The 121,896-nt window shown below is 49.6% G+C and overlaps 3 protein-coding genes across 7 annotated transcripts in view; 1 reads left to right on the forward strand and 2 right to left on the reverse strand.

Moving 5' to 3' along the window:
• TRAPPC9 (trafficking protein particle complex 9) overlaps positions 1-16,235 on the reverse strand; it is a 713,063-nt gene extending 696,828 nt beyond the window's left edge. For 3 of the 5 annotated variants that reach the window (XM_017962346.3, XM_017962347.3, XM_021942894.2), the window contains exons 1-3: positions 16,104-16,235; positions 8,411-9,004; positions 5,082-5,111 (exon numbers count right to left, since the gene is read on the reverse strand). In XM_017962346.3, coding sequence (XP_017817835.2) covers positions 5,082-5,111; positions 8,411-8,994 — 614 coding nt within the window. In that variant the 5' untranslated portion in view covers positions 8,995-9,004; positions 16,104-16,235. The remainder of the gene's footprint in view (positions 1-5,081; positions 5,112-8,410; positions 9,005-16,103) is intronic. The other 2 variants (XM_017962349.3, XM_017962348.3) reach the window with 2 other exon arrangements.
• A 49,474-nt stretch (positions 16,236-65,709) lies between these two features.
• Positions 65,710-71,611, forward strand: CHRAC1 (chromatin accessibility complex subunit 1). The gene is made up of 3 exons (XM_003903197.5): positions 65,710-66,058; positions 68,753-68,879; positions 69,505-71,611. The coding sequence occupies exons 1-3, from the start codon at positions 65,912-65,914 to the stop codon at positions 69,624-69,626; spliced, it is 396 nt and encodes a 131-aa protein (XP_003903246.1). The 5' UTR covers positions 65,710-65,911; the 3' UTR covers positions 69,627-71,611.
• Positions 71,612-74,842: 3,231 nt separating this feature from the next.
• Positions 74,843-120,914, reverse strand: AGO2 (argonaute RISC catalytic component 2). The gene is made up of 18 exons (XM_031669321.1): positions 120,813-120,914; positions 118,001-118,198; positions 116,100-116,401; positions 114,007-114,143; positions 113,144-113,278; positions 112,223-112,310; positions 111,436-111,583; positions 110,525-110,644; positions 110,254-110,376; positions 105,910-106,043; positions 103,412-103,596; positions 101,760-101,919; positions 98,512-98,602; positions 95,517-95,711; positions 94,004-94,138; positions 90,176-90,277; positions 87,120-87,319; positions 74,843-86,859 (listed from the first exon to the last, which is right to left on the reverse strand). Exons 1-18 carry the CDS (start codon positions 120,912-120,914, stop codon positions 86,751-86,753), a joined length of 2,664 nt encoding a protein of 887 aa, XP_031525181.1. The 3' UTR covers positions 74,843-86,750.
• Positions 120,915-121,896: the final 982 nt, after the last annotated feature.

A 121,896-nucleotide genomic window follows, 5' to 3' on the forward strand; every position in this document is an offset into this window, starting at 1 on the left:
CGCACCACTGCACTCCAGCCTGGGCAACAGAGACAGACTCCATCTCAAAAAAATAAAAAATAAAAAAATAAAAAATGCAAGAGAGCTCTAAACAGAAAGTAAAAAAAGAAAAGAAAAAAAGAAAAAAGAAATACAACATTTTATACTCAGTTTCAGATGCTTTATGGATCATTAACTGATACTGTACCTTGCCTAATGAAAAACTGAAAACAAATTGTTAGTGTTGATTTCTTCCATCTGAATTTTTTTATGTTAAAGTTTGAATATTGAAACATCACTCCATAAAGAAAGAGCAAGAAGCCAGCCATGGTGGTTCATACCTGTAATTCCTGCATGGATTACACAGCATGCCTGTAATCCCAGGCAGATTGCTTGAGCTCAGGAATTCGAGACCAGCCTGAGCAACATGGTGAAACCCCGTCTTTACAAAAACATACAAAACATTTAACCAGGTGTGGTGGTGCATGCCTGTAGTCCCAGCTACTCGGGAGGCTGAGGCGGGAGGATCACTTGAGCCCAGGAGGCAGAGGTTGCAGTGAGCCAAGATCATGCCACTGCACTCCAGCCTGGGCAACAAGCCAGACCCCATCTCAAAAACAAAAAAGAGAGAGAACTGAGAAGTCCTCATTAAAAGTTCAGAAGTGTCTACGTTTTATTTTGCATATGTGCATTATTTGCAACCATGTCAATGTAAAAGCAAAATGAAAAACCTATCTCCCTGGGATGTAAAACACTTTGATGCTACCTAACTATCAAGGAAGTCAGAGCTCTGTGAAGTAAATCTGCAGCACTTAAGCAGGAGAAGTTCTTTTGACAATTTTTCTGAAAGGCTCTGAAACTGATTTACTTTAGTCTTCCAAGTGTAAGAGGAAGGTAACATAATTAGGAGAGAGAACATGCATTTATTTAAAGTCTGAAGGACCTGAGTTTGAATCCTGCTGTTTCATTACTAGCTGGGTGATGCTGGACTCATTATTTAACCCCTCTGAGAATGCTTCCTCTCAGCAAATTGGGCCTGTTACCATCTGCTTCAGTTGGCATCAGTGCAACATAAATGAAATAGGTAGGCGGGTGGCTAACTGGTGTCTGACGTATAGTCACATTTGTTTCCCCTCTTCTCCCCTTTTAAACTTGTATTACTCCCATAGTCAGGTTTAAGCCTCTGATGATAGGCTGTCTTATTTGTCCTTGTATCCACTCAGCATAGTGCCTTACACTTAGAAGTGTCAAAGAACTGCCTCCAGCCGGGCGCAGTGGCTCACTCCTATAATCCTAGCACTTTGGGAGGCCAAGGCAGGTGGACAGCTCAGAAGTTCAAGACCAGCCTGGGCAACATGGTGAAACCCCGTCTCTACTAAACAAAATATAAAAATTAGCCGGGCAAGGTGGCACACACCTGTAGTCCCAGCTACTCGGGAGGGAGGCAAGAGAACTGTTTGAATCTGGGAGGCAGAGGTTGCAGTGAGCTGAGAACGTGCCACTGCCCTGCAGCCTGGGCAACAGAGTGAGACTCCGTCTAAAAAAAAAAAAAAAAAAAAAAAGAACTGCTTCCTCGATAGTAACTAGCAATGTTCATAAGAGGGTTTTGTTTTTTGTTTTTTATCTTTTATTAAAAAGAGCTATTCCAGAACTATCCAACAGTCCCTCCCCCAACTCCCCAGCGCCTCTCTCCTCAAGGTGCCCTTCCTGATCTGCCCTTCTGGGTCCACGGGAAAGACAGTCTGTTCCGCTGGGACTTCATCCTGCTGCCAGGACAGAGGAGGCGAAGGGCAAATCTGGCCACATCATTCCCTTCGGATTTCTATGGTAGCAGCCCCACTCCCAGCACCTTTAGAAGAAGTGGCAGCTGCACCTAAAACCCCAAACTCCGTGGAGTAACATCGAAAACCCCAGCCAGGAGCGGTGGCTCACGCCTGTCATCTCAACACTTTGGGAGGCTGAAGCAGGCGGATCACCTGAGGTCAGGCATTCAAGACCAGCCTAGCCAACATGGGGAGACCCCCATCTCTACTAAAAATACACAATTAGTGGGGCGTGGTTGCAGATGCCTGTAATCCTAGCTACTCAGGAGGCAAGGCTGGAGAATCACTGGAACCAGGGAGGCGGAGGTTGCAGTGAGCTGAGATGCTACCACTGCATTCCAGCCTGGGCAACAAGAGTGAAACTTCAATCTCGGGAAAAAAAAAAAGAATCTGGGCTGTCCTCCAGTCTCCTGGTCATGGCAAGCACCCAGGGGTCAGCCCAGGGCCTTCCTCCTGCCTCCATCTGCATTCTCCCTCGCTCTCACTCAGTTCATCCACATTCAGGATTTTCAACACAGGCTACATACGGCCAACAACCATGTGTCTCTCTAGTCCACCTCCTGCCCCTGAGCTCCAGACTCACATCCGATTGCCTCTTTAATGTCTCCGCTTGAATGCCCAATAGGCATCTCAAAAAACACTTCCCCCATGGCCTCCCAGTTTTCCCCATGGTAAGAAACAGCCCACCGGTGCCGTGCTGTTTGAGTCACACTCTCAAGACAGATTTCTCCCTTCTGTCCATCATCTTTTCCCCAACTCTGTCTCTCAAGTTTTATCATAGCTTGGTGCCCCAGCACCTAGCACAGCACACAGCAAGCTTCCCGTAAATGTGTGCTGAGTCACCTCGGGAGGGCACCTGCTAATCGGGGAGGTCTCTCCTGGCACAGGTCACTTAGCAAACGCACTTGTCTCTCACACAGGAGGCGGAGAGAACAGCCCAGAACAAGGACTCAAGACTCTCCTGTGGTCTGAACTCTGAATGGCCTGCGGTCCAGGAGAGTACCTGGGTTGTGAACTCAGAGACTCGGCTGCCAGGAGAGCGGGGAGGAGGGAGCCCAGGCCAGGCTGTCCCCATCGATTCTGGGAGCCAGTGGCAGCAGGAAAGGCCCACAGCCTGGGATAAACCAGCCACCACCGGATCCCTGCCCTGCATTTTCCAAGCTGGACAGCTACGACTGCCTGTACTTAATACATTCATGTCTCTTCTGTTCCGCCACCCTAGAATGTGATGAAATCTTTCAGAAAGCCCAGCCTGTCTCAACTGGGACAAAGCAACCGAAGAATGGAAGTGTTGGTACTTGGACTAGAGCACTAAGGAAGAAACAAGGCCCCTGGGCAGTGAGGTGTTGGCAGCAGGTCACAGAATGAGAGCCTTTCCCTGAGAGGGATGAAACCACAGGGGACTAGGCCAGCCAAAGAGTGTCCCGCAGTGCTGCCCTTGGTGTTGGAGGCTCTAGATCAGTAATGCACACAAATGATGTGCCACCAGTGAGGGACATTAGCGTCAACAAATACAGACACAGGCTTGGCGCTGTGGCTCATGCCTGTAATCCCAGCACTCTGAGAGGCCAAGGCAGACAGATCACTTGAGGTCAGGAGTTCGAGACCACCCTGGCCAACATGGTGAAACCTGTCTCTACTAAAAATACAAAAATTAGCCTGGAGTGGTGGCACGTGCCTGTAATCCCAGCTACTTGAGAGGTTGAAGCAGGAGAATCACTTCAACCCAGAAGGCAGAGTTTGCAGTGAGCCAAGATCGTGCCACTGCACTCCAGCCTGGGTGAGAGAGTAAGACTCTGTCTCAAAAAAAAAAAAAAAAAAAAGGGCGAACTCTGGCTGTGTCTTACCTACATGAGGTTAAATGGAAAATCTTGGGCAGGTAAGAGCCTGTACAATAGCTACGGGTGAACTGCCTCTCTGGTTCTGAATGCTCATTGGCAGAAGCAAAAAGGAAACAGTGGTCACTTATACAGGGCCTTGTGTCTACAAGATCCAAGTGAACTAGAAGGCCATATTTCCCTGATACTTAAACAAATTGCCCTTGAGCCCTCCTCACGAGGGGCACAAAAAGGCAGAAGTGGGTTTTGTTTTATTTTGAGATGGGTTAAAGCTCTTGTCGCCCAGGCTAGAGTGCAATGGCATGAGCTTGGCTCACTGCAACTACTGCCTCCCGGATTCAAGTAATTCTCCTGCCTCAGCCTCTCAAGTAAGCTGGGACTACAGACACATGCCACCACCTGCGGCTAATTTTTTTTTTTTTTTTTTTTTTTTTTGAGACGGAGTCTCGCTCTGCCGCCCAGGCTGGAGTGCAATGGCGGATCTCAGCTCGCAAGCTCCATGCCTCCGGGTTCCACGCCATTCTCCTGCCTCAGCCTCGAGTAGCTGGGACTACTGCCCAGCCAGCCACCCAGCCCAGCTGGTTTTTGTATTTACAGTAGAGGCGGAGTTTCACCCGTGTTAGCCAGGATGGTCACCGATCTCTCCTGACCTCGTGATCCGCTGCGTCTCAGCCTCCCCAAAAGTGCTGGGATTACAGGCTTGACACGCGCCCGGCCTGCAGCGGCTGAATTTTTTATTTTGGTGAGACAGGGTTTCACAATGTTGGCCAGGCTGGTCTCGAACTCCTGACCTCAGGTGATCCACCCGCCTCGGCCTTCCAAAGTGCTGGGATTACAGGTGTGAGCCACCGCGCCCAGCCTGGTGGGTTTTAGAATGGCCTATGTCTCCTGTATGGTGGAAAGTCGCTGAGGCGAAGGAAACGGGAAATGGCATGCTCAAGGCAGAAGCAAAAGAAAAGATGGGCAGCCGCGCCCTCCCGCAGCTCCCCTGGCCACTAGCACACTCCAGCGCCAGCGCTCCTTGCCTTCATGCACGGCCCACAGCCACAGCCGGGAATCACATGCCAGAAAACGTTTGCTCAGAAGCCCAGGATCAAGCAGTTAAGCTATCCCAGGAAAACCCCCTACAGCCGCCTAAATCAATGAGCAATTCACGTCCTCAAAACAAACACACAAAAGAATAAAGGCTCATGTGTCACTAAATGCTACAGACTGAACAAGATCCCCTAGAGCAAGTATTTTAGCAAACACCAAACGCCAATGGGTTACGTGCTAAAAAAAACAAAGCTAAAATTATAAAACATATTTTTAAAAAATGAAAAGACTCTCCAGTTAACATAAGATTTAGGCAGCGGTGTTTGTTTTTAAAGCAGTGAAGGCTATGAGAAGGCAGCGCAGAGGGAAATCTAGCTATTTTTAATGCAACGTGTTCCCGGCCTACCTTTTCACACCCAATAACACACTCACAGGGCAGTATGACAGAAAAAAAGAAAAAGAAAAGAAAGAGGAACAAGCAAAAATTAGAAACATATAAGAACAGAAATAATTTTGATAGCTACAACACTACACGGACAAGAACGGGCCATGGGTTTTTGTGAGGGGCACACGTGAGCTTGTAAGTAAACTACACCTGCACCTCACGTCCCAGGAAGTCCAGGACCTGAAGGGAGAATGATCTGTCAGGGGGCCTATCAGGATGGTCAGTGTGTCAAACCATAACTGGACTTACATCTGGACATTTCCTGTTGAGCTACCAAATACTATCCCATTCCGGGTTGGACACTTTCTCACTCCTACCAAGAGTTGCAGGGGAGAGCAAGGCTCTGCTCCTGCACCAAATCATTCCTTCAAAAATTAGAGAATCGGCCAGGCACTGTGGCTCACGCCTGTAATCCCAGCACTTTGGAAGGCTGAGGCAGGCGGATCACTTGAGGTCAGGAGTTCGAGACCAGCCTGGCCAACATGGTGAAACCCTGTCTCTACTAAAAATACAAAAATTAGCCAAGTGTGGTGGCACACACCTGTAATCCCAGCTACTCAGGAGGCTGAGGCATGAAGAATCGTTTGAGCCCAGGAGGGAGAGGTTGCAGTGAGCCGAGACGGCACCACTGCACTCCAGCCTGAGTGACAGAGCAAGACGACATCTCCAAAAAAAAAAAAATTGGAGAACCATGGAGAAACAAAAGCAACAACAGGTTACCCATTATGAGAGGAGGATGTATTTTATTTGAGTTCACTGGTGTCATGATCTCACTGAACTTCAAATGCTAACTGACGTCTAATTGCGGTTGTCCCACTACAGTGAGCAAGCAGCTGTATTTGCCGCTGTATTTTCAGTGCCTGGAGCCATGCCTGGCATATGAAGGCTCTGAACGAACACTTGTCAGTCATTATCCACTATGTATGACGCACTGCGTAGCAGCACACTCCCGTTCCTCCTGCGGGGTTGTGAGCACAGATTTCAAAAGGCAAAAAAGACCTGGCATTCAAAGGTGGATCTGCAACCTCACAGCCAAGAAGTGGGTGACTGAAAAATGTCACTGGTGCTCATGTGGCAAAGGAGGAAGGCATGAGTCAAGGGGTCAAAGCAGGGTTCCTGACCCATGCTGCCTGTGAGCTTCAACCCTTCACCCCCTCTCTGTAAAGCAGGAGCAGGCCACTCCCTGCCGACCTCGCAGGTGGCCGCCAAGCTGTGCATAGCATAGAGCAACACCTTATCAGGGATGACTCCCGCAGGTGCCTGCTGGCTGGACAGCAGTGTGCGCTCTTCAAGAGGCACAGGAGGCGCAGCAGAAGGCAACGAGGTGAGGTAGAAAGGTCCTTGGCCTCAGAGACAGATCTGGTGCTTATATCAGCTCTGCTACTCGGTGGCTGCCCAGGTCTCTAAACCTTGCTGCCTCAGCCCCACATCAGCCAGCACAGCAACCTGGCGTAGATCACAGGGCTGCCGTGAGGATTAAATACAGAGCAGGTCTATGGCATGCCTTTCCCTTTCCTGAAGCCAAATATGCACATTTGGGTGAAGAAATGAAAATTCCTTCCTTCCAGACCCTGCAAAGCACCACAGTCAGGTATGACTGAGGCTATTCTATGCTTCCAACTCTGAGGGCTGGACTTAGACTACTGTGTCTCAATTCTGTGATCATTTCTCCTCATACTTACCAACAGCCAGAAAGACACCGTTTGACCTTACATAAATTTTAGAAACATGCTGAGCACCTACTTTGCAGCAGGCACTGCGGTGGCATGCACATGACATCACTGAATCCTCACCTGTGGCGCATCAGCCAATCCTACACAGGAGGAGGGAGAGCCCTGTCCAAGCCAGGAGGCCAGTGACTGACACAGTGACACATCACTTTCCCTGGCAAATGGGGACGCCCTCTTGGCAAACAGTTGCTGCCTAGGCTTGCATCTCATCCAGCTCTGCAGAACAGCCACCATGGCAAGACAGAGCAGCGAGCAGAGAGTGGAAGGAAGTGGCAAGGAAGAGCTCATCTGAAATTCTGATTTGAAATAAAGTTTTAGACTTAATGACAGGCAAGATGGGAAGCCGACCTTTTCCTGCTCTGTCCAACACTCCTCGCACACAGAGAGAATAGACATACTCCCATTTGTACAAGGTATAGCTGTTTAGGAGCTCCCAGGTGGCATTTCCGGCATCCGATACCTGTGCTTGGCTGCTCGGTGAGGAATTTGACACTATGGCCATCAGGAGAGAAAAAGTAGCCACATACGCAGGGTGCACAGCCTGGCAATCAGGAGACATGGGCTCTACTTCTAGCTCAGCTAGGACCTAGCCCTCACCTCTCCAGATTCACCCTCTCATCTATGAACCAAAGGGACGAGACCGAGTAAGTGTTCAAACTGTGCTCTAGCACAGTGCTGTCCAACAGAAATAAAGCGCAAGCCACGTAAGTAAATTTCAGTTTCTAGTTGCCACGTTTTTAAAAGTAAAAATGAAACAGTTGATACTGATTTTTAAAATACAGTTTATTTAACCTAAGATAGGTAAAATACTATCATTTCAACATGTAATCTACATAAAACATATTAGCAAGAAAGTTGGCCAGGCACGGAGGTTCACACCTGTAATCCCAGCACTTTGGGAGGCCAAGGCAGGCGGATCACTTGCGGCCAGGAGTTCAAGACCAGCCTGGCCAATGTGGCAAGATCCTATCTTTATTAAATATACAAAACTTAGCCAGGCATGGTGGCACATGCTCGTAGTCCCAGCTACTTGGGAGGCTGAGGCATGAGAATCACTTGAACCCGGGAGGTGGAGGTTGCACTGAGCCGAGCTCGCGCCACTGCACTCCAGCCTGAGAGACAGGCTATCTCAAAAAAAAAAAAAAAAATTAGCAAGAAAGTTTATTTTTGCAGAAGTAAGTCTCAAAATCTGGCATGGGTTTTCTTCACAGCCCGTCTCAACTCAAACTAGCCTCGTGTCTAGTGCTCAAAAGCCACAACTGGCTGTATCGGATGGAGCTCCAGGAGTCCCACAAGGGGAGCCCCACTAAAAAAAAGGGGAGTGTACATGACAACTCTAAAAGACTCCCCCAAACCAAAGGCTGTCTCTGTCTTTAAAAGTCACTGGTTTTTGTTTGGTTGGTTTTTTAGCAGCACTCAAACAGATTCTGACAGGAAGTCATTAGTTTTAAAAACCAATGGACAACACCTTTCTACTCCTTGCTGCAATAAAATTCTGCCATGTGCTTTCCCTTTCTGATGTAGGGAAGCCAAGGGGCCTGGATCTCTAGGTAAACTTACCTGCTGTCTGTGTCCAGTCCTACAAAATCCTTTTTCTCAAACGGGACACAGAGAAGGGGGATCTTATCCCCAGACTTGTCTGTGGCTCTGTCCAGACGCTTGGACTCCAGCACAATGAACAGTGACTCGATGAAGTCCTCGATTCTCTTCTCCACTGTCTGGCAGTCCTCGTAGTTGGGGTAGAAGGCCACGTCGGTGCGCGGCTGCTCCACGATCTCCCCCTGCAGCCCGAAGACAAAGAGCCGGGAGTCATACAGCGTGGAGCCGTAGATCTCCTTCTGCACGTGGAACTTCTCGAAGGTCTGCGGCCAGTCCTTGGCCGAGAAGCAGTCGGTGATGGTGATGAGGCCCACGACTTTGCGGTGGGTCTGGAAGTCTCCCCACTCGTTGTTCTCGGGTGGATAGTGGTGCCTGTAGCGGATGTAGAGGACTCGCTGGGAGTCCCGCACGCTGATCTGACTCACAGAGCAAATCCTCTTATAGATCCTGAAGAAGTTCTCCTCGGAGACGATGCCCACAGGCTGGACCACCACGAGCAGTGTCTGGTGGTCCTCAGCACACTGCATGTAGTCAGGGACGCTCATTTTGAAGTCCCTGTTCAGAGAGAAGAAATGAGGCTGTGAGACAGAGTCCTGAGAGCTGACAGCCCACTATGGGAGGCAGTGACTCCGACCTTCACTAGCCAGAGGCAGGGGAAGCCCCAAGGAAAGCCATAGCATCAACAGGTCTTAGGGCTCTACACGTGGCTGTCACAGCTCTGATCATAATGCTGTAACTGTTGACCTTCAGTCCCTCGGCCTCAGCTTGGAGCTTCTGCAGAAATGGGGCTGTTTCTTGTCTTTCTATTCCCACCACCTAACCAGGAGTAGTAAGAGTCAGTGCTCAAAAATATCTGTTGAGTGAATGAATAAACACGTGTGTAATTGCTCCCCCATCCCCTCAATAGGATATTAAGAAAAATCCACCATGCAGTCAGATCTGGATTTGAATTCTGGGCTCCCTGGAACTCCTCAGCTACAAAATAGTGGTGATAATAGAACTTGTCTTGGCCAGGCACGGTGGCTCACGCCTGTAATCCTAATACTTTGGGAGGCCGAGGCTGGCGGATCACTTGAGATCAGGAATTCGAGACCAGCCTGGCTAATATGGTGAAACCCCACCTGTATTAAAAATACAAAAATTAGCTGGGCGTGGTGGCACGTGCCTGTAACCCCAGCTACCCGGGAGGCTGAGGCAGGAAAATTGCTGGAACCCGAGAGGTGGAAGCTGCAGTGGGCCGAGATCGCGCCACTGCACTCCAGCCTGGATGACAGAGTGAGACTCCATCTCAAAAAAAAAAAAAAAGAGGTGGGGCACGGTGACTCACGGCTGTAATCCCAGCACTCTGGGAGGCTGAAGCGGGCGGATCACGAGGTCAGGAGAGATCGAGACCATCCTGGCTAACATGGTGAAACCCCATCTCTACTAAAAATACAAAAAAATTAGCTGGGTGTGGTGGCAGGTGCCTGTAGTCCCAGCTACTTGGGAGGCTGAGGAAAGAGAATGACATGAACCCGGGAGGCAGAGCTTGCAGTGAGCCGAGATCCCGCCACTGCGCTCCAGCCTGGGCAACAGAGCCAGACTCCATCTCAAAAAAAAAAAAAAAAAATTAAAGAAAAAGAACTTACCTTATAAAACTATATTTAGATTGAGGAGGTTGCGAATGTAAAGGGCCTAGCATTGTGCCTAACATAAAAGGAGAGATTACACAAATATATCACCACTCCTTTATAAACGGGAGAGTTGCCATAACCTCCCTGAGCCAATTTTGTCGGATATAAAAAGAAAACGTTATTACCTGATTCCCCAGAGCTGGGGAAAAATTAAATTAGATGACCCACATGAAAGAATCTGGCTCATAGAAGATCCTCAATACATGTTTGTTGAAGGAATGAGTGAACAAACAAGCAAATGGACAATCGAATGAATGCTGGCCGCAGCCCACTGACGGTCAGGATGGAAACCCCACTGCCTGGAAGTGAGGGCTGATATTCAACTCCCAGCTCTACACGCACGACCTGGGTGACCTGGAGCAAGCCTGTGCACCTCCCTGAACCCCAGTTCCATCGTGAATAAAAATGAGGATAGTAACACATACCTCAAGATGTCAGCGAGTCAACGTTCTGGTTGTGATAACGTACTGTGGTTTTGTAAGATGGCACCACGGGGGGAAATTGGGCAAAAGGTATATAGGATCTCTCGGTATTATTTCTGACAAATGCACATGGAGCTACAACTACTATAGTCTCAAATAAAAAGTCTAATTTTTGTAAAGGTGAGGGAGATTAAATGAGCTCTCTGTATCAAATAAGATGTCTCGATACACACCTCAACTGTCCCCATCAGCGGGCTCACACTTCCTCAGGGGATTTGGCCATGGTCCCCATGGCCAGAGGCAGCTGTACCATGAGCTAATGGGGTTCAGCTTCAGGCCCCTTCCATGGCCCTCTATCTAATTTTGCTTTTTTTTTTTGAGACGGAGTCTCACTCTGTGGCCCAGGCTAGAGTGCAGTGGCGTGATCTCGGCTCACTGCAAGCTCCGCCTCCCGGGTTCATGCCATTCTCCTGCCTCAGCCTCCCAAGTAGCTGGGACTACAGGTGCCCGCCACCACGCCCGGCTAATTTTTCATGTATTTTTTAGTAGAGACAGCATTTCACTGGATTACCCAGGATGGTCGATCTCTGCAGGCATGATCCACCCACCCCTCCAGCCTCCCAAAGTGCTGGGATTACAGGCGTGAGCCACTGTACCTGACTAATTTTGCTTTTTTTTTTTTTTTTTTTTTTTTTTTTTTTGGGGGCGAGTCTCAAGCTCACAATAAGCCCAGGCCGGAGTGCAGTGGCTGGCGATCTCCCAGCTCACTGCAAGCTCCCGCCTCAGGTTCCCTTCATTCTCCTGCCTCAGCCTCCTGAGTAGCTGGGACTACAGGCACCCGCCACCGCGCCCGGCTAGGTGTTTTGTATTTTTTAGTAGAGACAGGGTTTCACCGCGCCCGGCCTGCATTTTTAATTTTGTTTTCTTTTTCTTAAATAGGACACCCAAAACTGCATGACCTTCAGGTCGCCAAAGCCTGACTGCAGAGATCGTGGCAGTAACCGTCCCAGGTGAGACACTAAGATTAAAATGACATAGCCACAAGACCTCTGTGAAATTCTAATGGCAAGCCTCTCACCCTGCACTGAGAGGAGGACTGCGTGTTGGGGGCTATCCCATTCTGACTATGCAGATCCCACAATGGACTATACACCGCAACCCCACCACTGCAAACTTCAAAAATGCACATGGATAGGGGAGTATGGACAAAATTATATTTAAAGGAAAGGAAACCCTAGCCTCCCAACATGTCTTGTTTCTGCCCAGGATCTAAACGGTTCACAAGTATATTGTACGTGTATGACTCGGCCCAAGTCCCCGACTCCAGTGCTCACGCTCTCAAGGACGATGCCCCACTCTCTCCTGCCCTTTCCCCACAACGATTCCCTCAAGAGTCTTTTCTGCACACAAAAACCACCTGGAAAGAACCAAAATCACATCATCTTCCAACAAAGAGGCATAACACCCCTCGGAGGACATATCAAAATACTGAGCAGGGGAGACTAGAGAGGGCATGTTTCTCAAAAGTAGGCATGGGTTTAACAGAAGTTGAGAAACACCGAAGCCTTCATTCTACAGAGAAGGAGAGTGCGGCCCACCGCAGATGAAGAAAGGGCCGTATTTTAAAAGTATCATCTCGGCCAGACATGGTGGCTCACAGTTGTAATTTGGGAGGCCGAGGTGGGAGGATCACTTGAGGTCAGGAGTTCGAGACCAGCATGGTCAACATGGCAAAACCCGGTCTCTACTAAAAATACAAAAATTAGCCAGGAGTGGTGGCACACACCTGTAGTCCCAGCTACTCCGGAGGCTGAGGCAGGAGAATTGCTTGAACTCAGGAAGTGGAGGAGGCAGTAAGTCAAGATCACACCATTGCACTCCAGCCTGGGCAACAGAGTGAGACTCCATCTCAAAAAAATAAATAAATAAAAATAATTTAAAAATAAAAAGTATCGTCTCATCTAAAAAGCAGCATAATCAGCCAGGTGCGGTGGCTCACACCTGTAATCCCAGCACTTTGGGAGGCCAAGGCAGGCAGATCACTTGAGGTCAGGAGTTGGAGACCAGCCTGACCAACATGGAAAAACCCTGTCTCTAATAAAAATACAAAAAAATTAGCCAGGCGTGGGGGTGCACGCCTGTAATCCCAGCTACTCTGGAGGCTGAGGCAGCAGAATCGCTTGAACCCAGGAGGTGGGGGTTGCAGTGAAGCTGGTGGTGCCACTGCACTCCAGCCTGAAGTGATAAGAGTTAGACTCCGTCTCAAAAAACCTGACCTCATACCTGTGATCTCAGCACTTTGGGAGGCCAAGTCGAGTGGATTACCTGAGGACGTCAGGAGTTCGAGACCAGCCTGGCCAACATGGCAAAACCCTTTCTCTACTAAAAATACAAAAATTAGCCAGGCATGGTGACATACACCTGTAATTCCAGCTACTTGGGAGGCTGAGGCACAGGAATCGCTTGAACCCGGGGAGGAGGAGGTTACAGTGAACTGAGATCACACTACTGCACTTCCAGCCTGAGTGATAGAGTAAGACTCTTAACAAAAAAAAAAAAAAAAAAAAAAAAGGCCCCAGCCACTGAGCCAGTTCTGGTATCTGAGACTAAGCTAATACAGGTATTAAAACAGCAAAAATTTATATCTTCAACTTGGTAGTTCCTCCATAGAGCTACCATAAAACCAGCAATCCAAGAGATCTGAAAACATGTGTCCACACCAAAAACTTGTACAGGAATGTACACAGCAGCATTATTCCTCTTTTCTTGAGATGGAGTTTTGCTCTGTCACCCAGGCTGGAGTGCAGTGACAGGATTTCAGCTCACCTCAACCTCCACCTCCCAGGTTCAAGCGATTCTCATGCCTCAGCCTCCTGGGAAGCTGGGACTACAGGCGTGAGCCACCATGCTCGGCTAATTTTTGTATTTTTAGTGGAGATGGGGTTTCGCCATGTTGTCCAGGCTGGTCTCGAACTCATGACCTCAGGTGATCCACCGGCCTCAGCCTCCCAAAGTGCTGGGAATACAGGCACAGTATTATTCTTGTTTGTTTGTTTGTTTGTTTTCTCACTCTGTCGCCAGGCTGGAGTACAGTGGCGCGATCTCGGCTCACTGCAAACTCCGCCTCCCAGGTTCAAGGGATTCTACTGCTTCAGCCTCCCCAGTAGCTGAGACTACAGGCGCCCGCCACCACGCCTAGCTAATTTTTGTATTTTTAGTAGAGAGGGAGTTTCACCATGTTGGCCGATGGTCTCAATCTCTTGACCTCGTGATCCACCGCCTTGGCCTCCCAAAGTGCTGGCATTACAGGTGTGAGCCACCACGCCCGGCCAGGCACGCATTATTCTTCATAGCTAAGGAGTGAAAACAACACAAATGTCCATCAACTGCCTGATACACAAAATGTTAAATCCATACAATGGGATATTATTCAGCCACAAAAGGAACAAAGTGCTGATGTAAGCCACAATGTGAAAAACTTCTGAAAGCATTGTGCTGAGTGAAAGAAGCCAAATACAAAAGGTCACATGTTGTATGATTCCATTAATATTAAATGCCCTGAATATGCAAATCTATATATATCAAAAGTAAATTGGTGGCTGCCAGGGACTGTGGGAGGGGGAAGTGAGGAGTGACTGCTAATGGGTATGGAGTTTCTTTCTGGGGTGATGAAAATGTTCTGGAATTACAATGGTTACACGAGTGTGAATATATTAAAAATCACTGAATTGGCCGGGCTCGGTGGCTCACGCCTGTAATCCCAAAACTTTGGGAGGCCAAGGCGAGTGGACCACGAGGTCAGGAGTTTGCGATCAGCCTGGCCAACGTTGTGAAACCCCGTCTCTACTAAAAATAGCCAAGCATGGTGGCATGAGCCTGTAATCCCAGCTACTCGGGAGGCTGAGGCAGGAGAATCGCTTGAACCCGGGAAGCAGAGGTTGCAGTGAGCCGAGATCGCACCATTGCACTCCAGCCCGGACGACAGTGCGAGACTCCGTCTCAAAAAAAAAAGGCACTGAATTGTACACTTCAAAGCAGTGGATTTTATAGCAGGTAATCGAGGCTCAATGAAGCTGTTATTTTTGACACACTAGATTTCTGAAACATTCATTGTTTACATGTTTCCAGACAACTATTTTTCCCTCTACACTACTGGTCTTCCACACAATTTTTAAAAAAAACCAACAAACACACACAACAAAACCTAGCCAGATCTTTAGGACGGGAATGTTCCTGGGCCTCCAATATCATTCATCCGATGCTCTGTTTCATGTTAATAAATAAAGATGTCGGCCGGGCGCGGTGGCTCAAGCCTGTAATCCCAGCACTTTGGGAGGCCGAGACGGGTGGATCACGAGGTCAGGAGATCGAGACCATCCTGGCTAACACGGTGAAACCCCGTCTCTACTAAGAAATACAAAAAACTAGCCGGGCGAGGTGGCGGGCGCCTGTAGTCCCAGCTACTCGGGAGGCTGAGGCTGGAGAATGGCGTGAACCCGGGAGGCGGAGCTTGCAGTGAGCTGAGATCCGGCCACTGCACTCCAGCCTGGGCGACAGAGCGAGACTCTGTCTCAAAAAAAAAAAATAAATAAATAAATAAATAAATAAATAAATAAAGATGTCATAGGTAGCTATGACTACCTTAGAAACACTGGACAGTCACCAGTTTAAACTAGGGCCGTGGGGGATGGAAGGGATGTCACTCCCCCACACCTTCCAACTGGGCCTTGCTTCCAACGTTTTAATTCCTCTCTCTATAAAAACATTTGAAGACAGACAATGCATGCTAACACGGGAAAACTTTCGGTTAACAGACATTCACGTTGGGAAGGTCCGTAGGAGTGGAGGGGCGTGGGGTGGGCTGACAGGGAGAAGACCACAGCCCAGCAGGCTGATTTCCTCTCCCCACGCTTCCCCGGGATAAGTTGGAGTTGACAGCGCGCTTATCCCACAGAGTACCGCCTGATGCCGCCCAGCTAGATCGGAGGCACTTTGAATCCACGAGACAGGAGGGAAAGGGCTAGAGGAGAAGCCCGGGATCGCAGGGCGGGGAAAGCGCCGGGGGCGTGGGCTGTGCAGGTCCCCAGGCCCCAGCCGCGTGTCCCAGACCCCGCGGGCTCCAGGGGGCGTAGCCAGGCCCAGAGGCGGGGGGCTCCAGCGTCGCGGACGGCCCGGGAAGGGAAGTCAGGCGGAGACAGCTCGGAGGCGCAGAGGGGAAGGGGACCCCGCCGCGGGCTCGGGACAGCAGAGCCGGCCCGGGCAGCAGGTGTGGGCCGGGTCCCGGACAGGTGTCCGCCGGGTCTTCAGCGGGTGTGGACACGGCCTTGGACAGGTGTAAGCAGAGCGCCAACAGGAGCGAGGGCGCCTCGAGCAGGTGCAAGATGAACCCCGGCCGGGCAGCGGACCCGGACAGGGGTGGTGGGCTCGGACCGGACAGGTGAGGACCGGGCGAGCCCCTCCGCGGGACGCGCCGACTCCGCGGCCAGCCGCGCAGCGAGCCCTCCCCGCAGCCGGCCCGAATTGCCTGACCGGGCCCCCCCCCCCCCGCTTTGCACTTACACAGCCGGTGGCCCCGGGCCCGGAGCGGGAGCCCACGACCTGGCGGGCAGCGGGACCGAGCAGCCTCTGCGGCCACTTCCCCGGCTCGGGGCTGGCGCTTCCGACTAGCGGCCGAGCCGGCGCTGCTCCTGCGCCTGCGCGGAGGCCGGGCCCGGGCCCGGGCCCGCGATCCGTCCCGGGTTTTGCAAGAGATGCGAGGGAAGCCAGGGGGCAGGAGCGAGGGAGAAAGGAGGGAGGAGGAGCTAGGGAGAGAAGAGGGGACAGGGGGATGGAAGGGACAGGGGGAAGGAGGAGGAGGGGAGCGGAAGGAGGAGGGAGAGAAAAAGAAGGGGTGAAAGAAGAAGGGAGGTGGAGCGAGGGAGAGAAGGAGGGACAGGGAGGAAGGGGACAGAGGGAGGGAGGAGGAGGAGTGAAAGAAGGAGGGAGGGGCAGCGAGAGAGAATCGGGGACAGGGAGGGAGGGGACAGGGAGAGGGAGGAGGAGGAGAGAGGGAGGAGAAGGGAGAGAAAAAGGAGGGGAGAAAGAAGGAGGGAGGAGGAGGAGTAGGGAAGGAGGGAGATGGAGGGAGGAGGCAGAGAGGGACGGGCAGGAGAGCGGAGACTGGGAGGAAAGTTTCTGCACCTGGGGCGGCGCAGCTGGAAGGAGGCCTAGTCCTGTCTCCGCCGCGTAGCAGTCCCTCAGGGCGCGCAGCTCAAACTTCACTTCCTCTGTGAAGCTCCGGGGTGGAGGCCCCGCGGAAGCCCACTGTGGATACCCCTGGCACCCCACATGACCCCCACGGTCGTGACCCCCCTTTTCAGGTTGGGTGACCGTGGCGCGAGCGGCCTGGGAGCGCCTCTAGAATCGCAGGGTCCGGGAGGCGCGTGAGGTGCGAGCCCCAGCCTGGGTCGGCTGCCCCGTGTGGCGCGCGGTCTTGATCCCCAGCTGGCACCATGGCACTCCCGACTTTGAGGGCCCCAACAATCCATCCACATAAAAGGTTCCAAAGAGGCGACAGGGGCTAGGACAGCTGTCGTTAGTTCAGTGCCAAGGCGCCAAGCTTGCTAAGTGCGGGCAGAAGCCATTTAAGGATTTAAAACCCTCTGGGTTCCAAAACAATAAAATAAAGCTGGAGATGGGGGAGGCTTACAGACTTAAGATGCCCAGCACATGAATTAACAGTGGCATCCTCAGGGAAGATGGAAAACAGAGCCGTTCTCCGTTTCGTATGTTTAATGTTCTGTTTGAATCTTTTAACATGTACATGTATTTCTTTTTCAATTAAAAAATCCTAGGCCGGGCGCGGTGGCTCAAGCCTGTAATCCCAGCACTTTGGGAGGCGGAGGCGGGTGGATCACTTGAGGTTAGAAGTTCGAAGCCAGCCTGGCCAACATGGTGAAACCCCGTCTCTACCAAAAATACAAAATTAGCCAGACATGGTGGCGCGCGCCTCTAATCCCAGCTACTGGGCAGGCTGAGGCAGGAGAATCGCGTGAACCTGGGAAACAGAGGTTGCAGTCAGCCGAGATCACGCCATTGCTCCAGCCTGGGCAATAAGAGCAAAACTCTATCTCCAAAAAAAAAAAAAAAGCAACTAAAAAGGGCCGGGAGTGGTGATTCACGCCTGTAATCTCAGCACTTTGGGAGGCCAAGGCAGCTGGATCACCTGAGGTCAGGAGTTCAAGACCAGTCCGGGCAACATGGTGAAACCCCGTCTCCATTAAAAATACAAAATTAGTTGGGCATGGTGGTAGGTGCCTGTAATCCCAGCTACTGGGGAGTCTGAGGCAGGAGAATCGCTTGAACCTGGGAAGCGGGGGCTGCAGTAAACTAAGATCGTGCCACTGCACTTCAGCCTGGGCGACAGAGAGACTCCGTTTCAAAAAAAAAAATCTTAAAAGGAAAAGTAAAGAGGACAGGAGTGGTTCTCTCAGCACATAACAGCAGCAAGGGAGAAATGGTCTGAACCAGCGCTTTTCCTTTCAGCCAGCAGGTACTTACCCACTCTGGGCTGTGTGACCAGGGCTGTTTTATTATTCACATGTTTTATAAAAGAAGATACTATCCCTCATCCCTGCTCAGGGCTAATGGAAAACCAATTGAGTTTTTATTGAATTATTTTCTACAGAGTCAGAATGAGTTATAAATCAAACACATCTTCAGGGTAACACAAATGGAGCTGATTTCCAGCATGCCAGAGAGCCAGGAAGTTTGCAGCGGAGTGCCCAGGGGCTGAGGAAGAGTGTCTCCCTGACAACACAAAAGCTGCCCAATGTGGCTGCCCATAGTGTTACGACTGCATGGAGGACGTGCAGTGGCTCACAGCTGTAATCCCAGTACGTTGGGAGGCCGAAGCAGATGGATCGCTTGAGCCCAGGAGTTTAAGGCCAGCCAGGGCAACACAGGGAAACTCTGTCTCTTGGAAAAAATACCTAAATTAGCTGGGCAGGATGGCACAAACCTGTAGTCACAGATACTCAGGAGACTGAGGCAAGAGGATCGCTTAAGTCCTGCCAGGTCGAGGCTGCAGTAAGCTATGATCACTCCAGCCTGGGAGAGACAGCAAGACCCTGTCTCAAAAAAAAACTTTAAAAAAAAAATTTTAATGAATAAATAAACAAAAGAGTGTATGGGATTAACAGAGAATACAGAAAAGATACATTTAAAAGGCCACCACTAACAGAGGTCTGAGTGCAGAAACTAGGCTCCAAGCTTACCTCATAAGATCCAGGCAAGGCAGCTATTTTTAGTGCTGAGGTCCAGAAAGGATACCCTACTTGGCTGGGGTCACGCAAGTGGCTGGTGCTATTTAGGGATTCAAATCCAGGGCTGTCAGACCCCACAGACTGTACTCTTTCCATAGGTCTTTTCTTATTCTGTCTATAAGTGGATAAGGCAAGCAACTTGGAAAGCAAGATTGAAAGCTGGCAAAAGGAAACATTGCTTATTTGCAATGCACACACTTCAATCAATTTATGTTGTTGTCTCAGCAAATCTGTGGGGGAAGGAGGGCGGGGACTATTTACTCTGCAATTTTTTTTTTCTTTTCTTTTTTGTTTTTGAGACAGAGTCTCACTCTGTCACCCAGACTGGAGTGTAGTGGTGCAATCTCGGCTCACTGCAACCTCTGCCTCCCGGGTTCAAGTGATTCTCCTGCCTCAGCCTCCTGAGTAGCTGAGATTACATGCGCGTGCCACTATGCCCGGCTAATTTTTGTATTTTTAGTAGAGACGGGGTTTCACCATGTTGGTCAGGCTGGTCTCGAACTCCTGGCCTCGTGATCTGCCCACCTCGGCTTCCCAAAGGGCTAGTATTATTACTCTGCATTTTTACCGATGAGAAAACAGAGGCTCAGATAGTGTGAGAGTCTGCCACAGCCCAGCCCACAACGATCAAATGAGAACATCCAAAGCAGTCCCCGTACTGTCTAGGTCCTGGGGCTGTGCTCCTTTAGTATCTTTAACATTTCCTAAGCATCTCCTCTGAAGGGTGACAATTCAAATATACAAAATCTGCCCTGAAGGAATTTACAGACACCTAAGGTTGGAAGGAGTTTCTAAAATAATCAGGTCCAACCTCATACTCACACTCTCTCCCCTCTACAAAAGTCCTAAAAGGCAGAACACTTTGAAGATGTGGCTATTTGTCTTAGTTGGTTTGGGCAGATATAATAAATTACTAGAACAACACTGAGATCAGGGCGCCAGCATGGGTAGGGTCTGGTGAAGGTTGTCTTCTGAGTGGCAGATGGCTGGCTTCTTGTATTTTCACATGACAGAGAGCTAGCTGTCTGGTTTTTGTTTGTTTGTTTGTTTGTTTAGATGGAGTCTAGCTCTTGTTGCCCAGGATGGAGTGCAATAGCGCGATCTCAGCTCACCGCAACCTCCGCCTCCTGGGTTCAAGCGATTCTCCTGCCTCAGCCTCCTGAGTACTTAGGATTACAGGCATGCACCACCACATCCAGCTAATTTTTTGTATTTTTTAGTAGAGACAGGGTTTCTCCATGTTGGTCAGGCTGGTCTCAAACTCCCGACCTCAGGTGATTCGCCTGCCTCAGCCTCCCAAAGTGCTGGGATTACAGGCATGAGCCATCATGTCCAGCCTGGTCTCTTCTTAGAAGGGCACTAATCCCATAAATGGGGGTTCTGCCCTATGACCTAATTACCTCCCAAAGGCCCCACCATATATGATCATATTGGGGAATAAATTTAAACATATGAATTTGGGAGGAACATGAACATTCAGTTCATAACAAGCTCTACAAGAAAATTCTCCAGTAAACTCAGCCAGAATATGCTCCCTTGAAACATCCAGTCAAGGGGTCTCAAAAAATAGGACCAAGCTGCCCTCGGTATCTCATGCCTGTAATCCTAGCATTTTGAGAGACCAAGGAGGGAGGATCGTTTGATCCCAGGAGCTTGAGATGAGCCCAAGCAACATAGCTAGACCCCATCTCTACACAAAATTTAAAAAACAGCCGGCATGATGGTGCACACCTGTAGTCCCAGCTACTTGGGATGCTGAGGTGAGAGGATTGCTTGAGCTCAGGAAGTCAAGTCTGTAGTGAGCTCGACCGTGCCACTGCACTCCAACCTGGGGGACAGAGCAAAGAGACTGTCTAAATACACACACACACACACACACACACACACACACAAAATATGATATGTTATTAGTCCCATATATATTATATAGGATATATTGTATATAAAATATGTTATATATATTATATAATATATAAAAATATAATTATATATATTTATATTTACATATAATTATATATAATATAATTATAAATATATAAATTATATAATCATATCATATAATTATAAATATATAAATTGCATATTAATAATTATATAATATTGACATATAGTTTATATATTATATAATTATATAATATATTATATATAATAATACATATGATCTATTATATATTATATATTATTAGATATAATTTATATATAAATATATAATATATATATGGGACTAATGCCCAAAGAGGCTTGCTGAGGTTGACAATTATCACAGCTGTGAGTTAAAAGTACAGGCTGGGCCAGGCACGGTGGCTCACACCTGTAATTCCAGCACTTTGGGAGGGCGAGGTGGGCGGATCACGAGGTCAGCAGTCTCAGACCACCCTGGCCAACATAGCAAAACGCTGTCTCTACTAAAAATAATAATAGTAATAATAATACAAAAATTAGCCGGTTGTGGTGGTGGACACCTTTAATCCCAGTTACTCGGGAGGCTGAGGCAGGAGAATCATTTGAACCTGGGAGACAGAGGCTGCAGTGGGCAGAGATGGTGCCACTGCACTCCAGCCTGGGCAACGAGAGCAAGACTCCGTCTCAAAAGAGAAAAAAAAAGTACAGACTAGACTCCAGCCTGGGCAACAGAGTGAGACCCTATCTCAAAAAAAAAAAAAAAAAAAATGCAGGCCAGAGTCCCTGCTCTATCACTCCCTAATTACTTGCCTTCCATATTTTCAGTTATTAAATAAGGATAATCATTTCATAGGGCTATTATTAGGATTAAAGAAAGTGTGAGAAGGCAATTTGAGACAGAATGGACAATTTCTGTCACGTGCTACTTGTACAGCCTTAGGGTAAGGTGACCGACCATATAGCTTTACTTTCCTGGTACAATTCCAGCTCATGACTGCTGTCCTGGCTAACGATGTGCCAGTTGGGTCATACAATCACTCCATTTTGGGCAAAAACCAGCACCTTTCAAGGGTTTTGATCCCCCACCAGTACCATAAAGAGTTTCTTCTCCTTCCCGTGTTACATGACTCCATAGTGTCACGTCTCCCCTGGGCTTTCTAGCTCACAGGCCATGGAGGGAAGAAATAACTATATTTATTTAGCACAACTAAGAACCAGCTACTTAGTTAGACCGTCACAACTCATCCTTCAAAATAACACAGTGATGGTAACTACCATTTACGAAACTTTTTTTTCTCTTTTTTTTGAGACAGAGTCTTGCTCTGTGGCCCAGGCTGAAGCGCAGGGGTGCGATCTTGGCTCACGGTAACCTCTTCCTCCTGGGCTCAAGCCGACCTCCCACCTCAGCCTCCCATCATGCCCGGCTAATTTTTGTAATTTTTTTTGTAGAGGCAGGGTTTCCCTACGTTGCTCAGGCTGGTCTGGAACTCTTGAGCTCAAGTGATCCGCCCGCCTCGGCCTCCCAAAGTGCTGGGATTACAGGCGTGAGCCACCGTGCCCGGCCTCATTTATGAAACTCTTATCTGGCAGGCAATGTGCAATGTGCTTGGCATAAATATCTCGTATCCTCACAATAATCGTATAAGGAGGAAACTCGGATTCAACCTCAAGATAAGCATCAAAGCTCATTTTAAACCTCACTGCCCTCTGCAAGATAACTATACAAATGCTCCTCGATTTATGATGGCTTGCTTCCTGATGAACTCATCGCAAAGTTGAAAAATCGTAAAGTCGAGGCACCCTAAGCTGGGGACGCCTGCACCATGCTTTCAGAGGTGAATGTAAAGTGGGAAAGGGGGCTCAGTGGTTGAGCGGCTAGCCAGGATTCCACGCCAGGTCTTTCCATGTTTATCAGCTGCTTTCAGAGGTGTGGAAGCCTCTGAGAGGGTCCCTGGGGTAAGATGGGCTGAGCGTCGCCGCCTTCTGCGAGGACACCAGCCTTGAGAGAAGAGAGGAGATAAGGTGCAAAGGAAGAAAGGCGGGGACGCCGCGGTGTCAGTCGCAGCGTGGGCTCCTTAAGGACAGGGGCTGTGTCCGACTAGGCTCTGAATCCCCAGCGCCTACACAAGCTCTGACACAGCGTACACTCAGTAAACATGGAGTGAATCAGTTCATTCAATGAATGAACGAATGAATGAAACGCCAGAGCCCGCCACAGGGGTCTGCTGCCGCTCCACGCCCGGGCCTCTCACCGGCCAATCAACATCGTGGCTCGTATGCCCTGCCCCCTGATGCCGCGCCCATCACTCGCCCCTCTGGATTCCCTCCGGTTGCGTGGAAATCCCGGAGCAGTGGATTTCCCAGAGGCTCCTCCGGTAGCAGTGCGCATGCTCCAGGGCCGGTAGCTGAAGCATCATTTTCCCGCGGCGCCTAAGGGACGGATTAGAAAGCGATTGGCTTAGGGGACGGAAGCCAAGCTCCACCTGCCTGACGCCCGGCTCTTCTCGCAGAACCGAAGGTTTATTTTGGACCGCCCTTCCCCAGTACCACTCCCACCCCGACGTTGGTCCCAATCGGAACCTATCCCAAACAGTGCTGAAAAGAAGAGGGGAGAGACCGGAAGTGACGCACGAGCGCGAGCGGAAAAACAGAGGCCCAGCGCCTGTTGCCGTGGAAACCGAGCCCTCGGCTTGCGTCCCGCGTGCGTCACAGCTCCGGCTGACTACGCCCCGCGCGCGGCCCCGAGGCCCTGAGGCCCAGGGCGGAGACCAAAAGCCGCGTGCTTGCGACGGTGTCGCTGCAGGGCACGCCACGGGGCGGAGAGGAAATTTAGGGCCTGCCTTTTGTACATTAGGTTAGTCAGCCCAGAAATATGTATTCAACCCCAGGCGCGTGCCTGGCATTGTGGAAGGCGACACGTGGGGAGAATTGTGACTGGCCCAGATGTCATCCCCCAGCCCAGTGGTCATTCCTCCCTGGAAGTCCTTACCCCTCTCACCTGCTCATTCTTCAACCCCCAGTTTCCCGACCTCTCTTTTTCCTCAAGCCACGCCCTTTCACGCTTTCTTGTCTTTTCTGTGGTGTTCCTTCAGTCTAGAATATTCTCCACCTAGCACAATCCTGCTCCTCCCCTGACATTCTGCTGAAATTGCACTCTTCAGCCTTCCCAGGCAGCTGTGGGTTGTGACATGTGTCAGAGACTGATGAGTTTTCTTTTTACTTTTCTATAGTGCCTCATTTTTTTCCTTTAAGCATACATACATTGGTTTTATAATGAAACATAAATCGTTTTTAAAGAGATCAATTATTCTCAAAGAGCTTGTTACTTTCGGGAACACTTTTTGGGGTTAACATTTATATGTATTAGTATACATATACTTTATATATATACTTCTAAATTAACAGAAAATTGACACGCATTATAAAAAGAATCGTGATTATATCCTTTATCCATAATCACCAATTTTTACATTTTTGCCTCATTTTCGCATTCTTCCTCTTTCTCTGTGTCCCAATTATGTCCTTTATAGCTATTTCCCCTCTGTCCAGAATCATACTGTTGCAATTAGTTGTCAAATCTTTTTTTAGTATCCTTTTATCTAGAACAGGGTCTCAGTCTTTTCCTCTTCTTTATGAAAGTTGCAGCTACCAGGATGAGACAATTCTGCTCAGACCCAAGCACACCAAGCCAGGAATGCACAAAGGAGGGCTTATGTTTGAGATAAGAACTGTCTCAAGGACTTTCTAAAATAACCACACAAGAAATTCCTCATGTACGTGACAAGTGTCATGCATTTCTCCACCTACATTTTGCACATATACACACATTTATTTATGTAGAGACAGGGATCTTGCTGGGCTGCCCAGACTGGACTCAAATTCCTGGGCTCAATCAGTCCTCCTGCCTCAGCCTCTAGACTAGCTGGGACTCCAGGCATGCGCCACCCTGTTATTTCTGTGACCAGGCTTAGCACTAGGCATTCTTTAGGCCGACAGCAATTCAAATAAGATGCTCTCCAAAGAACACTTGCCTAGTAGCGGCATCTCCAAAAATGAATTGATGCCGCTCCAGCTTTGAGCCTCCATAACCAAAGAAACGTGTTTCCAAACAGCTTATGTGAACTTCTACATTTGGCCAATAAAAGCTCCCACTTACTCCTGCCCTCTTCAGGTGCACCTGTGGCTTGCCATAGCCATATAGCCAGGTGCACCATCCTTTTTGCCTGTTCCTGAATAAATTAATTATATTACAGGACATTTTTCTCTGATGTCTTTTTTAGGTTAACAACTCTAACACGCTGGAAGAATACAGGCCAGCTACTTTGTAGAATGTTCCTCAATTTGAGTTTGTATGATGCTGTCTCATTATTAGATTCAGGTTATGTATGTTTTGCAAAAATACCTCAGGAGTGATGGCATCCTTGGTGTGTTATATCAGGAGGCAAATGATGCGGATTTGTCCCATTGTTTGTAATGGTAACATTGGTTGCTTGGTTAGGGTGAAGGGTGCCAAGCTTCTCCACTGCAAAGTTCCTATTTTTTTCTCTGTAATTAATAAGTAATTTGTATGATACTTTGAGATAACAAAGTAGCCTGTTCTTCATCAAACTTTCATCAATGAATTTCACATCCAAAGACGCCTCAAGAATGATCATCAAAAGCAGCCTAGTAATGACTGTCATTTACCATTTAATACATTTCAAACAATGCACGTGCTCTGTGACATATTCTGGGAAAGAACATGTTACCTGATACATAATCGGTGATCCATAAATAGTATTTACTGATAGGTTTCCTTCCTTTGTAGATAAATGAAGTTTCTTGTTTCATGGGGTATAATTAGAAGCATTACTTTAATCAGCCATCCTGATTATTCTAATTTTGTACCAGCATCTACCTCAGTACCTGGTATATATTAGCAATTCACTTTTTGAATTAATAATGGAAAATTGTGCACACACACACACATACACACCAAGAAATTATATCAAAAGATTAATTGTGATAATTGAGCAGTTAATGCTTAACCAAGTGTTTTCACCGATTCAGGCCAGTCACTGTTAGAACCAGAAAGCTTTTGAAAGTAAATTCTTTTTTTTTTTTTTTTTTTGAGACGGAGTCTCGCTCTGTCGCCCAGGCTGGAGTGCAGTGGCGCGATCTCGGCTCACTGCAAGCTCCACCTCCCGGGTTCACGCCATTCTCCCGCCTCAGCCTCCGAGTAGCTGGGACTACAGGCGCCCGCCACCACGCCCGGCTAGTTTTTTGTATTTTTAGTAGAGACGGGGTTTCACCATGTTAGCCAGGATGGTCTCGATCTCCTGACCTCGTGATCCACCCGCCTCGGCCTCCCAAAGTGCTGGGATTACAGGCTTGAGCCACCGCGCCCGGCTGAAAGTAAATTCTGATAAATCCAACTTAAGCAAATCAGATTTTATATTACAAAATGAAGTTTAAAAAAAGAAAGGATTCGAAAAGGAAAAAAATTCTGCCAAGGATTACATATGAGAAGCTGCAATTCCAAGTGTGACCACCAGGTGCCGGAACAAGCTAGGTAGCCACACTAGAAAAACGAACGTCCTCATCTGGGCTGAATTTGCATCTAATTGCCTCAAATTGCTTCTAAAACCCAGGATTTTTTTTGTCACTTTGTCAGTGGAGCTTAGGTCAGTGAGTTCTGGGCAAATCAGGAGTAGGCTGAAGCTGAGGAGGAATTCACAAGCGAGATTTAACTAAATTGGCAGTGGCTTATTCTTGACTGGGTTACTTAAAAATTCAGGTTATTATATATTACATCATATTGTATTATATATTTTATATGTTACAGACAATATCTAGTAATCCAACTGGAAATATATGTTGTGTATTACATATCAAGTTATTGTATTATAATTCAAGTTAACTTATTCTTTATACCTTTTGGTTTTGGTGTGTGGTTTTATTTATTTTTTATTTTATTTTATTTTTTTGTTGAGATGGAGTCTCGCTGTGTCACCCAGGCTGGAGTGCAGTGGCCAGATCTCAGCTCACTGCAAGCTCCGCCTTCCGGGTTTACGCCATTCTCCTGCCTCAGCCTCCCAAGTAGCTGCGACTACAGGTGACTGCCACCTCGCCCGGCTAGTTTTTTGTATTTTTTAGTAGAGACGGGGTTTCACTGTGTTAGCCAGGATGGTCTCGATCTCCTGACCTCGTGATCCGCCCATCTCGGCCTCCGAAAGTGCTGGGATTACAGGCTTGAGCCACCGCGCCCGGCCTGGTGTGTGGTTTTATACCTTTTGGTTTTTGTGTGATCTCGGCTCACTGCATCCTCTACCCCCAGGGTTCAAGGGATTCTCCTACCTCAGTCTCCCGAGTAACTGGGATTACAGGCACCTGCCACCACACCTGGCTAATTTTTGTTTTTTCTGTTTTTTTTTTTAGTAGAGACAGATTTTCACCATGTTGGTCAGGCTGGTCTCGAACTCCTGACCTCAGGTGATCCACCCGCCCCTGCTTCCCAAAGTGCTGGGATTACAGGCATGAGCCAGTATGCCCGGCCTCTTTATACCTTTTGTATGTCCTAAATATAACAGAGTTAAAGCAAAAGTTTTAAAGGAAAGACTGAGGCTACAGGGATTATGTGAATTTTTTCAAAGAACACAAATCAAGTGGAGCATTTGGGAGTTTTTAAAATTACAATTACCCACATCTCTGCGATTTCTTTTTTTTTTTCTTTTTTTTTTTTGAGATAGAATCTTGATCTGTTACCCGGAGTGCAGTGGTGCCATCTCAGCTCACTGCAGCCTCAACTCCCAAGTTCAGGCAATCCTCCAACCTCATCACCCCAAGTAGTTTGTTTGGTAGAGACAGGGTTTTGCCATGTTGCCCAGGCTGGTCTCAAACACCTGGGCTCAAGCAATCCTCTGGCCTCAGCCTCCCAGAATGCTGGGATCACAGACAAGAGTCACCATGCCCAGTCCCTTTCCTTCTTTTTCTGAACCAGGTAAAGAGGATTCAGATGAAACTGAACATCAGTGGGAATGGGGCAAATGTAAGTGGCTGGAAATATCCTGACAGAACGGAACTAGGAGAGCCCAGCAACGTGCCTGTGGTGGATGCCCTGCGTCTAATCATGGTGAAACCACAGACAAACCAAAATGGGGACATTCTGCACAACCACTGGCCTGTGACCTTCAAAAGCACTGAGGTCATAAAAATCAAGGAAAGCGTGAGGAACCTTTCCAGATTAAAGAAGACTAGAGACGTGACAACTAAATAACATGCGTGATTCTGAACTGGATCATTTTGCTGCAAAAATATGCTATTGTGGCCAGGTGTGGTGGTTCACACCTGTAATCCCAGAACTTTGGGAGGCAGAGGCAGGTGGATCACCTGAGGTCAGGAGTTCGAGACCAGCCTGGCCAACATACTAAAGCCCTGTCTACTAAAAATACAAAAAATTAGCTGGGCGTGGTGGTGGGCGCCTGTAATCCCAGCTACTTGGGAGGTCAAGGCAGGAGAATTGCTTGAACCCGGGAGATGGAGGTTGCAGTGAGCCAAGATCACGCCATTGCACTCCAGCCTAGGCAACAAGAGCGAAACTCTGTCTCAAAAAAACAAAACAAAACAAAACAAAAAACCTCAGAGATCAGCGTATGCAGAATTGAACCACGCAACTTGCGTAGAACGAATTCTCGTAGCAGCCGGGTGGTGATGTGGATAAAAGGAGGATGAGGGGAACCGATCTGTGTTCTCATAGCTGTGGGATGGTGATGTGGATGAAAGGAGGATGCGAGGAACTGGTCTGTGTGCACAGACTGTGCTTCCCTCTCCCAGCCCGTGGGGAGTAGCTGCTTTCCAGACCTGGCTGTGCTTTGGAAAACACACATCTCAAGGCCACGCCTCCAGTGTTCTCATTCAGTATTTCTGAGTCAGGCCAGGAAAATCATGGGGTATTTTCAACTGCTTCGATTTTCTCTGGAATCCTCTTTTTAATAATTTCCGAAACGACTTCAAACTTAAGTCGCAAGTGCAGTACGTAGAGCTCATTTGGTTGAGTTGGTTTAGAGTGAGTAGCTGAGGGGTACCCCAGTACCCCTAGAGAGCTGAATGTGTCTTTTCCACAAACAAGGGTGTTCTGCGTAACCACAACACAGCCCTCAAGGTCAGGACAGTAACATCCACACGTGGCTGCCACAGCAGCCTCAAGCTCTATTCAAGTTTTGCCAATTATTCCAATTATATATAATATAAGCATATAAGGCAGCCACTTATGTTTGTCCCATTAGCATATATATGTTTTATATACCTATATTTCGAGACAGAGTCTCACTGACTCTGTTGCCCAGGCTGAAGTGCAGTGGCAAAATCTTGGCTCACTGCAACCTCTGCCTCCTGGGTTCAAGTGAGTCTCCTGCCTCAGTCTCCCAAGTACAGACGGGGTTTTGCCATGTGGGCCAGGCTGGTCTTGAACTCCTGACCTCAGGTGATCCTCGGCCTCCCAAAGTGCTGGGATTACAGGCATGAGCCACCGCGCCCAGCTGAGGTTTTGTTTCCCATTCCTGTCATTAAGCTGCAGGCCTTGTCTCTCCCACTTCAAAAAGAACCACTCTCAACTAAGAAAGCTGAGATCCTCTTTGGAAGTGTTCCTCCCAGAGCACTGCCCAAGGAAGTTCGGGGGTGCCTGGCGAATGAGAGGCTTCTGGGAGCCTCAGTCGGTCCAGCTCCACATTCCTGCTGCTTTCTGTTCCCCTTTACTTTGACTATTAAGACACATTCCTGACCTGGTGCGGTGGCCCATGCCTGTAATCCCAGCACTTTGGGAGGCCGAGGCAGGTGGATCACCTGAGGTCAGGAGTTCAAGACCAGCCTGGTCAACATGGCAAAGCCATGTCTCTACTAAACACAAAAATTAGCCAGGTGTGGTGGCAGGCAACTGCAACCCCAGCTACTAGGAGGCTGAGGTGAGGCAGGGGAATTGCTTGAACCCAGGAGGCAGAGGCTGCAGTGAGTTGAGATCGTGCCACTGCACTCCAGCCTGAGCAACAGAGCCAGACTCTGTCTCAAAAAAAAAAAAAAAAAAAAAAAAAAAAGACCTAGGAGCTGTGGCCTGTGGTGGGGAGTGAACTTGGGGGACCTCCTCCCCCTCCCTCACAATCCACAGGAAACCTGCTCCAGCTCTGCCTAGCTGGGTACAAAGAGTGCTGCCTTTCTTCTTTTCTGCCTGGACCCACCCTGCTCCAGCTTTGCCGTCAGTCTTTATGCACCCACATATGCCCATAAGCCAGTTCAGGGGCCCCAAGAAGGCGAACCTCAATAGGACCTTATAAGGCTTCCTGACGGTGGGATGCAACACTCTGAACATACTGAAAGCCAATGAATGATACTCTAAATGGGTGAATTTTCTAGCAGATGTCTTCTATCTCAATAAACCTATTCAAAACGAAGCCCTTCCTGCCTACCAATCCATCCTCACCCACTGCAGTTCCCAACCTCACACCATGGTTCAGCCTTGTTGAACTACTTGTTTTCTGGATGTCAATCTTTCTACACTGCTGAGCTCTTGCAAATAATAATCTCTTTCTCTTCCCTACCATGCTCATCTGACAAATTTTTACTTGCTCTTAAACCTTCTTTTCTTTTTTTTTTTTGAGACAGAATCTTGCTCTGTCGCCCAGGCTGGAGTGCAATGGCACAATCTCAGCTCACTGCAGCCTCTGCCTCCCAGGTTCAGGCGACTCTTCTGCCTCAGCCTCCCGAGTAGGTGGGATTGCAGGCACACGCCCAGCTAATATTTTTGTATTTTTAGTGGAGACAGGGTTTCCGCATGTTGCCCAGGCTGATCTCCGACTCTGGACCTCAGGTGATCTGCCCGCCTCAGCCTCCCAAAGTGCTGGGATTACAGGCATGAGCCACCACACCTGGCCAAAGCCAATTTTTAAAAAGTGAAAAATAAATATAGAGGGGATTGCAGCTTCTAGACATGTTTTCACCATAAACAAATAGAAAACCGGGGGTAGGGGACAGAAAAGGGAACTGTTTTCAGACTGGACAACAGGCAGCTCAGGACTGTTCCCTGAGAAACAAACAAATGAGAAATAAACAAGTGGAGCTTTGTGCTCACTGGGCTTTCTGCCTGGAGTCCATATCTGATCCATGGTACAGAGGGCGGGAACTCAAACAAAGGCCACCAGTGTCACCCAGTTGAGGAGACAGAGAATGGACAGGAAGGAGCTCGGGAGAGGTAACCCAAAAAGTTGTGTATGAGCCACTGGGCTCACTACTGAGATGTGCACACATGGATCAGAATGGCTGAAATTAAGCCGGGCAGGGTGGCTTACACCTGTAATCCCAGCACTTAGGGAAGCCAAGACAGGAGAATCATTGAGCCCAGGAGTTCCAGACCAGCCTGGGCAGTGTGGTGAGACCCCATCTCTACAAAAATCAACAAATTAGCCAGGTGTGGTGGTGCATGCCCATAGTTCCATCTACTCAGGAAGCTGAGGTAGGAGACTCTCTGGTTTGGGAGGTCGAGGCTGCAAGTGAGCTATGATTGCGTGACTGTACTCCTCCAGCCTGGGTAACAGAGTCAGACCCTATTTCAAAAAAAAGCTGAAATTATGACACTGAGTGTTAGGGAGAACTGGAATTCTCATGCATTGCTGGTGAGAATGTAAGATGTACAAGTACTTTGGAAGAAGGTCTGGCGATTTTTTATAAAATTAAACATATGCTTACTCTTTGCCCCAGCCATTCAGTGTCTAGGTATGTATCCAAAATAAATCAAAACAAACATATGTTCACCAAAATACTTGTCCAAGAATGATGACAGCAGCTTTATTTAAAGTTGCTGCCAGGCATGGTGGCTCAGGCCTGTAATCCCAGCACTTTGGGAGGCTGAGGCGGGCAGATCACGAGGTCAGGAGATGGAGATCATCCTGGCTAACAAGGTGAAACCCCGTCTCTACTAAAAAATACAGAAAATTAGCCAGGCGTAGTGGCTGTTTAGTCCCAGCTACTCCGGAGTGCTGTAGTCCCAGCTACTCCTTAGTGCCTGTAGTCCCAGCTACTCAGGAGGCTGAGGCAGGAGAATGGCGTGAACCCGGGAGGCGGAGCTTGCACTGAGCCGAGATTGTGCCACTGCACTCCAGCCTGGGTGACAGAGCAAGACTCCCTCTCAAAAAAAAAAAAAAGTAGCCGGGTGTGGTGGCACATGCCCGTAGTCCCAGTTACCTAGGAAGCTGAAGCAGGAGAATGGCTCGAACCCAGGAAACAGAGGTTGCAGTGAGCCAAGATCACTTTGCACTCCAGCCTAGGTGACAGAGCAAGACTCCTTCTCAAAATAAATAAATAAAATAAATAAATAAATACATAATTTTTAAAAATTGCCAAAAATTAGACATAACTCAAGTTGTCTGTCAATGGGAAGACTGATAAACTGTTGTATATTCCTATATACATTGCATTTATCCTCAGAGCAATACTACTGAGCAATAAACATAAACCACTGATACGTGCAATGACATGGATGACTCTCACCAAGGGAACACTGAGCAAAGGAAGCTGCAAACCATGGAGTTCATGCCGTGTGGTTCTGTTTACACAAAGTACCAGAACGGACAAAACTCATCCAAGGTGCAAAAAATCAGATACCTGACCCCACAGGTCTCCTTCTTGGTTCCCCTGGAAATGCATCCGTCTCAGAGACCAGCGCAGCCAGGGCAGGCCCATTTGATAAGGAGAGCTCCCATTTCCTAAAAAGGATGAGTGCGGGGGTTGGCTTGTCCACTCGGTCCCTGGGAAAGTTGTGTCAGGTCCTGGGTCCCAGCTGGGTACCCAACAGTGAGTCAGGTGGACACAGTCCCCACTGCAGGGAGCCCTGCAGCCTTTTCAGGGCAACAAACAAAACAAAAGGTGTTCACAGGACTCATCCATGTGTTCTAAATTGAATTATGTCTTCCCTAAATTCATATGCTGAAGCCCTAACCCTCAGTCCCTCTGAATGTTACCGTGTTTGGAGATATGGCCTTTAAAGTGGTGATTAATTAAGATGGGGTTGTTAGGGGTGGGCCCTAGGCAAATGCGCCTGGTGTCATTAAGAGAGGAGCAGACTAGGGGTCACATCTGTAATCCCAGCCCTTTGGGAGGCAGAGGCGAAAGGATTGCTTGGGACTAGCCTGGGCAACATACAGAGATGCTGTCTCTAAAAATAAAAATAATTAGCCAAGTGTGGTGGCACGTGCTTGTAGTCCCAGCTACGTGGGAGGTTGAGGCGGGAGGGTCACTTGAGTCCAGGAGCTGCTTAGGGCTGCATTGAGCTATGATGGTGCCAATGCACTTCAGCCTGGGTGACAGAGCAAGATCCTGTCTCTGAAAAAGAAAAAAAGGAGATTAGGATGCAGACATACACACGGGGAAGACCATGTGAAGACACAGGAAGAAGGTGACAGTCTACACGCCAAGGAGTGAGGCCTGAGGAGAAACCAGCCCTGCCAACGCCTTGATCATGGACGTCCAGGTGAGATTCAGTTCAGGATGCCGCGATGAGAGACGACCCTGGAGGATCCTCATGGGCCCAGTGTAATCACAAAGGTCCTTTGAAAAGGGAGGCGGGAGGGAAGAGTCAGAGAAGGGGATGAGATGACAGAAGTGGGGGCCAGAGAGGGAGCTCTGAGGATGCTATGCTGCTGGCTTCAAGATGGAGGAGGCAGTGGCTCACACCTGAAATCCCAGCACTGTGAGGGGGCCGAGGCAGGCGGATCACTTGAGGTCAGGAGTTTGAGACCAGCCTGGCAAACATGGTGAAATGCATCTCTACTAAAAATACAAAACCAAAAAAAAAATAGCTGGGTATGGTGGTGCATGCCTGTAGTCCCAGCTACTCGGGAGGCTGAGGCAGAAGAACTGCAGTGACCTGGGAGGCAGAGGTTGCAGTGACCTGGGATTGTGCCACTGCACTCCAGCCTGGGTGACAAAGTGAGACATCTCAAAAAATTAAATTAAAATAAAATACGATGGAGGAGGGGGCTGGGGGCGATGAACGCAGGCCCCTCTGGAAGCTGGAAAGAACAGGAAGCTGGCATCTCCCCCTGCAGCATCCATCAGAAAGCCAGTCCTGGCGACACTCTGATTTCAGGATTTTGACCTCCAGAACGTTAAGATAATAAACTTGTGTTGGCCACATGTATGTCTTTAAGTGTCTGTTCATGTCCTTTGCCCACTTTTTAATGAGGTTGTTTGGTTTTTTCCTTGTAAATTTGCTTAAGTTCCTTGTAGATTCTGGATATTAGACCTTTGTCAGATAGATAGATTGCAAAAATTTTCTTCCATTCTGTAGGTTGTCTGTTCACTCTGATGATAGTTTCTTTTGCTATGCAGAAGCTCTTTAGTTGAATTAGATCCCATTTGTCAATTTTTGCTTTTTTTTTCCCTGAGACAGAGTCTTGCTCTGCGCCCCAGGGTGGAGTGCAGTGGCGCAATCTCAGCTCAAAGCAACCTCCGCCTCCCAGGTTCCAGCAATTCTCCTGCCTCAGCCTCCTGAGTAGCTAGGATTACAGGTGTGTGCCACCATGCCTGGCTAATTTTTGTAATTTTAGCAGAATAGGGTTTCACCATGTTGGTCAGGCTGATCTCAAACTCCTGACCTCATGATCCACTCACCTCGGCCTCCTAAAGTGCTCAGATTACAGGCATGAACCACCACACCTGGCCCAATTTTTGCTTTTGTTGCAATTGCTTTTGGTGATTTCATTAGAAAATCTCTGCCCGTGCCTGTGTCTGGAATGGTATTGCCTAGATTTTCTTCTAAGGTTTTTATAGTTTGGGGTTTTACATTTAAATCTTTAATCCATCTTGAGTTTATTTTTGTATAAGAAGTAAGGAAGGGGTCCAGTTTCAATTTTCTGCATACGGCTAGCCAGTTCTCCCAGCACCATTTGTTAAATAGGAAATCCATTCCCCATTGCTTGTTTTTGTCAGGTTTGTCAAAGATCAGATGGTTGTAGATGTGTGGTTATATTTCTGAGTTCTCTATTTTGTTCCAAAAAGAAAAAAAAAAACTCAACATCACTGATCATTAGAGAAATGCAAATAAAAACCACAATGAGATACTACCTCACGCCAGTCAGAATGGCGATTATTAAAAAGTCAAGAACAACAGATGCTGGTGAGGTTGCGGAGAAATAGGAATGCTTTTACATTGTTGTGGGAATGTAAACTAGTTCAACAATTGTAAGACAGCGTTGCAATTCCTCAAAGATTTAGAACTGGAAATACCATTTGATCAAAAAATCCCATTACTGGGTGTATATCCAAAGGAATATAAATTATTCTATTATAAAGATACTTGCACACGTGTGTTCATTGCAGCACTATTCACAATAGCAAAGATGTGGAACCAACGCAAATGCCCATCAGTGATAGACTGGATGAAGAAACTGTGGTTCATATACACTATATTAGTCCATTTTCATGCTGCTGATAAAGACATACCCAAGACTGGAAAGAAAAAGAGGTTTAATTGAACTTACAGTTCCACATGGCTGGGGAGGCCTCAGAATCGTGGCAGGAGGTGAAAGGCACTTCTTACATGGCAGCGGTAAGAGAAAAATGAGGAAGATACAAAAGTGGAAGCTCCTGATAAACCCATCAGATCTCATAAGACTTACTCACTACCATGAGAACAGTATGGGGGAACTGCCCCCATGATTCAATTCTCTCCCACCGGCTTCCTCCCACAACATGTTGGAATTATGGGAGTACAACTCAAGATGAGATTTGGGTGGGGACAGAGTCAAACCATATCATTCCACCTCTGGCCCCTCAAAATCTGATGTCCTCACATTTCAAAACCAATCACGCCTTCCCAACAGTCCCCCAAAGTCTTAACTCATTTCAGCATTAACCAAAAAGTCCACAGTCCAAAGTTTCATCTGAGACAAGGCAAGTCCCTTCCGCCTATGAGCCTGTAAAATCAAAAGCAAGCTAGTTACTTCCTAGATACAATGGGGGTACAGGTTATTGGGAAAATACAGTCATTCCAAATGGGAGAAATTGGTCAAAGCAAAGGGGTTACAGGGCCCATGGAAGTCAGAAATCCAGCAGGGCAGTCAAATCTTAAAACTCCAAAATGATCTCTTTTGACTCCAAGTCTCACATCCAGGTCATGCTGATGCAAGAGGTGGGTTCCCATGGCCTTGAGCAGCTCTGCCCCTGTGGCTTTACAGGGTACAGCCTCCTTCCTGGCTGCTTTCACCGGCTGGTGTTCAGTGTCTATGCCTTTTCCAGGCGCACTGTGCGAGCTGTCAGTGGATCTACCATTCTGAGGTCTGGAGGATGGTGGCCCTCTTCTCACAGCTCCACTAGGCAGTGCCCCAGTAGGAACTCTGTGTGGGGGCTCCAACTCCACATTTCCCTTCTGCACTACCCTAGCAGAGGCTCTCCATGAGTCCCACCCCTGCAGCAAACTTCTGCCTGGGCTTCCAGGCATTTCCATAAATCTGAAATCTAGGCGGAGGGTCCCAAACCTCAATTCTTGACTTTTGTGCACCTACAGGCTCAACACCACATGGAGGCTGCCAAGGCTTGGGGCTTCCACCCTCTGAAGCCACGGCCCAAGCTCTACATTGGCCCCTTTCAGCCACAGCCAGAGTGGCTGGGACACAGGGCACCAAATCCCTAGGCTGCACACAGCTCGGGGACCCTGGGCCCAGCCCGGTAAACCACTTTTTCCTCCTAGGCCCCTGGTCCTGTGATGGGAGGGGCTGCTGTGAAGACCTCTGACACGCCCTGGAGACATTCTCCCCATTGTCTTGGGGATTCGCATTTGGCTCCTTGTTACTTATGCAAATTACTGCAGCTGGCTTGAATTTCTCCTCAGAAAATGGGATTTTTTTTTCTATCGCATTGTCAGGCTGCAAATTTTTCAAACTATAGTACCTGTTTCCCTTTTAAAACTGAATGCTTTTAGGCTGGGCGCGGTGGCCCACACCTGTAATCCCAGCACTTTGGGAGGCTGAGGTGGGTGGATTGCCTGAGGTCAAGAGTTTGAGACCAGCCTGGCCAACATGGTGAAACCACATCTCTACTAAAAATACAAAAATTAGCTGGGCATGGTGTTGCACATCTGTAGTCCCAGCTACTCTGGAGGCTGAGGGAGGAGAATTGCTTGAACCCAGCAGGTAGAGGTTGCAGTGAGCCAAGGTCGCACCACTGCACTCCAGCCTGGGCGACAGAGCAAGACTCCACTGAAAAAAAACAAAAACAAAAACAAACAAAAAAAACCCTGAATGCTTTTAACAACACCCAAGTCACCTCTCGAATGCTTTGCTGCTTAGAAATTTCTTCCGCCAGATACCCTAAATCATCTCTCTCAAGTTCAAAGTTCCACAAATCTCCAGGGCAGGGAGAAAATGCTGCCAGTCTCTTGGCTAAAACATAACAAAGAGTCACCTTTGCTCTAGTTCCCAAGTTCCTCATCTCCATCTGAGACCACCTCAGCCTGGACCTTATCATCCACGTCGCTATCAGCATTTTGAGCAAAGCCATTCAACAAGTCTCTAGGAAGTTCCAAACTTCTCCCACATTTTCCTGTCTTGTTCTGAGCCCTCCAAACTGTTCCAACCCCTGCCTGTTACCCAGTTCCAAAGTTGCTTCCACATTTTCGGCTATCTTTTCAGCAACGCCCCACTCTGCTGGCTCACCGCCGGATAAACATCCACCGGCACCGGGTGCGCGGCTCAATCTGACCTACAGTCCCATGACTGGGAAGGCCTCAGAATCATGGCAGGAGGCGGTGAAAGGCTGAGATCGGTGACCAGTGCACTCCACGGGGCAAACAACAGCGGAAAACTCTGTCTCAAAACAAAAGAAAGGAAAACGGCCGGGCGCCGGGTGGTCAGTTTTTCCGTAATCCCAGCACTTTGGGAGTGCCGAGACGGGCGCATCGCGCCTGCAACTAGTAACTCATCCCATGGCGAAGTTCCGCCCCCAGCCAAAAATACAAAACTAGCCGGGCGAGGTGGCGAGCGCGGTAGGTCCCAGCTACCAGGAGGCTGAGGTGCAGGAGAATGGCGTGAACTCCGGAGGCGTGAGCTTGCAGTGAGCTGAGATCCGCCACTGCATCTCCAGCCTGGGCGCGATAGAGTGAGACTCATCTAAAAAAAAAAAAAAAAAAAAAAAAAAAAAAAGAAAAAAAAACAAGATCATGCTCCTTTAGCGACATGAATGAGCCAGAAGCCACATCCTCAGCAAACTAACACAGGAACAGAAAAAACCAAGCATCAGTAAGTTCCTCACTTATAAGTGGGAGCTGAACAATGCGAACACGTGAACTCAGGGAGGAGAACCACACACATTGGGGTCCTGGTGCGGGGTAGGGGGCAGAACATTAGAAAAAAGAGCTAAGGCATGCTGTGCTTAAACCTAGGTGATGGGTTGATAGGCTCAGCAAACCACCATGACACACATTTACCTATGCAACAAACCTGCACATCCTGCACGTGTAGCCTGGGACTTAAAAAAAATAAAATTAAAAAAAAAAAAAAAATTTGTGTTGTTTTAAGCAACTGAGTTTGCTCAGGCCAAACTCCCAGCCCCTCCAGCGCCAGGCCGACGCAGTCATCAGGCTTTTGGTGGAACATTTGCTGCATTATCAGACGCTGGACGCCAGACCTCGCAATCTCTTGTTAGTGCTTCTGCTTCCAGTGGAGGTGGGGGATGTCAGCCCTGGGAACAGCGTGTTCTTGAAATAAATGTCCTTTTAGAGGGACATGTCTGAGCCAGAGCAGTCAGGAAAAAGTGGGTCAGTGCTCGCCTTTTTTTTTTTTTTTTTTAAAAAAACAAGTGCACTCATATCCAGAACTTGGTTTGGGCACAAAGTCAAGTAAGCTTGGACTTCCCAAGCTCCCGTCTGCACCCACGTTCCAGACAGAGACCACAGAGAAATGGCCTTGCACATCCATTCAGGAGAGCGGGGCCCGGGGCCACCCCAGGACCAGACAAGGACCAGCCCCTCCTCCCAAAGGAAAGGGAGTTCACAGAGTGCCTTTGTTTTCTTTGCAGCCATCACAAACTTCTACAAATTTGGAGGCTGAAAACGGCACAATGTATAACCCTGCAGTTCTGTAGTGGGGGCCGGTGGAGAATCCCTTTTCTGTGCTCATTTGTATTGTCTGCAGAATGCAGATCCTTGTAGTATGGGACTGAGGTGCTGTCACCTTGCCGGGGTCAGCAGGGACCGTTCTGAGTGTCTAGGGGCGGCCCCCTACCAGCTTGCAAAGCCGACAATGGCTGACAAGCACACAGCGCCTCCCTGCCTCCTCCTCTGCCATCGCTTCTCTCTGACGGGCTCTTCTGCCTTCGTCCTCCTCTTCTGGGGTTCATGCCAGTCCGCTGGGCCACCTAAGTAACCCAGGATCACCCTCCCAGTCAAGGTCATGACCTGACTCACACCTGCACAGTCCCTTTTGCCATGGAAGGCAGCAGGTTCACAGCTTAGGGCTGAGGGCAGGGACTTCTTCACGGGCGGTTATCTGGGAGATCACAGCGAGGAAGCAGAGATGTTAGGGAGACCTTCGCCCAAGTCAGATGGGCTGACCCCAGCCTGGGAGAGGAACAGACTCAGTGGCCAAGCTGGGGCTATTGTCTAGGGAGCCCGGCCTGGGCTGTATGCAGTTCCTCCGCACCTCCCTGCCTTGCTGTGGGCCAAAAACTCCACTGACACCTAAGGGGTCTTGGGCTCCAGGATGGCAAGCAATGTGCTCAAGGTGGATTTCAGGCCAGGTGTGGTGGCTCACGCCTGTAGTCTCAACACTTTGAGAGGCTGAGGTGGGTGGATCACCTGAAGTCAGGAGTTTGAGACCAGCCTGGTCAACATGGTGAAACCCTGTCTCCATTAAAAATACAAAAATTAGCCAGGTGTGGTGGCACACACCTGTAATCCCAGATACTCGGGAGGCTGAGACATGAGAATCACTGGAACCTGGGAGGCGGAGGCTGCAGTGAGCTAAGACTGCGCCACTGTACTCCAGCCTGGGCGACAGAGCGAGACTTCGTCTGAAACAACAACAGCAAAAACAAATACAAGATGCTCAAAGAACACCTGGAAGATTCATTGAAAAAGATCATCACTTAGGCACATTGTCATCAGGTTATCTGAAGTCAAGATGAAGGGAAGAATCTTAAGAGCTGTGAGGCAAAAGCACCAGGTAACCTGGCTGGGCGTGGAGGCTCACGCCTGTAATCCCAGCACTTTGGGAGGCTGAGGTGGGCGAATCACGAGGTCAGGAGATCGAGACCATCCTGGCTAACATGGTGAAACCCCGTCTCTACTGAAAATACAAAAAATTAGCCGGGCGCGGTGGCGGGCGCCTGTAGTCCCAGCTACTCAGGAGGCTGTGGCAGGAGAATGGCGTGAACCCAGGAGGCAGAGCTTGCAGTGAGCTGAGATCGCGCCACTGCACTCCAGACTGGGCGACACAGCGAGACTCTGTCTCAAAAACAAACAAACAAACAAACAAACCAGGTAACCTATAAAGGAAAACCTATCAGATTCACAGCAGATTTCTCATCAGAAACCCTACAAGCTAGAAGGCAGAGAACACTGAAAAAGTGTACGGTGAGCCCTCCATATCTGTAGATTCCTTATTCATGGATTCAGCCAAGTGTGGATTGAAAATATTCAGAGTGAAAATGGATGATTGCATCAGTACTGAACATGTAACTCACTTTGTTTTTTATTTTTTATTTTTTGAGATGAAGTCTCACTCTGTCATCTAGGCTGGAGTGCAATGGCACCATCTCGGCTCACTGCAACCTCCGCCTCTTAGATTCAAGCAATTCTCCTGCTTCAGCCTCCCGAGCTGGGTACACAGTCGTGTGCTACCACACCCGGCTAATTTTTCGTATTTTTAGTAGAGATAGGATTTCACCATGTTGGCCAGGCTGGTCTTGAACTCCTGACCTCAGGTGATAAACCTGCCTCGGCCTCCCAAAGTGCTGGGATTACAAGCATGAGCCACCACACCCAGTCCTGACTTTTAAATCTTGTTATTATTCCCTAAACAATACAGTATAACAACTTTTTTTTTTCTTTTGAGGCAGGATCTCCTTCTGTTGCTCAGGCTGGAGGGCACTGACAAGATCACTGCTCACTGTGGAGGCTACAACCTCCACCCGTGGGCTCAATCAGTCCTCCACCTCAGCCTCCCAAGTAGCTGAGACTTACAGGCATGTGCCACCATGCCTGGTTAATTTTTGTATTTTTTGTAGAGATGGGGTTTTGACCTGTTGCCCAGGCTGTCTTGAACTCTTGGGCTCAAGCAACCCACTAGCTTTAGACTCCCAAAGTGTTGGGATTACAGGCTTGAGCCACCTTGCCCAGCCATAGTTGAACAACTATTTACATAGCATTTACATTGTATTAAGCATTATGAGTAACCTAGAGATGATTTAACATATACAGGAGGTTATATGCAAATATAATCATGTTATATCAGGGACTTGAGCATTGTAGATTTTGGTTTCCGCTGGGGATCCTGGAATCAGTCCTGAAGGACAACTGTATTTCCGTGGAAAATGCATAGTTAAGTCAGAGCCCGGTGTTCTTCTGCCTCTAAGTTGTCTGAAAAAGACGATCCTTCCTTCATTTAGGAGGCTTAGTTTTGCTGGATACACAATTCTTGGCTGATAATTGTTTTGTTTAAGGAGCCTGAAGATAGGGGTCTAATCCCTTTTTGAGTGTTCTCTCCTGAATCTATATTGAAGCTATGGACAAAAGCAGATTTATTTCAGGGGTGAAAAAATAAGAGTGTAAATTCACCTGGACCCAGACTCAGGGAGGCTGCAGCCCCTGCTGCTTCAGGAGTGCAGGTGATTGCTGAGATACCTGGAACTGGGGTTCCTCCCCACGCCCTAACCTCAGGAACCTGTGAACATATTAGGTTATGTGGTAAAGAGAATTAAGGCTGCAGATTAAATTAGAGTTGCTACCCAACTGTTCAAATAGGAGATTGTTCAATTGTTCTAGATTATTTGGGTGAAGCCAATGTAATCACAAAGATCCTTAAAAATGGAAGAGAGGCTGGATGCAGCGGTTGACACCTATAATCCTAACACTTTGGGAGGCCAAGGCAGGCAGATCACTTGAGGTCAGGAGTTCAAGACCAGCCTGGCCAGCATGGTGAAACCCCGTCTTTACTAAAAATACAAAAAATTGCTATAAACTGTAGGCTGGACTGTTCTGACTGGTCAGCTACTGGTGTCGGAGGGGGTCAGTCCCACCTGAAACACATGGTGGTAAGTTTCCTGAGGCCTCCCCAGTCATGCTTCCTGTACAGCCTATGAAACTGTGAGTCCATTAAGCCTCCTTTCTTTATAAATTACCAAGTCCCAGGTAGTTCTTTTTTCTTTTTTCTTTTTTTTTTTGAGACGGAGTTTCACTCTGTCACTCAGGCTGGAGTGCAGTGGCGTGATCTTGGCTCACTGCAACCTCTGCCTCCCGGGTTCAAGCAATTCTCTACCTCAGCCTCCCTAGTAGCTGGGATTACAGGCACCCGCCACCACGCCTGGCTAATTGTTTTGTATTTTTAGTCGAGATGGAGTTTCACCATCTTGGCCAGGCTGATCTTGAACTCCTGACCTTGTGATCCACCCACCTTGGCCTCCCAAAGTGCTGGGATTACAGGTGTGAGCCACCGCGCCTGGCCTCAGGTAGTTCTTTATAGCAATGTGTGAACGGACTCATACAGCAGGTTTGCTTGCAGCCTATTATAAAAGTTAGGACTTCCTAAGCTCAGGATTCCTCAGCTATGACACAAACCTACTGAGTTTGTGGCATGCACCTGGATCACTTCCACATCATCCCCAAGGAAAATCAAGAATTCAACCCCTTTTACAATAGCTTCAAAAATAAAAATAAAAAACTTAGGAATATACCTAACAAAGGACATGAAAGACCTCTACAAGGAAAACTACAAAGCCCTGCTGAAAGAAATCATAGACAACACAAACAAATGGAAACACATCCCATGCTTATGGATGAGTAGAATCAATATTGTGAAAATGACCAGACTGCCAAAAGCAATCTACAAATTCAATGCAATTCCCATCAAAATACCACCATTGTTCTTCACAAAACTAGAAAAAACAATCCTAAAATTCATATGGAACCAGGTCAGGTGCGGTGGCTCACGCCTGTAATCCCAGCACTTTGGGAGGCTGAGGCTGGCTGATCAACTGAGGTCAGGAGTTTGAGACCAGCCTGGCCAACATGGTGAAACCCCGTCTCTACTAAAAATACAAATAATTAGCTGGGCGTGGTGGCGAGCACCTGTAGTCCCAGGTACTCGGGAGACTGAGGGAGGAGAATCACTTGAACCTGGGAGGTGGAGGTTGCAGTGAGCTGAGAACACACCATTGCACTCCAACCTGGGCAATGAGAGCAAAACTCTGTCTCAAACAAAACAAAACAAAACAAACACAATGCAATACCACCTTATTCCTGCAAGAATGGCCATTATCAAAAAATAAAAAAATTAGAGATGTTGGCATGGACGTGGTGAAAAGGGAACACTTCTACACTGCTGGTGGGAATGTAAACTAGAACCACTATGGAAAACAGTGTGGAGCTAACTTAAAGAACTAAAAGCAGAATTATCATTTGATCCAGCAATCCCACTACTGGATATCTACCCAGAGGAAAAGAAGTCATTATTCAGAAAAGATACACGTTTATAGCAGCACAATTCACAATTGGAAAAATGTGGAACCAGCGCAAATGCCCATCAGTCAATGAGTGGATAAAAACAACTGTGGTGTATATATATATATATATATATATATGACAGAATACTGCATACGCAACAAGCTGGATGGAACTGTTGCCTATTATTCTAAGTGAAGTAACTCAGGAATGGAAAATCAAACATCATATGGTCTCACTCAGAAGTGGAAGCTAAGCTATGAAGATGCAAAGGTTCAAGAAGAATACAAAGGACTTTGGGGACATGGGGGAAAGGGGTGGAAAGCGGGTAAGAGATAAAAGACTACAAATTGGCTTCAGTGTATACTGCTCAGGTGATGGGGGCACCAAATCTCACAAATCACCACTGAAGAACTTACTCATGTAACTAACTCACGTAACCTAGTCCCCAAAAACCTATGGAAATAAAAAATAAAAAAAAAAAAAAAAAGAAACTTGAGACCCACGCAGAATTGTCTCCCAAAAGTCTTTTCAGACTTTTTCTAGTCCACATTTCCAGTTAAAATGGTTATAATCATGGTATGTCTTTAACTTCATCCCATAAGATGGGATGCCAGGCTCCTAGCTTTTCAATCTCTCCAGCTTGCGGACAGCTTATTGTGGGACTTTGCCTCTGTGATCCTAAGAACCAAGAAGGTTCTTTTACATTTAATGAAAGTGTTTTTCATGCTGTTCAAAGTTATCTATAACCATCATTTTAAAAGCCTTTATGGGCCAGGCATGGTGGCTCACGCCTGTAATCCCAGCACTTTGGGAGGCCAAGGTGGGCAGATCACGAGGTCAGGAGATCGATACCATCCTGGCTAACACAGTGAAACCCCGTCTCTGCTAAAAATGCAAAAAAAAAAAAAAAGTAGCAGGGCATGGTGGCAGGTGCCTGTAATCCCAGCTACTCTGGAGGCTGAGGCAGGAGAATGTTGTGAACCCGGGACGTGGAGCTTGCAATGAGCCGAGATCATGCCACTGCACTCTAGCCTGGACGACAGGGAGACTCCATATCAAAAAAAAAAAAAAAAAAAAAAACAGCCTTTATGGGCTGGGTGCAGTGGCTCACGCCTGTAATCCCAGCACTTTGGGAGGCCGAGGCAGGCAGATCACCTGAGGTCAGGAGTTCCAGACCAGTTTGGCCAACGTGGTGAAACCCTGTCTCTACTAAAAATACAAAATATTAGCCAGGCATGGTGGCAGGTGCAATGTCAACTCACTGCAAGCTCTGCCTCCCAGGTTCACGTCATTCTCCTGCCTCAGCCTCCCGAGTAGCTGGGACTACAGGCGCCCGCCACCATGCCTGGCTAATTTTTTTGTATTTTTAGTGGAGACTGGGTTTCACCATGTTAGCCAGGATGATCTCAATCTCTTGTCCTTGTGATCCGCCCGCCTCGGCCTCCCAAAGTGCTGGAATTACAGCTGTGAGCCACCACGCCCGGCCGTGAGATCCTATCTTTAAAAAAAAAAAAAAAAATTAGTTGGGCATGGGGGCATGCACCAGTAGTCCTAGCTACTCAGAAGGCTGAGGCCAGAGGATTGCTTGAGCCCAGGAGGTCAAGGCTGCAGTGAGTTGAGACTGCACCACTGCCCTCGCGCCTGAGCAACAGAGCCAGATGCTGTTCAATTACAAATAAAAATATGGTGCCAGAAATGGTGTATGAAAACAGAGAAAAAAATCAAAACAAAATAAAAATAAAAATGAGTGAGTGAATGAATGACACGTAAACATAATTGGGATGAATTCTAAGCACACCGACCAGGATCTGAGGTGCGTCTGGAATCTGTATGGCTCCTTCCCCACTCCCACTCACTCCCTGCTACCGAGGGATGCTGACTCACGCCCGCCTTCAGGTTGCCAATCTGTAAAGTGACATAAAACAAGCACTTACGTAAATAGTTCCTTCCAAAGTGAGAAAGGGGGCCGGGCATGGTGGCTCATGCCTGTAATCCCAGCACTTTGGGAGGCCAAGGCAGGCGGATCACTTGAGGTCAGGAGTTCAAAACCAGCCTGGCCAACATGGTGAAACCCTATTATCTACTAAAAACACAAAAATTAGCCAGGCGTGGTCACGCACACCTGTAATCCCAGCTACTTGAGAGGCTGAAGCATGAGAATTTCTTGAACCCAGGAGGTGGAGGTTACAGTGAGCCGAGATCAAGCCACTGCAGCCTGGGTGACAGAGCGAGACCCTGTCTGAAAAAAAAAAAAGTGAGAAAGGACTGAGGTGGTTCATTGGCAATAGGGTAACAATACCATTTGTCATTCAGGCCAGAACATTTGTGAGAGTGAAAGGGAAATTTGTTAGTAATTATGCTGGTCTAAAGTGACTTTCCTGGCAAACGTTAGACACACAGCTGTTCACACATGGGAAAAATTAATGCATGGATGGACGGACAGATACTCACCTGCTGTGAGCTCCGTGCCAAGCTCTGGAGAGCCCTCTTCCCACTGGCTGGCTCTGTTCTCACTCTGCCCTGCAGGTCGGTTCTGTTCTTCTTTTACGGCTGGGGAAAGAGGAACCGAGAGAGCTAAAGCCTGATGCCACCAGACCAGGAGAATGGACAAAGATTCTTTGCTTGGCCAATCTTTAGTCAACTTCAGAAACTTCTCCAAGGCCCATCTGTGCACTTCCTTGTAAAATCTCGTTTTAGCAAAGAACTCCTCTTTTTTTGAGACAGTCTTACTCTGTTGCCCAGTGGCACGATCTCAGCTCACTGCAACCTCCGCCTCCCTGGTTCAAGGGATTCTCCTGCCTCAGCCACCCCAAGTAGCTGGGATTATAGGTGCCTGCCACCACGTCCGGCTCATTTTTGTATTTTTGTATTTTTAGTAGCAATGAGATTTCATCATGTTGGCCAGGCTGGTCTCGAACTCCTGACCAATCCTTGAGGCAAGTGATAAACTTGCCTCAGCCTACCAAAGTGTTGGAATTATAGGCATGAGCCACTGCGCATGGCCGAGTTTTAGCAAAGAACTCTTCTAAGTCAGTTTACCCCACCCTTGATATCCAATTAGATTACTCATTCCCTCTGCCCCCCAGGTAGTGTCTGAGCATCCTGGCCTGTCTTCAGCAAGCATCCTGCTAGGCTGGTTTAGCCCGCATCCCTTACTCCCAGTGCTTTCTCTTAGTAATTTTGCATCTGCTGTTCCCCATCCTGCTCCTTGGCTATATGTAAATCCTCACTTGCCCGTGCTGTATTCGGAGTTGAGCCCACTCTCTCCTCGACTGCAAGACGCTGTTGCAGTGGTCCCCGCACCTATCATAAGGGGCCTGAACACCTCTGCCTTACTGTGCTCTAACAAGCAGCACTGGAATACCTGCTTTTCCAAACCCCAGATGGAAAGAACAAAACTGTGCAGCAAATCAGCAGCCACAACAAAAAGCCTTCGGTGGCGGGGGGAGGGGGTTAGGCGGGGGGCCTGCTGGAAGGCAGGGCTGGACGAGGGCCCTGAGGCGTCGCTGAGGGTCCTGTGTTGAAAGGTATCCACAGCTGAGTGGCTTACTGGGTCTGAGGGGGAGGGCCTTGCACGTGCCCCCCAGCTGGGCTGAGTTCAGTCCCCCAGTGCTGGGGCGGGAGGTGCATCAGTGCGGGAAGGGTCTTTGCCAAGTGAAAGCATGCCACAGTCTTTAATTCTCCTTGACAGTACCACAGTGGAGGAGAACCCGGGGTGCCAAGAGGCAGCTGCCCCCAGGTCTCTTGGCAGGTCAGCAGCAGAGTGGGTCCCAAACCAGGCCCTTGCCTCCAGGCCCCCCAGGTTGCTGCTGCTTGTGGTTTCCAGCTGGCCAAGAAAGCGCCAAGACACTGATTAGGAAACAGAAGGTTTTTACTGTGGTGGCGACCAGCAGAGGGAAGGACAATAGGGGTGTCGGAGACACCAGGAGACATTTAGCAGGCACTGCCTGGAGAGGAATCTGGCCATGTGGAAGACACATGAGTGCCCAGGGTGGGGGCTGATTCCCGAAAGATGCCTAAGCCTACTCACTGCTGGATGCAATTAAGAGTTTTGTGGTTTGATGCCAGGTGCAGTGGCTCATGCCTGTAATCCCAGCACTTTGGAGGCTGAGGTGGGCGGATCACGAGGTCAGGAGTTTCAGACCAGCCTGGTCAATATGGTGAAATCCCGTCTCTACTAAAAAATAAAAAAACTAGCCGGGCATGGTGGCGTGTGCCAAGTAGTGCCAGCTACTTGGGAGGCTGGGGCAGGACAATTGCTTGAACCCAAGAGATGGAGGTTGCAGTGAGCCGAGATGGCACCACTGCACTCCAGCCTGGGCAACAGAGGGAGACTCTGTCTCAAAAAAAAAGAAAATTGTTTTGTGGTTTGCAAGTCAAGAGCGAGTAAGCCCAAGGGCATGAATCCAGGCGGACAGTGGCGCCTTCCTACATCAAAGCCTCAATCCCGGAACCCCTCCCCTCTCACTCCCTCCAGTCACTCTGCACCTCTAACTGCGGCTGGGATTGTGGCCTGGCCTTCTCTCCCTGGTCCTGGGGAACTCACATGGCATGGAGGAGCAGGACTCCTAGCAGGATCCTCTGCATGGAGCTCACTCCACCACCCACCATCATCCAGGCTGCTCCTCAGGCCCAAGCACCTTCCCTCCTTGGTGAGCTCCTCTTTGTCCTTCAAGGCCTAAATCAATAGGAAACGTCCGGAGGGGAACATACCAGAAATCTGAGTGAGGCAGGATCGTGGATGGAAGCATGAGGTTTTTCTTTTTCTTTTTTCTTTTTTTTTGAGACACAGTCTTGCTCTGTTGCTCAGGCTGGAGTGCAGCGGAGCGATCTCAGCTCACTGCAACATCCTCCTCCCAGGTTCAAGCGATTCTCCTGCCTCAGTCTCCTGAGTAGCTGGGATTCCATTACAGGCACGTGCCACCACGCCCAGCTAATTTTTGTAATTTTGGTAGAGAGGGGGTTTGCCATCATGCCCAGGCTGGTCTCGAACTCCTGCCTTTAAGTGATTTGCCTCCCTTGGCCCCCTAAAATGCTGGGATTACAGGTGTAAGCCACTGCGCCCGACTCTTTTCCTTCTTTTTGCCTATCTGCTTTTTTCTATAGTAGAGAGGTGTTGCTTTGGTGATAAGAGGAAGACTGTAGTGATGATCATGATGCTAGTGACAAGGGTAATGATCTGTCCCAGGTTGGACCCCATCTCTGTTGTCTTGAAACTCCCCTCCGAACCTTTCCCAACATTCCCCTCAGCAGGCTGGCTTCTTGGGGCTCCTGCATTGGGTCCTTATTTTTGTTATGTTGTTGTTGTTTTAAAGATGGGGTTTCACTTTGTCGCCCAAGCTGGAGTGCAGTGACGCAATCATAGCTCACTGCAGCTTGGAACTCCTGAGCTCAAGCAATCCTCCTGCCTCAGCCTCCTGAGTAGCTGGAACTGCAGACACATGCCACTGCGCCCGGCTAATTTTTCCTTCTTTCTTCTTTTTTTTTTCTTTGACACGGAGTTTTGCCCTTGTTGCCCAGGCTGGAGTGCAATGGCGCGATCTCGGCTCACTGCAACCTCTGCCTCCCGGTTCAAGCAATTCTCCTGCCCTCAGCCTCCCAAGTAGCTGGGATTACAGGCATGCACCACCACACCCAGCTGATTTTGTATTTTTAGTAGAGATGGGTTTTCTCCATGTTGGTCAGGCTGGTCTCAAACTCCCAACCTCAGGTGATCCCGCCGCCTCGACCTCCCAAAGTGCTGGGATTACGGGCGTGAACCACCGCGCCCGGCCTAAATTTTCTGTTTTACAAGTCCTTGTAAATGGCATCTGCACAAGCCATTCTCTGACCCTGGGGCTTTCCCTCCGGCCCCAGCCCCCTGCCCCACTGCCAACCAAACGCTGCCAGTTCACACTGTGATGTCTTCAGAGTCCCTGCGGCTTCATCACAGATTGTGACTCCACGTGCATTTCTGTCATAACTCGAATTACACCCCTCACCCCTGTCCTCCACCCCTGGCTTCATAAGAGCAGGGACAGGGCCTTTTCTTTTTTCTTTTTTTTTTTTTGAGATGGAGTCTTGCTCTGTCGCCCAGGCTGGGTGCAGTGGTGCAACCTTGTCTCACTGCAACTTCTGCCTCCCAGGTTCAGGCAATTCTCCTACCTCAGCCTCTTGAGTAGCTGGGACTATAGGCACCCGCCACCACACCTGGCTAAGTTTTTGTATTTTTAGTAGAGATAGGGTTTCACCATGTTAGCCAGGATGGTCTTGATCTCCTGACCTCGTGATCCGCCCTCCTCGGCCTCCCAAAGTGCTGGGATGACAGGCATGAGCCACCGCGCCAGCCAACAGGGTGTTTTCTTTTAAATCAACTTCATTATGACATAATTTCATAGAGTAAAAGGCATCCCTTTTAAGTGTACAATGTAATTAGTTTTGACAAGTGTATACACCCTTATAACCACTTTCACAATCAAAATACAGACATTTCCACCATGCCCCTTGGCAGTCAGCCCCCATCCCCACCCTGGCAGGCAACCAAGGATCTGTTTCCCGTCACTGTGAATGTGCTCAGCCGGATCTAGAATTTCATGTAACGTGGTCCTGCAGGCAGTGCTCCTCTGTGTCTGGCTTCCCTTGGCACCGTGCTTCTGAGTCGTCCAGGCAGCTGTGTGTGCCAGTTGCTTCTCCCGCTGTTGGTGTTCCGTGCAGGGATGTGCCATGGTTTGTGAACAGTCTCTCTGCTCACGGGTGTTTGAGTTGTTTCCAGTCACAGTTATTATGAATAAAGCTGAAATGAACATTCAGGGACAATCCTGTGTGGACGTACCTGTTTGTTTCTTTGGGTAAATAACAGAAGTAAAATTGCTGGCTCCCATGGTAAGAGGATGGTTAGCTTTTTAAGAACTGCAACCTATTTTCCAAAGTGTCTGGAATAGATCACATTGCCACCAGCAGTGTGTGAAGGCAGCAGTTGCCACACCTCATTCTCTAACATGGGGTACCACTGGATCATGAGTCTTATAGAGCGCACATCCTGGCTCCTGGCCCAGTGCTGGCCACTGTGGGTGACCACTCTATTATTTTTTTTTTTGAGACGGAGTCTCATTCTTGTTGCCTAGGCTGGAGTGCAATGGCGCCATCTTGGCTCACTGCAACCTCCACCTCCCAGGTTCAAGTGATTCTCCTGTCTCAGCCTCCCAAGTGGCTGGGACTACAGGCACACGCCACCATGTCTGGCTAATTTTTGTATTTTTAATAGAGACAGGGTTTCACCATGTTGATCAGGCTGGTCTCGAACTCCTGACCTCAGGTGATCCACCTGCCTCGGCCTCCCAAAGGTGTGAGCCACCACACCCAACCTTTTGTTTTTGTTTGTTTGTTTTTTTGCTTTTTTTTTAGAGATAGGGTCTTGCTCTATCCCCCAGGCTAGAGTTCAGGGGTGCAATCACAGCTCACTGCAGCCTCAAACTCCTGGCTCAAGTGATTCTCCCATCTTATCCTCCTAAGTAGCTGGGACTATAGGTGCCCAGCACCACATCTGGCTAATTTTAAAAACTTTTTAGAGTTGAGGTCTCACCATGTTCCCCAGGCTGGTCTTGCACTTCTGGGCTTAAGTGATCCTCCTGCCTCAGACTCCCACAGTGTTGGGATTATAGGTATGTGCTACCATGTTCTGCCAGCTTTTGTTATTTTAAATATACCACTGGGCGTGGTAGCGCACACCTGTAATCCCACCACTTTGGGAGGCTGAGGTGGCAAGATTGCTTAAGCTCAGGAGGAGTCTCATACCAGTCTGGGCAACATAATGAAACCGTCTCTACAAAAACTACAAAAATTAGCTGGGTGTGATGGCGAACTCCTGTAGTCGTGGCCACTCAAGAGGCTGAGGTGAGAGGATTGCTTGAGCCTGGGAGGTCAAGGCCGCAGTAAGCCAAGATTGTGCCACTGCACTCCAGCCTGGGCGACAGAGCGAGATACTGTCTCAAAAAAAAAAAAAAAAAAAAAAAATTACTCAAAGAATACATGGCCAGGGTATAGAAATTCAAATATTAATGAAAAAAATTTTTAATTACCCCTTAATCTGTCGGTCTAGAAACCCATTTTCCAGGCTCCATACCGGGCACCAGGACACAAAGATGAATAAAACACATTCCCGGCTGGGTGCAGTGGCTCACGCCTGTAATCCCAGCACTTTGGGAGGCCAAGGCAGGCAGATCATTTGAGGTCAGGAGTTCGAGACCAGCCTGGCCAACATGGTGAAACCCTGTCTCTACTAAAAATACAAAATTTAGCTGGGTATAGTGGTGGGTGCCTATAATCCCAGCTACTCAGGAGGCTGAGACAGGAGAATCGCTTGAACCCAGGAGGCGGAGGTTGCAGTGAGCCGAGATCGTACCACTGCACTCCAGCCTGGGCAACAAAACAAGATTCTGTCTCAAAAAAACCCAAAAACACAAAAAAACCACATTCCCATCTCCAGGGGCTCTACAGGTTCCCGGGGCTCCAGCTGCACAGACAAGGCCCACGTAGGGGCAGGCATGGGGTGGGCTGCAGGAGGGGTGCACAGGAAGAGGTGGCCTGAGCGGGCAGTTAGCAAACTCTTTGGGAGGAGGAGAGGCATGAAGAAAGGGTGTTCAAAGTCCTAGCGTGGAGCACAGAGGAGCTGGAAGTGGGCTGTGTCTGGTGGATGGGGGTTTCCAGACCCCAAGGCTAATGAGAGTGCCAGTATTTAGCAACTGATGACTGCACATGCCCATTGGGTCCCACTGCCCACACAAAGTCAGGGGTCTCACCGCAGCAGAAAAACATCCACCCAGGATCTGCAGTCATGGAGGAGGCGCGGCTCCCGGCTTCCTTTTGATTTTCACTTGATTTTCATGCTCAGATCAATGGTAAACAAAGCAAGTCTGGCCCCAAATGTGAAATAACCAGGTGGGTCTGGGTCCTTGGACCTCCCCTTCTCCGGCTACTCTCCTCGCTCAGTCACCCTACCAGTCTCATGACCCTACAGGCCACCTATCTGGGGATGCTCACATTTCTATCCCAGCCTGCATGTCCCCCCTGAGCCTTCACTGACCTTCCCACCTGGCTGTCTTATAGCCATCTTGGACTTCTGTGCCCTCATATAACTCTGGATACCTCTGTCCCCAAACCTATTCCTTCTCGTCTTCCCCATTCCAGAAATAGGCACCACCATTTGCTCTAACTTCAAACTAAGGAGTCATTCTTTTTTTGAGATGGAGTTTTGCTCTTGTCACCCAGGCTGAAGTGCAATGGTGTGATCTCAGCTCACTGTAACCTCTGCCTCCTGGGTTCAAGCGATTCTCCTGCCTCAGCCTCCCCAGTAGCTGGGATTACAGGTGCATGCCACCACACCTGGCTAATTTTTTTTGTGTGTGAGTGTATATATATATATATATATATATTTTTTTTTTTTTAAATAGAGAAAGGGCTTCACCATGTTGGCCAGGCTGGTCTCGAACTCCTGGCCTCTCTGCCTGCCTCAGCCTCCCACAGTGCTGAGGTTACAGGTGTGAGCCACCACGCCTGGCATGAGGAGTCATTCTTGATTCCTTTTTTCACTCCTAACCCATCCAATCCATCACTAAATCCTATTGATTTCACCATCCAAACACTTCCCAAATTGTACAGGCTTCTCTGCATCCAGTGCCACCTCTCCATTCAGAAGCATTATCAATTTCTCCCTGAACTGCCTCCTACCTGGTCTCCTGTTTCTATGCTTACTACACCCTAAGTTAAAATAATATATCAGCCAACAGTGTTTTCTGTAGAAATAGAAACATCCATCCTAAAATTCAAGGGACCCCAAACAACCAAAACTATCTTGAAAAAGAACAAAGCTGGAGGAATCACGCTTCCTGATTTCAAAACTTACTATAGACCATGCACGGTGGCTCACGAGGTGTGTGGATCTTTTGAGGCCAGGATGTCAAGACCAGCCTGGTCAACATGGCAAAACCCCATCTCTATTAAAAATATAAAAATTAGCTGGGCGTGGTGGCACATGCCTGTAGTCCCAGCTACTCGGGAGGCTAAGGCACAAGAATCACTTGAACCTGGGAGGCGGAGGTTGCAGTGAGTTGAGATCATGTCACTGTACTCCAGCCTGGGCTACTGAGTGAGACTCACTGTCTCCAGAAAAAAAAAAAAGAAACAAAAAAAAAAGAAACAAAAACAAAACACCTGATTTGGGAGAAGTTCAGACGCTGAAGGAATTGTCGGATACCAATCCGTTTTTACCAGCAGAAAGCTGGGGAATATATGGGAGTGGATTCTAATGGGTCAGTCCAGAGCCTCTAGTTACCAACATAGCTGACTTGCAAGAGAGTCTAAATCCAGTGTGTTAGCTTCGACAGCTGGGATGGCTCCAACTGTTTGCTTAGCTAAGCTAGTGGAATGACATCTGGACTTGAGTGTCCTGCGCCGGTGGCTTTCCTTGAGTTTTAGAGATAATAGCGACCACATTCGAGTATGCCGCTCCGGCCCGTTTGACAGATAACCCTGCAGGTCCAGTGGTGCTCAGGGTGTCTGTGACAGGTCATGCTCCTGTGAGTTCTGGTAGGACCCAGTATAACAGTCACAGCACAGGCTGGGTGAGGTGGCTCCCTCCTGTAATCCCAGCACTTTGGGGAAGTCAAGGTGGGGTGGATCACCTGAGGTCAGGGGTTCAAGACCAGCCTGGCCAACATGGTGAAATTTAAATGTCTTTAAAGTCTTTACTAAAAAAATACAAAAAATTAGCTGCGTGTGGTGGTGGGTGCCTATAATCCCAGCTACTCAGGAGGCTGAGGCAGGAGAACTGCTGAACCCAAGAGGCGGAGGTTGCAGTGAGCTGAGATCACGCCATTGCACTCCAGCCTGGGCAACAAGAGCAAGACTCTGTCTCAAAAAAAAGTCACAACACAGACGCCAAGGGGTTTGGAGCAAAGATATACCCTCCTCTGCAAATGACTATTCTCCATTTAAGCATTACGCAGCTTCAGATTTGCTACCAGGTACTGGTAGAGAACAAATGCCAGACTCTGGGACCCCAAATGAGGGTGTGACCTGGGCCAGCTGTGATCTGAATCAGGTGGGATGTGGCCCATCGAGCCACACACCACACTGCATTGTCAAAGGGAAGATCAGCCTTGAGCAGCTCCCAGGAACACAGGTAAGTCACAGGAGCAGGGTGCTCCCACAGCACCCCTTCCACTCCATCACCTCCTTACCCACTCCCCACAGATATGGCTTCATGGGGATTCTCCGTGGGCAGAAGAATGAAGAAAGACACAGACCCAGTTAAAATATTGTTTTGTAAATACGCTGGCACCAGCCAGCAGTGGAACACTGTAGCATAGCAGCTTCATTTTAGAATGTGACTGAAAGGCAGAGGTGAAGGGAAAGTCCCCCAGTGGGCCACTTGCCTGGATGGAGACAAAGCCAGAAGGGTCGTGGCCGGGTGCAGTGGCTCATGCCTGTAATCCCAGCACTTTGGGAGGCCGAGGCGGGTGGACGACCTGAGGTCAAGAGTTCAAGACTAGCCTGACCAACATGGAGAAACCCCGTCTCTACTAAAAATACAAAATTAGCCGGCTGTGGTAGCTCATGCCTGTAATTCCAGCTATTCAGGAGGCTGAGGCAGGAGAATCACTTGAACTCGGGAGGCAGAGGTTGTGGTGAGCCAAGATCACACCATCACATTCCAGCCTGGGCAACAAGAACGAAACTCTGTCTCAAAAAAAAAAAAAAAAAAAGAAAAGAAAGCAAGCAAGCCAGAAGGGTTAGGTCTACTCCAGTCAGGGACAGTCACTAACACTTTGAAAGTTCAGGAACTTGGAAAGAACATGTTTGGAGACAGAAAGACAAGAAGGTCTGGGGGCGGGTGTGGATGAACCTCTCGAACTGGGGAGAGATGTGAGGAGATTTGTATTCCATGTGAATGCTCATCAAACGACACCTTCTACACAGGAAACCTGTAATCAGTAAGTGGCAGGACCTCCCGTTCATACATGTCCATCGGTCTCTTTTCCAGCAGCTCTAAGGTGCTGTGTTAGCGCTTATTCCGTCAAGCTTACGTATAATGTGGCCATGGCCACATCTGGAGCTGTGGGAGCCAAGTCTGGAACTGATGCAGTAAGGGCGTCTGCAAGGGCCTTAGATATTTCAGTCTTTCTGCTTTGTCATTCTTGGCATGCTGGTTTTAGGCTTCATGCTTATTGCCTCACGGTTCAAAAATGGCGGCTACTGCTCCAGACTTTGTGACTGCATTAGACAAGAACAAAGGGAAAGGGCAGTTTCCACATTTCTTCATCAGGCCTCAAAGCTTTGTGTTTTTTTGTTTGTTTGTTTGTTTTTTTGAGACGGTGTCTTGCTCTGTTGCCCAGGCTGGAATGCAGTGGTATGATCTCAGCTCACTGCAACCTCTACCTCCTGGGTTCAAGTAATTCTCCTTACAGGTATAGCCACTGCACCCAGACAGCTTTGTCTTTTTACTGAAGAAAAGATCTTTTTTTTTTGGGACGGAGTCTCTCTCTGTCACCCAGGCTGGAGTGCAGTGGCACGATCTTGGCTCACTGCAAGCTCCGCCTCCCGGGTTCACACCATTCTCCTGCCTCAGTCTCCTGAGTAGCTGGGACTACAGGTGCCCACCACCACACCCAGCTACTTTTTTTTTTTTTGTATTTTTAGTAAAGACGGGGTTTCACCGTGTTAGCCAGGATGGTGTCTATCTCCTGACCTCGTGATCCACCCACCTCAGCCTCCCAAAGTGGTGGGATTATAGGCATGAACCACCGTGCCCAGCCTGTATCCTCTGATTTTATAAGGATGTTGGATATCTAATCCCTACTGAAATAAATTGGGGTGCGGGGGGCAGTGAGGTTTAAGGCAAGGAATGCCAAAGTTGCCAACATATAAAGTTGGAAATTTTATTTATAAATTCAAATTGAAGACTGGAACAGCACTCACTGATCCCACATTGCCTCATGGCAAAATTGGGCTGCCCTCTTGGATGAGCCAGAGCCGTCAGGTTTGCTACAGACCCCTCCATTCTCTATCACTCACCTGTCAGCTCCACCCATTTCCATTACTGCTTGGACCCTGACTTAGGATACTGCTTAAGAGTTTTGTTTTGTTTTTAGAGACAGGGTCTCATTCTGTCTCCCAGGCTGGAGTGCAGTGGCACAATCATAGCTCACTGCAGCCTATAGTCACACGCCACCAGGCCTGGCTAGTTTTTAAGTTTTTTGTAGAGGAGGCTTCTCACTATGTTGCCCAGGTTCGTCTCAAACTCCTGGCTGCAAGTAGTCCTCAGACCTCATCCTCCCGAAGGCTTGGGATTACAGGTGTGAGCCACCACGCCTGGTCTGAGAGTGATCTTTTTTTTTTTTTTAGTAGAGACGGGGGTTTCACCGTGTTAGCCAGGATGGTCTCGATCTCCTGACCTCGTGATCCGCCCGTCTCAGCCTCCCAAAGTGCTGGGATTACAGGCTTGAGCCACCGCGCCTGGCCTGAGAGTGATCTTTTTGAGCATATGTTTCTCCCACTGGGTTAGCACAGTGTTTGGCACCTAAAGTGTAAACAGGATTTTTTAAAAAGGAAGTTGCCTATTCTAGTAAACTTGGCTAACATAGTGCATGAAAGGAGAGGGAGAGGCTTTGTGTAAAAAAGACCCACACGCAAATCCTACCTCTGCTACTGATTAATACTAGCTTCCTCAGCCTGATTGTTTCCTTATCTGTGAACTGAAGTCAACAGCATCTGCTCCACAGCATTACTAAGAAGCTCCGATAAGCTCGGGCGTGCAAAACCCCAGACAAAACACGGAAGTTCCCTCCTTCTCCAAGAAAGAAGAATAGCTTAAGTTGAAATGAACTTGGGTTGGAATTAGGAAGGAAGATTTTAAGAGCTGAGGCCACATCTTATTATGTTTGCACAGCTAGAAGTGCTTAATAAATATTTAATGATAATGATCATTTAGCTCAATAGAATATAATTATACAAATTGTGAAAATAAAATTATGCCAGGCTGTCATTACAGATAATGGCCTGAATACAGGGATAACAAGGGGCACACCAGAGCCCGTTGCTGTGATGGCTGCCAACAGGCAGGGAGCTCACAGAGCTGCTAAGGGCTCCATGCAGGGATTGTGGGGCCTGGAAGCTAGGGAAAGGGGTAGGAGCAAGCAATCTGGGCCAAGGGGAGAGGCTGGTGGGAGCCATACTGTCCAGAGCCTTGTGGTCCAGCACGGTGGACCCATCCCACGGGATGATGGAGTAGGAAGTCATTGGAGAGTTTTCAACAGGAGAATGGCAAGAGTTGATATATGATTTTAAAATGTTTTTATCATGGTAAAATATTTATAACATATACATTAACATTACTATTATATATTAACATATTATTATATTGTTAATATTAATTTTATTATTTTGTTATAATTTTATTATTTTGTTATTATTTTGAGATAGGGTCTTGCTGTCACCCACCCTGGGGTGCACTGGCACAATCACAGCTCACTGCAGCCTCTACATGTTGGACTCAAGCAATCCTCCCACCTCAGCCTCCAAACCTCTGCCTCCTGGGTTCAAACGATTCTCCTGCCTCAGCCTCCCAAATAGCTGGGATTACAGGCTTGTGCCACCACGCCCGGCTAATTCTTATATTTTTAGTAGAGAGGGGGTTTCACCATATTGGCCAGGCTGATCTCAAATTCCTGCTCTCATGATCTGCCCACTTCAGCCTCCCAAAGTGCTGGGATTATAGGTGTGAGCCACTGTGCCCCGCCTAAAGCAAAATTTTTAAAGGAAAGACTGAGGCTACATCTCTGCTATCTGCCAACTAGATACAGGGATTATGCAAATTTCCTCCAGGAATACAAATCAAGCGGAGGGAGTGACTGGGATTACAGAGGCACATCACCACGCTCCATGCTGGGCTTTTTCTGGTTTTTTGATAGTACTCATCCCAATGGGTGTGAGGCTGTATTTCACTGTAGTTTTGATTTTCATTTCCCTGATGACAGTGATATTGAACATTTTTTCATGTACTAATTGGCCATTTGTATATCTTCTTTGGAGAAATACCTATTCAAGTCCTTTGTCGATTTTTAAATCAGATTGTTTTTGTTGTTGAGTTTTCGAAGTTCTCTCTATATTCTAGATATTCATCATCCCTTATTGGAGGTATTATTTGCAAATATTTTCTCCTCTTCTGTGGGTTGCCCTTTTACTCTGTTGATAGTGTTGTTTTTTTTGAGATGGAGTCTTGCTCTGTTGCCCAGGCTGGAGCGCAGTGGGGCAATCTCAGCTCACTACAACCTCTGACTCTGGGGTTTAAACAATTCTCCTGCCTCAGCCTCCCAAGTAGCTGGGACTACAGGCACGTGCGCCATCACACCCGGCTAGTTTTTTTTTTTGAGAGGGAGTCTCGCTCTGTTGCCCAGGCTGGAGTTCAGTGGCACAATCTTGGCTCATTGCAACCTCCATCTTCTGGGTTCAAGTGATTATTCTGCCTCAGCCTCCCAAGTAGCTGAGATTACAGGCATGCACCATCACACCTGGCTAATTTTTGTATTTTTAGTAGAGACAGGGTTTCACCATGTAGGACAGGCTGGTCTTGAACTCCTGACCTCAGGTGGTCCACCTGCCTCGGCCTCCCAAAGTGCTAGGATTACAGGCGTGAGCCACTGCGCCCGGACTTTTTTTTTTTTTTTTTTTTGCGACAGAGTCTCACTCTGTCAGCCAGGCTGGAGTGCAGTGGCATGATCTTGGCTCACTGTAACCTCTGTCTCCTGGGCTCAAGCAATTCTCCTGCGTAGCCGGGATTACAGGTGTGTGCCACCATGCCTGGCTAATTTTTGTGCTTTTAGTAGAGATGGGATTTCACCATGTTAGCCAGGCTGCTCTCGAACTCCTGACCTCGGGTAATCTGCCCGGCTTGGCCTCTCAAAGTGCTGGGATTACAGGCGTGAGCCACTGTGCCCGGACATTTTTTTTTTTTTGGCGACAGAGTCTCACTCTGTCGGTCAGGCTGGAGAGCAGTGGCACGATCTCATCTCACTGCAACTTCTGTCTCCTGAGGTCAAGCAATTCTCCTGCTTCAGTCTCAAGTAGCTGGGATCACAGGTGTGTGCCACCACGCCTGGCTAATTTTTGTCTTTTTAGTAGAGATGGGATGTTACCCATGTTGGCCAAGCTAGTCTCCAACTCCTGACCTCAGGTAATCCACCCACCTTGGCCTCTCAAAGTGTTGGGATTACAGGCGTGAGCCACCACATTGGGCCTGGCTAATTTTTGTATTTTTAGTAGAGAAGGGGTTTGACCATGTTGCCCAGGTTGGTCTTGAACTCTTGACCTCTGGTGATCCACCCATCTTGGCCTCCCAAAGTGCTAGAATTACAGGCGTGAGCCACTGCGCCTGGCTGATAGTGTCTTTTTATGTACAGATTTTAAAATTTTTCATGAAATCCAATTTGTCTATTTTTTCTTTTGCTGCCTGCGCCTTTGGTTATCTAAGAAATAACTGCCAAACCATGTCATGAAGCTTTTCCTCTGTATTTTCTAAAAAATTTATAGTTTTATAACTTTCACTTCAGTCTTCAATACATTTTGTTTGCACATGGTATTAGATGAGGGTCCAACTTCATTCTTTTGCATATGGATATCCAGTTTTCCCAGCACATTTGTTGAAAATACTTTTTCCCATTGAATGGTCTTCGCATCCTTATTGAAAATAATTTGACCATATGTGCAAGGATTTGTTTCTGGGCTATCTATGCTATTCCATTGGTCTGTATGTTTGTATTTTTTATTTATTTTTTTTGAAGTGGAGTCTTGCTCTGTTGCCCAGGCTGGAGTGCAGTGGCGCGATCTTGGCTCACTGCAAGCTCCATCTCCCAGGTTCACACTATTCTCCTGCCTCAGCCTCCCGAGTAGCTGGGATTACAGGTACCCACCACCACGCCCGGCTAATTTTTTTGTATTTTTAGTAGAGACGGGGTTTCACCATGTTAGTCAGGATGGTGTCAATCTCCTGACCTTGTGATCTGCCTGTCTCGGCCTCCCAAAGTGCTGGGATTACAGGTGTGAGCCACCGTGCCCGGCCGTATGTTTGTCTTTATGCCAGTACCAAACTGTTTTGACTACTGTAGCTTTGTAGTAAGTTTTGTTTTGTTTTTTGAGACAGGGTCTTGCTCTGTCGCCCAGGCTGGAGTGCAGTGGCGTGATATCTCATTGCAACCTCTGCCTCCAGGCCCCATCAACCTCTAGGCTACGAAAGGTAAGGGTCTCTTCTGGCCATCACACAAACTGGTTCTTTCATCATGCTTGATCTGAGAATGCCTCAGCTTTTATTGAGCTTTTTTCTTTCTGAAATCTCTCCAATGCAATCAGAAGCAGCTGGCCCATCCCACAAGCTTTGTGGCCACCATTCCCACCATGGTGGCCACTTGTGGCAACTTTGCCTTCAATGGACACTCCATGCAGGCAATGACAGGTGATGGTTTCAGTAACTACTTTGCCAGGGCATGCTGTCAGTAAGGGCTTCTCTACATACCAGCGCAATCAATTCAGATAAACAGCCCCAGATCCTCATTTTTGTGGGTGTTTCCAAGGACCACTCCAGGCTCCAAGTATGAATGTTTCAACGCTCAACCAGGAAAGCAGAAACTTCTTAGCTATTTCTATTTTTATTTTTTTGAGAGTGAGTCTTCCTCTGTTGCCCAGGCTGGAGCGCAGTGGTGTGATCTCAGCTCACTACAACCTCCGCCTCCTGGGTTCAAGCGATTCTCCTGCCTCAGTCTCCCAAGTAGCTGGGATTACAGGCATGTACCACCATGCCCGGCTAACTTTTGTATTTTAGTAGAGACGGGGTTTCACCATGTTGGGCAGGCTGGTCTCAAACTCCTGACCTCAAGCGATCTGCCTGCCTCAGCCTCCCAAAGTGTTGGGATTACAGGCATGAGTCACTGCGCCTGGCCGAGAATTGTTTTCAAGGGTATTGTCAGCGCTGGAGGCGCATGACTGAGAAGGAGGTGTGTGACTGAGAAGGCAGAGGTGCTATAGAGCAAAAGGGAGGAGATGCTACCTAGAGATCAGGAAGCTGCGACTGCCCCTGGCCCGGAGCCCACACTCGCTCCAGGACTCCAGGGCTGCCACTGTTGAGCAGACACTTAAGAGTGAAGCTGCTCAAAGCACCACATGTGCAGGTGGTGATCCCTATAACCCCACTGCAGTCACTACCCTGCAGTCAGCAGGCAGATAAACAGGCTTCTTCCTCCCACCCCACAGCAATCTTTCACAGGAGCCTCCAATTTGCAGAACCTCCCCAGAAGCCAGCCAACAGGGCATTCTGGGAAGTGCAGAAAACTGCCTTGCACCACCCTGGGATGCCCATGAGAATGGTGCAGAGGCACTGTCGTGAAGACAAAGTGAGCCCCTAAAAAATGGAGCTAACAACAGGATGAGACTAACTCACTGAGCTTTTTCCAGAGCCGGGAAGTTCTCAAGGATAACAGTCTTGAATTCTGCCATTTAGGTTTAAAGCTTGTTTCCTTTTTTACATTTTTTTTTTCTTTTTGTAGAGACGAGGATCTTGTTATATTGCCCAGGCTGGTCTCAAACTCCTGGTTTCATGTATTTCTCCCACCTCAGTCTCCAAGTGTTGGGATTACAGCTGTGAACAACCACACTGGCTTTTTTTTTTTTTTCAAATGGTAAGCACTTCTTTTCCAGTCTGGATTGCCGCTTGGCTTCTCTCTCTACTTCTCAAATTATTAATAACTGCAAATATCACCTGCCCATTCTACAAGCTGAGCTTCTCATCCCTATTCTTTCTCCCCTCCCTCCCTCCCTCCTTCCTTCCTCTTCCGTGCTCTTTCCTAATGTTAACCCATCCTGTTCTCACACATACTCAAAAGAGAAAGACAAGCCATACAAAAAACAATAGCCAGCTAGGGAAACAAAACATCTACCAGCTTCAAAATATGTCATCACTATGGCTTGTTTCTTGTGTGGACCAAAGGACCCTCTTGTGTAGCTGCTCTTGTGTAGCAGTTCCCTGCCCGTCTTTTGTGAATGTCAAGGGCTTTCCCACTTACAGAGGCAAGGCTGGGAGGGAGAGGGAGTCTGCAGCTCCACCTCCTGCTTGTGCAAACTGCCAGGCATCGGCTCTGCATAAGGCACAGTGCAATTTCGTCATCACTCAAGAACCAGTGTGTGCTTTTAAAGTGGATCTGCTCCCTTCAAAACCTTTTTTTTTTTTTTTTTTTTTTTTTTTGAGAGGAAGTCTTACTGTTGCCCAGGCTGGAATGCAGTGGTGTAATCTCGGCTCACTGCACCCTCCACCTGAATTCAAGTGATTCTTCTGCCTTAGCCTCCCGTGCAGCTGGGATTACAGGTGCTCACCACCATGCCCAGCTAATTTTCGTATTTTTAGTAGAGACGAGGTTTTGCCATGGTGACCAGGCTGGTCTGGAACTCCTGACCTCAGCAATCCATCTGCCTCGGCCTCTCAAAGTGCTGTGATTACAGGTGTGAGCCACTGTGGCTGGCCTGAAACTTTTTTTTTTGAGATGGAATCTCGCTTTGTTGCCCAGGCTGGAGTGCAGTGGCGCTGTATCTGCTCACTACAACCTCTGCCTTCCGGGTTCAAGCGATTCTCCTGCCTCAGTCTCCTGAGTAGCTGGGACTACAGGCACGCACCACCATGCCCGGCTAATTTTTGTATTTTTAGTAGAGATGGGGTTTCACTACGTTGGCCAGGCTGGTCTCGAACTCCTGACCTCATGATCTGCCCACTTTGGTCTCTCCAAAACTTTTTTTTGAGACAGGGTCTTGCTCTGTTGCTTAGGCTGGATTGCAGTGGCACAATCACCACTCATTGCAGCCTTGACCTGCTGGGCTCAAGCCATTCTCCTGCCTCAGCCTCTAGAGTAGCTGGGAACACAGGTGCATGCCATGATGCCCTATTAATTTAATTTTTTTTTTTGCCGGGCACAGTGGCTCACGGCTGTAACCCTAGCACTTTGGAAGGTTGAGGTGGGAGGATTACCTGAGGTCAGGAGTTCAAGACCAGCCTGACCAACATGGCAAAACCCTGTCTCTACTAAAAATACAAAATTAGCCTCGCATGGTGGCACATGCCTGTAATCCCAGCTACTCGGCAGGCTGGGCCAGGATAATCGCTTGAACCTGGGAGCCAGAGGTTGCAGTGAGCCGAGAGTGCGCATTGCACTCCAGCCTGGGCAACAAGAGCGAAATAAATACATAAATAAAAATAATTTTTTTTTTTTGTTTTTGAGACGAAATTTCTCTGGTTGTCCAGGCTGGAGTGCAAGTGGTGCTGGTCTGGAACTCTTGACCTCAGGTGATCCACCCATCTCGGCCTCCCAAAGTGCTGGGATTACAGGCGTGAGCCACAGCACCCAGCCGGAGATATTATTTATTTTTCAGTCTCCCTCAGACCTGAAGGTCAGCTCTAAGAGGGCAGGGACCACGCAGCCCTGCTCACTGGCTGTACCCTTGTGCTTAGCAATGCCTGACATGTATTTCTGTGCTCAATTATGTGCGCCAGGACCTGATGTCACAGTGGTGAAGATGACACTACACTTAACACCCTCCAATTCAAACCTTTGCCAAAATGTGCTCCCTATCTCCGTAAATAGCTCTTTACCAAGGCCTTTCTGATATCTCAGTAAGCTGTGCTGATATTCCACATCAGCTCCCTCTTGAAATCAGACCCCAAACCCTACCACTTCCCATGATCCTGCTAAAAGTTAAGTTGGTGGCCGGAGGCGGTGGCTTACGCCTGTAATCCTAGCACTTTGGGAGGCCGAGGCGGGCGGATCACGAGGTCAGGAGATCGAGACCATCCTGGCCAACATGGTAAAACCCCGTCTCTACTAAAAATAGAAAAAAATAGCTGGGTGGCACGTGCCTGTAATCCCAGCTACTCAGGAGGCTGAGGCAGGAGAATTGCTTGAACCAGGGAGTCGGAGGTTGCAATGACACGAGATCGCACCACTGCACTCCAGCCTGGCGACAGAGCGAGTCTCCGTCACACAAAACAAACAAACAAACAAACAAACAAACAAAAAACCAGTTAAGTTGGACCCCTTACTCTTCCAAGGGCCTCCCCACTCATTCAGAGCGAATTCTGCAGTCTCCACGGCCCTCCCTGGTCTGGCCCCTGACCATCTCCTGCCTCTCTCCTCCCAGCTGCTGTCCCCTTGGTACCGCCGGCCTCCTGAGGGCCAAGTTCCTGGGTTCTCGTAATCATCTTCTACCTGGTCTCTGTGACTCCGCCCTTAAGCGCACCCACCCCCTCCCAGCCCGCAGCCGCAGGGATCCTTTAAAAACTGCCCGGGCCGGGCGCGGTGGCTCAAGCCTGTAATCCCAGCACTTTGGGAGGCTGAGACGGGCGGATCATGAGGTCAGGAGATCGAGACCATCCTGGCTAACCCAGTGAAACCCCGTCTCTACTAAAAAATACAAAAAATTAGCCGGGCGTGGTGGCGGGCGCCTGTAGTCCCAGCTACTCGGGAGGCTGAGGCAGGAGAATGGCGTGAACCCGGGCGGCGGAGCTTGCACAGAGCTGAGATCCGGCCACTGCACTCCTGCCTGGGCGACGCAGCGAGACTCCGTCTCAAAAAAAAAAAAAAAAACTGCCCGGGACTCCTTTGCTCAAACCCTACCATTTTACTCCCATTTTTAGATAAAAACCACAGGACCTAGCCCCGGGCTGCCTGTCAGACCTCAGTGAGCACGCCAGGCTCTGCACACCGTCTCTCGGAGCAGCCCCGAAGAGGCTGTTCCCACCAGGCTCCAGGACCTCCTCCGGGCAGCTCCCCGCCCTTCACCCCCAATGAAGGCGCCTCTCCCCATCACCCCGCAGCGCAGAGCGGTGCAGCATGCCCGGCCCCGCCGCATGGCCCGTGCTGGTCTCTGCTCTTCCACCGGCCGCGTGGCTACCGGCGCAGGACGCATCCGCTGCCGCTTGGTCGCCCCCCCAGAACTTTGTGCTTCAGGAAAGCGTCACTTTTGCCCACGGCGGCAAGCCCGGTCCTAGCACAGCGCAGGCCCTTAACACAGCACCGAGCGACGAGGCCCGGACTCAGAGGGTTTTGCTTGCCCATTCGCAGAGCCCTCACCCGGATCAAAATCGTAGTCCGCGATCGCAGCCCGGAGACTCCCGAGAACTGCGCGCCCCCGCAGCGCCCCGGCCCCGCCCCTCACTAGACTCTGGACTCCACGCCAGGTCACACACTCGGTGGGGGGGGGGAGGAGCCGAAGGGCGGCGCATGCGCAGATGGGGCGCGCGAGGCATCACGGAGCTCGTAGTCTCCCGGACGGGCCGCTCCAGGCCTCGCGGCGGCGCCTCCCCACACTACAACTCCCACGGGGCAGCGGGCGCGGCTCCCCGCATCCACCGGCTGGCCGGCAAGGCAGCCACTTAGCGGTCGGGCCCGCCGGCTGCCGCCCGCGCGAGGGGCGGGAAGATGGCGGACGTGGTCGTGGGCAAAGACAAGTGCGGGGAGCAGCGGCTCATCTCGCTGCCTCTATCCCGCATCCGGGTCATCATGAAGAGCTCCCCCGAGGTGTCCAGCATCAACCAGGAGGCGTTGGTGCTCACAGCCAAGGCCACGGTGAGGGGGTAGGGCGGGGGTGTGGGCCGCCCTTACCCGTCGCGCCCCGCCCCGCCGGGCTCTGGGCACTGCCCATTCCCCTTGGGCCCGCGCGCCGCCGGCTGCCCTTGCCGGGCTCGCGCGCGCCCCGCTGTCCCCGTCCCACGCCGGCGCGCGCCACGGTGCCCCCGCGCCCCTACACTTTCTCGCGCGTCTTCGCCCCGCCCACCCCGCGCCGCTCCCTCCGGTTCCCGAGTTTTTTCGCCCCGCCTACCGCGCGCCTCTCCCGCCCTTTCTCTCCTTCCTTCGCTCTGCCCGCCCCTCCCTTCCTTGTGCACCTTCGCCCCTCCCACCCCACTGTCCTCCCGCCATTTCTCGCGCGCTTCCGTCCGGCAAACCTGTAAACTCCCGCGTTCCTCTGCGCGCCTTTCGTCCCGCCTACCTGTGCGCTCCCGTCCTCTCTCGCGTGCGGCGCGCAGTTTCCGGCTCTATCCGTGGGCGTCGGTGTCGAGTGGCGCTTTTCTCGTTAGGTTTTTTTGGGGGCTTTTTCGCCCGAGATTCCCACTCCCGGCGTTCCTTTTCTCGTCACTGGTCTGCTTCGTGCTTTGGGGACCCTGACTCCTCCAATGTCCCGTGGGAGGTGCAGCCGGGCGCTTCACCCGCCACTCGAGGCTTTTTTCCCCGTAGGTGCGGTGCCAGCTCCAGCGGTCCGAGGCTTTCGAGCCCACCCGCCCGCCACACCTGGCCCCTCGTCTTAAGAGGCAGCACATACCCCAACTAGAATTTAAGGAAGTCCAGGGAACTTAGTTTTACAGCCTGTTTAGCATCCTCTTGGGTGCAAAATAGTTAATTTTGTCTTTTTTAAAGAAATTGCGTCTTGATAGTGTTAGGCCAGATGTTTTCCTGTTCTGAAACTGGGCCATGTTTCAGCTACACAGTTAAATGCTTTGGCTTGCCTTGGATTCCATTTTCCAGTCCCTACTTGTAGTTAAGTATATGATGTTCCGACAGTATTGGACTAGAACTAAGGGAAGTGGGAAATTACAGGTTTCTTGCCCGCTTTATATCAGAGCCATGTTTTCCTAGAGCCCAGGGAAATAATTGCATATTCAGCAATTATTGCACCTACGCCACAAACAGCCAGAGGGAAAGTGACCCTGGGGTCATCTGGGGGCATTTGTGTTTTCCTGTACAGTTTCATTCTATTGGTATTAAGGAATGAGGATTTATGCAGGCACTCTGATCCCTTATTTTCTGAGATGGAGTTGCCCAGGCTGGAGTGCAGTGGCGTGATCTCGGCTCACTGCAACCTCTGCCTCCCGGGTTCAAGTGATTCTCCTGCCTCAGCCTCCTGAGTAGCTGGGATTACAGGTGCTTGCCATCACACTTGGCTAATTTTTGTACTTTTTGGTAGAGACAGGGTTTCACCATGTTGCCCAAGTTGGTCTTGAACTCCTGACCTCTCGTGATCCGTCTGCCTCAGCCTCCCAAACTGCTGGGATTACAGGCCACCATGCCTGCCTTTCTCATCCCTTATTAACTGAACTAGATGCATTAAAGTCAAAACCTTGAGAAAGGCTCAGTTCAGCCTCTGTAAAAATGAAGACTTGGCCCTGCTATAAGAACTGGGGTGCAGGAGGGAGAAGATGATCAGTTCCGGTTGTTGCATTAGGTTTGAGGATTGTACATTAGTTTCTAGAATAGAAAAGTTTCGGCAAAACGTGAGTTGTGGTCACTATAGTTGTAGGTGAACCACCTTAGAAACAGTGTATGCAAATAGAAGACAAAAATGTATTACTGAGCCAAATAGAATTTTTGAATGGCTTTTTGCTTCTTTCTTTTTTTTTTTGAGACAGTCTCGCTCTGTCTCCCAGGCTGGAGTGCAGTGGCGCGATCTCGGCTCACTGCAAGCTCCGCCTCCCGGGTTCATGCCATTCTCCTGCCTCAGCCTACCCAGTAGGTGGGACTACGGGCGTCCGCCACCACGCCCGGCTAATTTTGATTTCGTGTTTTTAGTAGAGACGGGGTTTCACTGGGTTAACCAGGATGGTCTCGATTTCCTGACCTTGTGATCCACCCGCCTCGGCCTCCCAAAGTGCTGGGATTACAGGTGTGAGCCAGCACTGCTGGCCGCTTCTTTTTTTACTCTAGAGGTTGGCCATTAATTAATCTTTTTCATAAGTTAGACATCTAAAGCCTTTGGAAAATGCCTGCTTCTCTGCCAGTTTTGATACCGGCTTTGCTTTCTTTCTGACCTCATGTTTTTCTTTTCCCCAGTGATTGATTTCTTTCTTTCTTTTTTTTTTTTGAGACGGAGTCTCGCCCAGGCTAAAGTGCTGCAACCTCCAACCTCCACTTCCCAGGTTCAAGCGATTCTCCTGCCTCAGCCTCTCAGGTGGCTGGGATTACAGGCACCTGCCACCATGCCCAGCTAATTTTTGTATTTTTAATAGAGATGGGGTTTCACCATGTTGGCCAGTGGGATCTCAAACTCCTGACCTCAACTGATGCGCCTGCCTCAGCCTTCCAAAGTGTTGAGCCACCACACTCGGCCTCCGCAGTGATTTCTTGTAATTTAAGAAACCAAGATAATCTGAAGTCTTAATGTAATTTTAAGCCTGATAATAAGGTATCAGCAATGTAATTTTACAAAATTAAGCTCTGTGGTACATTTTCAAAGCACACCTTTTATTTTCCTTTTTCATTTTGTTTTAGGAGCTCTTTGTTCAATGCCTAGCCACCTATTCCTACAGACACGGCAGTGGAAAGGAAAAGAAAGTACTGACTTACAGTGATTTAGCAAATACTGCACAGGAATCAGAAACTTTTCAGTTTCTTGCAGGTACTTAAGTCTTTGAAACATTCTGGTTAAAAAATGATTAGTAATCAATAGCTCTTTCCCCACCCCTTGCCTCCCTTCTGCTTTCATGGAATTAGACTTTTTGCTACTCTTTCCAGGCCGCAAAGTGCTATGAGCTGTCACAGGAAGATACTTTTAGTCTTCTCTGTTTGAATGTGTGTGTTATGTGGTCCACCTAGAACAACAGTGAAGCCAACAGCATTCAGAAGATGTTGGTTGGCCGCCTGTGCTGGGCAGTCCTTTACAGGGACCCTTCCTGCCACTGAAGGGAAAACTCAGGGTGGGTCCACATGCCCATAGTTAGAGCTTAAGTCTGCCCTGGGGCTAGCCTAGCCTATCTCAGGTAATCGGGCAGGGTTGCTTATAAAAGCAGCTCATAGAGACACCATGGTTTGTACTCAGTGGAATAATGGAAAGAGGCCTATAGCATTTGTTAGGAGACAATGCTAGTTTCTGTGATATTTTACCCAGAAATGTAGCCTGAATTTCATCTTGTTTTGGAACCTCTTGTAGAGGTCAAAGCAGGAACTAGTACATTTTGAAATGTGCATTGCTGTGTTCATAGTCTACCATAACCAATTGCTGATGTAAGCTTTATGTTTTTAAGATATATTACCAAAGAAGATATTAGCTAGTAAATACCTGAAAATGCTTAAAGAGGAAAAGAGGGAAGAAGATGAGGAGAATGACAATGATAATGAAAGTGACCATGATGAAGCTGAATCCTAAACCAAAAAAGTGCTTTAAAAACCAGCCTGGTGAGGACTGCCCTGGACCCGCTCCACTGTCTATAAGTAAACACAGCACTGCCCGCTTTTAGCGTCTTCACTTCCTCACAGACTTCCAGTGCGTGATATTCTTTCGAGGTATTCTTTCCAGGCCAAGATTGAGCGCCTCATGCACCTGCGCCACAAACAGCCAGAGGGAAAGTGACCCAGACAGCAGTCCCTCCTTGACAGGCCCACCCTGCAGCTCAGGCACCAAGAAAGCAGCCGATACTGGCAGCCATTGCAGCTCCAAACTGCAGAGGCAAGGCCAATTTTAACTTTTCAATTTACAGTCGATTTTGAAGAACTTCTATGTATCAGTTATGTAAATTCATGTATGTATATTTTGGAATCAGTTCTTATAAACAGCTCGATTCAGTTTTAGCTAAATATATAGTTTATAGGTCGTATGTTATATTTGAATTTTTGTCTTAAGTTGACTGTTCAGATATTTTTCTACTGTAAAGAAACATACTTTTCTGTTAAAGATCTGTACATGTTTTTACAGTAAAATGCTTTATGGAACTAGTTCTAGAGCCCTCTGTGGCTTTAAGGCCTTGCTTACTGCCTGCAGATTTTGAGAAACTTAAAAATAAGCATTCTAACACTTTATTCCCACAGAAAAATTCCAAGTCAAATTATCAAATCAAATACAAAAATAAGTCTTACCTCTTGTATAAGCATGTTGTACTAAAAAAAAGTTTTGAAACATTTTGTATATTGAAGATCTCTCTCTAATCTTACTGTTCTTTGCTTTAAATTCCTGGCACTTGTTTTTACTGTCTCTAAGAGAAAACCTATCATAAGCCCTTTTTTTTTTTTTTTTTTTAAACCCCACATAGGATAAATATTTGGTTCCTCTCATTTCATTATCTTTTTTTTTTTTTTTTTTTTAAGACAGATTCTCACTCTGTCGCCCAGGCTGGAGTGCAGTGGTGCTATCTCGGCTCACTGCAACTTCCACCTCCCAGGTTCAAGTGATTCTCCTGCCTTATCCTCCCGAGTAGCTGGGATTACAGGCGTGTGCCACCACGCCCAACCTATTTTTGTATATTTAGTAGAGATGGGGTTCACCATGTTGGCCAGGCTGGTCTCAAACTCCTGACTTCGGGAGTGATCTGCCCGCCTCAGCCTCCCAAAGTGCCGGGATTACAGGCGTGAGCCACCATGCCTGGCCTTCATTATCTCTTTTTTAAAAATAAAAAAGTTTATAATTTACATTCAGTAAAATCACCCTTTTTAGTGTCTAGTCTGTGAATTTTGACAAATGCATAGTTTTGTAACCAATCGATAGGACAGTTCTATCACCCAGGACATTCCCCTGTTCCCTGTACTTAGTCTCTTCTCCAGCACCCTGGCAACTACTGGTGTTTTCTGTCCCTCTTGTTCATTAGCATTTATTTTAAAATAAAATATTTTTAAAAATACTTTTTGGTGTAGAGTTCTGAGTTTTGGCAAATGCAGTCAAGTCACCACCACCACCACCACAATTAACAACTACATCACCCTCTAGAAAATTCCCTTGTGGCCAACTCCTTCCCCACCTTTTACTAAACTAGCAACTGTCAAGCTATTCTGTGTGCCTATAGCAGGTGTCAGCAACTTTTTTTCTGGAAAGGGCCATGCAGTAAATAGTTCAAGCTTTGTGGGCTTTTATAGTCTCTGTTGCTGCTGCTAAACTCAGCTGTTGTACGAAAACAGCCAGGTAATTAATATATGAAGGAATGCAGGCGGCTGTGTTTCAATCGAGCTTTATTTCTGCAAACTGAAACTTGAATTTTGTGTAATTTTCATGTGTCATGAAATACTATTTTCTCCAACCATTTAATAATGTAAATACTTGTTAGCTTATATGCCATTAAAAAATGGCTGGATTTGGCTTCCAGACCACAGTTTGCTGACCTGTCTTTTCCAGAATGTCATATAAATGGAATCATTCAGTATGTAGCATTTGAGTCTGCAGTTTTGCTGTTTAGCAGAATGCATTTGAGATTCGTCTGTGTTGTCACAGGTATCAGCAGTCCATTCCTTTATATTGCTGAGTAGGATTCCATTGTATGGATGTAACTGTTTATCCATTTTCCAGGTATATGGATAATTACCCATTTAGATGGTTTCTAGTTTTGGTGATTGTAATTTTTTTTTTTTTTTTTGACAGGGTCTCACTCTGTCACCCAGGCTGGAGTGCAGTGGCATGATCATGGCTTACTGCAACTTCCACCTCCCGGGTTCAAGTGATTCTTGTGTGTCAACCTCCTGAGTAGCTAGGATTACAGGCATGACATCACCACACTTAGCTCATTTTTTTGTGCTTTTAGTAGAGGTGGAGTTTCACCATGTTGGCCAGGGTGGTCTCTACTCCTGACATCAAATGATCCGTCCACCTCCGCCTCCCAGTGATGGGATTATAGGCATAAGCCACCACACCTGGCCTTGATGACTACAATTAATAAAGCCCTGTAAGTATTTGTGTACTGGTTTTTGTTTGTTTGTGTTTTCTGCGATGGAGTCTCACAAACTCTGCTGCCCAGGGTGGTGTGCAGTGGTGTGATCTTGGCTCACTGCAACCTCTCCCATCTGGGTTCAAGCCATCCTCCCACCTCAGCCTCCTGAGTAGCTGGGATTACAGGCGCTCACCACCACACCTGGCAAATTTTTGTATTTTTAGTAGAGATGGATTTTCGCCATGTTGGCCATGCTGGTCTCGAACTCCTGAGCTCAATCAAGTGACCTGCCCACCTCAGCCTCCCAAGGCGCTGGGAGCCACTGCGCATGGCCTGTGTACAGGTTTCGTGTGAACATAGGATTTCATTTTACTTGGGTATATGCTTATGAGTGGAATGGGATACAGAAGTTTATAAGAAACTGCCAAACTGTTTTCCAAAGTGGCTGTGCCATTTTGCAGTCCCACCAGTAGTGAGTGAGTTCCAGTGGCTCTGCAGCCTCTACAAAAATTGGTATCAGTTTTTATTGAGTTTTGAGAGATTTATATATTCTTAATACAAGTTATTTGCCTGATAGGAGATTTGCAAACATTTTCTCCCAGCCACTTTTCATTCTCTTAATAGCATCTTTTTTTTTTTTTTCGAGACTGAGTCTTGCTCTTGTCACCCAGGCTGGAGTGCAATGGCATGATCTCAGCTCGCTGCAACCTCTGCCTCCCAGGTTCAAGTGATTCTCCTGCCTCAGCCTCTCGAGTAGCTGGGATTACAGGTGCGCACCACCACGCCTGGCTAATTTTTGTATTCTTAGTAGAGACGCGGTTTCACCCTGTTGGCCAGGCTGGTCTTCAACTCCTGACCTCAAGTGATCCACCCACCTCGGCCTCTGAAAGTGCTGGGATTACAGGCATGAGCCACCGCGTCCGGCCTGAAGCATTCTTAAGGCACCATAAGTATTTACGATCCGATCATTCAGGGAACACTTACCCTTTCAGTTCCTCTTTGAACCAGGTGCCAGGTTGTTACAGTAGCTTCCTAACTGGTTCCCTCACACTGCCTACAGCCTTTCCTCTTTCCAACTTGCATACTGCTGTCAGATTATCAAAACGATTTTATGAAGATGAATCTTTTGCTCCCGGTTGCAAGTGTTAAATCATTACTGCTTCTGGCCATTCAATAAATGATGGTGAAATAGCGAGAATATAACAGAGGCCATATCAAGCGAGTATATTGCTGTAGATGAGTTTCTGTGTATTCTTCCGGTTTGACCAGCATGTCCCAGGGCCACCGGGCACAGAGGTGCTTAGTATACTAAGAATTCTGTAGTAAAGGGTTCTAGATACATTAAGAAAAAAGTAAATCTTGATTTTTGTTTAAAAAATAAGACTGTGGCCGGGCGCGGTGGCTCACGCCTGTAATCCCAGCACTTTGGGAGGCCGAGGCGGGCGGATCACAAGGTCAGGAGATCGAGACCACGGTGAAACCCCGTTTCTACTAAAAATACAAAAAATTAGCCGGGCGCGGTGGCGGGCGCCTGTAGTCCCAGCTACTCAGGAGGCTGAGGCAGGAGAATGGCGTGAACCCGGGAGGCGGAGCTTGCAGTGAGCCGAGATTGCGCCACTGCACTCCAGCCTGGGCGACAGAGCGAGACTCCGACTCAAAAAAAAAAAAAAAATAATAATAATAATAATAAGACTGTGGAACAAGATAGATCAGAATATTAAGGTTAATTACCTATGTGTTGTGACTAGAGATAATTACCTGAATTTTCACATTTTCTATAACATTGTTCTTAAAATTTGGAAACCTGAAATCAGGACAAAACCTTGGCCTGCCTTAGCAGTGATGTACAGCCTAGGGATTTGCTGCAATTTGGGGCTTTCTTAAGAAAAGGAAAACCCTGGCCGGGTGCAGTGGCTCACGCCTGTCATCCCAGCACTTTGGGAGGCCGAGGTGGGCAGATCACCTGAGGACAGGAGTTCAAGATCAGCCTGGCCAACATGATGAAACCCTGTCTCTACTAAAATACAATAGTTAGCCGGGCATGGTGGTGGCACAGGCCCGTAGTCCCAGCTACTCAGGAGGCTTAGGTGGGAGAATCGCTTGAACCCGGGAGGCAGAGGTTACAGTGAGCTGAGATTGCACTACAGGACTCCAGCCTGGGCAACACAGTGAGGCTCCATCTCAAAAAAAAAAAAAAAAAAAAAAAAAAAACCCTTTTCCTTTCCCAGCACGTCATCTTCTCAGTATAGACAGCAGCAGAAGTCAAAAACAGCCCAGTCAGGGTGAGGCCACCAGGGATTTGAGAGCAGTGCCAATGTTTGTAAACCTAGCCAGGATACAGTAACAAAGTGGCTGGCTAGGCCGAGAACCAGGACAGTGCCAGCTCAGGTTCCCACACTCAACACAGAACTCAGGACCTTGCTCGTGATGGGCTTAGCTGAATGGCTTCTTCATCCTTTCGCATGCTGCAAGAGCAGAAACAGCCAACTATCTGAGACACCATGGCTGTTCCCACTCGTCCAACTCATGCCTGTGGTTCTCATCCCTGAAACCCAAATCCTTGGGTAATGCCCAGCTCTGCCAAGTACATTCTTCAAGGAACAGCCCCGTTTGTGGAACAGGGCTCTGGACTTCCATCCCTGAAGGCATGCTTCTGCCTCGGGAACTGGAATCAACCTGTGCAGAAGGAAGCGCCTAAAGAAGTACGTGAGGAATTGAAGATTTTTGGAAGAGGCAGCTGTAAATAGGAGGACTTTTATTTCATTTTTTGCTGACATACTATGAGGCAAAACAAAATTGACACCATACAAAATAACTTTATAAAATATCATTCACATCATATTTTATCAGATTTACAGCATTCTGTGCATGTTAGGGGTTATGTAAGGAGGTGAAAAAACACTATGCCAAACTTTTAGTATTAGTTTATATACACACAGTAAGAAACAAAACAAGTAACTGTTAGGTTTTCCATGAATTTATTGCAAAAATAGTGCAAACTACTTAACCTAGTAAGCTGTAAAAACAAACTAGAAAGGACCCAGCTAAGCTTAAACACGACAATATATGCTCAGTTTCTCAGCATTTAGCTTTCTTCACCAGTTTTATCTTGACAATCAAGACCACTCCCCATCTATTCAGTCTCGGGTGAGTGCTGAGGAATAGAGAAATGTGAAGACGGGCTCTCTGGAGAGACCAGAGGCTCGGGCTGCCTGATTTCAGCAACACGTTTAGAATCATGCTACTTCCTCAATTGCAATTTTTCTGAGGTCTGTGTTGGGGGGGAAAAAAAAAGGTGACATGATTTTTAACCTTGAGCTTAGAAATAAGTTATCCAACCTCTTGATGACATGGAGAAATGAATTAAGAAAGCAGCATGAACAGAAAGGATTCAGAACATTATTGTCTGCTTATAAACATAGTATCCGCCTCCTCGGGTGTATTTGGCTAAAGTAATGTTCTAATATAGGGCAACCTTCGAGCCAGATATTGCAGCAATTTTTTTTGTTTTTTATTTTTTTAAGGATACTATATCCCTACAAGAGTAATTTTTAAATTTCTTTCAACAGTCTATTGGGGTCCAAAAAGCATATATCTAAACAAAAATAACAAAAGCAAAACAAAATGCTACATGTAAAAGCTAAAGAAATAAAATGCAGCATATTCAGGTTCTTTTTCTTGAGGTACCTATATAAATTTAATCACCTGCCCCAAAGTCCTCTCGTTAGGTTAAAAACACAATGCGTCCTGGGGAGCCAATTGCCCGGCGCGTCTTATTACTGAGAAAGTGCAAGAATGCTGATCATCTTCTGCAGCATACTGAAGGATGATTTACTCTTTACAAAATAGAGCTTAAGTATCAACCTGATGGAAGTTAGAAAATTAAAAACATTTAAGTAGAATCATCTATCTCTCTTTTTATTTTTGAGATCCTGCAGCAAAAAGCCTCCCAAATCAACTTTCAAAGTTCTGCCATTAAGGAATGTTGGTTCTCTTGTAAAATTCAGAGATCTCTTTAAAATAGTAAAACTATAGACTACAGGAAAGATCCCTAATTTTTATTTCTTATTGGTATAAAATCAAATTCTTAAGACTCCAAAATATTGTTACCTCCAAAGAATTAAGTAAAAAAAGATCGCCATAGTAGGAAAAGTCTAGAATTGTAAACTGCCAAATATAAAAGCATGGTAAGTCATCAACCTATCTCATTTTCTTACCTGTCAGAAAGCTTCCCTAACTTCCAGGCACACAGGGCCGCTGCTGAATGCAGGCCTCTGCCTCCACAAAGCCACGAGCTCTGGCTCGCCCCTTTCTGTCCATGGCCATTAGCACCTCCACCAGGTAGGTCAGGAGAGATGAAATCGACAACAGTCCATTTGCTGCTTATGAAATAAACTCTTAGAAAATGTGCCAGAGGAAGAAGGGGCATGAATGGCTAGAAAAGCAATGATGAGGGTACTTGGGATTTTTTTTCTGGCCGCCCCTTCACTGGCACAGAAAATGAAGTGATAAGCTATAAATATGTGCATAGAGGAGTTTGGACTTTATTGATTGTAAAATGTTAAGTTTGCTCTTGGACATTTTTTTTTTTCTTTTCACAGGGGGGCAGTCGGGATTATAATACACTGCAGCAGTTGGCTGGGGGAAAGTCTATCAAATTCCATGACCAATTGGACGTTTCTCCCCACCTGTAATATAAATAAAATATGTACTGTTTCATACTGATTTTTTTTTCAATGCATTGGGGTTCAACATAAAAGGCACAAATAAATAAAAATATCATTAAATAAACGGAAATTTACAATTTCAAGTTTCATGTGGAGTTGTATCTCACTGTTTGGTTACTTTTTCCAATTAAATTTGACAGACTTAGTAATAGCACCCAACTGTTTAACTGAGGTAGATCCACATTGTAAAGAAAGCTGGGTCCCCTCCATTTTATCTCTAAATTTATGATACTTTTATCAAAACACAAAAATCCATTTAAATCATATGCAGAAGCGATGACAGGTGGTACTACCTGAAGAAAGCTTAGAACATGAGCAGGTTTGCAAATAAGACCTACGCCCAAACTGCACTCTCCATCAGCCACACAGAAATCTCAGACTGGAGGGAGAAAAAAAAAAGAAACATTAAAAAAAAATAACAAAAAAACCCCTGAAAAAGTCGCAAGACTTTTAGAACAGGTCTTTTTGACTGTCACAGAAATGCACAATGGTCCATTTTCATCAAGCTATGGCCACAGCCAAGCTAGACAAGAGAGAGAAAGAGAGACAGAGAAACAGAGAGAGACAGAGAGAGAGAGAGAGAGAGAGAGAGAGAGAGACAGAGAGGTGGGTCACTGAATGCTTCCCTTTAACTCCAGAAAAAATAACTTGAATTATGATACAGCATCTTGATCTGAACAGTTTACACTCACTCTGCCTAATATTTTTGCATACTCTGAAACTCACAAATTTAACATCTGATTAAGGCTTAATTTAAAGTGGCATTGCCACCTAGCATCATGCAAGCGTGGACATCTTCAAGACACACAGCATGGTATTCAACTAAAGACAATGACATGAAGCCTCAGAATTGTATTTAGCAGGTACTATAATTTTATAATTAATTTTACAATTCATGTAGCAAATGGAAAATCATACAGAGAGGCCAATGTATATAAATAAGAGTTTATACAGAAACTGTCAATTTACAAAACAGCACTGCATGGTTTCTATATTGCAAGCACAAGACATGGTCACATGGTTCCACTGTACAGGTAGAAACACGCCCATAGACAATACATAGAAAGTACCACCTGAAACGAGGCCCTTGGAGCTGCTCAGCTTCTTAGAAAATAGTGAACTTTCAATGGTCGTAATACATTTTGATTCAAAATGTCTTCTAAAATGTTTTCATTGTGGGGGAAAATTAAGAAGGGGCAAAAATCCATCTATGGAACTTTTGAATTCATTTTTGGTTCTTTTTCAATTATTTTATAAAAATAAAATAAAACTAGAAAAATTGATAAAACTAAGGGTTAAAACCCCTCAATATGTATTAGGTAAGTAATCTGAAGTGTACCAGAGGTAAGAAAAAGCTGGATTTAGATACTACATTCTTTTCCTGTATTTAATGAGTAATTAGCCACTTTGCTGCACAGAAACTTATAAATTATTCTCTCAAAACTTTCTTAAAAATAAAAACTTGCCTCTACAGTTACAAAACATGAATTCATACCTTTAACAACTACATTAAAATCCACTATCAAACTCAGGCCCGGAATTTCAACGCAACGCCACCCTCTATACTGTAGGATTTGAGTCGCGCGTGTCTGTCTGGCTTTGACGAGGAACTGGGATTGCCGCCACAGTGCTCCCTCTGCAGCCTGTGCCTCTGCGGAGGGAGAGGCCACTCCTTGCCTTTCAGGATGGTGGGCTGGGGAAGAAAGAGGGGAGGGCCAAGAGGAGCCACCAAGAAGAACTTTCTAGGTATTTAAGAAATAAGTACGTGGGATTACTTCCCTGCTTAAAATCAATAAAATCACCCCTTGACAGGGAAAGGTGGTTTCTCATTAGGCCATTAGCCAAGAAACTGCTCAATACCTGGCTTGAAAAAGCTGGAGAGAAAAACTGCCCATTAGGTAAGTCAAAACTGGTGTCCTATATGCACAGCTCAAGGTGAAATCTCACCAAAGTAAGCGGTTTCCCAGGAAGTCACAAAACAGAGCAACAGTAATGAAGAGCATTCCAAAATAAGGGTCACAGGACTGAATAGCACCTTACAGCTGAGGACTTCACACACATTCTACAAAGACATGATTCCAATTCCTTTTTAAAAAATCGACTTCCATTACAATAAATATTCCTGTTGAGTGACTATGAGAACAAGACCACCAGGCTTTGCAGATGGTCATGGTCAACGTGGAAGAGATGGGTCTTGCACCAGTCTCCTGCAATCCTGGCAGAGGTGGACTTGGTCAGGGTATGGGAAAAACCACACGACTGGAACCAAGCGTTTTCCGCAATGAGACCAAGTGCGTCCCCCGCGGCTCCAGACCACATGGCATCACAGTTTACAAGTCAAGGGCTGAGGAGCGGAAAGCAAGCTTCCAAGGCTGGAGGTCCATGCCTGCCTTGTGGAATGGCACAGGCTTAGTTCCCCAGAGAAACACAGCCCCCAAATGATTCTGAAAGGACACTGAGGACCGGACTTTAAAGGCACAGAATCTGAGACTGGGTCTTCCAGAACGCGATCAGGCTGGCACCGATGGAGACAGAGGAAGGCCTGGGCACCACTGGCTTCTTGGGACAGAGGGACCTGCCCTCTCCCACCCAAGACTGTGCACACAACTCCCAGGGTTCAAAGGAGTCCCGGACCCCTACACGAGCACCCCAATCTATGAAGTCGCCTGCCTTGTGCCCTGCTGCTCGGTGCTGTGGGTGTTCTTGGGATCAACTCCCTCATTTTAAGGACCTCGAAGCTTCAGAAAGAACTGAATGAGAATGGCCCCAACGTCCAGTTCCTGGAGACACTTGGGGGAAAGAGTTAATATTTGGTGTTTTAGCTTTAACTCTGAACTACTTAAATCCAAGGAGGTTTTAAATAGGAGATAATTCAGCCTCTTCCTACCTCCCAAAAGGGGGTTGGGGGGTGAGGCGAGGACTTAACCCTTTAGTCATACTACCCACAGCATTTAAAGACCTAACACATCTAAAATTTCCACATCAACCAATAAGATAGAAATGTGTTAACAAAAGCACCAGGAATCTTCAGTTCTCTCACTTCTGAGTAAATTCTCACAAACGCGAAGACGGTGGGAGAGCCCCAGCGCAGCGTTCCGGAGATGCGTGTGCAGGAACCTTGTGGTGGGTCTGCGTGCCGCAGCTCCCACGACTGAGTCGAGGGGCGAGCAGCCGTGCAGTGTCCCCTCAAACACCCTGGACCAAATTCTGACAGCCCAAGGCCAGCCCAGCAGACCCAAGCAGCCAGTACCCTGGGTCAGCAGGCAGTGGGACACCCACGAGTGCCCAAGCCTCTTGAGGTCTGTTCGCACGGAACAGTCTGGTGGCAGAATTACAAAACATTCTGAGAGAGACTGCAAAGGACACTTAGCTCTTCCGGAATTAAAGCACGCAATGTAGCGTAAAAAGCATCGAAACCCCAAACAGCAGTGTTAAAGGCAACTGCTTCCAGGTAGTGACGTAGTAGAACCGCCGGGGCCAAACTCAATCTCTGATGAGCAACCAACACAAGAGCGGGGCCACCTCCAAACACCCAGATGCCTCCAACTGTAAACCATCGGCTGCCAACTCAGAAGTAAACTCATGGAGAAACTGGGGCGAGCGCTAACCTGAAGATCGGGGAACATATGGAACCCAAAGAGAGAAGAGAAGGAGGCCCAGGCCCACAGCACAGTGTAGGGGAAAATGACATTTCTGACAGCAAAGTGGTTAATCACAGGGAGGGGTGTTCAGAGCCTCCCAGGACCGACTTCCCGCAAGTCAGCCTCAGACGGTCCACTGCACCACTAGTGGGAACTTCTACTTCAAAACACCAGCTGTGGGCCCTGTGTTCTTTCAAACAAAGGGCCCTGGATTTGAACAGAATGCTTTGTTTTCAACCCTTAGTTTGTTTTGCAGTAGGGAGTGAGAGTAACCCAAGGTCCCAAAGTCAAAGGCCAATTACATCTGCATTGTCCTTGAAACCATGCAACTATTTTAAATGTATTATTTGCACGACAGTCGGTGTTGAAGCACCTTTGTGATTTTACAGAGGGTATAAAAGGGAGGAGAGGACAGAGGAGGCCATTTTCAACCCATTCGTAAAGCAGAAAAAAAAGTGCTTTCTTATATTAAACAGGAAAGTGAAAAGCCAGGCAGGACACAGGCTGTTTCAAGCTTTTGCCACACACAGACCTGTGCAGGCTCCTGCCAGCCTGAAGGACAGCATGCTGTCCCGTGCAGAGAACCCTCCCATGCCACTCGTGCCAGTCGTAGAATCCTAGAATCTCAAAGCTGCGCAGCATGGAGGTGACCCTGGTCCACCTGACACAGCAGAGGAGGAGGGGCTGCCCGTGGGTCACAGTATGGCACACACATTTTCAAGCCAGAACTGAACAGATAGATGTTCACAATTCAGTTTATTCAGGCAACATATTGGCTGTTTTCAGTGTGGACAGCTACACTTAAGAGCAAACATGATGATGTATTGAGAATTCAGAGGTAGCCTTTATCTGCATTTTTTTTAAACTAAAAGGTATTTAGGAACCACCTTCTGTAGTGATTTGGCTAAGCCAATACATTCACTTTAGACAATAACATGGCAAAACATACTGAAAGAAGCATAAGCGAGGGCACCGTAATGGCACTGGTGTGACTCGGACACACACACAGACTGGTCTGGGCTGAAATACTTCTTGCTGGGGGTGACACAGGGTAGCCTGACCACAGAGTGACACACGGGGGCTACAGCACACACTGCTACTCTAGCAAAACAACGGGCACAAATGACAGCTTTGACACAACAGTGACCTCATGGCTTTAAAATGACTCTGACCACAGAGACGCAAGGAGGCCCTCGCGTCCTGGTAGCAGGCGGAGCAGATGCCTCCCATCCGGACTGTCCCAGGCTGGGTGGAACTCGAAGACCATGCTTTGGAGAGCCATGGTAAGCGACGAGGAATCAAACAGACCACAACAGTGTTCACAAGACTGCAATGAGTCTGCTTAGGACTAAATCATCAGGCACCAAGAGACCATGTTCTCCTAGTATGTTAAAGATCTAAAACTTCCCTTCAAAAGAAAAAGAAAATGAGGCGAACCTGTCCTTCATAAATGGTCAACAGATACGAAGCTCAAGGGCGGAACAGAGTTAAGTCCACACAACTCTAACACATAATACTGAATACGAGGCAGTGTCTCCACAAGAGAGCCGCGTGGTGCATTCACATCACTTCTCCTAACATAAATCTATTTACAGTCATCTCAAACGAGTACAGCAGATGCAAAGTGGGACATCGTAAAAAGAAGTTGTCAAAAAATCAGTGCAATTATTTTGAGTTGAAGATTTTCTTTACAGAAAAGGGTCAGCATGTGTGTGTGTAACAGGGGCACCCCCAAGACGAAGTCACAGGTGCAGTGCGTCTGCACCGAAGAGCATCACAGCAGACGAAACTGCTGGCACGGCAGCGAGAGCGCAACTTCTCGGTCACTTTGGGGAAGGACTTCAAACATAAATAAAACACTCGAGTTCTGCAAGTGAGGCGCATGAGCACTGAGGGAGTTTCTGTTTCTATTTATTGTACATTCCTTTTCTCATGAGCGTGAGAGATGGGTCAGAGAGAGGTCACAGGAAAATGTCGTATGGCTTGTCTGGGCCACTGGGATTGTCCACTCTCTGGATTATGTCGACTTCTAAAGCTCCTCCTAATGCAACTGCCTTATGTGTAGAAAAATGCCCATGAAAAATCCTTTTAACTGTCCAGCGGGTCACAGTCCCACCGAAGGACTCAACCAGTTCCCAGAGGTGCAGGGAGCAAGCCACGGGCCACCAGCACGGGCAGCCGAGAAGCCGCCCCAGCCCCAAAGGCCTCCTGGGGACACTCTGGTGTCCCGGCTGCCTGACGTGTGGCCGGTCTATCCTTAGCATATTGTATCAAATATATAATTTGACTGAAAAACTGCCTTGTAAAAATAAAATTTAAACCATCCCGCAGATCAATGTAAAATTACATTGCTGCATATATAAGAAAAACAATTCATCCAGAAAAATCACATTTGTGGCTTTCAAAAATAAATCATCCAGCAAACTTGAAGGTAAACATTAGGTAATTTATAAAAGTTGGGGAAATCATTTCTATCACATCCATTAGGTACCACATGCACTGGAATATCTGTGTCGGCCAAACCAAACCAGAGCAGAAAGGAAAAAATAAATAGCAATATTTGCATTTAATAGCAATAAAAGTAACAAATAACAACAACAGTAAAACCCCCCACCTACTAACCCCACTACAGGAACTGAACTGACATGATCTGTTCTAACGGGCGCTGAGTCACCGGGGTAAACATCAGTGATAGCAGTTTGGGTCAGCCTCAAACAAACAGGGCAGAGGTCACTGCCCGCTTCCAACAGTTCCCTCTTGGGCAAGCTGTACAATGGGCACGCATCGTTCGTGGTTCTAGAGTGCAAACATTCATTCAAAGGAGTGTGACACCACCACCGAAAAGCAACATCATCTTGAAAAGAAAAGGGAGACCCTAATGTGCTATAAAATGTCTGCATGTAAAGACTGCTTGAACCAGAGAAAACCAAAACCTAAGGAAAACAATCCCTTTCTAAAAGTACAGCTATGCCCAGTTTTACAAAATTTATCCAAACCAGGAAAATCTGAGCTTAGGACACACAAACAACAGGATGGTGGCTTTGCGTCACCGCACGGCTCTCACACACGAGGGCAGCTTTCCACGGCTCCCCTGGTGTTCGTTAATAGATTCGTCATTACAGCAAGAACTTGTCAAATGTGATAGGTTAGTGGTAAAAGGATGGGAGTACATCAATGTTTTTAAAAAGTGAACATGTAAAAAATACCAGGAAGAGTCCCAGCACAGGAATCGAATCGGGAGACCTCTTTTAAAGAGATGAGATAAAAATCCCAGTTTTTCTTTTAAACAAACCCAGACTTCTACAACATAATTTTCACATTCAGTTTGCTTAAAGCAAGGCACACCTTACTTAACAGTGGGATGGGGACAAAGCCAGCGAGTGGGCACCCCTCAAATCTCAACAGACCCGGGCGGGCAGCATTGGACGGGGAAGGATGGTGAGGCCCCAGGCACCCACAGGATCAGACGATCAGATGCCGGGGAAGGGGCCACCTCTGGCTTCCACGTGAACAGGGCTGGGACTTACCCTACTGTACTTTGAGGTTTTACACTGTCTCAAAATTTATCCTAATAATGCAGGGATTGGTAAAAATTTGAGAAAACAATTGTTTACCTGAGAAATTGTAACTACAGCCATTTAAACTCTGAATCATCAGACATGTACAAAGGTATTCAGCTGACCCAGCTGGAGATGTTTGGTCTATTAATGTTTTTAGTATTAAAAGTTTTATAAAACAAGCATAGGGCTATAAAAAAGTACCCTTCTCAAAGTACTCTGGCCCACTAAAAAGAAAACTTTTCCTTCAAAATGATAAAAAAAAAAAATTGTAGTCCTACTTTTCTGCCAGCCCAGTCTGTCCCAGGCATCTGCTCAGGAAGCACCTCCTCCCTGCCAGGTGCTGCCAGAGCTGGGTCCTCAGACCCCAGGGAGCCCAGGGCTGCAGGCCATCGCTTAGACACAGATGCCCAGGCCAGCCCCGAAGTACCGCACTCAGGAGGTGGCAGCAGGCCCACAAATCTGCATTTTAAACAAGAACCACCATCCCCCAGACAGAGAGCCTGATGCAGGTGCAAGAAACACACCTTCGAGACACATAGTTCCAGATGATTCTAAAAATGGCTGGAAACTAATCTAATTTCCAATTTGAAAAGTTACTAGTCACAAGATTCCCTCCTTAGCTTGAATGCATCTGTTAATTTAAGCTACGAGCATGTCTGTATCCTTCTGAAAACAGGAGAAAGTGCCACTTGCCAATAAAACAACAGGGAATTGCGATTTCTTAAGAGTGGGGGCTTCTGTCATTTAAAAAGATTTAAAAAAAAATACAGCCAGAAGAGACTAATGCCATTAATAAGACACTCACACACACACAGGGACACACGCGTGCGTACACACACACACACCACTCTGAGTACACGTCTTCACAAATAATAGTCATCCCTTTGTCATTGCCGCCAACATCCAGGTGAGGTGTCTGGCGACCCCCCACCGGCGGCCTGCTGCCCCTCCTGCTGCCTCCGAAGCAGCTGAGCACAAAGGCGGCGGGGGTGCCGCTCAGCAGGAGGCAGCTCCTTTGGCACCCCACCCCACCACAGTGCTGAGGTAAGTGTCGCTCAGGGCCGGGGAGGGAACAGCAGCAGGGAGAGGGGATCTAAGGAGTGCACAGCAGCACTAGGGGAGGCTCGCCTCCTTCCTGACGCCTCTACACGGAACGCGGATTTGAGTCTTACTAAAACTGTGTACAGAGACAAAAAGCGCACTCAGCACAAACAGAGTTGTCTGTTGTTAGCCTTCAAAATTGTCCGCAGTGTCAGTCTTAGTGCAACAGTTTCTAGACTGGCAACCCCACGCCTGGGGCCCCACATGCAAACCCCAGAAGAATGGCCCATGCCTTCTGCTGGCCCTGCCATCCTTGGGCCTCCCAGGGTCAGGCAGGCTCCTTCGCTGTGACTGACGGCCTCACGCCCAGCAGAGCCACCACCGACAGCTTTCTACAAATCTCAGTGCATAGATCTATGAAAGTCATCTGACAAAAGCGCACACGGAGAGGAGTGCGTCCCGACACACGAATGTGTTTCCCAGCAATGCAAGAATAAATAATTTCCACTTGTGCTTCATCAGCTGAGTGAGTGACACAGGGGGATGAGGCGGCAGGGAGGGCGGCGAGCGGCGCAGAGAGCATACCCGCCCCTCCCGAGGGTACACGCTGCACAGTCTCCACGGGGGGAAGCGAGTTGCTGTCACATTAAGTTAACTGCATATTCCTGTCCTTAAGCACTAAGAACTGAGAGGCGGTCTCGTCTCCAGGCTCCAAAACACTCTTGATATGCTAAACAGATCACAGAAGCACCCCATAGTCAATAAAATGAAAAAAACAGCATCTATCTATCACATTAATACTGCAAACCAGATATATATAATTTTCTCTTACATTAAAGACATAACAGTGAAAAAGGATTGTACTGTATTCATCACCACAGACCCGTATTCTTTAAAAACTTTGGAAAATAAATGTCACAGTCCTATAGGACAAATCTGATGATTAGACTGTCAGTATATTGTCTTTTTTCTTTTTTTAAATACATTTTTATTAAAATGGCACTTGTCTGCCAACCTCTCTGGACCTGGAAATGCTGTAAACACACGGGGCCCACCTTCTGCCACTGCTCCTTAGTTCAGGCCGGGTGAAGGGCAGTGCTGGCAGAACTCGGCACCTGCGGAGGCCTCTGCATGGCCACCGGCCCTCGGTCAAGGACCTTGGGTGAGCCACGCCAGCGGCACACGAGCATCGCCCGGAAATCAACTTTAGTGACAACATCAGAATGTTCAAGGCTTTAAAACCACAATTGTGTTTTGTGTTGCTTTCACTCTCAGAAGATTCACAGCTAGTTTGAGCCCATCAATTTCATAGAGAATCATGTATTAAAAACAAGTAACTTGAATGACCAAATAAATTAAAAATGTTTTAAAGCCCTGAGTTCATAGACTGGTTTTAGATTTTTAGGAAACACGGGACTCTATCTGAATAAGCAGCTTATAGATTTTAGCAAACCATATTTCCTATGACATTGGGTTCTCATACAGGTCTGCAGTTCAAAATCCAAGTGTGAAATCTGGGACGGAAGGCATTCTGGAAAACGGAGAATCTAATAAAATCAATGACGTCTCATGTTCAATGCTGGCTGTCACGGAAGGGCTGGCCATCTGTTGGTCTGAGTGTAGCTGGTCTCGTGAATCCCACTCGGTACACAGTCGCTAAACACTAAAACATGTCAAGCAAAGTACATGGTGCGCAGAGTGTCTTGGTGAACCTGGACCGCCTTGGCCAGTGCTTGGTGGTCTCGCCCGTTACTCTGCCCAGAGGTATGGCTTCCTTCAGCACTGCAGGGATGAGAGAGACAGAGGATGAGAATGTGCAGCCTTAATGCACGATGAGGCGGTGCGTCGATAACTAAGTCGGGATGGCACGGCGGGAACCTGGGGGAGGGGAAAGTCCCACGCTGACGGCCATGCCACTAATAAGGCCTTCTAGGGTGCTGGCTCCAGCTGCTGGGGCCCTGCTGCTTCCTCAGAAAAGCAGCTGCCAACACCCGTGGCAAAAACTACCGCTGCTGTGGCCTCCAGCCGGGAATGCCACTCACCTGTCATGTTCCTTATCCACCAGGTGGTACCTGGCCCGGAAGGCCACCAGGTGGGCGTAGTATGCTGGCGCTGGGATGGACACGGAGCGTGTGCAGCGCACGTAGGTGTGACAAAGCTGGTAGGTGAGGATCTGCAGCTCGTCAGAGGAGAAACGATTGTCGTCCCAGAGGACGTGATAGTGCGAAGGCCTGCTTGTCCCCTAAAAGCAGATCAGAAGATTAGACAGTTGGACTTGCATAAAATCTTGAAAAGGATACTGTGGAAGAAGATTTATATTAAAAATGCATCATAGGCTGGATGCGGCGGCTCACGCCTGTAATCCCAGCACTCTGGGAGGCCGAGGCGGGTGGATCACGAGGTCAGGCGTCTGAGTTCAGCTTGGTCAACATAGTGAAACCCCGTCTCTACTAAAAATACAAAAACATTAGCCAGGCAACTGTGGCACACGCCTGTAGTCCCAGCTACTTGGGAGATTGAGGCAGGAGAATCGCTTGAACCCAGGAGGTGGAGGTTGTGGTGAGCTGAGATCCTGCCACTGTGCTCCAGCCTGGGCAACAGAGAGGGACTCCTCTGTCTCAAAAAAAAAAAAAAAAAGCATCATAACTACATATAGTAAATGGCCCCATATGTGTAAAACTGTACACATTTATTTACACACAGAAAAATCATAGCAAAGATATAAAGCAGGCTGGGTGCGGTGGCTCACGCCTGTAATCCAAGCACTTTGGGAGGCCGACACGGGCAGATCACGAGGTCAGGAGATCAAGACCATCCAGGGTTTCATGCAGGTGAAACCCCGTCTCTAGTAAAAATACAAAAAATTGCTGGGCGTGGTGGCAGGTGTCTGTAGTCCCAGCTACTCGGGAGGCTGAGGCAGGAGAATAGTGTGAACCCGGGAGGCGGAGCTTGCAGTGAGCCAAGACTGTGCCACTGCACTCCAGCCTGGGGGACAGAGTGCGACTCCGTCTCCAAAAAAAAAAAAAAAAGATATAAAGCAATATGAAAGTGGACGTAACAAGGACAGTGCCATTTGTGTATCTTACTTTTTATATAATTGATTTATAACAGCAAGAAAAAGACCTCTAACAAAAGTTACACATTAGGCCAGGTGTGGTGGATCACGCCTGTCATCCCAGCACTTTGGGAGGCCAAGCTGGGCAGATCACCTGAGGTCAGGAGTTCGAGACCAGCCTGGCCAACATGGCGAAACCCCCTCTCCACAAACAATACAAAAATTAGCCATGTGTGGTGGTGTGCGCCTGTAATCCCAGCTACCCAGGAGGCTGAGGCATGAGAATCGCTGGAACCTGGGAGGCAGAGGCTGCAGTGAGCTGAGTACGTGCCACTGCACTCCAGCCTGGGCGACAGAGCAAGACTCCGTCTTAAAAAAAAAAAAAATTACACATTAGCAGTAACCTTGTAGAAGTGAGAGTGTGAACGTGAGTACCATTTTACACGCCTCCTGCGGCTGGAGATCCTTTGAAATGAAAGCAGCACTAGCTGCTGACTGCAGGCCTCTCTGCCGCCACTGCCTGCCTGCCCGCCTCACCGCCGGCTCCACCTGCCAGCCTCCCAGGCCCTTCTGACAACAACCTGTCCAGCACAGTCCCTGCTACCTGCTCTGTGTCTAGCCCTGTGCTGAGGCCCCTGGTGCTGGTGGGCAGTGGAACGTTCGTCCCCGATGCTCCACTGCACATGCTCTGGCACCCCTTTCCTGGTGTGTGACTGGTGGCCGTCCCGGGGCCTGGGGGAGTGAGGGCATCTGTCTCCGTGGGTCTACTAAGGACACAGCAGCAGTGGCAGCCTTGGGCCATAAACAGCTCACCACAGAAACATCGCCCGTTAGAAAGACTTTGGGTAGAAAGTTCAAGGAGGAGTTTGCCCAGGAAACACGCCCGGGAGGCCCTGGTGGTTGAGGCTCCCCCACCAGAAGGGAAGCCTGAACAGAGGGCACACACAGGCAGGGCATGGCCCCAGGCCCATCTCAACAGCCCTGGCAAAGCAAGCCAAAACTGGGACAGGCGCTTTGCACCAAGAAGCACCACAAACCCTGCACGCACTCCATCGCCTGCTTCTCAACAGCAGAACCCACTCTCAACCCTTCCAACAGCAGAACCCCCTCTCAGCTCCCAGGCTGCAGGCTGGACCTGGCCACAGGCCACGACTCACCAGCCCCTATTCCTTCTCTGTCAGGCATGCGAACAACGTGACATTTTTAAATCTTTCCAATGGAATATTAAAGGTATATACAAGGTTCATAGCAAATCCTCAAACTCTAGGGTTCAAATCCTTTGGGAAGGGATATTCAAGTCCTTACTTATACTTTGAAAAACCAAAAGCACCTCTGATCAAGCTCTCTGCAGGCAGGGATGGCACGTGACTAAGGTTCCTCCTGTCCCCAGGCCGGGGCTCTGCAGAGCCGGGGTGGGGCAGCTCCTACCACGGACGTGGTGCTCCTGCACCTGCTCCCGTCAATGCTCACAAGAATCGCCTTCGGCCAGATGGGGGTCCCCTCATGAAGGAACCCAGGAGAGCCTCGAGGTGATAACCAACACCATGGCAATCTTCTCTGAGTGCCCAGTCCTTGGCTGGAGTCTGGCCCTGGCCAGTGATTGCGCGAAGACGGGACGGCAAGGCTGACTGCGCCAAGTGCTCGTGACCCAACACCGAGGCTGCCCCACGTGGCACCTACCGCAGCTTCCCAATGGCCTTCCCAGCTGCCACCCCACGGCAGCCTGAGTGCCTCATTCCTGCTCAGACCTCACCAAGCTCCAGCCACACCACATCCCCGGCTCCCCACGCGCCCTGGTGCTCCCTGCTCCTCAGCCCTACCAAATGGGATTTCCTTCCCCTGGGAGGTCCATGCTGACCACCTCCCAGCCCCCCACCCCCACCCTAGCACCGGGCACAGCCTGGGTTTCCTGGTTCCCTGGCTACTGGCTATCTGGGCCCTACACACCACGTCCCACGTGCCAGCCAGAGGGCAAGTGTCTGCTGAATGTGGGGATGACACGGCAGATGGCCAAGACTGTCCAAAGGGGGCTCCCATCCTTACCTGGATGCCAGCGTGACTGCACAGGTAGAAGTCGAACTCGGTGGGGTGGGTGATTTTCGTGTCCACAGTCGTGCCTGCTGGAATGTTTCCACTTTTCCCAACCTTCGGCAACACAGGCATCTCGTTAGACACGGCCAGGGACCGGCAGAGCCAAGCAGGCGAGCCAGGCAGCCGCGCCGCCCGCTGGCCAGGGTGCCCTATTTTGAAGTTTTTAAATTGGCTAATACAGGTCCTCAGTAGTATAATGTTAAATACAATTTAACAAGTGCTAACCGCCAAGTTAAATTAGCGAACGTTCTATGTGGGCTGGGGTTATTTTCCGCCAACTCTCATGAAGGCCCATGAGTTAAATGCAGTCTTCACTGCAGAACGTGCCTTTCATGCCTTAAGAGTCCCTCACTACTGTTGGTGCTGTTTTGATTGGAGGTCAAGATGGAAACTGTCACCAACATACAAATCCAAAGCTAAACCAGGTGACTGGCTGCGGACAGGCCCTCATCCGAGCACAGGCATACCAGCGTGAACGCTGTCAGGAGCCCCGTGCTCTGCTGGTGGCTTGCTCCCTGCACCTGAGAGAGCAGGGCGGCTCCATTAGAGACTGTCCCAGAGGCCAGGGCGGTACATAGAACCATTCAATGGTTTAATTACAAGGTCACAAGCATGGACCAAAAAGCCAGCCGAGATGCAGGCACGGCCACCACAGCAGCAAACCCCCATCCCACAAGCCCCGCTCCAGCATTTAAGCAGGGTACCTGATGATTTTTTTTTAGTTGTACAAATTTTAAATATATATACAAAAAAGAATCTCCAGTGTGCTCCCTTCTTTGCAACCTTAAAAATATATATATATATATATATATATATGAGAGACAGAGTCTTGTTTTGTCACCCAGGCTAGAGCACAATGGCGCGGTCTCAGCTCACTGCAACCTCTGCTTCCTGGGTTCAAGTGATTCTCCTGCCTCAGCCTCCCAAGTGGCTGGGATTACAGGCATGTGCCACCACGCCCAGCTAATTTTTGTGTATTTAATAGAGATGGGGTTTCACTATGTTGGTCAGGCTGGTCTTGAACTCCTGACCTCGTGATCCGCCTGCCTCGGCCTCCCAAAGTGCTGGGATTACAGGCATGAGCCAGCGAGTCTGGCTCTAATATCTCTTTTCAAAGTAGGTTTGGATTTTGTTCATCTGCTTTATTTCTTCTTCAGTTTCTACCTCATTAGTTTCCACTCTAGGATGGAGAAGTGGCGTGTAGGTGTCACCAGGAGTAAGCTGACTTTGGAGCCCTCCTGCCTCCTGGCAACAGAGATCTGGGGGTTGCAGCGGGGAGGAAGAGGACAGGGGAAGGCACCCAAGGCCATGAGCGCCTCAGCCTTCCCTTGACTCCTGGGGACTGAGGTCTCTTATTCCCATCCTTCCTGTCTTTAGGCTTATTTTATCGCTTTCTTGTTGTACAACAAATTCATCTAAATCTACAGACTGCACTGTTTTAGCTGCATTGCATAAGCCTTGACAGGACATTCTCGTTTTTGTTAGGTTCTGAGTACTTTGTGATTTCTATTCTCGTTACATGTTTAATGCATGAGGTACTCAGCAGTGAATTGAAAGTTGAAAACATTCTTCAACTTCGTTTCTACTGTTGATTTAAAATTTAATTGTATAATGATTAAAAAAATATGGCTTGAGACTGAAGTTTGGAAATCTCCTGAGACTTCCTTTGTCCTGGTAGAACTTTTATAACCTTCCATGTGAACCCAGCTATTTGTAGGGAAGATTCTGTCTAACTATTGGATCTGGCTTGGCTTGTTCATTTCACTCTTCCAATTTTCAGGGTTTTTTTTTTGTTGTTAAGACAGGTTGGAGTGCAGTGGTACAATCACAACTCATTGCAGCCTCAACCTCCTGAGCTCAAGCAAGTCTCCTGCCTTGGCCTCCTGAGGAGCTGGGACCATAGGTTTATGCCACCATATACAACTAATTTTTAAATTTCTTTTAGAGATGGGGTTTCACTTTGTTGCTCAGGCTGGTCCTGAACTCTTGGACTAATGCGATCCTCCTACCTTGGCCTCCCAAAGTAGTGGGATTATAGGCATGAGTCACCATGCCTGGCCCCATGTGTTTTATCCTTAGTTTTTCATTTTGGTCTGGAAACAGTATAATAAGAGCTGCGTAAAAATACCCATCTTTGATGGTGTGTTCATCAATTTCTCCTTAAAATTCTCTTACTTTTTGCTTTACTTTTTTTTTCTTTACATAATTTGGTGTTAGGTACATTCAAGCTCATTAGTTGCTGTATCTTTTTGGTGAATCATTCCACTTATTTATTTGTTTGTTTTTTGTTTTTCTTTTTTGAGACAGTCTCACTCTGTCCCCCAGGCTAGAGTGCAGTGGCACAATGTTGGCTCACTGCAATCTCCACCTCCCAGGTTTAAGCAATTCTCCAGCCTCAGCCTCCTGAGTACCTGGGACGACAGGTGCCTGCCACCATGCCTGGGTAATTTTTGTATTTTTAGTAGAGAGGGGGTTTTGCCATGTTGGCCAGGTTGGTCTCGGTCTCCTGACCTCAGGTGACTCACCTGCCTCGGCCTCGCAAAGTGCTGGGATTACAGGCATGAGCCACCACGCCTGGCCTGGTGAATGATTCCTTTTACTGTGATAAAATACCCTTTTTCCTCATTGTGATGCTTAAGTTCTGTTTCACCTTCCATTTGCACAGTAAGCCTTCCCTGTGTCCTTGCAGGGGCGTGCCCGTAGGGAGTCTAACACTCTAAGTTGCTTTCCTGGGTGCCGAGTGGATGTTAACCCTTTGCCTTCTGGCCCTGCCCTGACCAGGTCAAGGTCTTCTGGTTCAGTCCAAGGCCTCCTTTCTGGGCAGGTCTCCTTCCTTAGGCAGCTACCCTGACGTTAGACAGTTAGGACAATGTGGATAGATGTGAGTTTATTTTTACTTATCCTACTAGGAACACGGAGAACACTTTTAACCTGGGTGTCCTAGCTTTCGTCAGCTGTGGAGAATTCTCAGCTGTTCTGTCTGCAACTCTTGCTCCTCCACATTCTCCTTCCAGAACACCCGTGAGATGAGCCGTGGTGCTTTAATGCCGCCATCTCTCCTCCCCCCCAGCACCACCTTCCAGCCCTGCCACAGGGACCTGCCGGGGGGTCCGAGTTTGCGCCACTCTGCCAATTCTCTACGACTGCACGGCTCTGTGCTGCGGTTTCTAATGCGGCCCTTTTCAGAGCCGCCTCTTGCTAATCTATTAGATAAGTGACATCTTGTGCCTAGACCTAGCCTAGGCCTATGGGACTTATAAATGAAGACTTTTTGGTGGGGCACAGTGGTTCACACCTGTAATGCCAGCACTTTGGCAGGCCAAGGCAAGAGGATGGCTTGAGCCCAGGAGTTTCAGACCAGCTTGGACAACACAGTGAGACCCTGCCTCTACAAAAAGTAAAAATCACATTAGCCAGGTGTGGTGGCGCATGCCTTAGTCCTAGTTACCAGGGAGGCTGAGGTGGGAAGATCACTCAAGCCCAGGAGGTAGAGGCGGCAGTGAGCTATGATCGCACCACTGCACTCCAGCCTGGGTGACAGAGCCAGACCCCATCTTAAAACAAAACAAAACAAAACTCACCAAAACAACAACAAAAAAGACTTTACCAAATCAAGGACAGCCTTCTCTAGTGCCTAAACCTGGATCCCACGAAGTCCCTTGGAGGACAGAGTCGCCTGGGACAGCGGCACTGTGGCCAGCAGGTTCTCTGTGAGCGTGCTTGGGGTGTGGGGCTGAGGGGAGAACCGTGCCCCGTGCCTGGAGTCGTGCAGAAACTCACCCGCTCGTTCTTGTCCGTGCAGAAGAGCCGTGTGTGGTGCCTCTTCTGCACCACGATGAAGGTGATCCCGGGCTGGTAGTCTTTTTCCAGCTTGATACAGGCCTCACGGATGGCCAGCAACTCGTGGTGGAGAACCTAGGGGCACGGACGGGGAAAAGGTCATGCTTAAAGATGGCAGTACATGTGAGCAACGGTCCCATGCACGGGTTCTGGGTTTAGAACGCCCAGCCGTGGTGATTCTGAGACAGTAAGCGTGTTCACGGTGAGGTGAAAACACAGGAGGGCAGAAACCATCCTCTCTGCAGGGAGGCCTGGATGCAGGAGGAGAGGGCTTGGCACTCAGGAATGGGAAGAACACTTCCCCTGGAGGGCCCAGGAGGTTCTGTGTGTGCAAGGGGCACGGCCAAGGCCAGGGGTGCAGGCTGGGCTCTGTGCCGAGAAGGCACACGCAGAGGCCAAGTTCCTGCAGAAGCTCAGGGCAGGCAGGCTCCAGCCAGGAAGGGCTGGCCGGTCAAATGTATCCATTCTGTCCTCCCAGGAGGCCATGGGCCTCGGGAACGAGCTCTGCTTCACTCTGGACTGGAAGGCAAACGCGGGAGCTAGGCTGCGTGCCATCCAGCCTCCTGATCAAGGCGGGCGAGGTCCTGAGCTCCTGGGGCAGCCACCAAGGATGTCTTCCTACCCCACTGTGTGGGGCTCCTCCCCCAACAGGTCCATGACAGCTTTCTTCTGCTTTTCTTGTTAACACCTCCCAGGGAAGCGACCATGTGACATGGCGAGAGGTGGGGAGGAATCGGCTCTAGTCAACGGGAGAAACACTCAGGGCACCCATCGCCCGAGTTCCAGGCCACGATGGACTCATTCCTGCCCACAGGTCACCTTGATGTGGGGGTGCTGCGCAAGCTCTCAACCAAAGACAGCAATGAGATTCCCCTCGCCCCTCTGTGATGGCTTCCTTGCCTGTCCAGACCCGGCAGTGACCCACTCTCCACATGGCCGCCAAGATGCGGCCATCCCTCTCTCCACATCCAGACAGTGGCCGCATCCTGGCGACCCTACCTTCAAAAGAGCTGCCACCTATCCCTCCTCCTGGCCCTGCCTCCACACCTCTCACACTGCAGACAGGTGTCCCCAGATGCAATGAGCTCCCTGCCTCACAGAGACACCCGACAGCTCTCCACAGGCTGCAAGGCAAAGCCAGGCCCTTGGGAAGCCCCCAGATGGAGCTCTGCTCTGTGAGCCAGCTGGACTCAAGTGTCTCTCCCTCATCTCTTGGTCCCCAGGCCCATTCCCACCCCTCCTCCTCTCCCTCTGTCCTGCCTCAGTGTCAGGGTCTCGACAGCCCCGTGTCCCATCTCCTCCCCTGGACCCCCTTCCATGCTGTGACTAGATCAGCCTTGTGGCTGAATGAAAGCCACATCATTCTTGCCATTCATTGAGTGTGGTTCTGCTGCACAAACAGGGGAATGACAGACCCTGGAGAAGGGGAGAGGAGGTTCCAAGAGGCGCCCACCTGCTGGAACTGGCCTTCGGAGACGCCGTCACGGTAGAAGATGATGCGGGTGGGCTTGAAGCGCGTGGACTTGTAGAACTGGATGAGGAGCTCGCGGACCATGGCGGCCAGGTCTTGTATGATCTCCTGCCGGTGCTGCTGCACGCGCACAGTGGCGCAGTAGCGATTGGGGTGGGCGTCCATGCTGCCCACCACCTGCAGAACAGGCAGTGAGTGTGGTCAAGGGTTCCTGAAACTTTCCTCTCCTGGGCGTGTGCCTAGACTCTCGGGAAGATGGGGACGAGAAGTGTCCCCACCTTGGAACTCACATCACAGTCCAGTGACAATGGCTGGCTGGGTGTGAACTCACAGCCTTTAGGCTTTCGCTGTCTGGCAATAGTGTTCGTAAATACTTCCTGAAGTATAAAAGTTTGCCAAGTTACATAGTTAAAAAAGCAAAAAAAAAAAAACCAAAAAACCAGCCGGGCACAGTGGCTCACACCTGTATCCCAGCACTTTGGAGACTGAGGCGGGCAGATCACCTGAGGTCAGGAGTTTGAGACCACCCTGGCCAACATGGTGAAACCTCGTCTCTAGTAAAAATACAAAAAGTAGCCCAGCATGGTGGTGGGCACCTATAATCCCAGCTACTCGGGAGGCTGAGGCAGGAGAATTGCTTTAACCCAGGAGGCAGAGGTTGCAGTGAGCTGAGATCGCACAATGGCACTCCAGCCTGGGCAACAAAGTGAGACTCTATCTCAAAAACAAAAAAAAACAGATTAGAACTATCCTCTGCTTGGGATCAGATGTGGCTGAATTAATCAGTCCAAAGAAGGCAATGGGTGGGAGTGTCCCTATTTCTTCCAAAGAAACTACAAGCACATCAACATAGAGCATCCCGAAGGCACACCAGCCAGGCAAGCAGCCACTGGAAGGTGCCAGCCACAAAGAGGGCAGACAGAGGGAGCCCAGCACGGCTCTGCGGTTCTTCTGTCGGGGGCCAAGTGAGCGTGAGGGATGAGGTGGCCCAGCCCATGGGGGGGACCGGGTAGATCTTCGCATGCCGCTCCACCCTCTGGCTGGGGAAGGCGAGGTCTTTACTTTGAAAAACACTGATGGAAATAAAACCTCTCTTGTCACTGAAAAATAGGAACTGCTTCTTGGCAATCTGCCTCCCTCTTCGTAAATCCTTACAGAACAAGTTCTTCCCCAGTTAATTCTCCCACTATTCCACGTCCTTTGTCCTGCCTTGGGCTATAATTTTTCTCTTAAACCAAGAGAAAAATAAACTCTGTAATGTTTCCAGTTGGTATAAACAGAAATACATTAACATAAACAGAAATCTGTTCCTATTGATTGAGAATTGTGGGGCCCAGGGGATAAACACGCAGATTTCTCTGTTTCTGAAAACTTGAAAAACAAACAAAAAACAACAAAACAGCCCAAGGCTCCAAAAGCCAGAGATGTAATTGAATGCTTTATAACATTTGTACAGAAAAAAACAAAGTTAATGGGGACCAGGTGAGGTGGGGACAGGGGAGAGCCAGCTGCAGGACCCTCGGGGGTTCCCCTCTGTGCCTGGCTCCCTCCTGGGCACACTGGTGCCCAGCTGTGCCTCAGTGACGGCCATGCAGTGCTTCGCCATCAGAGGAAAGGGCCGAAAATGACTCAGCATGGCCAGGTGCGGCGGCTCACGCCTGTCATCCCAGCACTTTGGGAGGTCGAGGCAGGTGGATCACCTGAGGTCAGGAGTTCGAGACCAGCCTGGCCAACATGGTGAAATCCCATCTCTACAAAATACAAAATTCAGCCCGCCATGATGGTGGGTGCCTGTAATCCCAGCTATTCGGGAGGCTGAGACGGGAGAATTGCTTGAACCCGGGAGGCAGAGGTTGCAGTGAGCTGAGATTGCACCATTGCACTCTAGCCTGTGTGACAGTTACTCTGTCTCAAAAAAAAAAAAAGAAGAAGAAGAAGAAAAAAAACCCCACAAAACACAAACCACCACCACCAAAAAACTGACTCTACAAAGTGAGCAGTGGTGTATGCGTGGGAGTGGTGGGGTTGTGATTATCGGGCCAAGCGGTAGGAATTAGTTGATGCAGTGTGCATTTCCTAAAGGAAGGGTGCCCTGAATAACACCAGAGCACATACCAGGTTGCTCTTCTTCCACCTGGGGCAGCTCGAATGACTTCCTTGTGTCCCAGATAGATTCTCCTGTTCCATATTCTCTCCCAACTAATGAAATAATAATGGTAGCATTTTCTTTTTTCTTTTCTGAGAGAAAACCTCACTTTGTTGGCCAGGCTGGAGTGCAGCAGCACGATCTCTTCTCGCTGCAGCCTCGACCTCCTGTGCTCTGGCAATCCTCCCACCTCAGCCTCCTAGGTAGCAGGAATTACAGGCGTATGCCACCACCCCGAGCTATGTTTGGAGAGATGGGTGTTCGCCATGTTGCCCAGGCTGGAATGTCAGCATTTTCTGAGCATCTACTCTGTGCCAGGCACCATGCCAGGGGCTTAACCACATCATTTCCTAGTTCTCCCATGAGGTCAAAATTTGTTTCCTCATGTTGCACCCAAGAAAGTTCTGAAACATGAAGCTCATTGTCCAAGAGAAACAAGAAAAGAGAAGCAGCATGGGCCCGTCTGAGGTTTGGGGCTGGGTCCAAAGCCAGAGTTTTCATGCCGTGGGGGCATGGGGTCATCATACCCCAGGCTAGCACCGGCCAGTCAGGCCCCCATGTGCAGGGGCCCTCCTCGCACCTCAGATCTCCCAAAGGGCTGGGATAGGATGAGCCCCTATGCCCCACCTCTGACTGCTTCTTGGAACTTACTTTGTGTCATTATAGTGTCCGCTCCAAACACCTCTCCCCCACACTACCCTGGCCGTCCCTACCACTTAGTGAGACCCCATGCCTTTCAGGAAGGAGCCCTGGCCACACTGTGGCAGTGGGACCTCGACAGGGTCCCACACGTTGTCAACGGAAGACCCATGGGAAAGCGCTGACACTCACGGCGGCAATGGAGGGCTTCTTCCCATCCCCGGCGGGGGGGTGAGTGACGTCCGCTCCCAGAAAGATGACGGGCTGCTGGAACACTGGTGGCCTGCGGAGAGGAGTGGCGTCAGGGGCCACAGTGAGACACGCCTGGACCTCCGACCGCAGTAGGTGCCATCATCACCTTTTGGAGGTGGTCAGTGTATCATGGCAATACTTTTGAAAAGAATTCTTATTTTTTAACAGGAATACTAAAAACCTTGCAGATTAAATGATACAAGATCTGAAATCTGCTTCAGAAGAGCCGGGGATTGGGGGGGCTTGGGTGGAGTGTACTCCAGACCAGACAGGCCAGGGGCTGATAGCTGCTGAGGCTGCGGCTCAGGCCTAGGAGGGCTCATCCTTCCACCTTCTACTCCCTCTGCAGCCACACCCATGCCAGGGTTTCTCCCATCACCCTCGGCACCACCAACGCGGGGGCCAGCTCGCTCTTCGCTGGGGTGGGGGGCTGTCCCGAGCATGGGCAGGCGCTGAGAGGCATGCCTCGACTCCACCCACTGGATGCCAGTAGCACCCTGTCCAGCCTGACACCCCAATATGTCTCCAGACATGACCACATGTCCCCTGGCAGCAAAACCACCCCATGGAGAACTTCCAGACCCCGAGTGTATCCCAGCGGCGACCCTCGGGAGTCAGCATGCACGGGGGCAGGGACAGGCTCGCCGGGAAAGGCAGAGGTGCTGACAGCACCTCCCTCCCCACTCTGCTGCCAGGTTGAGAGTGCACCGCCCCGCACCCCACCCAGCCTTGCTCGGCTGCTGCAGGCAACATCAGGAAGTATCAGAAGCGGCCGTTCTGCTAGCCCTGCCTGTTGGAAACCGGGCAGATGGGGCCCTTGCCTCTGCTGCCCTCTCCCCGCATCCATTTCCCCACGTGCTTGTGACTCACTCCCCACCCACACCCTCTCACTCCCATCGCCTGCCTTCCGGCACAGCTCCCTGTCTCAGTTGAACCCATCACTGCTTGCGCTGGCTCCCAGGCCCCTTCTAGTCAGACTTCTCACGGCCATAGCAACAAGGCTCCTCTTCCCAAGGTCACCAATGACCTCTGCATCACCCAGACCCACGGCCGAGCCTCAGGCCTTGCTGCGCCTGGCTTGCTGCGGGACACACTTCCCTTGGTGCCTAGGGCCCTGCGGCCAGCCTCCCTGCCCCAGCCTCTCCCATCTCCACTGCTGGTTCCTCTCTCTCCAGGCTGTGAACTCCAGCCTTCTCCAGGGCCCAGGGCTTGGAATACCACCTGTCTGCTAAGGATTCCTGGATCCTGTCTCCCCTGACACCAGCCTCCTGGTTCCCACCATCCACTCATCACCCGCACTCAGATGCTCTGCTGAGGCTGTGGGGTCCAGTTCACCCATGCCCAGTGCTCACCCTCCCAACAGCCTCCCCATCTAATGACGACGAGGTCTCCCCTGCAGCCCAGGCCAAGGGCCTTGATTTTTCCTTCACGCACAGCCCAATCCCACCTGCCAGCAAGCCCCAGGGCTCTATCTTCAAAACATCTCAGAGTCCAGGTGCTCCCACCCTGTGCCCCTGCCCTGGCCTGGCCCAGGCCACCAGCCCCTCTCGGCTTCATGGAGCCAGAGCTGACCATACTGTTAGTCGGGTGCCTCCGACAGCCCCAGCTCACCCCAGCTCACCCGAGGGAGCCCTGGTTCCCCAGCGGCCCCCAGGAACTGCACGTGGGCGGACCTGTCTCCTGTCTGCTCTCACGGCCCTCCCATGGCTCTGCTGTGCACCTGCCGCCTGTACGATAGGCTCATGACCTGGGTGCCTCCACCAGGACTTCCGGCCCGGTGCTGTCCGCTTATGGCCCAAACTCTCTGCACACAGTAGGTACTCAATAAATACAGAACCTGTTGACTGAGGAGCAGCACTTTCAGTCCCCAGCCAGCTCGGGACTGGTCTTCGCTCATTCCCATGAACCTGTCTCACCACAGAGCCCGCACCCATGCTCACAGCCATTCCACTGGGAATCCAGGTTCTTCCCATGTTATCACCCTGCTCCCTGATGAATTCAACAGAGTGTTTCTGGGTGCGTGCCACTCGGTGGCTCTCAAAGCCTGGTCCCCCGTGTAGCAGCATTGACACTGTGTGTGTCCACTTGCTAGCGGTGGGAATTCCCGGCCCCATCAGTCCTGCTGAGTAGGACACTCTGGGAACAAGCCCCGCTGGGGTTCGAGAGCTGCTGAGGTGTGAGGACACTGTGGTGACCCAGCACAGGCCTGTGCACACAGCGGGGGCTCACCACCGCCCCACTTTCCAAACACAGAGGGTCACTGCCTTAAGGCAGTTCGATTTAGGATTCTTAACTCTGTTACGGTGTGCCAGTGATGCAGATTTAGCGCACTGCCTGGCTCGGGATGGCTTTATCAGCTGAGCTCCACCGTTGACTGGGAGCTCCAACAGGTCCACGCCACAGGGGCTGCCTACAGCCTCCAGTTCCCTTCTGCACAAATGCACAAATAATCTGATTCTACGTATTCTCTGTTGTTGTCGTCCAAGTGTTAAGACAACTGCCAGGGTTGGCAAAGATGCCTGTCATTGTGTGGTGACATCTTTCTTGCCTACATCACAGGTTGGTGGCTTTGGAGGCGGGGAAGCAGCAAACCATGGCCCTGGCCTAGAATAGCTGGACGCTCAGCCGGTCAGGAGGTGCCAGAAGAGGGTGCAGCTCCATCGCCCCCAACTCCCATCCCCGGCGGTCAGCCCCGGACCTCTGAGGCAGGCGGGTGGCCAGTGCTTGGCCACACATCCTATCCTGGTCTGGGAGTTGCCAACGTGTGCTCCCATGAGGAGTTTTTCAGTCCACAGTCCCAGCACAATGCAGCATCCATGACCAGCCTGGCGTGGGAAGCATAGGGGTGCCCTGGTCCACACAGTAGCTGCTGCTGCCGAGCCAGGGAAGCCCATCTCCTGGCCATCCGAGGCATGCCCTGCTCTGCCTTGCCCACTGGGATTCGAGGCACGAATTTCTCTGTCTGGAAACCTGACCACAATGCTCAAACTCCTGCAGACACCCCTGGTCCCCAGCAGACCCTGAGCAGCCAGATCTGTGTCTAACATCTTTGCTCTGCTGTGGCCAGGACGGTGCTGGGCCCAGGTGAGGGGACTGTGTCCCCATGTCCCCTGCACACTGCACCCCACCCTGCCAGGCGTCCCTCCGTGCCCTGGTCCGCAGGCGGAGGTAAAGGGGCCGGGCCTCACCTGCCCTGGGGCAGCAGGATGTTGTTCACGCCTCCCAGCTTGACGTTGATCTTCAGGCAGAGGTTGGACAGCGTCTGCGGTGTGGTCCTCTGCACGTTCTTCATCTGCACGCACTGCGTGGCCATCCCCAGCACTGTGTCTCCCACGCGCTTGACCTCGGCTAAGGGGCACAAGAGGCACACACACAGCTCTGCTGGCGCCCCTTCCTCAGCTGGCCCTGGGAGCGGCAGCTGCCACCAGCCCTCTTGCCCCCATCTGGCAAGCGCAACCATGGCAGCTGTGCTGAGCTCTGCATGTCCCCTCTGTCCGAGGTCGGCGACAGAAGAGGGTCACTGGCCCCGAGGGGGATGCCAGGCTCCTTGGAGTCCAGACTCCAGCACAGCTGTGCCCGCCTTGCCCAGGCCGGGCTTCCCCTCCCTCATAAAGGGAAGTTGAGTGAGTCTATCTCATCCCTCCAATTTAAATGCCTCACCTAGGGGCCTAGGGGCCCCAGGGCAGGAGAGAAAGAGCCCAGCTAAAAGGAAGGACTTGGCTCTTCTGCTCAGAAAGGCCACTTATACTGGCCGGGCACGGTGGCTCACACTGGTAATCCCAGCACTCTGGGAGGCCAAGGCAGGCGGATCACCTGAGGCCAAGAGTTCTTCCCATGTTATCACCCTGCTCCCTGCCAACATGGCAAAACCCCATCTCTACTAATAATACAAAAATTAGCCGGGCATGGTGGTGTGTGCCTGTAATCCTAGCTACTCGGGAAGCTAAGGCAGAAGAATCGCTTGAACTCGGGAGGTAGAGGTTGCAGTGAACCAAAATTACACCACTGCACACCAGGCTAGGAGACAGAGCCAGCCCTTGTCTCAAAAAAAAAAAAAAAAAAAAAGAAAGAAAAAAAGGAAAAAAAGGAAGGTCACTCACACCACGGTACACTGGCTGCAAGCAAATGCTTTGGTGGTTAAAAATAAAAACACTGGCACCCTCAAAATCCTTGGCAGATGTAAACCTGACATCAAAGAGCTCCATGGACCCACCCCCCGCTATTCCTGGTCTCTTTCATGAAGCAACCGGTCAGCTGCTCACTGGGCAGGTCTGGGGAAATGGTGACCCCGGGACAATGTTACAGGATGTCAACACCAATAGCTTTTTCTTCCCTTCTTTTTTTGGGATGTTGAACTTAGAGAAGTGTGGCTTTTACATGTCCATAATCTGTCTGTGGTTGGGCGTGGGGCCCTGTGGGTGACCCCCTGGCATGGACTTTGGCAAAACGCCACAGAATTCTGAGGTGGGCACAGAGGTTACACACAGGCTGAGTCCCGAGCAGGAGCTGACCCTGGTGCAGCGCTTTGTGTGTTAAACAAACGCTCCTCCATCCAGCCGACACGCATGCTGTGTGATGGATGGGGTGCCCACCCATGTGCCAAGGCATGTGCCACCTGAGGTGCTGACTGCCCACGACCACGGCATCATACAGGATGACGGGGAGGCCCCGAACACAGACTTGGCAGTGATCAGAAGCCACCTCTTCTTTCTCAGCCTCCTGAAAGGCCCGAAAGGATCACCTTTCTCAGTGCAGCAGAAACACAGAGGGGCTTAGGCAGGAACAAACACCATGGAGACCACGACGGCTCCCTGCAGCCAGCGGGAGCGCCCACACCTACCGTACACGGGCGTCTTGCCAGGCAGGATGACCACCACCAGCTGCAGGCCTGCATACGTGTTCTTCAGGTGCCGGAACATGGGCTCCACGCTGTCCGCACCCTGCGCGTATTTGCAGAAGCACGGCTGGCCCTGAATAGGCATGCCGGCGTCTCTCGAGATCTTTCTGAGCTGCTCTGTGAAGGACCTGCAGGAGAAGGCTCAGTTCACTACGGTGCACTGGGAATGGTGGAGAACTCAGGCCGACCAGAGGCTCTAACACAAGGGCATCATTTTTACAAAGCCCAGAGCACTTTCACTGAGGTCAAAGTTGTTCTTAAAGTCCTGGACGAGGCCAGAATTCAGAGCTACATCTCCCAACACATACTGCCTCATGAGAAAGGTTAAGTGTGCTCAACATACACGTAAGCGCACTCGAAAGTCACTTGCAGCTAACTTGCTACTGTAACACAGCAGCCTTTAAACTGTGCTCACGCTGCCTCGCCGCTGTGGCGGCCCCAGCGCGGACGCAATGCTGTCCCCGTAAACTGCCGAGCAGCCCCTGGAGCTCCTGTGAAGGAGGCCAGCATTCTCCCCATGCGCAGACCAGCACTGTCGGAGGGAGATTTCCAGCTCACTGTCCTTTTGGATCTTTTCCCCCAGTTGTTCTGATGGGCACAACCTGGACTGTATGACATCATCACGAGAGAAAATCCAACAGCCCGCAGCCTGAGGAGTGGTGGCAGCTGGTGACCGCTGGCCTGGTGAAGCTGGGGCGGGGTGTGAGGCACGGCAGCGGCTTCTATTTTAAGCTGAAGACTAAGAATCATGTCACCTTCTACAATAAGGGCGAGGACAAGGCACTCCAACCCAGCCAGTGTCCAATTTCCTGTACATTAGATCAGGTCAAGAAACATGTGTGTGTCCACCCGTATCTTCAGCTCCAGGCCAAAGTGAAGCAAGAGGCCAAGGACAGAAGAAGGGGCAGGAGGCGACCCTGTGTTCAGAACTAACCTACTTTAGTTTGCTTCCCAAACATCCTCTCTGGGCTTCCACCTCCTCTGCCAGCAGTGTGGACAAGAGGTGGCCTCAGAAGGACAGATGGCCACTCGCCAGCAAGACGTCAGCTCCCAGGGCCGTGCCCGTTCACAGCCAGCCCTTGCTGGAACTGTCAAGGGACCGGCTACACCTCACAGGCTGGAGTTCTCTCCTGCTGCCCCCATAGAGCGGGGAAACAAAGACTTTATGTTCCCTTTGAAGTTTGGCAAAAAGGCATGAGCCACCCTGCTGTGTGCTCCCGACAGTCCCGCTGGGCTCGTACCTGGCACAGCTGTGCTGGCCAAGGCGAGCGTCCTGGGTGAGGGCAGGCCCTTCCACGGCACTTGGGCTTCCTAGAGGGCCCAGCGCTCACCTGGGCAGGTGGCAGAGACCTGAACCAAAGCTTTTCTCCTCTTAATCACTCCCCTTGTCTGGGAAGGAAGATAATACTCCCAGTCTCTCCACCTCTCTACTTCACCATCTCTTCCTGATTCTTTTTTTTCTTTTTTTTTTTTTTTTTGAGACAGAGTCTCGCTCTGGCTCTGTCGCCCAGGCTGGAGTGCAGTGGCAGGATCCCAGCTCGCTGCAAGCTCCGCCTTCCGAGTTTACACCATTCTCCTGCCTCAGCCTCCTGAGTAGCTGGGACTACAGGCGCCCGCCACCTCACCCGGCTAGTTTTTTGTATTTTTTTAGTAGAGACGGGGTTTCACCGTGTTAGCCAGGATGGTCTCGATCTCCTGACCTTGTGATCCTCCCGTCTCGGCCTCCCAAAGTGCTGGGATTACAGGCTTGAGCCACCGCACCCGGCCTATTTTTTTTCTTGAGATGGAGTCTTGCTTTTTCACCCAGGTTGGAGTGTAGTGGCGTGATCTCGGTTCACTGTAACATCCGCCTCCCGGGTTCAAGCGATTCTCCAGCCTCAGCGCCCCGAGCAGCTAGTATTATAGGTGCGGCACCATCACGCTTGGCTAATTTTTGTATTTTTTGTAGAGATGGGCTGGTCTCAAACTCCTGACCTCAAGTGATCCTTCTGCCTCAGCCTCCCAAAGTACTGGGGATTACAGGCCTAAGCCACTGTGCCCATCTCTTCCTGATTCTGTCTTCATTTTCTCCTTCTAATTTACACAAATATGCAGCTAATTTTTTTTTTTTTTTAATAACTGGAGTTCTTTGAATCCAATTCTCTTTTGCCCCTCCTTATAAACCTCCTTCAGATCCTGTTTGGTTTCGTCTATGGTCTGCGCTACTTCTCCATGCTCACTGCGAGGGTAGGTCCCAGGAGTGAGGGGGCACCGACGGGGCAGCATGTCTTGCCCTGGCCCGGGCAATGGTATTTGACAGGGAAAGGCTGATGAACCTGACACCAAAACCCATGCCAGTGCCCTCACCCCCGCCCCAACGAGAGTCAGTCCTGCAAGTGGTCACTCGAGCTGCCCATCGGGCAGGACCCCCAGGCCGGAGCTTCCGCCTGTGGAGGGCTTACTTCAGATGGACTTCTGTGCACTGGCGCTGGGGGGCAAAGCACGCGATGGCCCACACCTTGATCTCGATGCCCGTGTGGAACTGCTTGTTCCGCATGTCCCAGACGCCCTGGACAGGCGTCGCAATCGCTTTATTCTGCAAATGGCAAAAGGTTCCGGGTGAGAAAAAATAGAAAACATAGTCCTTCAACCTTAGACTTTGTCACTCTCACTGCTGGTCCCCCTGACCAACAATGGCTCCTCAGGGAAAGAACTGCTGTGTTGTCTCCTGTCTCTGAACTGCCTAGTGATGCAGACAACCGGAGGAACGGTAGGTGGACGGGCTGGTGGAAGACGGGTGGGTGGATGGTTGATGGGTGGATAAGGTAGGTGGGTGGTCGGTTGATGACTGGTGGATAAGATGGGTGGGTGGATGGTTAATAGGTGGATAAAGTGGGTGGGTGGATGGTTGATGGGCGGATAAGGTGGGTGGGTGGATGGTTGATGAGTGGATAAGATAGGTAGGTGGATGGAGAGACAGATGCATAGATGGATAGATGGATGGATGGATGGATGAGATGGATAGGATGGCTATGCGATGGATGGATGGGAGGCCCAAAGCTCTATCCAACCTCATGAGTAGCCTGGAGAAACAGAAGTGCCTTGCCATGCCACAGGAAGGTCTCCTGTTCTATACTGAGCTTTCCCTCATTTCCGCTCCTCTATCATCAATGACGTGGGAAGGGGAGATCAGAGCTGGGACTGAGCCCGTAGCTTTTTCCACTCAGCATGCCACTGCCTGCAGCTGTGTCGGAAATGGGAGCTACTTCCACTTGAGAAGAGAAAGGCGAGCTGTGCAAATACGCTGTCAGCTCTCAGCTAGAAAGGACCAGCCCTGAGCACTGTCACCTAAGGAATGTTAGAACCGGCTTCAAGTGCTTCTCAAGAGAAGGGTGGGCCAGGAAGGGTCCTTTGTGGGACGGACAGGCACTCCTAGGCCTGGGGGCATCACTAAAGGATACGGCTGTGCCTGAGTTGCTGTCATTTACTCTGTAGAGATTTTTGGTTTTTTAGCAGAAAACATTTTTCATACAAAATCTTTTCTGTAGAAAACATTTCGTACAAAATGCCTGCTGTAGACACGTGATAGAAATAAATGCTTTGCTTCCTATATTTTTATAACTTCTGCCTGTTCCCACCAGCCTCCCTGTGTGCAAGAGTCTCACAGACAGCCTGGGGCTCCAGACAGGGAGTGCACACACACACACACACACGCACTCACATGCACACACACGCACACACACACACAGACTCTTACTATACAGGTACTTCTCAACCTCAGCACAACTGACATCTGAAGTTCAGTGATTCTTTGTCACGGGGCTGTCCTGTGCCCTGTAGACTATCCCACTCACCCCCAAGTTGTGACAATAAAAAATGTCTCCAGACACTGCCAGATGTCTGCTGGGGGACAAAGTCATCCCCGGTCGAGAACTCCTGCTGTACACACTGTTTTCTGAAGGATATTTTGGTTTTTTGCACTAACAATGAACCAGGGGGTAGGTAGGGCAGGGGACAGGAATGTTTCCTCACATTAAAATGTTTTAGAGATCTGGAAAAATGTATTCATGTATTAACAGCAGCATTACAAGCTCAGTCAGGTGTGGTGCTGAGGTGGGAGGACTGCTTGAGCCCAGGAGTTCAAGACCAGCCTGGGTAACATAGTGAGACCTCGTCTCTATAAAACATTAAAAACCTAGCTGGCTGTGGTCCCAGCAATTCGAGAGGCTGAGGTGGTAGGATCACTTGAGCCTGGAAGGTGAAGGCTGCAGTGAGTTATTACTACATCACTGCACTGCAGCCAGGACAACAGAGAAAGACTCTGTCTCAGACAAATTACAAGGTTGTTTTTTCTTTTTTTTTGAGATGGAGTTTTGCTCTTGTTGCCTAGGCTGGAGTGCAATGGCGCGATCTTGGCTCACTGCAACCTCCGCCTCCTGGGTTCAAGCGATTCTCCTGACTCAGCCTCCCGAGTAGTTGGGATTACAGGCGTGTGCCACCACACCCGGCTAATTTTGTATTTTTAGTAGAGAAGGGGTTTCTCAATGCTTGTCAGGCTGGTCTTGAACTCCTGACCTCAGGTGATCCGCCCACCTTGGCCTCCCAAAGTGCTGGGATTACAAGTGTGAGCCACCGCACCCGGCCTTTCTTTTTTTTTTTTTTTTTGAGACAGAGTCTCACTCTGTTGCCCAGGGTGGAATGCAGTGGCACAATCTCGGCTCACTGCAACCTCTGCCTCCCAGGTTCAAGCAGTTCTCCTGCCTCAGTCTCCAGAGTTGGCTGGGATTACAGGCGCCTGGCTAGTTTTTGTACTTTTTAGTACAGACAGGGTTTCACCATGTTGACCAGAGGCTGGTCTCGAACTCCTAATCTCAGGTGATCTTCCTGCCTTGGCCTCCCAAAGTGCTGGGATTACAGGCATGAGCCGTGGCACCCAGTCTACAAGCTCTCTTAATCCCTACACTCTGAGATTTTTGCAAGGTTGGCTTACACAAGCGCTTCTGTTTTTCAGACAACCACTGCCCTTGCCCTTGCTAAGAGGGCTTCCAAGAAGCCAGCAGGGCTGTGAAGCGGCGCTGGGTTCAAAAGCCCCGTCCCCCCACGGGGGCAGGCACTCCTCTGCTCTCCCTGGGGTCTCCTCCCCGACTCATGAAGCGGAATCATGCGCTCTTCCTCCTGGGCTTGGGCTGTGTTTATACAGCACCTGGGGCCTGGGGGGACAAGCAAGCCAGGGAGGGCTGAAGGGCCTCGCTCAGACTCCTTTCAGAGAGACAAGGAATGGCTGTGCCCACCACCAGGGACGCAGACCCCTACACGATGGGGTCCCACGCAACAGCGCCAGAGGACAAGACACGCACGCACAGCAACACAGAACGGCCAGCAGCCTCTCAGTGAGCTCTACGGAAATATTAGCTAGAAAACAGCGAGGCACAGAAATACAGGTACTGCTATTATTTTCACAAAAAGGGGTGAATCATCCCTGGGTGATTTTACAAAGGAGAAAGAACACCAATTGCTTCCTGAGAGGGCAACTGAGAACTGGGAAAAAAAGAGACTTTTTTCCTCTAATTCTTTTAAATCTTCTGAATTCTGAAACATTTAAAAAACAGAACTTTTTTGTTTAAAGTATTTTTTATGTTTTGAGACAAGTCTTGCTCTGTCACCCAGGCTGGAGTGCAGTGGTGTGATCTCAGCTCACTGCAACCTCCACCTCCTGGGTTCAAGTGATTCTCCTGCCTCATTCTCCTGAGTAGCCAGGATTATAGGCGCGCACCACCACTCCAGGCTAATTTTTGTATTTTTAGTAGAGACGGGGTTTCTGGTCTCAAACTCCTGACCTCAAGTGATCCACCCGCCTCAGCCTCCCAAAGTGCTGGGATTACAGATGCGAACCACTCACTGCACCCAGCCCGGAACCTATATTTTGAAATAAGACAGGAAAAAACAAACAAAAAACAAACCAAAACCTCGTTCCAGGTCCTGAGGATGAGGGTAAAATTCCGTTAGGTAGAAACTAGGGTGTAAAAGGTTAGGCAGACCCTTACACAGATGCCAGGTGCTTAAGAAAGTCAGTAACCTCTGACACTAAGGTCCTGCAGAGCCCTGGTGTCCCTCCCAGCGTGGTCACCTCTGGACCCTCCCACCAGACGTGGTGTGCTTGCACCCGAGGGTCTGCCCAGGAGGAAATGAGAGGAGACGCTGGAGGGCTCAGTGCTCAGGACACCTTTGGTTCCACACTGATGAAAAGGAGAAGTTAAGGGCTGGCCACAGTGGCTCACGCCTGTATTCCCAGCTCCTTCAGAGGCTGAGGAGAGAGATTTGTTTGAGCCTGGGAGTTAGAGGCTGCAGGGACCTATGGTCATGCCACTGCCTTCTAGCTCGGGTGACAGAGCAAGTCCCTGCCTCAAAACAAACAAAACTAGAATTTAATTAGCAAGGACAAAAAACTGTTACCAAACACCCTCATAGCAAAAGTTAAAGAATACAAAAGCAGTACAGGCTTCTGGGAAATAATTCGACCCTCGGTGAGCATCCGTCACGCGAAGAATGGCGCGCTCTAAACTTTCCTGGGATAATAAAAATTATCTTCTGAAAACATTAAGGGTAATTCTGAAAAACTTTAAAAAGGCCCAAGAAAAGTCATTCCTTTATGAAGTCTCACGCCTTTTACAGGCTCAGCCCGGGGTAGAAAGGATTCTCCTGCATGGAACACAGTCTACACTGCGGCCAATGGCTCAGAACCTGAGAGGGTTTGCGGGGCAGAGACATGCCCCGCAGCCACACGGTCCCCGCTGCCCCGCACGTACCCTGCCCCCGTAGAGGATGGAGGGCGGCTGCAGCACCCGCCCAGTCACGTCCGTCATCTCATCTTTGACCATGATTCCAAATTCACGGACGTACGGATCTGTGTTGAAACTTGCGCTTCGCATCTGGCAAAGGGGAAGAAGAAAACGCACGGAGTGGGTGGGGGCCTCCCATCTCTCTAGCAGCTGCATCCGTTCCAAGCATCAGAGGTTTCTGTGCCAGGGCAACCGGACTGGACTCCACAGGGCGGCCCTGCCCGGGACTGACGCTCACCAATTTGCTGATCTCTTCTTGCCGATCGGGTGCCGACCTAGCAGTTGCTCTGATCATGGTTGAGGTCTGATTGTCCGTTAATTTTTTAATACATCTTTGTCCTGCCACTATGTTACAGACCTGCGAAGAGGACATAGAGACAGGTCATCAGTGCCGCACTGGTGTGACCAGGGGAGCGGGCAGGGGGCTCAGGGTCTGGCGGCCTGTCTCTGCTTGGGACTGTCTCTCTCTCATCCCTGGGCTATGAAGCGCCATGCAGGTGTCTGCTGTGGGGGCTGCTCCACGGCCTTCCACTTCACAACAGAAATCCCTGCTAAGTAAACCCCATGTCGCGCGAACACACAGATCCCACGGCCTCTGTGCCCAGCCCACCAGGTCAACGGGGCTGTGTCCTGACACCAGCACTTCTGGGCTTTCTCCAGTCTTCGGTGGCTGCGGGCATGAAAGCGGCTGCAGGTGTGAAAGACGTCTACCTATGGGACAAGGCGCTGGAGCTGCCCAGCCCTACTGAACGACAGCAAAGTGCCAGAATCTAAACACCAAGGGAAGAGTTACAGCACGTGGCTCAGGGTCGGAATTTGACCCTTTCCCAAGGCAAGGATTTTTTTCAAAGAGTCGTGATGTTAGAGGAGAGTGAATGACGCAAGCGTGCAGTGACAGAGCACCTGCCTCCGGCTGCGGGGCCTGCTGGGTGCGTTACACACAATCTCAGTCAAGGCTCACGCCAATCCCACAAGAGAGCTGCGGACCCCATTTTACTGAAGGCAAAACCGAGGGGCAACAAAGCCCATCAGCCCACCCGAGTTCCTGCAGCAGCAGCAGCAGTGCCATTTGTACCTGACTGGGGCCTCGGCAGTTTCTGGACGCTGCCCTCCCAAGCCCCCAGAGGCCACAGGGAGAGGGCGACTTGCCTCCAGCGGAAGGTAGGTGTGTTTCTGCTCCTGTCCGACTTGTAAACATGGGAGGTGGGGGTAGCGCAGAACCAACTTGTGCCTGTCCTTGAAGTACTGGGCCACCGTGCACTCCACCGTCTGCCCGCTCTCCTGCTGCAGCGGGAACCTGAGGAGCAAAAGGGCTGTTCAGGCCGAGGTCATCCCGGGGTCCCTTCCCTCACGCTGCTTTTCATTTGGTTTTGCTTTTTAGGGTGACGTGTGAGGAGCAAACATTCAGAGCACTTCTGGGAGTGAAAACCACGTCACGTGCTTTGGGTTATCTGGAATGTTCCTGAGCCCCTAAATTCTCATTTTGTTTCTGGAGTTGGGAAACAAAAAAATACCTACAGGCGTCATTACTCATAAATTACCCACAATGTCACAGTGTGTGTACAGGAGTCAGGACGAATGGAGGCGTCCAGAAAGGTCTGTGCGTCTTCCAGCAGACCGTGGCGACCTTGGAAGCCGTTTACATGCCACGCGTTCCCAGTGCCCAGAAGGCCTGAAGCCCCCAGGACAGGACGAGGAAAGCAGGCCAGGCCGGTTTGGCAGCCAGGGCCTCTGCACGGTGACGGCAGGAGACGCCTCACAAACTTAGGTGAAGTTTGGAATCTACTGAGCCATGTAAGGGACAATTTTAGGATTGAAAAACAGCACGAAATGGTCCTTTCCGGAGAATGGGCATAGAATCATGGCTCCAGAGTGTGCCCATCGGGGTGACCTTGGGGGCCCCAGCCAAGAGAGTCTGAAAGGAAGGGCGTGTTACGTTTGGTGACTGGCGGGCCGCCGGGTCACATTGCAGACGCGGTACTTCCTCTTCATCTGCCCACAGTGCGTTATCTCCACCTTTAGACCTGGGGACACAGAACACAGGCATCAGCGTCTGGGCTGTCCCGACCTGAGTGCAAGCGCCACTTCCCGAGAATCAGTTTTCATAGGAATGTGGCTGCGGACTCAAGTTAAGGGGGCTCCAGAGGGCTGCAGGGCTCCCCTAGGGAGGCTGACCCACAGGTCATCCCCAGGCCACCCCAGCTGGGTCCATCTCACCTACAAGAATACCCCATGGTGGTGGGGAGGCTCAGCTTAAAGCATCGGGTGTCCACCCTCGTGCTATTCTGTGCCCCCCGTGGGTCATTGTGGTAACACGGGGTACTGCGGATGGCCCTGCAAATGGCCTTCCAAAAGGACGGGTTCAGTAGGCAGGGTTTGTGGAGCCAGGGGCGGGCACCCACTCTGTTGCTGATGGGTAGAAGGACCCCAGGCAAGTCCCAGACCCCCCAGTCTGAGTTTCTGGGAGTAGAAAGTAGGCTGACCGGCTACAGATGCCTGCCGGGCTGTGTAAGGTTAAATGAAAACAAAAGAAAATGCATCCTAGGTTCCAGCGTTATGAAACGCTGATCACAGCCGCGCTGCTGCTTCTAGTCCTGATACCATGACTCAGACGTGACTGACTCCCCAAACTCAACCTCACCCCCACCCCACGGGGTTGTATTTATTTAGGAAACGCCCACTCCTGCTCGGGGAAATGGGTCTAATTCATTTCCGTGCTACTTCATCTGATGGCTAAATTCCGCCACCCCCATCTCCCTAAACGCACATAAGAACCAGAACCGCAAAATACGGTCCTGGAGGCAGACCGGGAGGGGCCTCCCAGCCCTTAGCCAGGTGTGCTCGGACAGTTCATTACCTTTAATTTCTTTGGTAAACTTTACCCTTTGGGAATCTGTCAGAGGTTTTTGTTGTTCTTCAATACTTTTAAAATCCAAAACTTCACAAACAAACTCGATTACTGGCTGTGCCTTGTAAAATGCTGTTGCCGACACTGTAGGCGAGAAAAGACAGAGGCAAAGGCCTAAGCATGACTGCGGGGCTGCTGGACAGGCCCATAGTCCTGGAGGGGCCTCACAGGCCAGGCCAGCCATGGTGGGGACACCCGGCCGGGGTTCTCACTCCCTACCGAGGCCAGCCTCGGGCCTAGAGACGGGCAGGCCAGCAGTGACAAGGCCAGGCCCGAGCTGCTGACCCTCCCTCTGGTCAGGGCGACACCCTCTGAGAAAGAAGCCAGTGTGGTAGGATTTTCTGGGGACGTTCTGGTGGAGATATTTCTGAAATCCACCACTCCCTTTTATGTAATTCTTTTTCAATAAATGTATAACTGAGCAAGATCGAATTCTCATTCCTTTCTAGAGCTTTTCATAATAATAAACTCCCAAATGAGAAGACCGATCCTTTTCGCTGCCCTTCACGCTCGTCTTTTTCACAGAGAGGGCAGCAGATGTCCTGCACGGAACAGCGGGATCCTCAGGCCCGCCTCAGCCCCTGACCACAGCCTCTGAGGGCGCGACCTCCTGGTGGCTCCACACTGGCCTGAGAGCCACTGCCCTAACCCACCCAGCACTGCAGGTGAGACCAGCCAGGTGTCACGCAGCAGCGCCGGCTCTGACAGAGGCCATGTGTGGAGCTGGCCACAAGCCACCCCGCCACCGGGGTCCTGACCCCCAGCCCGTGCCCAGCCCTGCCCTGCAGTGAAGATCCCAGGGCACTGCTTACCATCAATGTTCAGCATCATTTTCCAGAGAGAAGGCCGGACAGACTGATGGAAGCCAAACCACACTTCTCGGCCCCCGCCAAGAGGGTTAGAGCAGCCCTCAGACGCAGTGAAGAAGGAGCGGCCCACGGGGGTGTACCTGGAACCAAGAGACCCCACCCCACCACCTGTCAGATGCGTCTTCCAGAAGGAACAGTGGCCTCTGGGTGGGCTTTGTCTGTGCCCACCACACCCTCATCAGAGCTCTGTTTCCCCTCCTTTTAAATCCATGTTTACCACGCGGCACTCCAGCCTGTGTACATGGCCTGCTGTGCGGGACGCTGTAACGGCAGCAGGCTGGGGGCCCCGTGGCCTCACTGGGGAATGGTGAAAGATGTTTAAACGCACCGCACAGGTGGAGCACAAACCCCCAGGACCTGGTGTGTTTCTGGTCCAGGCTCCCTGTCCTGGCTTTGTCTCGCCTTACTGTCCTCACTGTCTACTCTTCACTTCACTGGGCCTGTGTCCCCAAGTGCAGGTGGAAGTTGGCACCTGCCAGGTGCCAGCCGCAGCCAGGCCCAGCCTCAGCCGTGGGGAGATGTGCTGCTTCTGGCCGTGTGGCTGTCCACACATGACCCAGCATCCGCCAGCTCCTTTAGCCGCGGGCTCCCCAGGCAGGCTCCGAGGCCCCGAGCTGCCTGCTGTGGGCTCCCCCGCAGGAGGTGGAAGGGCCAGCATGACGGCTTCACAACCTCTTCCAGGCCTGCGAGGGATGCTGTGCTGGCCGGACTGGAGCCACTCGACTGAAGCAGACACATTCTCCAGCACAGCAGCCTCGCCTGCTGCATGGGCACCGAGGGGTCTGGTGGCCCGGGAGGCGCCGTGACTAATGATTCTGAAGGGAAGACATGTGGTGGGCCTCGGCGCTCCCTACCTGTGGGCTGCGCTGACCCAACCACCCCCGTGGCCCCTTCACTCTCCACCTGAGACGCGCTAATAATCCTGCCTCGGCTGCTCTTCTTATCCCAAAATGAAAACGGCAGTTTCCGCCCTGATTATAAAGTGAATGGAAGTAATCCAAAGGAATTCAAAAAAAATCACAGTCATCTCTGCAACTCCATATTGAAAAAGTAGATGCCATTTTGGCAACCATCCTTCTAGACTGTTTCCCCACATATCTACGGCCTTCCTCTACCAATAGTTCAAAGCAGAGACAGATTACACGTGGGGGAAGGTGCGTTCCTGCTGGGAGCGACAGCCTGTCCTGTATTTGGTCACCTCCTCCCGTGCCTGAAGACTGAGAACACCATGGTCCCCTAAAAATCTTACACATGACCTCGAAGCACCTTCTCTTCCATGAGGGAAGCCCCAACGCTCTCCTGGACTCTTAAAGCTTTGGTCAGTCCTGGGGTGTGTGAGTGTGGGGCTTTGCTTCGGTGTAGGCTTTGGTTCGAAAGAGATGAAACTTGAAAACTCAAATTGTTCCCAGGCACCAGTGTGAGGGCAGGTGTTCCAGGGCGGGAAACTGAGGGCTGATGTGCTGAGCTGGCCTTGCTCCTCCAACAGCGGGGGACTCAGGAAATTAGCGCAACCCTCTGCCCAGCAACCGGGCCGACTGTGAGCCCTCACACTGTCCCTACATCCTCTCCCAGCAATCGCAAGCGTGGCAATTTGTGGTAAAAGAGTAATCCTGAGAATAAAGACGTCCCCAACAATCACAAAAAGCAGCGGTGACGGTCCCCAGAGCTGCGGACACGCGTGCAGCACGAAACTGGGAACAGCATGACTTTTCTATCACGAGTCCCAAGTGCAAGGGCCAGAGAGGAGCAGAAAAGTGCTGGGGGCAGAGGGCTGCGCGGAACACGAAGGCACCAATGTGCGCACAAACAGGGAGGCCACACTTTCGGGCCAGGCCGAGAATGCTGGTGACTTATGTTTATATTAACACTGTTTCCACCTTAGCACCATTTGTGTTATCTTCATCACAGAAAACCTACGTGACCATTCCCACACTGGTTCCGAGAATGAGCCGTTCCTCGGACAGATTTCACCCTGCAGGGGACCCTCGGAGCCGCAGGGGATTCCCCCCACCCTTGGTCCCGTGTGGTGCCCTCACCTCATGGACGGCAAGTGCCTCATGACCACGTCCAGGGCCTGGATCGTCTCAAAAGGGACGCTGGGCAGCCGCCCTGAAAGTGCATCGTGTAACGCCTGCAAGCTCACGCAGGACACCCACTTGATGGACACCTTGAAGATGCGATCCTTGCCTTCTCCCGGCAGCGTGACCTCCAGCTCCACCTGCGAGGATCCAAGGCACACAAGGTTACTCCCTCCTGCGAAGCCCCAGGGAGGACGAAGCCCGGCAGTGGCTGGCTTCCAGACGTCTACTCCTGGGTGAGGAAGTCCCTGCCCAGGCCTCTAGCCAACCACCGGCCACATGTGACTATGGAGCACTTGAAATATGACCAAGGAACTGAATTTTAAACTACTCACTTACTTTTGATGAATTTAAATGTACAGAGTCACGTGTGGCCGTGGCCAGTGTACTGACAGTGGTCGAAAACGTATCCTCTTGTTTCACCCTCAAACAATGAACTCACTACCTCCTCCCCAGTCTCTGAATGGCCCCTTCCCTCACCCACAAGTTGCACCTAACGCCAGATCATGCTGCTGTCACCTGCAAACCCCACTCCGCTACTCACAGCCCGCAGTTAAATCGCGATCTGGGCCTCATACCTCCAAATACGTGGACATACACAAGCCCACTCAGGTGACGCGTGAAGCAACTTCGCTATTTGCTGATAATGCTTCCCAGTGTCTGAGGAACACCGACGTGACAGGTTACGGATGTTATATACTTTATCCTCACATGCCCAGTGACCCCAGCAAGGGAAAATTCATTCGCCACTTTTGTTGAGACAGGGTCTCACTGTGGCCCCAGCTGGAGTGCAGTGGCACAATATTGGCTCACTTCAACCTTGACCTCTTAGGCTCAAGGGATCCTCCCACCTCGGCTTTCCAAGTAGCTGGGACTACAGACGCACACCACCAAGCTCGGCTAATTTTTTAGTTTTTTTTTTTTTTTTTTTTTGAGACGGAGTCTCACTCTGTCGCCCAGGCTGGAGTGCAGTGGTCGGATTTCAGCTCACTGCAGGCTTTGCCTCCTGGGTTTACGTTATTCTCCTGCCTCAGCCTCCCGAGCAGCTGGGACTACAGGCGCCCACCACCTCACCCAGCTAGTTTTTTGTATTTTTTTTTTTTTAGTAGAGACGGGGTTTCACCGTGTTAGCCAGGATGGTCTTGATCTCCTGACCCCGTGATCCACCTGTCTTGGCCTCCCAAAGTGCTGGGATTACAGGCTTGAGCCACCACGCCTGGCCAATTTTTTAGTTTTTTATTTTGTAGAGATGGAGTTTCACCATGTTGCCTGTGCTGGTCTCGAACTCCTGGGCTCAAGGGATGCTCCCACCTTGGCCTCCCAAAGTGCTGGGAGTACGAGCGTGAGCCACTGTGCCTGGCCGACTCACCACTTTCCATACATGAAAATGCAGAAACCCAGACTTAAAAAAATAGCCCAAGGCCACAAAGCCATGAAAGGGCAGAGATGGAATTTGGACCCCGAAGGCCTTCCCACTCCATGTGTGACGCCAGGGCCCCAGGTGTTCAGCACCAGCCTCTCCTACCCTGCCCAGGGCCCGCTGCCTCTGCTCCGCTCACCTGAGGTGCCCTCCCTGATTCAGGACCACAAACCCTGCTTGCCGGCATGCCCCAGCCCAGTGTTGTTTGGTGGCACCAGGCACATTCACTTGCTCGCCCACTGCCCACCATACCCATGCCCGGCTCCCATCTGCTCACACTTGTCACCCAGGGCCTGGCTTCTTGCCACACCTTGTTTGAACCTCACAGAGCAACAACCAGACTCTGCAGATGTCACCTGCCCACCTGGGTCCCAGGTACACACCCTTTCCACCTGGGCCTGGGCTGGCTCTGGCAGATGCCCACCAGCACTCAGAGCACTGTCGTGCCCGACGGCCCCAAACTGGCCGTGCCCCGAGGACCATCTGCAAAAGATGAGGGTGAGGAAAAACGAGCAAATCCTTCCAGCTGGATGGACTTCAAACATCGAATAGCAAGAAAAGCAGCAAGCCACAGAACGGCACCGCAGCACGACTCCTTCCGGAAGTCAGAGTCACACGCACAGGGGATACAGCACAGCTGAGGAAACCAACAGAGGGAAGGTCCAGCTTCACTCAAGTCATCAGCACAGCAGAGCAGGTGGCACGGGGTGAGGATGCAATCAAGGCTCGGCCCATGGGGGATTTCAGGGTGGGAGGAGGGAACAGCTGGGCCTGGGTGGGGGGTACAGGATGTGGTTTAATACCACTCTTTAAATGTAGGTACATAGCTAGCCCTTGAAAAACATGGGTTGGAACTACGCAAGTGGAGTTATATATGGATTTCCTTCAGCCTCTGCTACCCGAGACAGCGAGACCAAGCTCCTCCTTTCTCTCCTCGGCATGAAGACAGAGGGGATCCTTTATAATAATCCACTTCCACTGAATGGATAGTAAGTATATTTTCTTTACCTTATGATTTCTTAAGTAACTTTTCTCCAGCTTAAGAATGTAAGAATAAACTATATAGGGCCAGGCACAGTGGCTCACGCCTGTAATCCCAGCACTCTGGGAAGCTGAGGCAGGTGGATCACCTAAAGTCAGGAGTTCAAGACCAGCCTGGCCAATGTGGCAAAACCCCATCTCTACCAAAAATACAGAAACTAGCTGTAACCATATCACACATTATGGAATAATATGCAGCCATAAAAAGGAACAAGATCAGCCGGGTGTGGTGGCTCATACCTGTAATCCCAGCACTTTGGGAGGCTAAGGCAGGCGGATCACGAGTTCAGGAGTTCGAGACCACCCCAGCCCACAGAGAAACCCTGTCTCTACTGAAAATACAAAAAAATTAGCCGCACATGGTGGCATGGGCCTGTAATCCCAGCTACTCGGGAGGCCGGGGCAGGAGAATCACCCGGGAGGCGGAGGTTGCAGTGAACCGAGATCACACCATACTCCAGCCTGGGTGACAAGAGTGAAACTCTATCTCAAAAAAAACCCAACGAAACAAAACAAATACAAAAATTAGCCAGGTGCAGTGGTGGGTGCCTGTAATCCCAGCTACCTGGGAGGCTGAGGCAGGAGAAACATTTGAACCCAGGAGGTGAAGGTTGCAGTGAGCAGAGAGAGCACCACTGCACTCCAGCCCTGGGCAACAGAGTGGAAAAAAAAAAAAAAGAAAGAAGAATAAACTATATAATACATATGACATATTAATTTACAGTTTATGTTATTGGTAAGGCTTCTGGCCAACAATAGGCTATTAGTAGTAGTTTAAGTTTTGGGGGAGTCAACAGTTATACACAGCTAGGTGCAGTGGTTCACGCCTATAATCCCAGCTCTTTGGGTGGTTGAGGTGGGAGGACAGTTTGAACCCATGAGTTGGAGACCAGCCTGGGCAATATAGGGAGACCCCATCTCTGTGCTCCCAGCTACTCAGGAGGCTGAGATAGGAGGATCGCTTAAGCCAGGGAAGTCAAGACTATAGTGAGCTGTGATTGTGCCACGGTACTCCAGCCTGGGCAACAGAGAAATTGTTTCCAAAAAAAAAAAAAGGTTATGAATGAACTTTTGATTGCATGGGGGATCAGTGCCTGATATGTTTGGCTATGTCCCCACCCAAATCTCAACTTGAATTGTATCTCCTAGAATTCCCACATGTTGTGGGAGGGACCAGGGAGGTAACTAAATCATGGGGACTGGTCTTTCCCATGCTATTCTCGTGACAGTGATCCAATTGGTTTATCAGGGGTTTCTGCTTTTGCTTCTTCCTCATTCTCTTTGGCCGCCGTCATGTAAGAAGTGCCTTTTGCCCTCCGCCATGACTGCAAGGCTTCCCTAGTCATATGGAACTGTAAGTCCAACTAAACCTCTTTCTTTTGTAAATTGCCCAGTCTTGGGTATGTCTTTATCAGAAGCATGAAAGCAGACTAATAAAGCACCACTAACCTTTTTTGTTGTTCAAAGGTCAATTGTATATATATTTCTTTTTCATTAGTGGTACTTCATAATAAAATTCTAAATAAATCATACACAAGTAACAGTAACTGAAAATGCACATTTGACATAACATGGCAACATGGCAGGCACTCCTGCACTCACTGGTTCCCCCCTTTACTTTCTTTTTTTTTTTTTTTTGAGAAGGAGTCTTGCTCTGTCAGTTAAAGAAACAGCTCTGGAGGGGCTGACTCAGCCTCTCTGGGCTATGAGGGGCAAGTGCCCCCGTCAAACTGTCTGACTCCAGAAAGGGAGACAGAGTCTCTATGGGCCCAGGAACAGGGGCTTGGCTGGGCACGCGGGGGACGATTCCAGTTCGGACTGGCAGCTACCTGGTCCCAACAGGAGTGGCCGGTCACTGAGAAGGGAGCGCCATTCCCCTTGGCCAGAAACAGCACACCCAGGTCACAGTGTGCAGGTGGAGTAAGCTTGGGAGTAGGAGAGTGCGTGCATTTCCATCTCACACACGCCCTGGCCAGGAGGTACTTTAGGCCTGAGCACATCTGCGGCAACAGCACTCAGCATCCAGCCTACAGTGCCGTGCCCTGGCACGGATCGGACGCCTGTCAACGCCACCCTTCAAAAACCTCTGTAGTCAAAACTGAGGGGCAACTCCAAGGGGTCTATTTTCTCACAGCAAAATACACTCTAATTTGTAAATGTATTGTGGTCTAGCCTCCGCTTGGCCCGCAGAGAAAGGACACCAGAGTCACCCCAGGCTCTGTAACTGTCTGCCCATCCCGTGTCCACGGTGGCTGGCTGGTGCTCACGTGCAGCAGCTTAGGGCCGCATGGAGATTTTACGACGGCCGTCATGCCACGAGGGCAGGAGGCACGCGGCTCTCTGAGGGACAGGCCCCGTGTGCCAGCAGCAGGTGGTCCACACCTGAGACATTGCTGCCTCTCAACAGCCCAAGCACTCGGTCCCAATGACACGACATCTGAAGGTCACTCCCAGCATGGCTGCCTCGGGCAGGTGGCTCCGTTGGCCTCCTGCACACAAGGGCACAAGCAGGTGGCCCCACCCACCTCACAGGGCACTGTCGTCAGTTGTGTTGCAGTGCTGCCATCTGGGAGTGGCCCAACTGCCATTTTCTGAACATGGATAATAGAAAATGTCAGCCCAGGACTCCGATCCAGGGCCTGGAGCATGAGGAGGCAGCTGTGACATCCAATCTCCCCAGACAAGCCAAACCCACAAGCTGGCCTCCCTGTCCAGAAATCCTCAGGGTGAGAGAAGTAGGGCTGTCATGGGGTCATTCCCATTTCAGTGTCATCACACAACTCAACAACAAAGGGAAAACAGCACTCTAAAGAATGCAAAGAGGCCGGCCCGGGGCTCACGCCTGTAATCCCAATACTGTGGGAAGCCAAGGCGGGCTGGATCGCTTGAGCTCAGGAGTTGCAGACCTGCCTGGGCAAAGTGGCAAAACTGTCCCTACAAAAAGAAAATTAGCCGGGCATGGTGGCACATGCCTGTAGTCCCAGCTACTCAGGAGGCTGAGGTGGGAGGCTCACTTGAGCCCGGGTGGTGGAGGTTACAGTGAGCTGACATTGTGCCCCTGCACTCTAGCCTGGGTGACGGAGAGAGATCCTGTCTGGAAAAAAAAAAGAGCACAAAGAGACTGTGTATGGAGCCAGGGAGAAGGCAGAGGCACAGCTGCCTTTCAAAAGGCTGTTCCTGCACTAAGCTTGGCTGTGGCCCTGGCTGAGCCCATGGCCTCCCTGTCCACTGTCGCTGAGGAGGGGCAAGGGAGGCGCTGCAGGCGTGGCACGTCTGGCTGGCCACAAGGATCCC

The sequence above is a fragment of the Papio anubis genome, chromosome 8 (genome assembly GCF_008728515.1).
Source record: "Papio anubis isolate 15944 chromosome 8, Panubis1.0, whole genome shotgun sequence".
NCBI lineage: Eukaryota > Metazoa > Chordata > Mammalia > Primates > Cercopithecidae > Papio > Papio anubis.

What these genes read in the sequence shown, in the direction of transcription:
- CHRAC1 (XM_003903197.5), top strand. Translation starts at nt 65,912, where the DNA reads ATGGCGGACGTGGTCGTGGGCAAAGACAAGTGCGGGGAGCAGCGGCTC. An exon ending in TGCTCACAGCCAAGGCCACG is followed by an intron (nt 66,059 to 68,752) that starts GTGAGGGGGTAG and finishes ATTTTGTTTTAG; the next exon opens with GAGCTCTTTGTTCAATGCCT. An exon ending in AACTTTTCAGTTTCTTGCAG is followed by an intron (nt 68,880 to 69,504) that starts GTACTTAAGTCT and finishes TATGTTTTTAAG; the next exon opens with ATATATTACCAAAGAAGATA.
- AGO2 (XM_031669321.1), bottom strand. Translation starts at nt 120,914, where the DNA reads ATGACGGCCGTCGTAAAATCTCCATGCGGCCCTAAGCTGCTGCACGTG. An exon ending in AATGATGCTGAACATTGATG is followed by an intron (nt 113,279 to 114,006) that starts GTAAGCAGTGCC and finishes TCTCGCCTACAG; the next exon opens with TGTCGGCAACAGCATTTTAC. An exon ending in CCATCCTCTACGGGGGCAGG is followed by an intron (nt 106,044 to 110,253) that starts GTACGTGCGGGG and finishes TGCCATTTGCAG; the next exon opens with AATAAAGCGATTGCGACGCC.